At 46.8% G+C, this 144,179-nt stretch overlaps 1 protein-coding gene and 1 long non-coding RNA gene across 5 annotated transcripts in view; one reads left to right on the forward strand and one right to left on the reverse strand.

The window, feature by feature from the left end:
* The first annotated feature begins 19,816 nt into the window (after window positions 1-19,816).
* Window positions 19,817-59,049, forward strand: LOC135050495 (uncharacterized). 4 transcript variants are annotated; one of them, XR_010241628.1, is made up of 8 exons: window positions 19,817-20,056; window positions 23,519-23,690; window positions 30,155-30,257; window positions 30,750-30,813; window positions 31,161-31,256; window positions 37,776-37,938; window positions 53,710-53,829; window positions 58,950-59,049. It is a non-coding gene; the product is annotated as an uncharacterized LOC135050495 (long non-coding RNA). The 4 variants fall into 4 exon arrangements; XR_010241630.1 differs by lacking the exon at window positions 53,710-53,829; XR_010241627.1 differs by lacking the exons at window positions 37,776-37,938; window positions 53,710-53,829; window positions 58,950-59,049 and adding an exon at window positions 31,375-31,621.
* An 84,295-nt stretch (window positions 59,050-143,344) lies between these two features.
* Window positions 143,345-144,179, reverse strand: part of DLG2 (discs large MAGUK scaffold protein 2) — a 1,975,700-nt gene continuing 1,974,865 nt past the window's right edge. The window contains exon 23 of the mRNA XM_063950647.1: window positions 143,345-144,179. This exon is cut by the window's right edge and continues 1,042 nt beyond it. The gene's annotated coding sequence lies outside the window, so the exon portion shown is untranslated.

The following is a 144,179-nucleotide window of genomic DNA, read 5'->3' on the forward strand; positions in this document are numbered from 1 at the left end:
GTATTACAGCGACGACGGGAGGCTGGAATGTAGTAGTGCAGGCGGCATCCTGTAATGGGTCACACTCGGGGAGAGTTCATTCGCACCGATTCTCACTTTAAGATTTACCCCCTAAAAGCAGTTTACTGTTGTCCTGGCTGCTTTAATTCGCCATTAAGTGGCTTAGGGAGTTCTTCATATTACTTACATGTTATCAGCTTCTTCCACACCGTGCCTTGTTTTCTTATAAACATATTGTAGTAATAAGTTATTCCATCACAAAGCCGCAGATTGCAGTTCAGGGTAATTAGTATTCAGGCTGAATCACGCCAAACAATGGACAGATACCAGTGTGCTCCTTGTATAGTTTACAGAGTTAGACACATTCAGAGTTTTTGCAACATCGGCTAGAAAAACTTTAGTGTTAAATATTTTAAATGTGTCATAAGACAATATACCTAATTCAGACCTGATCGCAGCAGCAAAATAGTTCTCTAATGGGCAAAACCATGGGGGTGATTCAGAGTTGATCGTAGCTGTGCTAAATTTAGCAGAGCTACGATCACATAAACAGACATGCGTGGGGACGCCCGGCACAGGGCTAGTCCGCCCCGTCTCCCCCACAGAAGTACAAAAGCATCGCACAGAGACGATGCTTTTGTACTTCAGGAGTAGCTCCCTACCAGTGCAGCTCCTGCGTGCTGGCTGGGAGCTGCTCGTCGCTGCCTGAGTCGTAGCGGCTGCGTGTGACGTCACACAGCCGCTGCGGCCTGCCCCCCGCACAGTCCGGCCATGCCACCGTGCTGTCCCCTCCCGCCCAGCGACCGCCTCTGCCTGTGAATCAGGCAGAGGCGATCGCTAGGCAACGACCTGATTGCTACGCTGCGATGAACTGCAGTGAGTAATCAGGTCAGAATGACCCCCTGTGTGCACTGCAGGGAGGGCAGATATAACGGGCAGAAAAATGTAGATTTCAGTGGATTATTTTATTTCTGTGCAGGGTAAACACTTCAATTTAGATTTAAGTTTGAACACACCCCACCCAAATCTAACTCTCTCTGAACATGTTATATCTGCCCTCCCTGCAGTGCACATAGGGGGTAATTCAAACCTGATCAGTAGGCAGTGATTGTTGCACCTACAGGGGGAGTGGATGAGATAACGCAGCCTCGGGATCAGGTCTGTATCGGCCCCATGGTTTTGCCCACTGGAGAACAATTTTGCTGCTGCGATCAGGTCCGGAATATTAATGACTATACAGTGTCTACAGTATAAGTACTGTAAATACTCCAAAGCAGACAAGTCAACAAGCAGGAAACAAAAACATCAATGGATAATGAGCGGGGGTGGGATCCTCAGATAGCAACAATGGAATAATATAAAAATAGCAGAAAGATCAAAAGAATAAACTTTATGGTGGGATGATGATATAAATGATGGTCAGAGGATATAATGACACCACAATAATGTGTAATACAAATAGCAAAGCAGCAGAGAGAAGGGACGTGAGGTACGCAGTACATTGATTAAAGTGGATAAATGAACGGTATTTTTTATGGAAACTGTGATTATCCACAGCTGTTACATCTATTTCCAAGCAAATGTTTTCTGCTTCAGCACATGCTAGAAACAGAGGAATATCAGGGCTGTAGATGGAAGTTTCTAAGCCCCACGGCAAAATTGTGAAGGTTCCCTTCCCACAAGCCACTCCCTGGTACTGCTACACCGCTATCATGCCCTGTATTGATTAAGAACCATGGAACCCCTAAACCATACCAAATGCTGCAACACACTAATTACATCTACTACTCTATAATCTACTGTGTCTGTCTAGCAGCCAACCCCCCTTCCCCTCACTGCTCTCACTGGCTGCCTGACAGACAGTCGGGGGGAGGAATACCTCGAGCGGGACACCTATATGGCCCAGGCCGACCCGGAGGCTAATGACTGATTTCAATAAAGCTCTTACGTAAAGAACCTGACTCTACCAGCGTCTGCCTGTGCGGAGACACAACTGCTGGGCACCTGCCCATCGCCTCTTTTTGTAGTTCCTTTTTTACGTTCTTTTTGATACTTGGAACTTTTTAGATGTCTGCCTCTGATGGGAATTAGCGGACCACCTCCATGGATGGCAAGACAAATTACCCTTATTTGTAAATGACCAACCCTACCCTAGCAGGTGCTGTTTTGATGGCCAGGACTGCTTCCTGAGTGCTGCCAAACCCTGGAGCTAGCAGCCCCAAAACGTGTCCCGCTATACAGGATGAGAGAATTAAAGATGGGGAAATGAGGAGGGGACAGAGATGAAACAGAGAGAGTCTAGGGGGAGGAGGGTTAAGGGGAAACAGAGAAGAAAGAGAGAGAGAAAGGAAGAGAGAGAGAGAGAGAGACACAAGGGTACGGGGAAAGAAGGGACAAAGATGGGAAGATGAGGAAAGACACATGTAAGAGCCTCCAGCCTTTTACCTATAGGCGTGCGCTGTTTCCAGGGTAAGTGTTCTACGGGACCTAGACCACTTACCATCGCCATCCACACCCTATACCCCTTGAGGGACATAAACCTCTCACCAACAACTCCACACCCCCAGCCTACACGGGACATAGACCACCCACCAATACTCCCCCGTGTGGGACCCAGGCTGCCATCCCACCCCATTGGACAGAAACCCTAACCTTACTTTTAAATCGCCTTTCATGCTGGGCAGCAGGCACTCATTGTCATTGAAACCTGGCTGCCCTGTCGGCTGCTCTGCTCCTCACTGCCCCTGCTGCAGTTCCTGGAAAAGGGTGGCTTGGGTGGAGTGTCCACCGCACAGCCCTGCCCTCAGGTACACTGTGACTGCCATGCCCATGACTGTGTCTCTTTTGTGCACCAAATAATGAATAATAGCATGTTCTGTTGGCATTCAGGGGATTCTTTTTATTACTATTGTAGCTCTTGTGCTGTACCCAGTGACTGCTGAGGGGTGTTCCACATCATCATGTGATCTTTCCATAGATCAGTCTAGGTTTCTGTGCATGGAAGCTTGTATCCTGACAGTTTCCTTATTGCTAACTAATGCTGCCTCATAATGGGCGTGGTTCATCAGGTTTATTGTTTATTGCTTCCAATAATTATTTTACACCAGCAAGTTCTGATGGTAGCATGTATTTTGGCCAGTGATGGGAAGCTGGCCCTCTCCCCTCATGTACTTTCCCCTCCCTCACTTATACCAGTGGGCATTGGGGGAGGGGGATTCAGAAAATGTTTATTAGATGACACACAACATGGAGACACTTCCCTCCACAACGTGTGGCTGGGCAACACCTCCCAACCCATCGCAAATCGGGATGAACACTCTGATCGCGGGATGTTGGAAAAGTCCCACAATATACATGATAATCCCACCAAAAGTGGGACACTTGGCAGGAGTCATTCTCTCATTTATCTCAGTGGGGGGGCGACACAAGCCTTGACCTTCTCCACCAGCTTTCATTTTCTGAACGGCACTAGAAAATGGCCATAAGAAATCCAACTGGTTACTATGGCAACACAATCTATTTCCTGTGTAATACTGTCCTCCACTATCTGTATATTGTTATCCTATACAATTCTTATTTTCCAGCCAAGGTGACATTGACGGGAACAGCAATTCATAGAGAATGGCTGATTATCTCAGGCGACCATGATGAGAAAGGTCATGTGACTCCCAAGAGACATCTTGACACCTAAAATGGTGTCTGACCCACAGATCACACTTCTCTTGTCTGCCTCAGGAGCACTAATAAATGAACCTTTCATTTTATAGACTGGCACAAGCAAGTCTCATGTGATGGGGAAAGGTTTGCTGCGAAATGCAGATCTGACCAGTAAAGTGAGATGAGAAGCTACAACGGCGGAAATTACTGACAGATCATTTTGCTATATCCTGTCGTGCGTAGTCTGGAGTAGCGCCATCTTGCCTCTTAGACCATTAGGGCCCCTCATTTTGTTTCATGACTGTGTTTTTAAAATCACTGCTGGGGATGCTGGCGCTATTTACGTTTTATGGCCCAGATTTATCAAGCCTTGGAAAGTGATAAATTTCACGGCGATAAAGTACCAACCAATCAGCTTCTAACTGTCATTTATCTAAATCGCCTCATTAACTGAATTTACAAATATGTAGATGTCTTTAAATTTCAAAATTCCAAATACTTTTATAATAAACCAGTGAACAGCACAATTAAAAAAATTGCCAAGGCCCCATTTAATAGTACATACCATTATTTATGTAAAGCACAACAAACTAATATAAAAATCTCCATTTTTGTTCAATGGCCCTAATTTATACAATTACGTTTTATTAGGTATAAGCACAGACAGACGATTGCAGTCATACCTGACGATGGCCCTCATTCCGAGTCGTTCGCTCGGTATTTTTCATCGCATCGCAGTGAAATTCCGCTTAGTACGCATGCGCAATAATCGCATTGCGACTGCGCCAAGTAATTTTACAATGGAGATAGTATTTTTACTCACGGCTTTTTCATCGCTCCAGCGATCGTAATGTGATTGACAGGAAATGGGTGTTACTGGGCGGAAACAGGCCGTTTTATGGGCGTGCGGGAAAAAACGCTACCGTTTCCGGAAAAAACGCAGGAGTGGCCAGGGAAACGGGGGAGTGTCTGGGCGAACGCTGGGTGTGTTTGTGACGTCAAACCAGGAACGACAAGCACTGAACTGATCGCAGATGCTGAGTAAGTCTGAAGCTACTCTGAAACTGCTAAGTAGTTTGTAATCGCAATATTGCGAATACATCGGTCGCAATTTTAAGAAGCTAAGATACACTCCCAGTAGGCGTAGGCTTAGCGTGAGCAACTCTGCTAAATTCGCCTTGCGAGCGATCAACTCGGAATGAGGGCCGATATTTGTCCACAGTACAGTGAGAGCGACCCCAATTTAGAACATTAAAGAGTAACAGATTTTGCAGGGTACGACATCACAATTTACGGGAATAGCTCCTAAAAGGTGAAATAGGGCTCCTGCCCGAAATCAGCAGTTGAAGAAAAAGGGGCAGGTTTATCAAATATTGGAGAGAGAATTTGCGGAGAGAGTTAAAGTACGAACCAATCAGTTTATGTTATGTTACAGGTTGTGTTTGAAAAATGACAGTTAGAAGCTAATTGCTTGGTACTTTATTTCTCTCCACTTTTTCATTCTCCAGGTTTTGATAAATCAGCCCCACAGATATGGAAGTGTCTGTCATGTATGATAGGATGGGCCTGAATCTGAGTTGGAAAAGTCTAAAAACAGACACATCCGTGCGTGACCGCATCTCTCCATCTGTGAAATGGGCATTTCTGGGCGGCAAGTAGATGGTTACCATGTGGACGCATGGAGCAGATCTATCTTGCGGCATGTATCCTGACCAGGGCCGCAGGGAAGGGTGTGCGAGCGGTACCTTCACTCAGGGAGCAGGGACCCTGGGGGGTCGTCACCGTGGCTGCTAGGGGCAATACTAGTAGCTCTGCTGCAGTGCAACTTGGAGCGTCCAGTAGCTCTACACTAGGGATCACCATCTGTGGGTTACCCATCGATGGTACCATTGATATGTAACTTTGATGGTGTGAAACCATTGATATGTAACTTCGATGGTGTGAAACCATCTGCAATGAAACCATCGATGGTTTCACCCACTGATGTTCACCCACTGCATTAGGCTGTGGTCCAATGAGAGCATGGGGCGGAGCTTCACAGGAGCCTCATGGGCGGTACTAAGCTCAGTGTCCCGGCACCTTGACAAAAAAAAATATTTGGTGGATGTGTATCATCGATGGCAGGGAACCATCGAAGGAAAAACTATTCTACATCGGCCATAAACCATTGATGATTTTGAATCATCAATGAACGATGGCCATCCCTACTCTACAGTATCTCCTGCCGATGGCCCAGCCCTCTCACATGATGTCACTGGCTCAGGGGAGGGGAAGGGCCATCTCAGGGCCCCAGGGAGCTTTGCTCCGGCACTATTGCCGTGAGCCGGGAGTTAGCGCGGACACACATCCGGATTGGTCAAGTGATCGGGAGCGGTCACGTGACCGCTTTGTCTGGAACATCATAGGTGGTCATGCGGTCGCGAGTAAAGCCTCACGTCACATGGAAGTAGTTGGTAAACAACATCATGTGACGGAGGCCAACCAATAGATTGAATTAGTCTTTACAGAGTGTTTACAACTGAGAAATCCCGGTCACGTGCCCAGCGCAATTATCTGTTGAGGTGAAAATAAAAACTTTTAAAGCGCTATCCAAACAGCTCTAATGACTCCTTGTTTATATTTCAGCCTTTACTTTGTTTCTGAACTATTATAGAAATACTTATATTGTTTATTAAGTTGATTGTTTAATTAGTAAGTACCCAATGGGGTGAGGGCAAGGTTATCAATATCATATATAAAGAGGAACATTACAATCCACACACACCTTTGACAAAGCTGCCTGGAGCAGCGGAACGCGTCAGAAGGGACTGCAAACGCCATACCTGAAAGAGATTTGTGAGACCTTTGCTCCATTTGCCTGGACAATAAATCATCCAGGTACCTATTTACAAGCTGCAGGAAGCCGTACTGTGGACCAGGGATACCGTCACAATTGCGTGGAATCCTGCTACTACTAGGAACCATCGCTACGGACCCGTCCTTGAGGAACACAAGGCTGGTAATACCATAATCTATGGATATCTGCGCACTTACCTGTACCTTCTTGTGAACTGTCCACTCCTATTTAAGGACACAGTCTCAGGCACTTTATAAGCAGTCACTTTTCAATCAATTGGACTTTTATATTCCCATACCTGTTGCCCAATAACAAGGAGTATTTACATATGTTTTTAATGTATATTTAGTATATTGTTTTAATCATTTCAATTGTCATCGCTGTTTTCCCCTTTTTCCACAACCTCTTCGCCAGAAAGACTGACTATCTCCCATTATATAGCTTCTGAGAAGAGCACCACATTTTAGCGCCTGTCTCTATAAACTTGGTATATACATTCCTTTGCATTACTCCGGCACTATGCCCGGTTTCCGTGCTTATTCTAGATGTGTGAACTGAGATGGGACGTCTGTTTCAGGCTCACTTCTGTACCAATAATATGTGTGTGTGCTCCTTTAAGATCATATTTCCCTTTAAACTGAGATATAAAGACTAAAAAGGCCATTCTGTGTTTATTTTTTTAATAACATGTCATTCATTATCTGCATATTTTTTTTATATTGCCAGCTGGATACTATTAAACCCATCTCTACAGACGTGGGAGTAGAACAGCATATTTGTTACTTTTTGGTATATGGGTAAACATGTTGCATTTTACAAATCTATGCATTGCCGCAGCTGCCAGCACCGTGCTACTATAAAAGCACTTTCCAGAGATAGTAACTGCAGGAACAGCGATTATTACTGACATCTCCCTGACTCTCATTAGGTGGCTCTTACAGAAGACACAAATCATTTACAACTAGGTTTTAAATTGAAACAATGACAATATTATTTACCCCACACTATTTAAGGACTATTCAACAGGTGGGGACTATGCTATGTCCAGGGCCGGATGGGGGATGTCAGGGGCGGCCGGCCCTGGGCAGGGCCGTCTTTTCGTATGGGCTCAATGGGCTCTTGCCCAAGGGCCCCAGGAGTATAAGGGCCCTAGGCTGATAGCTGAGGGTCCACTCTTTCCAGGGGTACCAGATTTTTGAAAATCGGCCCTGGGGAACCGGAGATATCTGACTTGAAGGCAGTGGTCCCCATCCAAGCCTGGTAATTGCTCTTTCCAGCCAGATATCTCGGGTTCTGTCTAAGAGTTTTTCTGAGGGTATAATCCTAAAGCTGGGACTCTCCCCTTTTGGTGGACACTGTCAGCTTGTCCCTACTATGCCCAGAACCAGAGATATCAGCCTTCCAGCAGCTGGTCCCTGCACCAGCTCCACACGCCTAATATGCAGTTTAATTTTCGTTGGTGAATTGCTCTGGCTCCTGAGCTCTGATACCTAAGTCCCCTGTACCTCCTGAAAGGTGGGACTCTCTAATTGTTTATCCCATTCAAATCTATGAAATATATTTTCAGGAACTTGAGATATCTGCAGTCAAGCAAGCTGCCCTCCCACTGGAAAATGATAAATATTAAGCCCACTCCACAATCCACTCCTCCCCTACGTATTAAACACCCCCTACCACCCTGGAAGTCATGTACCAGGGCCCCTTCATTCAGCTCAATGCCCCTTCTACAGTTTAGCCCCATCTGTGCAGTAAAGGAGTAATTACTATTAGCAGAAATTACTGCTCCAGGTCCTACATGCTGAGCGGAAGATAGAACACCCCCTACCGCCTGCGGGACATCAAAGCTGCTGCTGATAGCACCCCCCACCCCTACCGCTGGGGGATGGGTAGGGGCCCAGTGCATTGCTGTGCCCAGGGGCCTACACTGCTGTTAAGACGGCCCTGGCCCTGGGCCCCCACGTGTTGCCACAGGAGGCGAGTATTCAGGGATGTTGGTTCACTGTTGATATTGAGGGGGGAAGGGTGGCATGGGTAGTATGAAAATTGTATTTATTGTTTTCTAAAAAAATGCTGCAATCTTTCTCTTTTTATGTATTTAGGAAGACAGTGGAGCTGATAGTGTAGGGGGAGGCCACACCCACATGGCTATGGCCACACCCACACAGCACTGGTCACAGCTCCTCCCCTTCTCAGTATAGGTTCTTGAACATTTGTAGCCCCAGGCCTATGTGGCTCTTTATCATGTGTCTCAGCTATATAGTTTAAGTCTGCTATGCAGGATACACATGGCAATTTCACAAAAATGCAGTCTAAGATCCTGATGGTTGTCCTGACATATATATTGCACTAGCAGTATATATTGTCCGCCAAAAAGGAAGAACTTGTGAATATGACTTCACAAACCCTGGCGCATGGGCACAGAATCTATTCACAGTGCCAGGGGAGCCTGGGGCAGCCCAGCATCTCAGGGAGTGCTGGGCACACCCCCACAGTGACGAAAATGGGGGTGCCATGAAGCTCCACCCCATTTGTGGTCGCAGGTGCACCTTTGATGCGCTCAGGGTTCCGCTCCACAAACCACCAATGTTGGGAAGTATGGTTACCTGAGGTCATGCACGCGCACCGCCGCCAGGCACACAGTGAGAAGGTGGTAGATTCCCCTATGCGACCCCAGTACCATAAGAAGGAGCAAAGCTCTGGGGATCATCTGAAGATGACGTTTGTTCTCACAGGCAAACTCTGAAAACCTTTAGTTTTTAGGGTTTACTGAATATCAGACGCAGCTATCGGACCCCTAATAATAAATGGGCCGTTACATAGAACATACGGAAACGCTAGTAATGGGCCCTTAAGTAATAATGAGTAGGCCCCTAAAAGTTATCACAATATAAACACTTACAATAAAACATGTAACAATGTTATATATACCACTTACCACTTAACGTTCTTTACTGTTGTTTGCGGAAAATTCTACAAACTTTTTAATATAAATTTGTATTAGTATATAAAAATTAGGGAGTATCAGTCCCAGTATATAATAATCTCATGGGTGTAGTAGTGCAAACCAGGAAACCAGGATCCCGAAAAAATATACTGTACCTGGTGTTTAGGAATTGTATCCTACGGATGGTGTTCGCCCATTATTAGTATTTAGCAATACATGGCAATTTCACAAAAATGCAGTCTAAGATCCTGATGGTTGTCCTGACGTATATATTGCACTAGCAGTATATATTGTCCGCCAAAAAGGAAGAACTTGTGAATATGACTTCACAAACCCTGGCGCATGGGCACAGAATCTATTCACAGTGCCAGGGGAGCCTGGGGCAGCCCAGCATCTCAGGGAGTGCTGGGCACCCCCCCACAGTGACGAAAATGGGGGTGCCATGAAGCTCCACCCCATTTGTGGTCGCAGGTGCACCTTTGATGCGCTCAGGGTTCCGCTCCACAAACCACCAATGTTGGGAAGTATGGTTACCTGAGGTCATGCACGCGCACCGCCGCCAGGCACACAGTGAGAAGGTGGTAGATTCCCCTATGCGACCCCAGTACCATAAGAAGGAGCAAAGCTCTGGGGATCATCTGAAGATGACGTTTGTTCTCACAGGCAAACTCTGAAAACCTTTAGTTTTTAGGGTTTACTGAATATCAGACGCAGCTATCGGACCCCTAATAATAAATGGGCCGTTACATAGAACATACGGAAACGCTAGTAATGGGCCCTTAAGTAATAATGAGTAGGCCCCTAAAAGTTATCACAATATAAACACTTACAATAAAACATGTAACAATGTTATATATACCACTTACCACTTAACGTTCTTTACTGTTGTTTGCGGAAAATTCTACAAACTTTTTAATATAAATTTTTATTAGTATATAAAAATTAGGGAGTATCAGTCCCAGTATATAATAATCTCATGGGTGTAGTAGTGCAAACCAGGAAACCAGGATCCCGAAAAAATATACTGTACCTGGTGTTTAGGAATTGTATCCTACGGATGGTGTTTGCCCATTATTAGTATTTAGCAAGCTCCAAAAACTAAACGTTTTTGGTGTTTGCTTACGAGAAAATAATGCCATCTTCTGGTGGCGTTATTTCCTGCAGCCCCACTCCTTCCTGTCCCCACACAGAAGCGATACTGAATGACTCCGGTAGTTAAGTATTCACTGACGCAGCTCGCCCTGATGATGAATAGGCGCTAAACTCTGTAGCCTTGATCTACTGCTGTCTTACATACTCAGTCATTGATATCTGCTGACGTTCATAATAATACCCAAAACCTGACTTTTTGCATCAATAAATCAGTTTGCTATGAATAAAGATAAGCTAGTCCGAGTCGTACTATGAAACTTTGCGTTCCATGCTAGGTCTTTGCAGGGACTGCTGCAGATACGATTCAATGTAGTTTAATATTACTTTTCTCTTGAAACGGATCTATTTTTACATTGCTGTGTAGAAGAGAGCGCCGAGCTTCATATTCCTTCATCGTGTGAAGTGCAAGTTCCCTGGAGCCTTGAAGAAACTATTTTTATAATAATGAAAAAAGGAGGGGGGGGAAAAAAACAGAATCTGTTTCCAAGTCAGAAAATCAATTTATAGGTCTGCTGGCTGCTGTAAGCATTTCTTACCATCTGCCCTCAGTACTCTAAGCTGGCAAATCTCATAACAATTATTACAAATGCGACTACGGAAGATTTGGATTGTTGTATAGAAAATGAAGATTTATGATGGAATATCTGTACTTAAGAGAGAGACTTTCTGAAAGGCTTTCTATGTCCAGGGACATAAAGATCACGTCTTTAAAGCGCTATTCCCTGTCCTTGAGCATGATGGCTAAATATTACATTCCAGCATCTACAGACTTAATAATGTGCTAATATGTCTGTAGTGTCATTTTTCTCTAGGACATAGAACCTCGAGATGACTTCTGTATTCTAAGAATTTCTTAGCGTGTTCAGTATAGTTGTCGGCCAAAATAGCGCTGTTTTATGACCCAAACTATTATTTTGCCGTTCAAATTGGGATGCAGTCATAAGGTTGACATTCATAATGATGACATCTGTAATGCCGACATGTCGAATGCAGACATTCTCAGAATGTCAACATTAGGGTTAGGCTGCAGGATTGAGGGTTAGGCACTAGAGGGAGGGTAGGATTAGGTTGTGGGGAGTTAGGGTTAGGCACTAGGGGGAGCTAAGGGTTGGGCTACGGAGGGGGGAGTTAGGGTTAGGGTTAGACTGTTGGAGGTAGGGGTTAGAGATAGGGAGAATGTACTCATTGGGGAGCTGGACCATCAAATGACTCGCTGGGACTGCTCCATGTGACAACTCCGGGACCCAGAAACCACCACTGCCGTCGGCAGAGATGATGTCTTCTGTGCTAGGTAGCACTCAGACAGAATTTATTTTTGTTTTCATTGAGCTGTCTTTGGTAAAGAGAAATTCATCCTGTGTGTGACAGCTTTTTATGTCTGCCGCAGTGTGATAACCCTCAATTAGCTCAATGAGTAAGGTGTTTGACGTCAATGTGAAAGGTGATGGATTTGAGTCCTGGGTATAACAACAATATATTACATTGTGTTGCTGGTATATTAGCCTCTTATCATGATTGAAACCTTTATACATACCTCTAAACAGATAATAATCCTTACTACATTTATACATAATATATATATATATATATATATATATATAAAAATAAATAATATATATATATATATATATATATAGTCCAAAATGACCCGGCACTCGTTTGCCCTTTGAAGAACAGTAATTTGCTCATGGTGCCTTCCCTCCTGGTTGCTGCACAGAAATATACAGGAACAGAAATGGGCGGCACTCCGAGTCTTGAATTAAGTGAAATAAAGTGCAAAGACTTTTATTTGTCAACTACACATGATCTACGTTTTGGGGTCGCAGCCCCGTCGTCGGGATATATATATATTTCCTTTTGTATCATGTAGTACCTGTTATGGACACTGGTGACAATACAGAGCCCAACTCTCAAAAACACATACTGCATGTATTTCACAGACAGGTTTGGCGTCTTTTAGTAAAAGATACTCGTTTTGCATAATGAGGACAATGCAGAGTAAAATGGAAGTCAGTTTTGCAGGTGGATCTTGCGTGTTCTTGCAATGGTCAAACCTGAGTTTCTACAGGCAATGCTGAGTCATATGCAACTCAATGGCATCTCCACTTGCACCTGGAGCGGTATAGCCGGGCTACTCGAGGCATAGGCCTACGCTTGTGAGAAGGCTTGTTGATGGAATTGATACTCTACAATGGGGCTTATGCAAGAGCACACTGATGAAGATGATGACAGCTGTGAAACAAAGTCTACGGTTACTTTATTTTGTAAATAACATTACCAATAGTAGACCTGACTATTCTGACATAGGGACTTTAAAAGTTTGTACGAATTCACAGTCATAAGCTCAGACACGCCCCTGAAACGGTGGTGACACGTCTGAGCTTTTTGAATCCAAACCTGTTACCTTCAACAGATGATAACTGTCATTCGTTATGCGTCATCGCTAAACAACGTCCAAGCATGCGCAGTGCGGCAGTGAAGCATGCGCAGTACAAAAAAAATAGCAAATGTCGGCACTGCGTCCACCTCTATCAAGCCTTTAGTCTCCTTAATCTGCCGATCACGCATTCAGCAAGCTCAGGGCGCCAAGTAGGCAGGCAAAAAGTACTTCCCTCTGTGCAGCAGCCCCTTTAGAGTCTGACTGTGGTTTGAGTGGGGTGACTGAGAATACCAATAGCTTCCTATTGGTCGTCATGGTCACATATACCACAGCCTGGAGATTATCAGTGCATATATGCCCACTATGCACATGCAGCCGTAGGACGCTGGAAATCAGGATGTGTTTTACCGAGGCACAAAAGTCTTCTCGCTGGCCTTGGAACCAGCCCCCTGGCCACTTTCTCCATGAACAAAGGCTTCCTGTGCAGGTGGAAGAGGTCATCCTGCAACCAGATTTATGACCAAAACTGACAATAATCCTACTGGTTTTATTTGCATTATCATCTGTCATTTTAGAAAACACAATTGCCAATGTAGAGCTGCAATGCAAATAGTTTATATATATATATATATATATATATATATGAAAAGGAAAAGGTTCTAGTGGGAGCCAATACGCCTTTAGAATAACTATGTTTAAAAGTTTTTATTCATACACAAATGGACGACATTTACAACTTAAACATTCGTCTTTGGTACAAATTACTAAAAATTCAGTAAAATGATATAACAATCTTATATAAACACATGTTTCAGTTGATGTGAGGATTTTACAATCAGGTGATCACAATCAGAATTTTAAAGAGATATATCTCCAACCAGATCTTTGTGGTGAAGGCTTTATGAATCCGAAATCGCGAAACCCAACGCGTTTCGTCCGTTAGGACTTCATCAGGGGTTAACAATCTAAATAGTTACAGAGGGAAATACATAAATCACTTAATCTTCATAACTAATTCCAAATCAATATAAAATTATCATAATGAATACTATGCTGAAATCAAGTATAGATGGACATACATACCAGTTCTTATAATAGATTGGATTACCACTGGTTATGACTAGTTAGGGTTCTCAATGTTACATCCAATTACAAGTATGTTTTCAATTAATATGGTATCTGAAATATTACCATTATAATAATAAAAAAAACATTCTACCTATATATACAACATAGAACAAAAAACAAAGAACAAATAAGAGGGAAGAGAGAATCAAAAGGTGTGGACCTTGTGACAGGATTCAACAGATTTGTCAAGTATATTAAATTCTCATTAGTAATATATGGGATATATAGTATGTAATGTGAACCTATCACTCTTAGCATTGCTTCTATTCAAATAGTAGGAATATATATAAGGAGGTTATAATAATGGCACCTAATCAAGGGTTCATAATAAAAAGTATATATAATTCACCATAACCAAACATAAGTATATATAATGTAATTCAATGAGCAATGCATACCTAAATAGATTTCATCATAACAGAAAATGACAATTTAGGTTGAAGTTAGGTGATGTTATATTCCCTAAAGGGATAAGGGCAAAACATTTCTTTACCACTCAAGTGTAATATACAGATGTTATTTAGAAGAAATATTGTTGTGTCCATCTTATAGACCACTATTATAACAAAGATGGTACCAACAGTATTCTTTACAATTTGAGTTCAACAAACAATCAATACATTCTACTCACTTATATATAGGAGACCATACTGATGTCGGTTTATCTGTAACTATTTAGATTGTTAACCCCTGATGAAGTCCTAACGGACGAAACGCGTTGGGTTTCGCGATTTCGGATTCATAAAGCCTTCACCACAAAGATCTGGTTGGAGATATATCTCTTTAAAATTCTGATTGTGATCACCTGATTGTAAAATCCTCACATCAACTGAAACATGTGTTTATATAAGATTGTTATATAATTTTACTGAATTTTTAGTAATTTGTACCAAAGACGAATGTTTAAGTTGTAAATGTTGTCCATTTGTGTATGAATAAAAACTTTTAAACATAGTTATTCTAAAGGCGTATTGGCTCCCACTAGAACCTTTTCTTTTCATATCTACTCTTTATACCTCATCTGACAGAAGGTATTTCTTAGTGGTTTGAGACTAGAGGTATAGCGCAGAAAAAAGGTTACTTTTTGTTTTAAAGTTTATTGTTTCTGTCAGTAAACCTTTAGATTGCAGCTCTTACCAAAAAATGCAGATTTTTAATGATAGATCAAAAAGATCGTTAAAAGCTAAAAATATCTTTGAGGAGGAAGAACAAGTGTTTCAATCCGATGAAGATGACTATTATGGCTACCTAAATTTGGTAGAAAAATTAGCAGTAAAGGAACTTAATATTTGGTATGATATAGTTACATTGGAGAAATACCTTGAAGTAGGAAGGATCCCAAGAGGGTTAAGGTTGCATAAGACCCCTACTATAGGAGGAGGGAATGAGAGTTTTATTAACAATTGGAATAAGATCTTGGATGATTGTTCCAATAAACTTATTGGTTTAATCATTTCTGAAAGGAAGAGGGAATTAGGTCTTATTGAGGAAGAGATAAAGAAAATTGAATTACAATCCATCAAATTTGATGATAGCGAGGAGTTTAAACGTGACGTTGTGGATTTGCACCATAAATTAGACACTACTGAAGAAGAAATTATATCACGTAAACAAAAGAAATTTTTACGTGACAGAAATGACTATATATCTGGCCAGATACATCATTTACCTATTAATGAAGGGAGGATGGAAGAAAGGACTCAGGCACCTTCGATGAATTATTCACGAAGAGAAAGGAAATATCAGGGAGACTATAGACAGTATCAAGGGAATTATGGAGGTCAACAATCCTATATTAGGCCCAGAAGAAATTATCAATCCCCCCATCATAATCGGAGAGAAGAATGGGGTGGCCGAAGGAATAGATATCCCCCGTATCAGGGTGGCCAAAGAAATCGATATGTTTCATTTCGTGATAGATTTGACCAAGATAATTTTTCCTATAGGAGTAGATTTAATACCGATAGATCCCCCACTCCTGTTAGACAGTCTAGAGGTCATTTTTTAGAAGAAAGACGAGGACACAGATTCCCTCGCATACAACAACAAAAAGAGGAACTTCATACCAGATTGGACTCCCCACAGGGTGTAAAGAGAGGACACAATGGAGAAAACGAGGAAGTAGAGGGGGCAGAGAGAAGCCCGAAAAAACGAAAAGCATTGTTCCAACAAGAGAAGTCCCATCTGGGGTTGTCAATATCGCAAAGAGACAGTTATCAGCAGCGGAAAACTCCCTATTAGAAAAAGGCTTGAAATTTGTGCCGGACTTGCATGTAAACAAATTTAATCTATTTATAGACCTTAATAAATATGTTCGGAAATTAACCATCTGTAGACATTTCCTCAAAAATCCCCCAATTGAAAGCTCCGCTAAAGAGAAACCTCCATTGGTTAAATTACCATCCAAGTATTACCCTGTAGAGTCTAAGGATAGTAGTTTGGATATGTTTTATGAGTGCGTTAAAGAGGACTTTAGGAAAATGAAACCAAGAAGTTCTAAATACGGTAACAATTTAAACCCTCAAGAAAAAGGAGCCATGAAGTCCCTAAAGAAAGATAAAAGTATAGTGATTAAAGGGGCCGATAAAGGAGGAGCTTTGGTCCTCCAAACAAGAGAAGCTTATCTGAATGAAGCTTCTAGCATATTATTAGAAGGACAGACATATATTGAACTACCGGGTAACCCGACTAAAACATATCAAGAGGAACTGACCAACCTGTTGAGGAGAGCATTAAAGGACGATTTAATCTGCAAGGACGAGTTCGATTACCTAGACGTGAAACATCCTATAGTGCCGAATTTCTATCACATACCAAAGATACATAAGAGTAGTACAAGCCCGCCAGGAAGACCTATAGTAGCAGGAGTGAACTCATTAACTTCCAACTTGTCGCACTATATCGATATTCGACTGCAACCTTATGTGACCAAAATGGACTCATACCTTAAAGACTCCACAAGTGTGCTCCAAGAATTAGATTCATTCATTTGGATTAAAGAATATCAGTGGCTTACTCTGGATGTCCAAGCGCTATATTCCTCTATCCCTCATTCCAAAGGTATAGAGGCAATTAGAGCAGTTTTAGCAAATGATCCTGGACTATCTCAGAAGGATATATTGTTCCTGTTGGATGGCATAACATTCATTCTGAACCATAACTTTTTTGAATTCAATCATAAGTTCTACCTACAAAAACAGGGTACGGCGATGGGGACTAAATTTGCCCCATCGTACGCCAACCTTTTCATGAAGGAATGGGAAGATACCTTTGTTTATGGTTTAGAATTTCATGAAAACATTATCTTCTACCGAAGATATATTGACGATCTTCTTTTCATATGGAAAGGAGATAAAGCCAGTATTGATGATTTTATGAATTCCATCCAGATCAATGATTTAAATCTGAAATTCACCCATCAAACTGATCCTATAGAGATTGATTACCTTGATCTCACTTTGACGGGAACGGAGGGAGAGAAAATCAAGACGAAAACATATTTTAAAGAAGTTGATGCTAATAGCTATATCCCGCAAACAAGTTGCCATTTTCCAGCATGGAAAAATAACGTTCCGTACGCTCAATTTCTCCGTTTAAGACGGAACTGTACCAGCATTGATGATTATTGGAATCAGGCAGCAGTCATCCAAAAGAGATTTGAAGAAAGGGGTTATACCCCTGACATGATCTCAGAAGCTAGAATAAAAGCATCCTTACAGGAAAGAGATAAGTTGTTACTCCCTAAGAATAAGATCGAACAGGTACAACAACAAGTAAGACCCTTTATCACACAGTTTAATCGTGAGAATCATTCCATCAGAAAAGTCCTAGAGCGCCATTGGGGCTTACTCTTGAAGGACCCAATTTTGGGCCCCATGTTACCTAAGAAACCAAATTTAGTCTTCCAAAAATCCATCAATTTGAAGAATATGATAGCACCCAGCAGATTGCCTGATTTGGTCCAATATAAGAGTGGCCCAGATTCTATTATACCTACGAAGGGTTGCTATCCATGTTCAAGGTGTATTTGCTGTAAATTTATGGAACGAAAATCCATTAGTATTTAAATGGAAACAGGAAAATGGTATAAATTAGGACACCTTGTGAATTGTAATACAGAATATGACATCTATAGGATCACTTGCAGTTGTGGCCTATCATACATAGGCAAGACCAAGAGAATGATTAAAATCAGAATACAGGAACATATGAGGAACGTGAAAAATAAACTGACTTCTCATAGTCTCCCTAAGCATTTCATCGATAAACTCAATTCAGCTGTGACTAAGGAGAATTTCTCTTTTACCATCCTTGAACATATTCCACTAGATCCTAGAGGAAAAAGTAGAGATCTGACCTTATCTAAGCAGGAGACTTTTTGGATTTATTCTTTGAATACCCTTACTCCTGGAGGCCTTAATGAAGACATCGATATCGTGTCATTTTTATAGTGGTATAAGCTTTATCGAAGCACGAAAATAATATGGAAAATACCTTAGCATTAATCTTTTTTCTAGACTGATTTTTGTAATTTCATTGGAATAAAATCAGCATAAGAAAAAATAGGGTCCAACTGTTTGATCTAGTAGTTTTGCTAGTAATAACTGTATTTGGTTAGGAATAGAAATATATATATCATTGGGGTAATCTAATCAATGTGTAGCATGTAAGGCGAAAATAGTCATATATCATTGGTGTGACTATGGAATGTTTAAAACTGCTGATATATCCATGAAAGATAATATATAGCCTTTATGAGGCATATTATGGGGTGATTTTTGTCCATTTTTTGTAAATGGGAATCCATGTTGATGTCGGTTCGCATTACATAACCTTGTGGGCTAAAATATTATTTATGGGTTTCTAACGACATCTATTGATTACTGTTGAATTAATTAAACATACGGCACAATTTATGCCTCATACTGGGTTAGTTAATTATTGGAACTTAAAGATGAGGTTCGTTGAGATAAGTTCCATTTCTCTAACGTCCTAGTGGATGCTGGGGACTCCGTAAGGACCATGGGGAATAGTGGCTCCGCAGGAGACTGGGCACAGCTAAGAAAGAATTAGGACTGCCTGGTGTGCACTGGCTCCTCCCACCATGACCCTCCTCCAGACTTCAGTTAGAATCCTGTGCCCAGCCGAGCTGGATGCACACTAGGGGCTCTCCTGAGCTCCTAGAAAGAAAGTATATGTTAGGTTTTTTATTTTACAGTGAGATCTGCTGGCAACAGACTCACTGCAGCGAGGGACTAAGGGGAGAAGAAGCGAACCTACCTAACTGGTGGTAGCTTGGGCTTCTTAGGCTACTGGACACCATTAGCTCCAGAGGGATCGACCGCATGGAACCGGCCATTGGTGTTCGGTCCCGGAGCCGCGCCGCCGGCCCCCTTACAGAGCCAGAAGCAAGAAGAAATCCGGAAAATCGGCGGCAGAAGACATCAGTCTTCACCAAGGTAGCGCACAGCACTGCAGCTGTGCGCCATTGCTCCTCATACACACTTCACACAGGGCCGTAACTAGGTGTGTGCCGATGGTGCCTTGCCCACAGCGCATATGCACTGTAGGCGCACCATCTGGCATCACCACCCGCACGGCCGCTTAGTAAGAATGAATCTACCAGGACCCAGGAGGCGCCCACCGCACCGCAGCTCCGCACGAGTGAAGAAACAGGAAATAAACTACAGCTCCCAGCAGCCCTTGCTGCAGGAAGCTGTAGTTTATTTCCTGTTTCATCACTCAGCCAGAGTGGGTGCGGCATGGGATGCTGCCCCCGCGCTCTTACTGTTGCCGGCCCCACAGCGAAGCACTGCAGGAGAGGAGACTGAGAAGACAGCCCTTGCTGCTGGGAGCTGACTGAGCTCTCAGGCTGTCAGGGGGCGGAGCCAAGCTCAGGCAGACGTTGGTTAAAGACAGAAGACCCACACTCCGGAGGAGCAGAGGTGACATGAAGTGTGTAATTCTGTCACTCTCTTCCAGCTCTCTCCTTCATCTCTACCTATGTATAACACTCTCCCCTCTCTCTTATCTTTCTTATCTCTCCCCCTGTGTAACACTCTCCCCTCTACCTTATCTCTCCTCCTGTGTAACTCTCCCCCCTACTTTATCTCTCCCCCTGTGTAACTCTCCCCCCTATCTTATCTCTCCCTCTGTGTAACACTTCCCCTACCTTATCTCTCCCCGTGTGTAACTCTCCCCACTACCTTATCTCTCCCCGTGTGTAACTCTCCCCCCTATCTTATCTCTCCCCCTGTGTAACACTTCCCCTACCTTATCTCTCCCCGTGTGTAACTCTCCCCACTACCTTATCTCTCCCCGTGTGTAACTCTCCCCCCACCTTATCTCTCCCCCTGTGTAACTCCCCCCCCCCTGTGTTATTCTCCCCCCTACCTCATCTCTCCCACTGTGCAACTCCCCCCCCCTACCTTATCTCTCCCCCCTATCTTATCTCTCCCCCTGTGTAACACTTCCCCTACCTTATCTCTCCCCGTGTGTAACTCTCCCCATTACCTTATCTCTCCCCGTGTGTAACTCTCCCCACTACCTTATCTCTCCCCATGTGTAACCCTCCCCCCCACCTTCTCTCCCCCTGTGTTATTCTCCCCCTACCTTATCTCTCCCCCTGTGTAACTCTCCCCCCTACCTTATCTCTCCCCCTGTGTAACTCTCCCCCTGTGTAACACTCTCCCTTCTACCTTATCTCTCCTCCTGTGTAACTCGACCCCCTACCTTATCTCTCCCCCTGTGTAACTCTCCCCCTACCTTATTTTCCCCCCTGCGTAACTCTCCCCCTATCTTATCTCTCCCCCTGTATAACACTTCCCCTACCTTATCTCTCCCCCGTGTGTAACTCTTCCCACTACCTTATCTCTCCCCATGTTTAACCCTCCCCCCCACCTTATCTCTCCCCCTGTGTCAATCCCCCCTGTGTAATTCTCACCCCTACCGTATCTCCCCCTGTGTAACTCTCCTCCTTATCTTATCTCTCCCCCTGTGTAACACTCTCCCCTCTACCTTATCTCTCCCCCTGTGTAACTCGACCCCCTACCTTATCTCTCCCCCTGTGTAACTCTCCCCCTATCTTATTTCTCCCCCTGTGCAACTCTCCCCTATCTTATCTCTCCCCGTGTGTAACTCTCCCCACTACCTTATCTCTCCCCATGTGTAACCCTCCCCCCCACCTTATCTCTCCCCCTGTGTAATTCTCACCCCACCTTATCTCTCCCCCCTGTGTAACTCTCCCCCTACCTTTTCTCTCCCCCTGTGTAACACTTCCCCTACCTTATCTCTCCCCGTGTGTAACTCTCCCCACTACCTTCTCTCCCCATATGTAACCCTCTCCCCCACCTTATCTCTCCCCCTGTGTAACTCCCCCCTGTGTAATTATCATCCCTACTTTAACTCTCCCCCCTATCTTATCTCTCCCCCTGTGTAACACTCTCCCCTCTACCTTATCTCTCCCCCTGTTTAACTCTCCCCCCTACCTTATCTCTCCCCCTGTGTAACTCTCCCCCTACCTTATCTCTCACCCTGTGTAACTCTCCCCCCTATCTTATCTCTCACCCTGTGTAACTCTCCCCCCATCTTATCTCTCACCCTGTGTAACTCTCCCCCCTATCTTATCTCTCACCCTGTGTAACTCTCCCCCCATCTTATCTCTCACCCTGTGTAACTCTCCCCCCTATCTTATCTCTCCCCTCTATCTGATCTCTCCCTGTGTAACTCTCCCCCTACCTTATCTCTCCCCCTGTGTCACTCTGCCCTACGTTATCACTCCCCCTGTGTAACTCTTCCCCTACCTTATCTCTCCCCGTGCGACACTCCCCCTACCTTATTTCTCCCCTTGTGTAACTCTACCCCTATCTTATCTCTCACCCTGTGTAACTCTCCCCCTATCTTATCTCTCCCCTACCTTATCGCTCCCCCTGTGTAACTCTGCCCTACCTTATCGCTCCCCCTGTGTAACAATTCCCCTACCTTATCTCTCTCCCTGTGTAACTCCCCCTTACCTTATCTCTCCCCCTGTGTAACTCTCCCCCCACCTTATCTTTCCGCCTGTGTAACACTCCCCCTACCTTATATCTCCCCCCGTGTAACACTTCCCCTACTTATCTCTCCCCGTGTGTAACTCTCCCCCCCTACCTTATCTCTCCACCTGTGTAACACTCCCCCTACCTTATCTCTCCCCCTGTGTAACTCTCCCCTACCTTATCTATCCTCCCCTATCGTATCTCTCCCCCTGTATAACACTCTCCCCTACCTAATCTCTCCCCCTGTATAACACTCTCCCCTACCTTATCTCTCCACCTGTATAACACGCTCCCCTACCTTATCTCTCACCCTATATAACACTATCCCCTACCTTATCTCTCACCTTCTTGTATAACACTCTCCGCTATCTTATCTCCCCCCTGTATAATCTCCCCTATCGTATCTCTCCCCCTGTATAACACTCTCCCCTACCTAATCTCTCCCCCTGTATAACACTCTCCCCTACCTTATCTCTCCACCTGTATAACACGCTCCCCTACCTTATCTCTCACCCTATATAACACTATCCCCTACCTTATCTCTCACCTTCTTGTATAACACTCTCCGCTATCTTATCTCCCCCCTGTATAATCTCCCCTATCGTATCTCTCCGCCTGTATAACACTCTCCCCATAAAATCTCTCCAGCGATATAACACTCTCCCCCACCTTATCTCTCCCCCTGTATAACTCTCCCCTACCTTATCTCTTACCCTGTATAACACTTCCCCTATCTTATCTCTCCCCCTGTATAACACCCTCTCCTTCCTCCTCGTTCCATCTGTATAACACCCTCTCCTTCCTTCTCTCTACCTCTGTTTAACACACTCTCCTTCCTCCTCGCTCCCTCTGTATAACACCCTCTCCTTCCTTCTCTCTACCTTTGTATAACACTCTCTCCTTCCTCTTCTCTCCCTCTGTATAACACTCTCTCTCCTTCCTCCTCTCTCCCTCTGTATAACACCCTTTCCGCGCTCCCTCCGTATAACACTCTCCTTCCTCAGCGCTCCCTCCGTATAACACTCTCTTCCTCGTCTCTCCCTCTGTATAACACTCTCCTTTGTCTTCTCTCCCTCTTTATAACACCCTCTTCTTCCTCTTCTTTCCCTCTGTATAACACTCTCTTCTTCCTCTTCTCTCCCTCTGTATAACACTCTCTCCTTCCTCCACGCTCCCTTCGTATAACACTCTCTCCTTTCTCGTTTCCTTCTCTGTATAACACCTCTTCTTCCGCCTCTCTCCGTCTGTATAACACCCTCTCCTTCCTCCACGCACCCTCTGTATAACACTCTCTCCTTCCTCCACGCTCCCTCCGTATAACACTCTCTTCCTTGTCTCTCCCTCTGTATAACACTCCCTCATTCCTTCTCGCTCCCTCTGTATAACAGCGCCACCTTTCTCCTGGATCTGATGCTCCGCCCCCCTGCAGTGTCTCTAGGGAGAGACATGATGACATAGGGGTTTGAGGAGGAGGCATTCCAGCTCACAGTGCAGCAGCAGCAGCCCAGTGACCTCCGGTGACCTTTTCCCCACCTGCCGTCAGTCACAGAGCTTGGGGTGGTGAGTGATGTTTGAAACAAGAATGTTATTTTATATTTCTCTACCTGGAGTAATGTGTGAAATGGGACTCGATCTGGTGTAAAGTGTGTAAGTGGCGCTACTGTGCAGTGTAATTTGAGTACTGGAGACTACTGTGCAGCGTAGTATGAACTGGTATTATTTTGTGATCACACCTCTTCCCCTAGAAGCCATGCCCCTATAGTTTTGGCGCGCGCCTACGATGTGCGCTGGCCCTGTTTTAAATATTGGGGGGGGGGGGGCGCGCTGATGCTATTTCTTGCACACAGCGCTAAAATGTCTAGTTACGGCACTGACTTCACACTCCAGTCACTGAGGGTGCAGGGCGCTGGGGGGGGGGGGGGCGCCCTGAGAAGCAATAAATACACCTTGGCTGGCAAATATATCACAATATATAGCCCCAGAGGCTATATATGTGATAAATACCCCTGCCAGAATCCATAAAAAAGCGGTAGAAAAGTCCGCGAAAAAGGGGCGGAGCTATCTCCCTCAGACACACTGGCGCCATTTTCTCTTCACAGTGCAGCTGGAAGACAGCTCCCCAGGCTCTCCCCTGTAGTTTTCAGGCTCAAAGGGTTAAAAAGAGAGGGGGGCACTAAATTTAGGTGCAATATTGTTTATACATGCAGCTATTGGGGGGAAAATCACTCAGTTATAGTGTTAATCCCTGCATTATATAGCGCTCTGGTGTGTGCTGGCATACTCTCTCTCTGTCTCCCCAAAGGACTTTGTGGGGTCCTGTCCTCAGTCAGAGCATTCCCTGTGTGTGTGCTGTGTGTCGGTACGGCTGTGTCGACATGTGGGATGAGGAAGGTTACGTGGAGGTAAAGCAGAGGCCGATAAATGGGATGTCGTCCCCTGTGGGGCCGACACCAGAGTGGATGGATAGGTGGAAGGTATTAAACGACAATGTCAACTCCTTACAAGGCTGGATGACGTAAAACAGCTGTGGGACAGCCAGCTTCTCAGCCCGCGCCTGCCCAGGCGTCTCAAAGGCCATCAGGGGCTCAAAAAAAGCGCCCGTTACCTCAGATGGCAGACACAGATGTCGACACGGAGTCTGACTCCAGTGTCGACGAGATTGAGACATATACACAATCCACTAGGAACATCCGTTACATGATCTCGGCAATAAAAAATGTGTTACGCATTTCTGACATGAACCCAAGTACCACATAAAAGGGGTTTTATTTTTGGGGAGAAAAAGCAGCCAGTGTTTTGTTCCCCCATCAGATGAATGAATGAAGTGTGTAAAGTAGCGTGGGTTCCCCCAATAAGAAACTGGTAATTTCTAAAAAGTTACTGATGGCGTACCCTTTCCCGCCAGAGGATAGGTCACGTTGGGAGATATCCCTTAGGGTGGATAAGGCGCTCACACGTTTGTCAAAAAAGGTGGCACTGCCGTCTTAGGATACGGCCACCTTGAAGGAGCCTGCTGATAAAAAGCAGGAGACTATCCTGAAGTCTGTATATACACACTCAGGTTATATACTGAGACCTGCAATCGCCTCAGCATAAATAGTGCTGCTGCAGCGTGGTCTGATACCCTGTCAGATAATATTAATACTCTAAGACAGGGAAAATAGTTTGCTAACATAGAGCATATTAAAGACGTTGTCTTATATATAAAGGATGCACAGAGGGATATTTGCCGGCTGGCATCCAGAATTAATGCAATGTCCATTCTGCCAGGAGGGTATTAGAAACCCGGCAGTGGACAGGTGATGCTGCCTATAAAAGGCACATGGAGATTCTGCCTTATAAGGGTGAGGAATTGTTGGGGATGGTCTCTGGGACCTCGTATCCACAGCAACAGCTGGGAAGAAATTTTTTTTTACCTCAGGTTTCCTCACAGCCTAAGAAAGCACCGTATTTTCAGGTACAGTCCTTTCGGCTTCAGAAAAGCAAGCGGGTCAAAGGCGCTTCCTTTCTGCACAGAGACAAGGGAAGAAGGAAAAAGCTGCACCAGCAGCCAGTTCCCAGGATCAAAAATCTTCCCCCGCTTCCTCTGAGTCCACCGCTTGACGTTGGGGCTCCACAGGTGGAGACAGGTGCGGTAGGGGCGCGTCTCGGGAACTTCAGGGACCAGTGGGTTTGCCCACAGGTGGATCCCTAGGTTCTGCAAATAGTATCACAGAGATACAGGCTGGAGTTCAAGGCGACTCCCCCTCGCCGGTACCTCACCTCAGCCTTGCCTGCTGCCCTCGGAGAAAGGTAGTACTGGCGGCAATTCACAAGCTGCACTTCCAGCAGGTGAAATCTAGGTACCCCTCCTCCAACAAGGCCGGGGTTACTATTCCAAAATGTTGTGGTACCGAAACCAGACGGTTCGGTGAGACCCATTCTAAAATTGAAAGCCTTGAACACTTATATACGAAGGTTCAAGTTCGAAATGGAATCGCTCAGGGCGATTATTGCAAGCCTGGAGGGTATCACTGGACATCAAGGATGCTTACCTGCATGTCCCTATTTACCCTTTTCACCAGGAGTACCTCAAAATTGTGGTACAGGATTGTCATTACCAATTCCAGACGTTGCCGTTGGTCTGTCCCCGGCACCGAGGTATTTACCAAGGTAATGGACGAAATAATTATCCCGTACTTGGACGATCTCCTTATAAAGGCGAGGTCCAGGGAGCAGTTGTTCGGCGGAGTAGCACTATCTCGGGAAGTGCTACAACAGCACGGCTGAATTCTGAATATTCCAAAGTCGCAGCTGGTTCCTACGACGCGTCTACTGTTCCTGAGTATGGTTCTGGACACAGAACAGGATAAAAAGGGTTTCTCCCGGAGGAGAAGTCCAAGGAGTTGTCGTCTCTAGACAGAGACCTCCTAATACGTATACAGGTGTCGGTGCATCAATGCACGCGAGCCCTGGGAAGGATGGTAGCTTCTTACGAAGAAATTCCATTCGCCAGGTCCCATTCAAGGATTTTCCAGTGGGATCTGTTGGACATGTGGTCCGGGTCGCATCTTCAGATGCATCGGCGGATAACCCTGTCTCCAAGGGCCAGGGTGTCATTGTTGTGGTGGCTGCAGAGTACTCATCTTCTAGGGGGCCACAGATTCGGCATACAGGACTGGGTCCTGGTGACCACGGATGCCAGCCTTCGAGGCTGGGGGGCAGTCACACAGGGAAGAAACTCCCAAGGCTATGGAAAAGTCAGGAGACTTCCCTACACATAAATATTCTGGAACTAAGGGCCATTTACAATGCCCTAAGTCAGGTTATACCCCTGCTTCAACACCGGCCGGTGCTGATCCAGTCAGACAACATCACGGCGGTCGCTCATGTACACGACAGGGCGGCACAAGAAGCAGGATGGCGATGGCAGAAGCCACAAGGATTCTCCGATGGGCGGAAAATCATGTGTTAGGACTGTCAGCAGTGTTCATTCCTGGAGTGGACAACTGAGAAGCAGACTTTCTCAGAAGACACGACCTCCACCCGGGAGAGTGGGGACTTCATCCAGAAGTCTTCCAAATGATTGTACACCTTTGGGAACGGCCACAGGTGGACATGATGGCGTCCCGCCTCAACTAAAAGTTACAAAGATATTGCGCCAGGTCAAGGACCCTCAGGCGATAGCTGTGGACGCTCTGGTAACACCGTGGGTGTACCAGTCGGTGTATGTGTTCCCTTCTTTGCTTCTCTTACCCAGGGTAATGAGAATAATAAGAAGGAGAGGAGTAAGAACTATACTCATTGTTCCGGGTTGGCCAAGAAGAGCTTGGTAACCAGAACTCCAAGAAATGATCTCAGAGGACCTATGGCCTCTGCCGCTCAGACAGGACCTGCTGCAGCAGGGGGCCTGTCTGTTTCAAGACGTACCGCGGCTGCGTTGACGGCATGGCGGTTGAACGCCGGATCCTGAAGGAAAACGGAATTCTGGAGGAAGTTATCCCTACGCTATTTAAAGCTAGGAAAGAAGTGAACGCTAACCATTATCACCGCATATGGCGGAAATATGTTGCGTACTGTGAGGCCAGGAAGGCCCCAGAGGAGAAATTTCAGCTAGGTCGATTTCTGCACTTCCTACAGTCAGAGGTGACTATGGGCCTACAATTGGGTTCCATTAAGGTCCAGATTTCGGCTCTATCGATTTTCTTCCAAAATGGAACTGGCTTCACTGCCTGAAGTTCAGACATTTGTCAAGGGAGTGCTGCATATTCAGCCTCCTTTTGTGCCTCCAGTGGCACCGTGGGACCTCAACGTGGTGTTGGGTTTCCTAAAGTCACATTGGTTTGAGCCACTCAAAACCGTGGATTTAAAATATCTCACGTGGAAAGTGGTCATGCTTTTGGCCTTGGCTTCGGCAAGGCGGGTGGCAGAATTGGCGGCTTTGTCATGCAAAAGCCCCTATTTGATTTTCCATATGGATAGGGCAGAATTGAGGGCTAGTCCCCAGTATCTTCCTAAGGTGGTATCAGCTTTTCACTTGAACCAACCTATCGTGGTGCCTGCGGCTACTAGGGACTTGGAGGACTCCAAGTTACTGGACGTAGTCAGGGCCTTGAAAATTTATGTTTCCAGGACGGCTGGAGTCAGGAAGACTGACTCGCTATTTATCCTGTATGCACCAAACAAGATGGGTGCTCCTGCTTCAAAGCAGAGTATTGCTCGCTGGATTTGTAGCACAATTCAGCTTGCGCATTCTGTGGCTGGCCTGCCGCAGCCTAAATCTGTAAAAGCCCATTCCACGAGGAAAGTGGGCTCTTCTTGGGCGGCTGCCCGAGGGGTCTCGGCTTTACAACTTTGCCGAGCTGCTACTTGGTCAGGGGCAAACACGTTTGCAAAATTCTACAAATTTGATACCCTGGCTGAGGAGGACCTTGAGTTCTCTCATTCGGTGCTGCAGAGTCATCCGCACTCTCCCGCCCGTTTGTGAGCTTTGGTATAATCCCCATGGTCCTTACGGAGTCCCCAGCATCCACTAGGACGTTAGAGAAAATAAGATTTTACTCACCGGTAAATCTATTTCTCGTAGTCCGGAGTGGATGCTGGGCGCCCGTCCCAAGTGCGGACTGTCTACAATACTTGTATATAGTTATTGTTAACTAAAAGGGTTATGGTTGAGCCATCTGTTGAGAGGCTCTGTTATGTTCATACTGTTAACTGGGTATAATATCACGAGTTATACGGTGTGATTGGTGTGGCTGGTATGAGTCTTACCCGGGATTCAAAATCCTTTCCTTATTGTGTCAGCTCTTCCGGGCACAGTATCCTTACTGAAGTCTGGAGGAGGGTCATGGTGGGAGGAGCCAGTGCACACCAGGTAGTCCTAATTCTTTCTTAGCTGTGCCCAGTCTCCTGCGGAGCCGCTATTCCCCATGGTCCTTACGGAGTCCCCAGCATCAGCTACGGACTACGAGAAATAGATTTACCGGTGAGTAAAATCTTATTTTTACCACAAAACAAAATTATAAAATTATATATAAAAAATTTTTTTATGACACTGAATATAGTCACTTATAGTAAAAATATGAGTTTTTTTCTATTAAATAATTAAATAATAATATATACATTAAGTGATAAATATTAGTAAAACACTATGAATATATGTCACTCACTATAAATTTTCACTTTTAGATAATAATAATGTTATGAGATTTTTTCTATAGCATATATGAGTAATTTAAATCAATCCATTACATCAATATTCACCTATATTATCACTAATTTCAGTCTAATTGATTAATTGAAAAATTGGAGTAGTTAGCACTTAATTTAATTTATTTTTAAAACCAATTGGTGTAATAGCGATTAACTATAATTACAGTACACATTATGGCTAGACCCATGAAGGAATTGTTATCAGCCTTAGTAATTGATATTTGTATCTTTGCATCACATAGATTTTCCTAGTGTTTCACGGCAAGAAGCATTCGCTGACGCACTTCCGCCGGAACCGGAAGTGCGGGGCCGTGACACGTATCGGGATGCCGTGACACGCAAGTTGACGCACTTCCGCCGGAACCGGAAGTGCGATGACACGCACGCGGCGCCGGTAATGGAACGCATAAAGCGTTCAAATTGTTTCCTCTTTTTTAAGAACAGGTGGCAGTGTTCTTAAATAAAAATAAAAATATAAATAAAATAACTAATGAGGTACATTCATTGTAATGTTGGATATATAAATCTATTATTAAACTAAAAATTGGTCCTTTGAGGCTAACAGGAAGTGATGTAATATTCAGGGAGGTATAAAAGGATGCCCCACACTGCCTCTCATTTGTGGTTGTGATCCTGTGAGGTGGTGCATGTCCCAGTAAGAAGTAAGTTTAAAATTTGTTTGGTTACTATTCTTTTTGATTATTGTGATGAAAGTCTCCTTGATCTTGCTAATCAAAGAATGGAGCCTACTATGTGGATTAACCACTTACTTGTGCTATTAATATAATCCGTTTTTAAATCTTAATTTTAAATCACTGATTCCTTAATTATAGGGAGCAGTACTGTTCAGGATTGGTAATTTATTAAAGTCCTTTTTGGTGATACTTATTGAAGCCGAGGTGGACTGTAGGGTTCCATTATCCCTGATGAGATTAGGTAAGAAATGGATTAACTAAATTAAGTGCCACATGATGTCAATATTTAAGCTCTAGTTCCTGATGGTTAAAGAGTTATGTGATAGAGATGAATCACAGCAATATCAGTAAAAAGGGTCATCTACAACACTGTGCTTCTATTCAGCTTCACAATGATAGTTAATGCTTTCTATATTTATATGGTATTGATTAATTAGCAATTGTCTTTCATTAATTAGTATATAATAAGCCTAATATAATGGAATTCCCTACAGAATTAATATCAATTAGAAGGATAAAGAACTGTCCAAATAAACCGACATCAGTATGGTCTCCTATATATAAGTGAGCAGAATGTATTGATTGTTTGTTGAACTCAAATTGTAAAGAATACTGTTGGTACCATCTTTGTTATAATAGTGGTCTATAAGATGGACACAACAATATTTCTTCTAAATAACATCTGTATATTACACTTGAGTGGTAAAGAAATGTTTTGCCCTTATCCCTTTAGGGAATATAACATCACCTAACTTCAACCTAAATTGTCATTTTCTGTTATGATGTAATCTATTTAGGTATGTATTGCTTATTGAATTACATTATATATACTTATGTTTGGTTATGGTGAATTATATATACTTTTTATTATGAACCCTTGATTAGGTGCCATTATTATAACCTCCTTATATATATTCCTACTATTTGAATAGAAGCAATGCTAAGAGTGATAGGTTCACATTACATACTATATATCCCATATATTACTAATGAGAATTTAATATACTTGACAAATCTGTTGAATCCTGTCACAAGGTCCACACCTTTTGATTCTATCTTCCCTCTTATTTGTTCTTTGTTTTTTGTTCTATGTTGTATATATAGGTAGAATGTTTTTTTGATTATTATAATGGTAATATTTCAGATACCATATTAATTGAAAACATACTTGTAATTGGATGTAACATTGAGAACCCTAACCAGTCATAACCAGTGGTAATCCAATCTATTATAAGAACTGGTATGTATGTCCATCTATACTTGATTTCAGCATAGTATTCATTATGATAATTTTATATTGATTTGGAATTAGTTATGAAGATTAAGTGATTTATGTATTTCCCTCTGTAACTATTTAGATTGTTAACCCCTGATGAAGTCCTAACGGACGAAACGCGTTGGGTTTCGCGATTTCGGATTCATAAAGCCTTCACCACAAAGATCTGATTGTGATCACCTGATTGTAAAATCCTCACATCAACTGAAACATGTGTTTATATAAGATTGTTATATCATTTTACTGAATTTTTAGTAATTTGTACCAAAGACGAATATTTAAGTTGTAAATGTCGTCCATTTGTGTATGAATAAAAACTTTTAAACATAGTTATTCTAAAGGCGTATTGGCTCCCACTAGAACCTTTCTCTGACGTCCTAGTGGATGCTGGGACTCCGTAAGGACCATGGGGAATAGCGGCTCCGCAGGAGACAGGGCACAAGAATAAAAGCTTTAGGATCAGGTGGTGTGCACTGGCTCCTCCCCCTATGACCCTCCTCCAAGCCTCAGTTAGATTTTTGTGCCCGAACGAGAAGGGTGCAGGCTAGGTGGCTCTCCTGAGCTGCTTAGAATAAAAGTATATTTTAGTTTTTTTATTTTCAGTGAGTCCTGCTGGCAACAGGCTCACTGCATCGTGGGACTAAGGGGAGAAGAAACGGACTCACCTGCGTGCAGAGTGGATCGGCTTTCTTAGGCTACTGGACATTAGCTCCAGAGGGACGATCACAGGTTCAGCCTGGATGGGTCCCGGAGCCGCGCCGCCGGCCCCCTTACAGAGCCAGAAGAGCGAAGAGGTCCGGTGAAATCGGCGGCAGAAGACGATCCTGTCTTCAGACTAAGGTAGCGCACAGCACCGCAGCTGTGCGCCATTGCTCTCAGCACACTTCACACTCCGGTCACTGAGGGTGCAGGGCGCTGGGGGGGAGCGCCCTGAGACGCAATATAACATGATATACCTTAGATTGGCTAAAGAATACATCACATATAGCTCTGGGGCTATATGGATGTATTTTAACCCCTGCCATTTTTAACAGAAAAAGCGGGAGATAAGGACGTTGTGAAGGGGCGGAGCCTATCTCCTCAGCACACAAGCGCCATTTTCCCTCACAGCTCCGCTGGAAGGACGGCTCCCTGACTCTCCCCTGCAGACTTGCTACTGAATCAGGGTAAAAAAGAGAAGGGGGGGCACTATTGGCAGCTAAAAACTATATAAACAGCAGCTATAAGGGAATAACACTTATATAAGGTTATCCCTGTATATATATATAGCGCTTGGTGTGTGCTGGCAGACTCTCCCTCTGTCTCTCCAAAGGGCTTGTGGGGTCCTGTCCTCTATCAGAGCATTCCCGGTGTGTGTGCTGTGTGTCGGTACGTGTGTGTCGACATGTATGAGGAGGAAAATGATGTGGAGGCGGAGCAATTGCCTGGGTTAGTGATGTCACCCCCTAGGGAGTCGACACCTGACTGGATGATCGTATTTAAAGAATTAAGTGATAATGTCAGCACTTTGCAAAGAACGGTTGATGACATGAGACAGCCGGCAAATCAATTAGTGCCTGTCCAGGCGTCTCAGACACCGTCAGGGGCCCTAAAACGCCCGTTACCTCAGTGGGTCGACACAGACCCAGACACAGATACTGAGTCTAGTGTCGACGGTGAGGAGACAAACGTAATGTCCAGTAGGGCCACACGTTACATGATCACGGCAATGAAGGAAGCTTTGAACATTTCTGACACTACAAGTACCACAAAGAAGGGTATTATGTGGGGTGTGAAAAAACTACCAATAGTTTTCCCTGAGTCAGATGAGTTAAATGAGGTGTGTGATAAAGCGTGGGTTTCCCCCGACAAAAAACTGCTAATTTCTAAAAAATTATTGGCACTATATCCTTTCCCGTTAGAGGTTAGGACACGTTGGGAAACACCCCCTAGGGTAGATAAGGCGCTCACACGTTTATCTAAACAAGTAGCGTTACCGTCTCCTGATATGGCCACCCTCAAAGAACCAGCAGATAGAAGGCTGGAAAATATTCTTAAAAGTATATACACACATACTGGTGTTATACTGCGACCAGCAATCGCTTCAGCCTGGATGTGCAGTGCTGGCGTCGCGTGGTCGGATTCCCTGACTGAAAATATTGATACCCTGGATAGGGACAATATACTGTTAACTATAGAGCATTTGAAGGATGCATTACTATATATGCGTGATGCACAGAGGGATATTTGCACCCTGGCATCAAGAGTAAGTGCTATGTCCATTTCTGCCAGAAGAGCGTTATGGACGCGACAGTGGTCAGGCGATGCGGATTCCAAACGACATATGGAAGTATTGCCGTATAAAGGGGAGGAGTTATTTGGGGCTGGTCTATCGGACCTGGTGGCCACGGCAACGGCTGGAAAATCCACCTTTTTACCCCAGGTCACTTCACATCAGCAGAAAAAGACACCGTCTTTTCAAACTCAGTCCTTTCGTTCCCATAAGTACAAGCGAGCTAAAGGCCATTCTTTCCTGCCCCGGGGCAGAGGAAGGGGAAAAAGACTGCACCATGCAGCCGCTTCCCAGGAGCAGAAGCCCTCCCCTGCTTCTGCCAAGTCTTCAGCATGACGCTGGGGCTTTACAAGCAGACTCAGACATGGTGGGGGCCCGTCTCAAGAATTTCAACGCGCAGTGGGCTCACTCGCAAGTGGACCCCTGGATTCTACAGGTGGTATCGCAGGGGTACAAACTGGAATTCGAGGCGTTTCCCCCTCGCCGGTTCCTGAAGTCTGCTCTACCAAAGTCTCCCTCCGACAGGGAGGCAGTTTTGGAAGCCATTCACAAGCTGTATTCCCAGCAGGTGATAATCAAGGTACCCCTCCTACAACAGGGAAAGGGGTATTATTCCACGCTGTTTGTGGTACCGAAGCCGGACGGCTCGGTGAGACCAATTTTAAATCTAAAATCCCTGAACACTTACATAAAGAGGTTCAAATTCAAGATGGAATCACTCAGAGCGGTGATAGCAAACCTGGAAGAAGGGGACTATATGGTGTCTCTGGACATCAAGGATGCTTATCTCCACGTCCCAATCTACCCGTCTCACCAAGGGTACCTCAGGTTTGTAGTACAAAACTGTCATTATCAGTTTCAGACGCTGCCGTTTGGGTTGTCCACGGCACCTCGGGTCTTTACCAAGGTAATGGCCGAAATGATTCTTCTTCGAAGAAAAGGCGTTTTAATTATCCCTTACTTGGACGATCTCCTGATAAGGGCAAGGTCCAGGGAACAGTTAGAAGTCGGAGTAGCACTATCTCAGGTAGTGTTACGTCAGCACGGGTGGATCCTAAATATTCCAAAATCGCAGCTGATTCCAACGACACGTCTACTGTTCCTAGGAATGATTCTGGACACAGTCCAAAAAAAAGGTGTTTCTCCCGGAGGAGAAGGCCAGGGAGTTATCCGAGCTAGTCAGGAACCTCCTAAAACCAGGCCAGGTGTCAGTGCATCAGTGCACGAGGGTCCTGGGAAAAATGGTGGCTTCTTACGAAGCGATTCCATTCGGAAGATTCCATGCAAGAACGTTTCAGTGGGATCTACTGGACAAATGGTCCGGATCGCATCTTCAGATGCATCAGCGGATAACCCTGTCGACAAGGACAAGGGTGTCTCTTCTGTGGTGGCTGCAGAGTGCTCATCTACTAGAGGGCCGCAGATTTGGCATTCAGGATTGGGTCCTGGTGACCACGGACGCCAGCCTGAGAGGCTGGGGGGCAGTCACACAGGGAAAAAAAAAATTTCCAGGGCTTGTGGTCAAGCATGGAAACATCTCTTCATATAAACATTCTGGAACTAAGGGCCATTTACAATGCCCTAAGTCAAGCGAAACCCCTGCTTCAGGGTCAGGCGGTATTGATCCAATCGGACAACATCACGTCAGTCGCCCACGTAAACAGACAGGGCGGCACGAGAAGCAGGAGGGCAATGGCAGAAGCTGCAAGGATTCTTCGCTGGGCGGAAAATCATGTGATAGCTCTGTCAGCAGTGTTCATTCCGGGAGTGGACAACTGGGAAGCAGACTTCCTCAGCAGACACGACCTTCACCCGGGAGAGTGGGGACTTCACCCAGAAGTCTTCCACCTGATTGTAAACCGTTGGGAAAAACCAAAGGTGGACATGATGGCGTCACGTCTAAACAAAAAACTAGACAGATATTGCGCCAGGTCAAGGGACCCTCAGGCAATAGCGGTGGACGCTCTGGTGACACCGTGGGTGTACCAGTCAGTGTATGTGTTCCCTCCTCTGCCTCTCATACCAAAAGTACTGAGAATCATAAGAAGGAGAGGAGTAAGAACGATACTCGTGGTTCCGGATTGGCCAAGAAGGACTTGGTACCCGGAACTTCAAGAGATGCTCACGGAAGACCCGTGGCCTCTACCTCTAAGAAAGGACCTGCTCCAACAGGGGCCTTGTCTGTTCCAAGACTTACCGCGGCTGCGTTTGACGGCATGGCGGTTGAACGCCGGATCCTGAAGGAAAAAGGCATTCCAGATGAAGTCATCCCTACCCTGGTCAAAGCCAGGAAGGATGTAACCGCAAAACATTATCACCGCATTTGGCGAAAATATGTTGCGTGGTGTGAGGCCAAGAAGGCCCCTACAGAGGAATTTCAACTGGGTCGTTTCCTCCATTTCCTGCAAACAGGACTGTCTATGGGCCTAAAATTAGGGTCCATTAAGGTTCAAATTTCGGCCCTGTCGATTTTCTTCCAGAAAGAACTGGCTTCAGTACCTGAAGTTCAGACATTTGTAAAAGGGGTACTGCATATACAACCTCCTTTTGTGCCTCCAGTGGCACCTTGGGATCTCAATGTTGTTTTGAGGTTCCTTAAGTCACATTGGTTTGAACCACTCACCACTGTGGACTTAAAATATCTCACATGGAAGGTGACGATGCTGTTAGCCCTGGCTTCAGCCAGGCGTGTGTCAGAATTGGCGGCTTTATCATATAAAAGCCCTTACTTAATTTTTCATTCTGACAGGGCAGAATTGAGGACTCGTCCTCAATTTCTCCCTAAGGTGGTTTCTGCCCTTCACATGAACCAACCTATTGTGGTGCCTGCGGCTACTAGGGACTTGGAGGACTCCAAGTTACTTGACGTTGTCAGGGCCCTGAAAATATATGTTTCCAGGACGGCGGGAGTCAGAAAGTCTGACTCGCTGTTTATCCTGTATGCACCCAACAAGCTGGGTGCTCCTGCTTCTAAGCAGACTATTGCTCGTTGGATTTGTAGTACAATTCAGCTTGCACATTCTGTGGCAGGCCTGCCACAGCCAAAATCTGTGAAAGCCCATTCCACAAGGAAAGTGGGCTCATCTTGGGCGGCTGCCCGAGGGGTCTCGGCTTTACAACTTTGCAGAGCAGCTACTTGGTCAGGGGCAAACACGTTTGCTAAATTCTACAAATTTGATACCCTGGCTGAGGAGGACCTGGAGTTCTCTCATTCGGTGCTGCAGAGTCATCCGCACTCTCCCGCCCGTTTGGGAGCTTTGGTATAATCCCCATGGTCCTTACGGAGTCCCAGCATCCACTAGGACGTCAGAGAAAATAAGATTTTACTTACCGATAAATCTATTTCTCGTAGTCCGTAGTGGATGCTGGGCGCCCATCCCAAGTGCGGATTGTCTGCAATACTTGTACATAGTTATTGTTAACTAAATCGGGTTATTGTTGTTGTGAGCCATCTTTTCAGAGGCTCCTTCGTTGTTATCATACTGTTAACTGGGTTCAGATCACAAGTTGTACGGTGTGATTGGTGTGGCTGGTATGAGTCTTACCCGGGATTCAATATCCTTCCTTATTATGTACGCTCGTCCGGGCACAGTATCCTAACTGAGGCTTGGAGGAGGGTCATAGGGGGAGGAGCCAGTGCACACCACCTGATCCTAAAGCTTTTATTCTTGTGCCCTGTCTCCTGCGGAGCCGCTATTCCCCATGGTCCTTACGGAGTCCCAGCATTCACTACGGACTACGAGAAATAGATTTATCGGTAAGTAAAATCTTATTTTTCCTTTTCATATCTACTCTTTATACCTCATCTGACAGAAGGTATTTCTTAGTGGTCTGAGACTAGAGGTATAGCGCAGAAAAAAGGTTACTTTTTGTTAAAAAAAAAATATATATATATATATATATATATATATATATATATATATATATATATATACTGTGTATATATAGGGCAGACAGCGGCACTCAAGACGGACTTATACAAGAAACAAGACACCCATATATAATGCCTGTAATGATGTGCCCATTCTGTCATCTAAGGCAGGCATGTCCAAACTGCGGCCCTCCAGCTGTTGTGAAACTACACATCCCAGCATGCCCTGACACAGCTTTAGCATTCTCTGACAGCTGGAGGGCCGCAGTTTGGACATGCCTGTCCTAAGGTGATGTTATTTTTTCACACTGTGTTTATATTTATGTATTTTGTCCTCTAGCGCTCACCGCCGCTGTTGTAGCGGGTTGCCGTGCTAACGCTGCCGGGATCGTAGTGCTGCGTGCTGGAGTCACTGGAATCTGGAATCTGGAAACCGGAAGTGCGGGCGGCCCCAGCGGCGCTGAGAGATGCAGATGGACACACTGTCTTTCTTGAAGGTATAGGTATGTACACTGTTTGTTTGTTCTTGCTGAAACCTCTACCCTGAGGACGGAGTAAAATCCAAAACGTTGCTGCTAGACCTGGGTGTCTTGTTTTCTGTATAAGTCCATCATGAGTGCCGCTGTCTGCCCCGTCTACATTTACCTGTGAGCTGTGTACCGCGGCAGTTAACCTGATTGGAGACTTGGAGTGCCTACTAATTGGATGTGTGTATATATATATATATATATATATATATATATATATATATATATATATATATATATATATATATATATATATATATATATATATATATATACTGCTCAAAAAAATAAAGGGAACACTAAAATAACACATCCTAGATCTGAATGAATGCAATATTCTTATTAAATACTTTGTTCTTTACATAGTTGAATGAGCTGATAACAAAATCACACAGAAATTATCAATGGAAATCAAATTTATTAACCCATGGAGGTCTGGGTTTGGAGTCACCCTCAAAATTAAAGTGGAAAAACACACTACAGGCTGATCCAACTTTGATGTAATGTCCTTAAAACAAGTCAAAATGAGGCTCAGTAGTGTGTGTGGCCTCCACGTGCCTGTATGACCTCCCTACAACCCACACAAGTGGCTCAGGTAGTGCAGCTCATCCAGGATGGCACATTAATGCGAGCTGTGGCAAGAAGGTTTGCTTTGTCTGTCAGCGTAGTGTCCAGAGCATGGAGGCGCTACCAGGAGACAGGCCAGTACATCAGGAGACGCGGAGGAGACCGTAGGAGGGCAACAACCCAGCAGTAGGACCGCTACCTCCGCCTTTGTGCAAGGAGGAACAGGAGGAGCACTGCCAGAGCCCTGCAAAATGACCTCCAGCAAGCCACAAATGTGCATGTGTCTACTCAAACGATCAGAAACAGACTCCATGAGGGTGGTATGAGGGCCCGACATCCACAGGTGGGGGTTGTGCTTACATCCTAACACCGTGCAGAACACCAAGATTGGCAAATTCGTCACTGGCGCCCTGTGCTCTTCACAGATAAAAGCAGGTTCTCACAGAGCACATGTGACAGACGTGACAGAGTCTGGAGACGCCAAGGAGAACGTTCTGCTGCCTGCAACATCCTCCAGCATGACCGGTTTGGCAGTGGGTCAGTAATGGTGTGGGGTGGCATTTCTTTGGGGGGCCGCACAGCCCTCCATGTGCTCGCCAGAGGTAGCCTGACTGCCATTAGGTACCGAGATGAGATCCTCAGACCCCTTGTGAGACCATATGCTGGTGCGGTTGGCCCTGGGTTCCTCCTAATGCAAGACAGTGCTAGACCTCATGTGGCTGGAGTGTGTCAGCAGTTCCTGCAAGACGAAGGCATTGATGCTATGGACTGGCCCGCCCGTTCCCCAGACCTGAATCCAATTGAGCACATCTGGGACATCATGTCTCGCTCCATCCACCAACGCTACGTTGCACCACAGACTGTCCAGGAGTTGGCGGATGCTTTAGTCCAGGTCTGGGAGGAGATCCCTCAGGAAACCATCCGCCACCTCATCAGGAGCATGCCCAGGCATTGTAGGGAGGTCATACAGGCACGTGGAGGCCACACACACTACTGAGCCTTATTTTGACTTGTTTTAAGGACATTACATCAAAGTTGGATCAGCCTGTAGTGTGTTTTTCCACTTTAATTTTGAGGGTGACTTCAAATCCAGACCTCCATGGGTTAATAAATTTGATTTCCATTAATAATTTTTGTGTGATTTTGTTGTCAGCACATTCAACTATGTAAAGAACAAAGTATTTAATAAGAATATTTAATTCATTCAGATCTAGGATGTGTTATTTTAGTGTTCCCTTTATTTTTTTGAGCAGTGTATAATAAGATTTTACTTACCGATAAATCTATTTCTCGTAGTCCGTAGTGGATGCTGGGGACTCCGTCAGGACCATGGGGATTAGCGGCTCCACAGGAGACAGGGCACAAAAATAAAGCTTTAGGATCAGGTGGTGTGCACTGGCTCCTCCCCCCTATGACCCTCCTCCAAGCCTCAGTTAGGATACTGTGCCCGGACGAGCGTACACAATAAGGAAGGATTTTGAATCCCGGGTAAGACTCATACCAGCCACACCAATCACACCGTACAACTTGTGATCTGAACCCAGTTAACAGTATGACAAACGTAGGAGCCTCTGAACAGACGGCTCACAACAATAACAACCCGATTTTTTTGTAACAATAACTATGTACAAGTATTGCAGACAATCCGCACTTGGGATGGGCGCCCAGCATCCACTACGGACTACGAGAAATAGATTTATCGGTAAGTAAAATCTTATTTTCTCTAGCGTCCTAGTGGATGCTGGGGACTCCGTCAGGACCATGGGGATTATACCAAAGCTCCCAAACGGGCGGGAGAGTGCGGATGACTCTGCAGCACCGAATGAGAGAACTCCAGGTCCTCTTTAGCCAGGGTATCAAATTTGTAGAATTTTACAAACGTGTTCTCCCCCGACCACGTAGCTGCTCGGCAGAGTTGTAATGCCGAGACCCCTCGGGCAGCCGCCCAGGATGAGCCCACCTTCCTTGTGGAATGGGCCTTGACAGATTTAGGCTGTGGCAGGCCTGCCACAGAATGTGCAAGTTGAATTGTGCTAGAAATCCAACGAGCAATTGTCTGCTTAGAAGCAAGAGCACCCAGCTTGTTGGGTGCATACAGTATAAACAGCGAGTCAGATTTTCTGACTCCAGCCGTCCTTGAAATATATATTTTCAATGCCCTGACAACGTCCAGCAACTTGGAATCCTCCAATTCGCTAGTAGCCGCAGGCACCACAATAGGCTGGTTCAGGTGAAACGCTGACACCACCTTAGGCAGAAAATGCGGACGCGTCCGCAGTTCTGCCCTGTCCGAATGGAAAATCAGATATGGGCTTTTATAGGATAAAGCCGCCAATTCTGACACTCTCCTGGCTGAAGCCAGGGCCAGTAGCATGGTTACTTTCCATGTAAGATATTTCAAATCCGCCGATTTGAGTGGCTCAAACCAATGGGATTTGAGAAAATCCAAAACTACATTAAGGTCCCACGGAGCCACTGGGGGCACAACCGGGGGCTGTATATGTAGTACTCCTTTTACAAAAGTCTGGACTTCAGGAACTGAAGCCAATTCTTTCTGGAAGAAAATCGACAGGGCCGAAATTTGAACCTTAATGGACCCCAATTTGAGGCCCATAGACAATCCTGTTTGCAGGAAATGTAGGAATCGACCCAATTGAAATTCCTCCGTGGGGGCCTTCCTGGCCTCACACCACGCAACATATTTTCTCCAAATGCGGTGATAATGTTGTGCAGTCACCTCCTTCCTGGCTTTTACCAGTGTAGGAATGACCTCTTCCGGAATGCCTTTTTCCCTTAGAATTCGGCGTTCAACTGCCATGCCGTCAAACGCAGCCGCGGTAAGTCTTGGAATAGACACGGTCCCTGCTGAAGCAGGTCCCGTCTTAGAGGTAGAGGCCACGGATCTTCCGTGAGCATCTCCTGAAGTTCCGGGTACCAAGTTCTTCTTGGCCAATCCGGAGCCACGAGTATCGTTCTTACTCCCCTTTGCCGTATAATTCTCAGTACTTTTGGTATGAGAGGCAGAGGAGGAAACACATACACTGACTGGAACACCCACGGTGTTACCAGAGCGTCCACAGCTATTGCCTGAGGGTCTCTTGACCTGGCGCAATACCTGTCCAGTTTTTTGTTGAGGCGAGACGCCATCATGTCCACCTTTTGGTTTTTCCCAATGGTTCACAATCCTGTGGAAGACTTCTGGATGAAGTCCCCACTCTCCCGGGTGTAGATCGTGTCTGCTGAGGAAGTCTGCTTCCCAGTTGTCCACTCCCGGAATGAACACTGCTGACAGTGCTATCACATGATCTTCCGCCCAGCGAAGAATCCTTGCAGCTTCTGCCATTGCTCTCCTGCTTCTTGTGCCGCCCTGTCTGTTTACGTGGGCGACTGCCGTGATGTTGTCCGACTGGATCAACACCGGCTGACCCTGAAGCAGGGGTTTTGCCAGGCTTAGAGCATTGTAAATCGCTCTTAGCTCCAGTATATTTATGTGAAGAGACATCTCCAGGCTTGACCATACTCCCTGGAAGTTTCTTCCCTGTGTGACCGCTCCCCAGCCTCTCAGACTGGCATCCGTGGTCACCAGGACCCAGTCCTGTATGCCGAATCTGCGGCCCTCTAACAGATGAGCACTCTGCAACCACCACAGAAGAGACACCCTTGTCCGTGGCGATAAGGTTATCCGCTGATGCATCTGCAGATGTGATCCGGACCATTTGTCCAGCAGATCCCACTGAAAAGTTCGTGCGTGGAATCTGCCGAATGGAATCGCTTCGTAAGAAGCCACCATCTTTCCCAGGACTCTTGTGCATTGATGCACAGACACTTTTCCTGGTTTTAGGAGGTTCCTGACAAGTTCGGATAACTCCCTGGCTTTCTCCTCCGGAAGAAACACCTTTTTCTGAACCGTGTCCAGAATCATTCCCAGGAACAGCAGACGTGTCGTCGGGGTCAATTGAGATTTTGGAAAATTCAGAATCCACCCGTGCTGTTGCAGCACTATTTGGGTTAGTGCTACTACGTCCTCTAGCTGTTCCCTGGACCTTGCCCTTATCAGGAGATCGTCCAAGTAAGGGATAATTAATACGCCTTTTCTTCGCAGAAGAAACATCATTTCGGCCATTACCTTGGTAAAGACCCGAGGTGCCGTGGACAATCCAAACGGCAGCGTCTGAAACTGATAATGACAGTTTTGCACCACGAACCTGAGGTACCCTTGATGTGAAGGGCAAATTGGGACATGCAGGTAAGCATCCTTGATGTCCAGGGACACCATAAAGTCCCCTTCTTCCAGATTCGCTATCACTGCTCTGAGTGACTCCATCTTGAACTTGAATTTTTGTATGTACAGGTTCAAAGATTTCAGATTTAGAATAGGTCTTACCGAGCCGTCCGGCTTCGGTACCACAAATAGTGTGGAATAATACCCCTTTCCCTGTTGTAGGAGGGGTACCTTGACTATCACCTGCTGAGAATACAGCTTGTGAATGGCTTCCAATACCGTCGCCCTGTCTGAGGGAGATGTTGGCAGAGCAGACTTTAGGAACCGGCGAGGGGGAGACTTCTCGAATTCCAACCTGTAACCCTGAGATACTATCTGCAGGATCCAGGGGTCCACCTGTGAGTGAGCCCACTGTGCGCTGAAATTCTTGAGTCGACCCCCCACCGCCCCTGAGTCCGCTTGTAAAGCCCCAACGTCATGCTGAGGGCTTTGCAGAAGCCGGGGGGGGGCTTCTGCTCGTGGGAAGAAGCTGCTTGGTGCACTCTCTTACCCTTTCCTTTGCCTCGGGGCAAATATGACTGTCCTTTCGCCCGCTTGTTCCTATAGGAACGAAAGGACTGCGGCTGAAAAGACGGTGTCTTTTTCTGTTGGGAGGGGACCTGAGGTAAAAAGGTGGATTTCCCGGCTGTTGCCGTGGCCACCAAATCCGATAGACCGACCCCAAATAATTCCTCCCCCTTATACGGCAATACTTCCATATGCCGTTTGGAATCCGCATCACCTGACCATTGTCGCGTCCATAAACTTCTTCTGGCAGATATGGACATCGCACTTACTCTCGATGCCAGAGTGCAAATATCCCTCTGAGCATCTCGCATATAAAGAAAAGCATCCTTTATTTGCTCTAAAGTCAATAAAATACTGTCCCTATCTAGGGTATCAATATTTTCAGTCAGGGAATCCGACCAAACCACCCCAGCACTGCACATCCATGCAGAGGCGATGGCTGGTCGCAGTATAACACCAGTATGAGTGTATATACTTTTCAGGGTAGTTTCCAGCCTCCTATCCGCTGGATCCTTGAGGGCGGCCGTTTCTGGAGACGGTAACGCCACTTGTTTTGATAAGCGTGTGAGCGCCTTATCCACCCTAGGGGGTGTTTCCCAGCGCGCCCTAACCTCTGGCGGGAAAGGATATAATGCCAATAACTTCTTTGAAATTAGCAGTTTTCTATCGGGGTTAACCCACGCTTCATCACACACTTCATTCAATTCGTCTGATTCAGGAAAACCTATAGGTAGTTTTTTCAGACCCCACATAATACCCCTTTTTGTGGTACATGCAGTATCAGGGATATGCAAAGCCTCCTTCATTGCCGTGATCATATAACGTGTGGCCCTACTGGAAAATACGTTTGTTTCTTCACCGTCGACACTAGATTCGGTGTCCGTGTCTGGGTCTGTGTCGACCGACTGAGGTAAAGGGCGTTTTACAGCCCCTGACGGTGTCTGAGACGCCTGTACAGGTACTAACTGGTTTTCCGGCCGTCTCATGTCGTCAACTGATTTTTGTAATGTGCTGACATTATCACGTAATTCCATAAACAAAGCCATCCATTCCGGTGTCGACTCCCTAGGGGGTGACATCACCATTACCGGCAATTGCTCCGCCTCCACACCAACATCGTCCTCATACATGTCGACACACACGTACCGACACACAGCAGACACACAGGGAATGCTCTTATCGAAGACAGGACCCCACTAGCCCTTTGGGGAGACAGAGGGAGAGTTTGCCAGCACACACCCAAGCGCTATAAATATATAGGAACAACCCTATAGAAGTGTTGTCTCCCTTATAGCAGCTTAATATATATCAAAAACGCCAAAAAAAAGTGCCCCCCCCTCTCTGTTTTACCCTGTTTCTGAAGTGCAGTGCAGGGGAGAGTCCTGGGAGCCTTCCTCGCAGCGGAGCTGAGCAGGAAAATGGCGCTGTGTGCTGAGGAGATAGGCCCCGCCCCCTATTTCGGCGGGCTCTTCTCCGGAGTTTGAGAGACCTGGCAGGGGTTAAATACATCCATATAGCCCCAGGGGCTATATGTGATGTATTTTTTAGCCAGAATAAGGTATTCTCATTGCTGCCCAGGGCGCCCCCTGCAGCGCCCTGCACCCTCCGTGACCGCTGGTGTGAAGTGTGTGACAACAATGGCGCACAGCTGCAGTGCTGTGCGCTACCTCATGAAGACTGAAAAGTCTTCTGCCGCCGGTTTCTGGACCTCTTCGCTTTTCGGCATCTGCAAGGGGGTCGGCGGCGCGGCTCCGGGACCGGACTCCATGGCTGGGCCTGTGTTCGATCCCTCTGGAGCTAATGGTGTCCAGTAGCCTAAGAAGCCAATCCATCCTGCACGCAGGTGAGTTCACTTCTTCTCCCCTAAGTCCCTCGTTGCAGTGAGCCTGTTGCCAGCAGGACTCACTGTAAAATAAAAAACCTAAAAACTTTTTCTAAGCAGCTCTTTAGGAGAGCCACCTAGATTGCACCCTGCTCGGACGGGCACAAAAACCTAACTGAGGCTTGGAGGAGGGTCATAGGGGGAGGAGCCAGTGCACACCACCTGATCCTAAAGCTTTATTTTTGTGCCCTGTCTCCTGCGGAGCCGCTAATCCCCATGGTCCTGACGGAGTCCTCAGCATCCACTAGGACGTTAGAGAAAAAAAAAATTATATATATATATATATATAGAGTCGTTGCGTTGGCTGGCACTCCGTCTAACAAGTCAGGAATCGCCTTGGTGCCCTCCTTACCACTGATAGTGGAATGTATAAGTAACGGAGTTTAGGCGGCACTCAAAGGACTTTCTAGGTGCTGAAAGAAAACCGGCACTACAGCCTACTTATCAACGTTTCAGTTTTATTTCAAAAACTTTCGTCAGGATACAGAACAATACAAACCACATACCTTATATAGAAAATACACCCACAGTGTTAGGCTCATGGTCCCGGGGCCGTGGCTGCAGTGGATGACGTCACACAACGTGCGACGGGTGCCGCGTTTGCACCGGATCCCGGCAGCCGTTGCCTAGAAACCAATGAATAAACTAATTAACCCATATAACCCGTAAATGATGTACAGTGAGAATTATTCCATGACTGAGTTAAATATTACTGATCATGGTGAGATCACTACAGACTGCTTGACCATACAAGGACATATTAATTAGCAATAGTAGAACTGCTATACAGCAGAAATTGAGAACATAACCCATAAACCCAATTAGGAAAAAACAACAAATGGATAAAGAAGCACAATGCTAATTACTTTAAGTGAAACACCAATGTAGCAATATGCATCAAACCATATTATTACAAATAAAGCATACAGAATAGATCGCATTAAGGCACCACTTGAAAAAAATAAGAATTTACTTACCGATAATTCTATTTCTCGTAGTCCGTAGTGGATGCTGGGAACTCCGTAAGGACCATGGGGAATAGCGGCTCCGCAGGAGACAGGGCACATCTAAAGAAAGCTTTAGGATCACCTGGTGTGCACTGGCTCCTCCCCCTATGACCCTCCTCCAAGCCTCAGTTAGGATACTGTGCCCGGACGAGCGTACACAATAAGGAAGGATTTTGAATCCCGGGTAAGACTCATACCAGCCACACCAATCACACCGTATAACTCGTGATATTATACCCAGTTAACAGTATGAACATAACAGAGCCTCTCAACAGATGGCTCAACCATAACCCTTTTAGTTAACAATAACTATATACAAGTATTGTAGACAGTCCGCACTTGGGACGGGCGCCCAGCATCCACTACGGACTACGAGAAATAGAATTATCGGTAAGTAAATTCTTATTTTCTCTAACGTCCTAGTGGATGCTGGGAACTCCGTAAGGACCATGGGGATTATACCAAAGCTCCCAAACGGGCGGGAGAGTGCGGATGACTCTGCAGCACCGAATGAGAGAACTCCAGGTCCTCCTCAGCCAGGGTATCAAATTTGTAGAATTTTACAAACGTATTTGCTCCTGACCAAGTAACTGCTCGGCAAAGTTGTAAAGCCGAGACCCCTCGGGCAGCTGCCCAAGATGAGCCCACCTTCCTTGTGGAGTGGGCATTTTAAGATTTTTGGCTGTGGCAGGCCTGCCACAGAATGTGCAAGCTGAATTGTACTACAAATCCAACGAGCAATCGTCTGCTTAGAAGCAGGAGCACCCAGTTTGTTGGGTGCATACAGGATAAACAGCGAGTCAGATTTTCTGACTCCAGCCGTCCTGGAAACATATATTTACAGGGCCCTGACCACGTCAAGCAACTTGGAATCCTCCAAGTCCTTAGTAGCCGCAGGTACCACAATAGGTTGCTTCATGTGAAATGCAGAAACCACCTTAGGTAGAAATTGAGGACAAGTCCTCAATTCTGCCCTGTCAGAATGAAATATTAAATAAGGGCTTTTATATGATAAAGCCGCCAATTCTGACACACGCCTGGCTGAAGCCAGGGCTAACAGCATCGTCACCTTCCATGTGAGATATTTTAAGTCCACAGTGGTGAGTGGTTCAAACCAATGTGACTTTAGGAAACTCAACACAACATTGAGATCCCAAGGTGCCACTGGAGGCACAAAAGGAGGCTGTATATGCAGTACCCCTTTTACAAATGTCTGAACTTCAGGCACTGAAGCCAGTTCCTTTTGGAAGAAAATCGACAGGGCCGAAAATTGAACCTTAATGGACCCTAATTTTAGGCCCATAGACAGTCCTGTTTGCAGGAAATGGAGGAAACGACCCAGTTGAAATTCCTCTGTAGGGGCCTTCTTGGCCTCCCACCACGCAACATATTTTCGCCAAATGCGGTGATAATGTTTTGCGGTTACGTCCTTCCTGGCCTTGACCAGGGTAGGGATGACTTCATCTGGAATGCCTTTTTCCTTCAGGATCCGGCGTTCAACCACCAAGCCGTCAAACGCAGCCGCGGTAAGTCTTGGAACAAACAAGGCCCCTGCTGGAGCAGGTCCTTTCTTAGAGGTAGAGGCCACGGTTCGTCCGTGAGCATCTCTTGAAGTTCCGGATACCAAGTTCTTCTTGGCCAATCCGGAGCCACGAGTATCGTTCTTACTCCCCTTTGCCGTATAATTCTCAGTACTTTTGGTATGAGAGGCAGAGGAGGGAACACATACACTGACTGGAACACCCACGGTGTTACCAGAGCGTCCACAGCTATTGCCTGAGGGTCTCTTGACCTGGCGCAATACCTGTCCAGTTTTTTGTTGAGGCGGGACGCCATCATATCCACCTTTGGTTTTTCCCAACGGTTCACAATCATGTGGAAGACTTCTGGATGAAGTCCCCACTCTCCCGGGTGTAGATCGTGTCTGCTGAGGAAGTCTGCTTCCCAGTTGTCCACTCCCGGAATGAACACTGCTGACAGTGCTATCACATGATCTTCCGCCCAGCGAAGAATCCTTGCAGCTTCTGCCATTGCCCCCCTGCTTCCCGTGCCGCCCTGTCTGTTTACGTGGGCGACTGACGTGATGTTGTCCGATTGGATCAATACCGCCTGACCCTGAAGCAGGGGTTTCGCTTGACTTAGGGCATTGTAAATGGCCCTTAGTTCCAGAATGTTTATATGAAGAGATGTCTCCAGGCTTGACCATAAGCCCTGGAAATTCCTTCCCTGTGTGACTGCTCCCCAGCCTCGCAGGCTGGCATCCGTGGCCACCAGGACCCAGTCCCGAATGCCGAATCTGCGGCCCTCTAGAAGATGAGCACTCTGCAACCACCACAGGAGGGATACCCTTGTCCCCGGTGACAGCGTTATCCGCTGAAGCATCTGAAGATGCGACCCGGACCATTTGTCCAGTAGGTTCCACTGGAAAGTCTTGCGTGGAATCTGCCGAATGGGATTGCTTCGTAGGAAGCCACCATTTTTACCCAGAACCCTTGTGCATTGATGCACTGAGACTTGGTTCGGTTTTAGGAGGTTCCTGACTAGCTCGGATAACTCCCTGGCTTTCTCCTCCGGGAGAAACACCTTCTTTCTGGACTGTGTCAAGGATCATCCCTAGGAACAGAAGACAAGTCGTCGGAACCAGCTGCGATTTTGGAATATTGAGAATCCAATCGTGCTGCCGCAACACTACCTGAGATAGTGCTACACCGACTTCCAAGTGTTCCCTGGATCTTACCCTTATCAGGGAATCGTCCAAGTAAGGGATAACTAAAATTTCCTTCCTTCGAAGGGATATCATTTCGGCCATTACCTTGGTAAAGACCCGGGGTGCCGTGGACCATCCCTACTGCAGCGTCCGAACTGATAGTGACAGTTCTGTACCATAACCTGAAATACCCTTGGTGAGAAGGGTAAATTTTGACATGAAGGTAAGCATCCTTGATGTCCCGAGACATCATGTAGTCCCCTTCTTCCAGGTTTGCAATCACTGCTCTGAGTGACTCAATTTTGAATTTGAACCTCTGTATGCAAGTGTTCAAAGATTTTAGATTTTAGATTTTAAAATCGGTCTCACCGAGCCGTCTGGCTTCGGTACCACAATAGTGTGGAATAATACCCCGTTCCCTGTTGCAGGAGGGGTATCTTGATTATCACCTGCTGGGAATACAGCTTGTGAATGGTTTCCAAAACTGCCTCCCTGTCAGCGGGAGACGTCGGTAAAACAGACCTTTGGAAACGGCGAGGGGGATACGTCTCGAATTCCAATTTGTACCCCTGAAATATTACCTGAAGGATCCAGGGGTCTACTTGCGAGTGAGCCCACTGCGCACTGAAATTCATTGAGAACGGGACCCCACCGTGCCTGAACTTGTAAAGCCCTAGCGTCATACTGAGGGCTTGGCAGAGGCGGAAAAGAGTTTCTGTTCCTTGGAACTGGCTGATCTCTGCAGCCATTTTCCTCTCCCTCTGTCACGAGCAGAAAAGAGGAACCCTTTTGTCCGCTTGCCAACCAGGACTGCGCCTGATAATACGGCGTCTTATTTTGAGAGGCGACCTGGGGTACATCCCCTTTTTTGTTAAGGCAATACTTCCAAATGCCGTTTGGAATCCGCATCACCTGACCACTTTACTGGTATAATTGGACAACGCACTTATACTTGATGCCAGTCGGCAAATATTCCGCTGTGCATCATGCATATATAGAAATGCATCTTTTAATTGCTCTATAGGCAATAATATACTGTCCTTATCTAGGATATCAAATTTCCAGTCAGGGAATCCGACCACGCCAACCCAGCACTGCACATCCAGGCTGAGGCGATTGCTGGTCGCAGTATAACACCAGTATGTGTGTAAATACATTTTAGGATACCCTCCTGCTTTCTATCAGCAGGATCCCTAAGGGCGGCCATCTCCAGAGAGGGTAGAGCCCTTGTTCTTACAAGCGTGTGAGCGCCTTATCCCCCCTAGGGGGTGTTTCCCAACGCACCCTAACCTCTGGCGGGAAAAGGTATACTGCCAATAACTTTTTAGAAATTATCAATTGTTATCGGGGGGAAACCCACGCATCATCACACACCTCATTTTATTTCTCAGATTCAGGAAAACTACAGGAAGTTTTTCCTCACCAAACATAATACCCCTTTTTTTTTGGTGGTATTTATATTATCAGAAGAGTGTAAACTTTTTCCATTGCCTCAATCATGCAATGTGTGGCCCTATTGGAAATCACGGTTGTCTCTTCACCGTCGACACAGGAGTCAGTATCCGTGTCGGCATCTGAGGTAACGGGCGCTTTAGAGCCCCTGTATGAGACGTCTGGACATGCACAAGCTGAGTAGCCGGCTGTCTCATGTCAACCACTGTCTTTTATACAAAGCTGACACTGTCACGCAATTTCAACAGTACATCCACTCAGGTGTCGACCCCCCAGGGGGTGACAACACTATTACAGACACTCTACTCCGTCTCCTCATCATTTTTCTCCTCATACATGTCGACACAAACGTACCGACACACAGCACACACACAGGGAATGCTCTGATAGAGGACAGGACCCCACTAGCCCTTTGGGGAGACAGAGGGAGAGTTTGCCAGCACACACCAGAGCGCTATATATATACAGGGATAACCTTATATAAGTGTTTTTCCCTTTATAGCTGCTGTATTGTTTATACTGCGCCTAATTTGTGCCCCCCTCTCTTTTTTAACCCCTTTCTGTAGTGTAGTGACTGCAGGGGAGAGCCAGGGAGCTTCCCTCCAACTGAGCTGTGAGGGAAAATGGCGCCAGTGTGCTGAGGAGATAGGCTCCGCCCCTTTCTCGGCGTCCTTATCATCCGTTTTCTTGTATGTTTTGGCAGGGGTTAAATGCATCCATATAGCCCAGGAGTTATATGTGATGCATTTATTTTAGCCATAAAAGGTTTTCTATCGATTTATTGCGTCTCAGGGCGCTGCCCCCCCAGCACCCTGCACCCTCAGTGACCGGAGTGTGAAGTGTGCTGAGAGCAATGGCGCACAGCTGCGGTGCTGTGCGCCTACCTTTATCTGAAGACAGGAAAGTCTTCTGCCGCCGATTTTTCCGGACCTCTTCGCTCTTCTGGCTCTGTAAGGGGGCCGGCGGCGCGGCTCCGGTGACCCATCCAGGCTGAACCTGTGATCGTCCCTCTGGAGCTAATGTCCAGTAGCCTAAGAAGCCCAATCCACTCTGCACGCAGGTGAGTTCGCTTCTTCTCCCCTTAGTCCCTCGATGCAGTGAGCCTGTTGCCAGCAGGTCTCACTGAAAATAATAAACCTAAACTAAAACTTTCACAAAGAGCTCAGGAGAGCCCCTAGTGTGCACCCTTCTCGTCGGGCACAGAAAATCTAACTGAGGCTTGGAGGAGGGTCATAGGGGGAGGAGCCAGTGCACACCAGGTGATCCTAAAGCTTTCTTTAGATGTGCCCTGTCTCCTGCGGAGCCGCTATTCCCCATGGTCCTTACGGAGTTCCCAGCATCCACTAGGACGTTAGAGAAATGAAACAAGACCTTAAGGCGTGTTAGGGTGCAGGCAGCGCCACAAGAATACACCGGTCCACATACCTAATTACAAGCTTCATTCTGCTCCAAATCGGAGTAGCATACCACAGCTTAATTAAACACTTAAAGCATTATAAAAAACAATTCCATGAAATATATTCGTTAAGTCCGGCTGGAGCCACAGTATTCAGTTTGTGGATCCAGCGTGTTTCCAGACGTAAAAGTTGCTTATTTCTATCTCCCCCTCTGATATTAGCCGGAACATGATCAATGATCTTGTACTTAAGTGTAGAGAGATTGTGCTGGAAGATTTTAAAATGTCTTGCCACAGGTTGGTCCTGATTGCCACCATCCAATGCTTGTCTGATGGCCATCCTATGTGTGGCCATTCTTTCTTTGAACATGCAGCTGGTTTTGCCCACATAGAATAAACCACAAGGGCATCTGATGTAGTAGACAACGAATCTACTGCTGCAGGTTACAATATGTTTAATGGGAATACGGACACCAGTGTGTGGGTGACAAAAGTCTTTTCCAGATTCCATATAGCTGCAGGTTATGCAGCCAGTGCATTTGTAGCAACCTGGCTTGCGTGTTAAGAAATGGGGCTGTCCAGTAGGGATAATGCCAGTAATATCATTTCTGACTAGCAAGTCCTTCAAGTTCTTGTTCCTGGTAAAGCTGGGAAGGATACGAGATTTTTTGGCAAAATTTAGGTCTGGATCTAAGGCTACAATCGGCCAAAGTTTTTTAGCTTTGTGCGTGATAATATTACTGGACGGATGATACTCTTGCACAAACACCTGTTTATTGTGTAGTGTATGCTTTGGTTCTGTGGGTATGAGAAGCTTGTTTCTAGGTATGGCTAGTGCTTTCCCGTGAAAAAACTGTGATTGATATCGATACTATGATCATACAATTCTTACAACGTGGGTATAAATATGAAGACTTACAGCAAGCCAAAAAGAAAGCACTAGCCATACCTAGAATCATCTTGCTAGTCAGAAATGATATTACTGGCATTATCCCTACTGGACAGCCCCATTTCTTAACACGCAAGCCAGGTTGCTACAAATGCACTGGCTGCATAACCTGCAGCTATATGGAATCTGGAAAAGACTTTTGTCACCCACACACTGGTGTCCGTATTCCCATTAAACATATTGTAACCTGCAGCAGTAGATTCGTTGTCTACTACATCAGATGCCCTTGTGGTTTATTCTATGTGGGCAAAACCAGCTGCATGTTCAAAGAAAGAATGGCCACACATAGGATGGCCATCAGACAAGCATTGGATGGTGGCAATCAGGACCAACCTGTGGCAAGACATTTTAAAATCTTCCAGCACAATCTCTCTACACTTAAGTACAAGATCATTGATCATGTTCCGGCTAATATCAGAGGGGGAGATAGAAATAAGCAACTTTTACGTCTGGAAACACGCTGGATCCACAAACTGAATACTGTGGCTCCAGCCGGACTTAACGAATATATTTCATGGAATTGTTTTTTATAATGCTTTAAGTGTTTAATTAAGCTGTGGTATGCTACTCCGATTTGGAGCAGAATGAAGCTTGAAATTAGGTATGTGGACCGGTGTATTCTCGTGGCGCTGCCTGCACCCTAACACGCCTTAAGGTCTTGTTTCATTTTTTCAAGTGGTGCCTTAATGCGATCTATTCTGTATGCTTTATTTGTAATAATATGGTTTGATGCATATTGCTACATTGGTGTTTCACTTAAAGTAATTAGCATTGTGCTTCTTTATCCATTTGTTGTTTTTTCCTAATTGGGTTTATGGGTTATGTTCTCAATTTCTGCTGTATAGCAGTTCTACTATTGCTAATTAATATGTCCTTGTATGGTCAAGCAGTCTGTAGTGATCTCACGATGATCAGTAATTAACTCAGTCATGGAATAATTCTCACTGTACATCATTTACGGGTTATATGGGTTAATTAGTTTATTCATTGGTTTCTAGGCAACGGCTGCCGGGATCCGGTGCAAACGCGGCACCCGTCGCACGTTGTGTGACGTCATCCACTGCAGCCACGGCCCCGGGACCATGAGCCTAACACTGTGGGTGTATTTTCTATATAAGGTATGTGGTTTGTATTGTTCTGTATCCTGACGAAAGTTTTTGAAATAAAACTGAAACGTTGATGACAAGTAGGCTGTAGTGCCGGTTTTCTTTCAGCACCTAGAAAGTCCTTTGAGTGCTGCCTAAACTCCGTTACTTATATATATATATATATATATATATATATATATATATATATATATATATATATATATATACTAGGTGCTTCATATATACTAGGCGCTCTTCACACCGTCGCAAGGGGCTACGCCCTCTTAACCCTTGCATGCCTTTCTGGAGTTCAATATTTGTATTATATGGAGTATTACCTGCATTCCTTTGTTAGTGGTTAAATATTGCACAATGAAAGGGCGTGCGATGGTGAAGGAGGCGCAGCCCCTTGCAACGGCGTGAACAGCACCTGCAGGGCACGATGTACAGAATGGAGCGTGTGCGGGGGGGACTGCGGATGGGGGAGGGTGTCTGTAGATGCTGCGGGCGGAGGGGGGGGGCGGATGCGCGGGGGGGGGGGCGGATGGGGAAGGGTCGGTAGGTGGTGGGGGAGGGGCAGAGGAGTGGGGGCTGCAGATGGGGGAGGGGTCCGGAGGCACTGCAGGTGGGGGAGGGGCAGGGGTGCCACGGGTGGGGGAGGGACAGGTGTGGGGATGTTGCTGTTGCGGATGGGTGAAGGGTTCCGGAGGTGCTGTGGGATGGGAAGGGGCAGGGGTGCCGAGGGTGGGGTAGGGGTTCCGGAGGCGCCGCAGGTGGGGGAGGGGCAGGTGCGGGTGGTGCGGCGGATGGGGAAGGGGGTCTGGAGCCGCTGCAGGTGGTGGAGGGGCAGGTGCGGGGGTGCCGTGGGTGGGGGGACCGCGGATGAAGGAGGGTGTCTGCAGATGCTGCGGGTGGAGGGGGGCAGGTGTGGGGGGAGACATATATGGGGGGTGGATGGTGGATGGGGTCTGGAGGTGCTGTGGGTGGTGGAGGGGCGAGGGAGTGGGAGCTGCGGGTGGTGTAGGGGGTGTGGAGGCCCAGCGTGTGGGGGAGGGGTGGAGTGCCGCATGGGGTGGAGGGGAAGGTGCAGAGGCATGGTGCATTGGGGAGGGGTCTGGAGGCGCTGCGGGTACTGTAACTGCCAAAAAGGTAGTTGGAGGGTATGCGGTGACGGGGTCAGAACAGGGATGACGGGGCCAGGACAGGGGTGACGGGGGCCAGGACAGGGGTGACGGGGGCCAGGACAGAAATGACAGGGACAGGATAGGGGTGACGGGGCCAGGGTAGGGGCGGCAGGACCAGGACAGGGGTGACAGGGCCAGGATAGGGTTGACAGGGCAAGCACAGGGGTGACAGGGCCAGGATAAGGGTAACAGGGCCAGGATAAGGGTGACAGGGCAAGGCCAGGGGTGACAGGGACATGACAGAACACAGGGCACGGGAGAGATTGGTATTAGGGACAAAACAGTGGTGACAGACAGATGTGTCTTACCGGAGTCACTGCTGCTGGCTGCTGCCGTTCCACTCCAACTTGTTGGGATCTGCTGCTGCTGGAGACTTGGCATGGCTGACTCTCTCAGGCTGGAGTCCTGCTTCCTCTGCCCATCCGCATCCCCCCCCCCCCCCCCACTCCTCAGTCACACACCGCGGACCTCGCGCGGCTGCCGTGCACTGTGGTAAGGGGAGACTGGGAGTGACTGGTTAGCCCCCAGGAGACGCTGCGGCTGGAGGGAGGAGGGGGTCATAGCATGCACGCGGCGCAGACCTCGCGGCTGCCGGGCACTGTGGTAAGGGGAGACTGGGAGTGACTGGTTAGCCCCCAGGAGACGCTGCGGCTGGAGGGAGGAGGGGGTCGGAGCCTGCAAGCAGCGTGGACTTCTGCAGCACTGGCCGCCAGCTAAAGTGTGTGAAGGAGCTGGGCACACCTCACTATGGGCGGCAGCGCTGCAGCTAGCGGTGGGGTTGCCAGAGCTGGAGATAACAGAGGCAGTACGGAACCTGCACAGCGGCAGGTGCCCCACAACACTGCAGCTAAGAAGCGTGGAGTGTGCCAGAAAGTGACGCTCCTCCGCACCAGAGAGCCCCTGCTGAGTATGCTGATGTAGGGGGTCAAGCACACAGTGAGCCGGTGCCCATCTGTCTGTACGGCATACCCGCTCACACACCCCCATACCTCCCAACTGTCCCGATTTTCGCGGGACAGTCCCATTTTTTGGGGTCTGTCCCGCTGTCCCACCCGCGGGCCGCAGTGTCCTGTGGTGGGTGGGGGCAGTTGGGAAGCTACTGTACTCGCTGCTCTGCTAAGCAGAGCAGCGGTGAATAGACGCTGTGCACATGCGCACAGCGTCTATTTAGTGGAGATAGAGGGAGAGGGGGCATCAGGGGGGTACAGATTAAGGGGGGGTCCAGCAGCAGAACCGGATTAAGGGGGGGCCCAGGGGGTACGTACCGCGGGCCCCACAGTTTTAGGGACCCCCCCCCGGAGTAGCTCTGTCCCAGCTCAGAAGCTCCCCCGTCCTGCCAGCAACAGCAGCAGCATTGTGCTACAGTCAGCACAGGCTGCTGCGTGTTGGCAGGTCTGTGGTGTTGCAGGGAGGCAGCAGCCTCCCTGCTTTCTTCTGCCTGTGCGGGTGTGTAGGGGGGAGCGACCACCCCCTCTGGATCTACCCCTAGCTGAGGGGCCAAAATCCCATAAAAAAAAACCAATTCCCGGAATTTGCATAAGGGGCGTGGTCCCGCGTCCCGCGATTAAGCCACGCCCCCAACCCCACAGCAGGCACAGCAATGAGATAGGGCCCCCCTGTCTCAAGTGCCCTGGGCCCCCCGGACTCATAATCCGCCCTTGGGGGCATGCCAGCAGCTCACAGAGCGCTGGGCATGACCCCTCACTGACGAAACCGAGAGGCCACGCCCCCTTTTCGTTGGTCACGCCCCCTTTTCGCTGCACGTGTGTCCCTCCTTCTGCCTGAAGAAAGCTGGGAGGTATGCACCCCTGTCTGCCTGAAGAAAGCTGGGAGGTATGCACCCCTGCCTGTGCCATGCCCATACCATCTGCTTCTGCTCCTAGTCTCCTATAGATTTGCCCAGATCTGTGACTCATTTGACTAACTCCGCCTAGTGTTGTGACTCCGCCCAGCGTTAGCAAATGAGGCACAAAGTCACAGATCTGGGCTATTATATAGGAGATATATATATGTATATATTAGTGCTGGGCAAGTTAATGCGATATCGCATTAACGCCGTAACTTAATAATGGCCTTATTATTTTTATCGCGTTAACGCTGCTGGTGGGCTACATGTGTGCTGCAGAGCCATGTACAGAGCTGTTGCTGCTCTGTTTGTCGCCGGAAGCTGCCAGACCCAGAAGCAGCAAGTCACCAGACCCCCTTGATGCAGAAGCCGTTGGAAGCTGCCAGAAGAGGAAGCCACCAGCTGCCATACCCACTTGCGGTGGAAGCCGCTGGATCCACAAGCCGCCAGACTCGCTTGCGGTGGAAGCCGCTGGACCGGGAAGCCGCCATACCTGATTGCGGTGGAAGCTGCTGGACCCTGAAGCCGCCAGCTGCCATACCGTTAGAATGTAAGCTCTCACGAGCAGGGCCCTCTTCCCTCATGTGCTTACCCTTTTCTTACTTTAATAATCTTCAACTGCACCAAATCCAGCAGTCTTCTGCCACCTGATACTTATTCCAGTGTCATCTGCTGATGTAGCTATGTTTATTTACCCTGTACTTGTCCTATATTGTCGTCAACTGTAAGTTGCTGTTTTCTTGTTTGATTATTTGTTTATGTACTCTGTAATTGGGTGCTGCGGAACCCTTGTGGCGCCATATAAATAAAGGATAATAATAAATAATAATAATAATACCTGATTGCGGTGGAAGCCACTGGATCCACAAGCCGCCAGACCCACTTGCAGTGGAAGCCGCTTGACCTGGAAGCTGCCAGCCACCAGACTGTGCTGTGATTCAGGGAGACTGGGCAGACTCCCTCTCGGACACTCGGCCTGGGGACACCAGATCTCCCACACATCTGGGTACATGCACTTGGGGTTCTAGCAGGAAAGGAAATAGAATTCAGTGACAGTGGTTTGGCAGACTTATGTACATTGGGGCTGATATTGCTTATATTAACAGGAGAGGTAGTGATGGGATTGAAAGGCCTTCTACATAAACACTAATTTGTTCATTGCGGACTCCCTGCTGAGCTATTATCCTCCCTTTTATTGCTGGGTTGCCTAATCTGGGATGCCAAAGGTTTTATGTACATTGGATCTGATATTGCTTACATATAAGATGAGAGACATGAGACGGAACAATGCAGAAGAGCTGAAGGCCGCTATTGAAGCATCCGGGTCTTCCATGACACCTCAGCAGTGCCACAGGCTGATAGAATCCATGCCACGCCGCAGTGGGGATCAGTACTAAATGCCGCCGGCCGGAATCCCGGCGGTCGAAATACCAACGCCGGAATCCCGACCACACAATCCCGACAGGGGTGGCGAGCGGAACGCAGCCCCTTTCGGCCTCGCTTCATTCGCCACGCTCGGCACACTATTATATTCTCCCTCTATGGGTGTCGTGGACACCCACAGAGGGAGAATATGTCGGGATTGTGGCGGTCGGGATTCCGGCCGGTGGCATCTTGACCGCATCCCCCGCAGTGAAGCAGTAATTCATGCAAAAGGGGCCCAAACCAAGTACTGAGTGCATATGCATGATTATACTTTTCAGAGGGCCGACAATTCTGTATTTAAAATCCTTTTTTTGTATTGATGTTATGTAATATTCTAATTTTCTGAGATTTTGGATTTGGGGGTTTCTTAAGCTGTAAGCCACAATCATCTAAATTAAAAATTCTCACAAATAAGGGCTTGATATGTCTCACTTTGCATGTAATGAGTCTATATAATATATTAGTTTCACCTTTTCAGTTGAATTACTGAAATAAATAAACTTTTGCACAATATTCTAATTATCTGCGTTTCATCTGTATATTAACAGGAGAGTTAGTGGATGGGATTGAAAGCTTTGGGCCTTCTACGTAAACCCTCCTCATTTATTAAGGACTCCCTGCTGAGCTATTATCCTCCCTTTTATTGCTGGGGTGCCTAATCTGCTGTCAAAAATTTTTTTCTCTCTCTCTCATAGAAATGATAAAATGGAGAAAAGAACCGAAATCTTACATGGACATTTTTATTTTAAATCTCTACCAGACGTCAGAGTTGATAAAACCAAAGTTATTTGTAAACACTGCAAAGTTGAATTTTCTTATCACCGGAGTACTTCAAGTCTGAAGTATCACTTAAATGCAATACACACGGATGATGCCAGCAAATCACCCACCCAAACAAACAGTGGAGGGAGACTTCGGCCAGGGCTGGCAACAGAAATCTTGGGGCCCGGTAAACTGATATTACTGCTGGGCCCCCCTCACCCAACCCCCCCTTCACCTCACACCCACACATTCCTCCCTGTCTGTGCCAATAAATCTATTGAAAAATATTTGACACTCACTGTAATGGCCAGGCAGTCTTGCACTATCTGTGCTGAGCTGTACCAGCCACCACAGACATTCTTCACTGATCTGACATGCAACCAAACACAAATCCCCAAACTCCTGGAGAACCGAGCGTGCACACTTACCATCAACACACAGCTACCACGTCGCTATCCAGACCAGGCTCCGAGTCCCCACAACAAACTGACAGCCAGCCAGCCAGCCTTTCTGAGTGTGTCTGCGTGTTGGGCTGGCAGTCTTCCTAGTCGCAGTTCCGCTCTTGCTTGGCTGCTCCTCACAGCAGACAGGGCAGGCGGGTAGGAGAGGAGGGGAGGAGGACGCAGTGTCGTGACGTCAGTGCATACGGGGACTGGCCGCTGGAGTGCTGGACAGCTGACATGAGTATGGGCAATGGGGGGTTTGCCACTAGGAAGTTTTAGCTACACAGCGGGCAGGGCCGCTGCCGGCGCAATGCAGCGATCTATGTCATTGTTTAAATCCATGCCATGCCGCTGCTGCCGCTGGACCTTGGGGCCCCTCAGAACATCGGGGCACGGGACAGGTGTCCCCTTTGACCCCCCCCCGTCGCCGGGCCTGGCTTTGGCAGACTACATTGGATACAGCGTATGGGAGAAGTATAGATAAACAAAAGCAAGAAAAGCTAACAAATAACATAGCGAAGTGAATAGCTACAAACTGCAGGCCGATTGGTGTTGTGGAAGATGTTGGTCTGAGGAACATTCTTAGGATCGCAACGAATGACAGCACGTATGAGCCTCCCTCAAGACACACCATCACAAGAAGAATACATGACTTGTATGAAAAGGAGAGGACTACAAAAGTGACGGCGTTACAACATGCACCACACGTTGCTCTCACTGGAGACTACTGGACATCGCTGGGTAACCATAATTACCTCAGAGTTACAGTGCATTATATTGATGAACAGTGGGAGCTGCATTCACATGCTCTGACTGTAATGAAAACAGAAGAGAGACATTTTGCTGAAACGTGCGCAGAACATTTTATTCATGTTACACAAGAGTGGAACATTTCAGATAAAGGGGGTTATTCAGACCTGATCGTAGCAGCAAATTTGATAGCAGTTGGGCAAAACCATGTGCAGTGCAGGTGGGGCAGATATAACATGTGCAGAGAGAGTTACATTGTTACATTGTTACATTGTTACAGGGGGGGTTATATTGTATCTGTGCAGGGTAAATACTGGATACTTTATTTTTACAGTGCAATTTAGATTTCAGTTTTAAAACACCCTACCCAAATCTAACTCTCTCTGCACATGTTATATCTGCACCCCCCACCACCCCCTCCCCCTGCAGTGTACATGGTTTTGCCCAACTGCTAACAAATTTGCTGCTACGATCGGGTCTGAATAACCCCCAAAGTCGGCACACTTAGCACAGATAGTGCAAGAAAAATGATTTCTGCTGCAAGACACCTGCCTTTTGAACGGGTCTGAGACTCCAGGTCGACGACAAAAAGGTCGACACACCTTAGGTCGACACCAATTGGTCGACACACCTTAGGTCGGCATGGACAAAAGGTCGACAGGAACAAGGTCGACATGGAAAAAGGTCGACATGAATTTTTTATGTTTTTTGGGTGTCGTTTTCTTCGTAGAGTGACCGGGAACCCCAATTAGTGCATCGTGTTCGCTCGCCATGCTTCGGGCATGGTGCCTTCGCTTCGCTCGGCACAGATAACCGTTCCAATCGTAGTCCACGTGGATCGTTAAGTATGAAAAGGTTCCAAAAAAGAAAAAAAATTGTGAAAAACTCATGTCGACCTTTTTCCATGTCGACCTTGTTCCTGTCGACCTTTTGTCCATGTCGACTTAAGGTGTGTCGACCAATTGGCGTCGACCTAGGGTGTGTCGACCTTTTTGTTGTCGACCTGGAGTCCGGATACCCTTTTGAACACGTCCCCTACATTGCGCACAGTCTCCAGTATTCTGTCACAGTATCTCTGCAGAACAGTCCGTTTAACAATGTCCTGGCCAAATGCAGAAAAGTTGTAGGCCACTTTAAACACAGTCCAGCAAGTGCTGCAGAATTAGAACAACAACAAAATCAACATGGACAAAATAAGGAGTCGCTAATACAAGACATTCCAACCAGATGGAATTCGACTCTGGACATGGTAAAAATTGTCTGCAGAAACGAACAGCCACTGGGGGATGTCCTCCCCACACACAACACCAAGACTGCCATGCCAACTACAGCTGAAATGGACAAACTGCAGAGGTTGGAAACGCTACTGGAGCCCTCCAGGTATATTTTCACACCTCCCAACTGTCCCTCTGTCCCACCTGCGGGCCGCAGTGTCCCGCGGTGGGGGGGCAGTTGGGAGGCTCTGTCTCCCGCTGCTCTGCACGCGCACAGCATCTAATCACTGTAGTCAGAGGGACAGGGGGCATGCCAGCAGCTCACAGAGCGCTGGGCATGCCCCCGCAGTGACGAAACCCGGGGGCATGGCTCACGATCGCTGCACTCCTGATAAGCCACACCCCTTCCATGAGGCCACACCCCCTTTTCACAGTGGGCCTGGCTACGCCGCTCCAAAGTCCCTCCTTCTACAGGAGAAAAGTTGGGAGGCAGTGGCGGATTTAGGGGGGGGGCACCAAGGCACGTGCCCCCCCTGTCATTTTTAGTGCAGACTGACATGCGGACGCGTCCGCATGTCAGTCTGCGGTCTCGTTTCGTCCCCTGCTGTTAGGAGGGACACGGAGGGCACAGTGCGCGCCTCTCCTGTGTCCCTCCTGGGTCTCCGGCGGCCGCGGGTCTCATAAAGGAAGTGCCGTTCGTGAGCACTTCCTTTATTACAGTGACCCGCGGCCGCCGGAGACACAGGAGGGACACAGGGAGGCGTGCACTGTGCCCTCCGTGTCCCTCCTAACAGCAGGGGAGCGGGGGGAGCAGCGGCGGCGGCGGAGGAAGGGGGGGGGACGCGCGCACTGGGGGGGAATATCTGGCACTGGGGGCATATTTGGCAGGGAGGGGGGGGAGAATATCTGGCACTGGGGACATATCTGGCACTGGGGGGAATATCTGGCACTGGGGGCATATCTGGCACTGGGGGGGTATCTGGCACTGGGGGCATATGTGGCACTGGGGGGGGGGATATCTGGCACTGGGGGGATATCTGGCACTGGGGGGATATCTGGCACTGGGGCATTGTCTGGCACTGGGGGCATATGTGGCACTGGGGGGGGAATATCTGGCACTGGGGCATATGTGGCACTGGGGGCATATATAGCACTGGGGGGGGCGATATCTGGCACTGGGGGCATATGTGGCACTGTCGGGGAATATCTGGCACTGGGGGTATATGTGTACCTGGCACATGGGGGGGGGGGGGGCTATATTTGGCACTGGGGGCATGTGAGTACCTGGCACCGTGGGGGAATATCTGGCACTGGGGACATATGTGGCACTGGGAGCACAGCCCTAGCAACAAGGACTACCTCCTAGCAACGAGCATGACACCCAGTGCATGAAACCCCTGGCAACGAGCATGACACCCCGTGCATGAAACCCCTGGCAACGAGCATGACACCCAGTGCATGAAACCCCTGGCAACGAGCATGACACCCTGAGCATGAAAACCCCTGGCACCGTGCATGGAACCAAGAGCATGAAACCCCTGGCAACGAGCATGACACCCAGTGCATGAAACCCCTGACAACGAGCAGGTATTTGAAAAGTAATTAGAAGCCTTACTGTAGGACTTAATGTGTAATGGGCATTACGGTGTGTGGCATAATGTATCACGGACATTGCGGTGTGTGTCATAATGTGTCACAGGCATTACGGTGTATGGTATACTATATCGCTGGCATTGTGATATGTGGTATAATGTCTCAGGGTCATTGCAGTGTGTGGCATAATGTATCACGGACATTGCGGTGTGTGTCATAATGTGTCAGGCATTACGGTGTGTGGTATACTATATCACGGGCATTGTGGTATGTGGTATAATGTCTCAGGGTCATTGCAGTGTGGCATAATATATAACGGGCATTGCGGTGTGTGGCATAGGGTATAACGGGCATTGCGGTATGTGTCACAGGCATTACGGTGTATGGTATACTATATCACGGGCATTGTGGTATAATGTCTCAAGGTCATTGCAGTGTGTGGCATAATGTGTCACAGGCATTGTATGTGCTATAATGTATCGGGCATTGCAGTGTGTGGTATAATGTATCACGGACATTGCAGTGTGTGTCATACTGTGTCACAGACATTGTATGTGCTATAATGTATCAGGGGCATTGCAGTGTGTAGCATAATGTATAACGGGCATTGCGATTCCTGTCATAATGTGTCACAGGCATTACGGTGTGTGGCATAATGTGTCGGGGGCATTACAGTGTGTGCATATTGTGTCATGTGCATTATTGTGTGTGGAATAATGTCTAAGGGCCATTGCAGTATGTGGAATAATGTATACTGGGCATTACTATAAGGAGGAAAAATGACAAATAATGTAAGGGGCATGAATCAGGATTATTTTTCTTTCCTGTGGTGGCCAACGTCTGGGCGTGCAGGTTGCAAAACTGGGGTATAAGGTAGTCTTTTCCTGCAATACCACGCCCATTCAAACGAAGCCACGCCCATTCCAACGAAGCCACGTCCCTTATGGTGCCCCCCCTGTAATTTTTTTCTGGATCCGCCCCTGTTGGGAGGTATGTATTTTACATACGTCATATATTTCATTTTCTCACTGTCCTGTCTGTAAAAAATATAGCATGAATGGGATGTAGTTAGGTAGGTAGGTTTAGGCACTTACTGGGGGGGTAGGGAGCAGTGAGGGTTAGGGTTAGGCTGCATGGACAGAGAGTTAGGGTGAGTATACTTACCAGGGACTGTCGGGATTCTGGACTCTAGGATGCCGCTGTCGGTCTTTTGACCACCAACATTTTCAGCGCCGGTCTCCCGTACCCAACAAAATGGGTTTGATTTTTTATTGCTGTTGGAGGTATGTGACTGAACTTCCGGGAGGGAACATAAATCTGGTAATGTACAGTATGAGAGCAAATGGCAATCAACCATTTCCTCCCAAGCACTGGAAAACAGACAATGTCATTCAGACAGATTGATTAAATCTGTTAAGGGTGGTACTCACGGAGTGATCGCTGCTTGAAATCTAAGCAATCTGACTTCACACAGCAGTGAAGTGAGCGACCTGCTAGATTGTGACGGCATGCAGGCCAATCTAGAACCGGCGATAGCGACACGCAGGACCGTGCGACGCTATCGCTATGGCCATACAGACAGAGAGATCCGTGCTTAACTTCTAAGCAATCTAGTCAGATTGCTTAGAAATTAAGCACGGATCTCCCTGTATGTACCCCCTTAACAGGGACACTTGCTACTGAACATAGAAGCAGATGTACAAAAGGCCCATATAGACGGGCCGATGTGGGAGAGATGTGTGCTGAGCGAACCGCTCAGCACACATCTCTCCTGCCGCTCAGCACAGCGCAATATGTGCTGAGCGTGCGGGGGGAGACGGGGGGGGGGCGCTCATTTTACCCAGCGATAGCGATGCGCGGGGCTGCGCATCGCTATCGCTGTAGGGGGTACACACGGAGCGATAATGCTTAAATTCTAAGCAATCTAGTCAGATTGCTTAGAATATCGCTCCGTGAGTACCCCCCTTAAGTCTGGAGAAGGGACAAAGAAGTGATCAGCAGTAATAAGTGCAAAGTGATAGCCACCAGCCAATCAGCTCCTAACTGTCATTTTTCAAATCCGTAATGATTGACTGGTGCGCAGAGCCGGTCCTAGGCATATGCAAACTAGGCAAATGCCCAGGGCATTTTGTATGCCTAGGGGCACAAGCAGCTTCTGCTGATTAAAATAATATACAACATGTCTATAATCTGTGTGTGACTGCGGCTATATCTGCATACGAAATGCTACGTTACAGTGTATTCCTTGAAATCACTGTAACGTAGCATTTTGTATGCAGATACAGTCGCACACAGAATATAGGCATGCTGCATATCATTTTAATCAGCAGAAGCTTCTTGTGCATCCTAGCCACATAGTAATGCAAATAAAATACATTTTTTTATCAAAAGAAGACGCTCGACGTTAGCAGAGCTGCCAGCTGACTCACGCCAGGATACATATCTGTATCCAATTAGGGGCAGAGGTCACAGTGTTAACGGTCATGTGAGTGCTGTTGTGATTGTGCAGTACTGTTCGGCATATGTGTAAGGGGCATTATGTGTATCATGTGTATAAATGCATTAATAATGTGCGGCAAATATGTTTGGGGCATTATGTGTGTCATTATGTGCATAAGTGCACTAATAATGTGCGGTATATGTGTAAGGGACATTATGTGTAATAGGGCATTAATAAAGGTTGGCATAATGTGTAAGGGGCTTTACTGTGTGGTATTATGTGTATATATGCATTACTAATGTGTGGCATTATGTGTATATGGTGCTTTACTGTGTGGTGTAACGTATAGAAAGGGCACTACTGTGTGGTCTAATGTGAATAAAGAGCAATATGGTGTGGTGTAATGTGAATAAGAGGCAATGGCTGTGTGTGGAAGTGTCACTTCCACACACAGTCAAAATCCTTCAGGATCCATTCTGTGAGATTTATTGAGGAATTTACATTGCGTTGTGATTGTCAAATCAGCTATATACCTTTTGAGCTATATTTTACACGGGCTAACACCTGAATTGGAAACAGTCTTGATTACAAGATCTGGATTTCTTATTCAGTCAGTTTGCCAAAACTCCGATATATGACTGCCAGTATTCCTATATAAAGGGAACTTCAACCAATAGTTCCCATAAGGAGCTCTATAAAGGAGGTTTTTTATAATTATTTTTAAGGCAGCCTGTAGAAATATCCATCTAGGACTACCAGCATTCCTAAGAGGAACCACCAACAAATCTCCTATCAGGAGTCAATATAAGAGATTCAATTATTCTTATATTTAAGGTTGTGATCCTCTAAATATAAATCTACCAATGGCTAATAAGCCTGTTTCTTATATGTGTTACCCCTGATGAAGTCGATAAGACAAAACGCGTTGGATTTGTCAGTCACAAGTCTCCAACTTAGTTTGTGAAGATACTCCCTCTTGAGCTCGCACCTTGTAAAAGGTGAGGGAGTATCTAGAGTTAATACCACACAACAAACGTATTGGTTGCATTTTCTGACATTATCATTTTTAAAAGAATACATTTTTTTGTGAACATTACATGATAAACTTTATGTAAAAATTCTATTTGTTCAAATGTATGCTATTAAAATAATTTTTTAACTAATTGGCCTTGGGCCTCTTGTTTGGGTGACTATCTGGTGAGGGGTGTCTGTTACAGGTCCCCAGATATAAACCTTCTCCAGTATACAATTTACACCTACGGAAATAACACTGGAAGAACCATTGTAAATACGTTTTACTTAAGCGCATGTGGGAAATTGTTTTATATCTTGTACGTTACTGAGGTCTTTCAACAGGGATCTCTCTCGTTGTGCTGCTCCCAGTTTGGCGCAAGATAAGGATACTGTTGTGTTTTTGAGATATATATATATATATATATATATATACATAGTGAAGATGTAGAAGCCGCACTTGCAAATCCTTTTTATACATCAGCTGGGGTGCCAAAATCCAGAGCAAAGTCCAATCCAGACAAAATCCCAAATATATCTTCAAGAAATAAGGATGCACTCACCAGACTTCTTCAAAAGTACAAAACGAGCCTTTAATGCCACCAGCACATACTCACAAGGTCATGGTCAACGTTTCGGCTCACCACAGAGCCTTTTTCAAGACCAGATTACCAGATGCCATCTCCCTTGCACTGATCTAAATGCATGGGCCATATATACCATCACTGTGGTCACACCCCCTTAATCACCAATTAACTCCAAAAAATATCAACGGCTTAGATTAAAGATACAAACAGCACAGCACAATAGGAGTAAGCCAGATCTCCGCATATGCCCAAAAACATAAAGGCAGCACACAATAACACCTTATTGCATGTTAAAACAACTAAAGTCCGCCAGTGGAACGCACACCGGGGTCCTGGAATGCATCCAGCTTCCGGCCCGGCTCGCGTCGCTTCCTGCTTCTAATCATGAAGACCCAGTGAGACGCACGCACAGGCTGTGAAGCGCATCGCGCTTCCTGCCCGGCCCACGTCACTTCCTCTGTGTAATACACTACCTATTCGTATAGTCAGCGTTGCTAAGTAAATAGTGACCATGACCTTGTGAGTATGTGCTGGTGGCATTTAAGGCTCGTTTTGTACTTTTGAAGAAGTCTGGTGAGTGCATCCTTATTTCTTGAAGATATATATATATATATATATATATATATAGCCACAATAAATGCTCTACTTAGTTTACCAAATATAGGAACCAAAACGCATGAAATAACCCCTTAATTACCAATACATGTTAAAAGTAAGATGATCATTAAGGCCTCTTGGTTTAACAGTGTCTCATAATTGTATCCATTTTGCCTCAATCTGTAAGAGCCTCTTATGTCAATCTCCTCCTGTCGGGCTATCAGGCACATGGTCTATAATAATGTACCTAAGGCTGGACAAGGAATGATTATTTTCCAAAAAATGCCTTGCCACAGGTTGCTCAGACGGCTTTCCCATCAGGGCTGCCCTAATCGAAGACCTATGTAAGGTCATCCGCTCTTTAAACGTACGTATCGCCTTGCCTATGGAGCAGGAACCGCAAGGACATTTAATCATATACACCACAAAACTCGTCGAGCATGTAACCGCTGATCTTATCATATACCTTTTGCCACTGTGAGGATGGAAGAAATATTTGCTAGCAATCATAAACCGGCATGTCGTGCATCCAGAACACTTATAGCAACCCCCACTCTTAATCTGTACTCGAGGGCCATATTGCATAAGCTCTGTAATATCTGGGTGTACTACCCAATCTCGTATGTTCTTACCCCTCTTGAGGCACGACATCACCTGTAAGGGTCTAAACACTTTAGAATCCCTGTCGCCCTGAACAATTGGCCACAGGCTCCTGACTGAATTCTCCACAATATCATGTGAGGTATTAAATCTCCTCACCCAATGCAATTTGCCGGAGACCTGATTCCTATCCGATTGCTTCAACAAAGACTCTCTAGTGGTCCTGTCAATCTTTTTCCTATCTTCAGATAACAATGCTTTAGGATACCCTCTGTCACTAAATTTTACTGTCATCATGTCAAGATCACGTGATGTTGCCTGCTTGTTACTCGTAATTCTCTTTACACGCAATAACTGCGAGTAAGGCAAACTTCTCTTCATCGCCACTGGATGATGGCTACTACAAGACAACAAAGTATTCCTATCCGTGGGCTTAGAAAAAAGGGAAGTAGTAAGTTTACCATCCTCCAATGCAATATTAACATCCAAATAGGAGATACTTTCCAGACTGCAGGTATATGTATATTTAATAGGACAATCAAACCTATTGATAGACTATATAAAATCCACAAAGCTCTCATAAACATCTCTCCAAAATAAAATAATATCGTCAATGTACCTGGAATAAAAGAGGATCTTATCTCTCGTATCCCTATTGAAAAAACATTCCTTCTCTATCCTAAACATGTATGCATTCGCGTAGGCCGGTGCGACATGACAGCCCATCGCACAGCCGGTAAGTTGTAAATAATACCCACCGTTATGATAGAAATAATTTTTATGCAATACAAAATCTAAGAGAGAAATAAAAAAATCCAGGTCAGGACCACTATACTCAACATCATCACTCAACAGGTTCTTAACAGCTAGAATACCATCACCATGTGGAATGTTAGTATAGAGACTAGTGATATCTAAAGTACACATCCACGTGTTGTCAGGAATATTCCCAAGCTCTTGTAGTTTTAATAGCAAAGACGTAGTGTCCTTAAGATAAGTCCCCTGTGACTCAACACTCGGCTGGATATGATAGTCCAAAAACTCAGAAATTTTGCTGCACACTGATTCCCTTGCCGAGATTATAGGACGGATAGGGGGCTTATCCAAATTTGTATGAATCTTGGGTAAATTGTATAGTAACGGTACCCTAGGACAGTCTACTTTCAGAAAATGGCAAGTTTCCTCATCAATGATCGCATTTTTCACAGCCTCATCTAATAAAGTGTCCAGTGCTAACTTGAATTCATTAGTAGGATCATGTGACAGTCTTTGATAAGTACAGTTATCTGACAACTGCCTCTCAATTCCGTCGCAGTAGTCGGTTACATTATGCACCACTATAACTCCGCCTTTGTCAGTGGGACGGAATACCACATCCTTGTTATTCCCCAAACTCTTCAATGCCTTATATTCAGCAGGAGTTAAATTAAGCCTACAGGGTGCATGTCTCTTAGATTGTTCAACAACTTGACAATCAAGCGCCCTCATAAACGCCATAATAGAAGTATTTCTTGAAGCTGGATCAAACACTGATTTTCTCTTAAATTTCTTCACTGTCTGAGCATCACCCTGTAATTCAATCCCATCACCAAAGAACTCTTTAAACTTAAGCTGACGGTGTAGATACGTCTGATCAATTTTCCAATGTAAATCATTGAATGGGACTATAGGCACAAATCCCAAACCCTTATTCAACACCATGATCTCAGTATCAGTCAAGGTCCTAGATGATAAGTTGAAAACCAAATTAATTTCTTGTTCCGACCCCTTTTGGATGTTCCGGCGGCATTGCCCGCCCCTCCTTGTGGGTCTTTTCCTCGCCCGCATCCCACACGGGAACGTGTCACTAAAGGGGGCTTAGTAGCAACTGCCCCTAGTGCTGAGGTCGTGTCATCACCTGAGGATGAATGTGCTTCGCTGGATGATTGATTGGTTCCCTGGCCTCTACCTCTCCAACGCCTCTGCGGATGCGGTCTAGAATTGTTACCTGAGGTACCAGTTAGCCAACCATGGACTTGCTGCTCAGAGTAGTCTCTATTGACCTTCTCAATTTTTTGTTTCTTAAAGGCAACTAACTCACGTTTATATGTTGCCAATTCCTGCGTAAGTTTCTCCATCAGCACATTTTTAGTGTCATCCAACAACAATTGTGAGTGCAGCGACTCATATTCACGGATCTTACATCTAATCTCTGACAGCTCACGTGCCGACTCTTCAATTACCAAAGTCATTAAATCAAAGGCACACTTGTTAAGAACCGCCACCCAGCGGCGACAAAACTCATTATTATACCTCCCAATTGTGGGGATGTTCCGCACACGGAACCCACGGGGTATCTTTTTTTCTCTCTGGTACTCAGACAGTGTGATCCCTTGCATTAAGAAATTGATCTCTCTTTTTCTCATTTTTAATAGTGCTGTATACACCTCATCCGTAGTTTTTACTCCCTCTGCATCCTCAAAGCGTTCTGTGAACCAAATAGCCTCGGTCTCACTCTCAGAAAAACTCAGTACGTCACCTAATGGTAAAACAACTCTATTGAAGCCATCAATATCTGAGGTTGTTGATTGTGACATCATGTGCCCAGGGTTAAAACACGTATAAAGTACCTTAACGTCGTGCAAAACAATCAATAAAGTGAACTAGTGCAAAATAAACTCATTTAAAAACTGTCTCCACCATACTACTGAATCCAAAGGATGCAGACAAGTTGTAATCCAGTGGTGACTGATACGATATCATGAAGTAAGGAAGTACATATAATATTAAGTGGGAAAAGGGGTGCTCAGACAGACTAAGTCGACTCAGATCCTTCAATCCCAGTACAGACTTGACACTACAATTTCCAAAGGTCGGCACTCACTTCAGTCCCAAGTGTAAAGCTTGCCATGGTGCTGTGTCAGAACAAAGCATGCAGGTAGACCCAAGGACGGCACTCACTGGACTTGCAATAAATACTGGACACAGTCCTCTTATCAACGTTTCGGGTTTATTTCAACCCGTCATCAGGATACACATAACCACTGAAAAGTGACAATAACATACATATATATATATATATATATATATAAAATGTTTTTTTCTTTAATCAGGTCAATCTCATGTTTTTTTTATGATCCTACTTTTTACAGAACTTTAAAATATTTGTACAAGTAATCATATTAATTGTCTTAGTCTAGGGCAGATCCGTCCTTTGTGATTTGCTTAATTTCAAACTTCTGAGACACGTTTTGCTGATTTTGCCACATTACAGTAGATGGATATTTTTGCGCAACCAGATGACCTCTGATACCAGAAGATTATTTTTAAGACTAATTACTGTGCCAGGAACAACTTCCCGTTTCTCTGTAATCAGCGTTACAACAAGCCTCAGATCAGAGGGTGCGCGGATGATTGGTTCCTGGGCTATTAATAATTATATTCCTTTTGTTTTCCTGAGATGTGCGAGGCTGTTACATAATTGCAACCTGTCCTCGATGTGGACCTTGTCATTTTTGTAACCACTGGCGATGTAAATAACACAGACATAGCTTGATCTGACATTGGGTTACTGCGGCTCACTTTGCTGTTTCATAATACAGCACAATAGGGGACATTTATGTAAGCAGAAAGAAGTGTACGTTCAGTATAAATGCACATTTTTTGCTTCTATAAGTTTTTCCCTTTTTTTTGCACAGTTTTGCCTATGAAACGCGCGGGACAGCACGTAGCGACGGTGGAAACTTAGTGCTGCGGGAAGGCAGACCCCTTGGGACCTTTAACTATTCTGGTGGAGATTGTTTATGTGGTAGTGCTAGGGTGGCGTCTCACAGTCGCTTTCAATGACAGCACTTTTATATCAAGAAAGCTGAAGTCGCTCTCTGCGGACAGATGTAAATCGGGCAGGGAATGTGCATCACCTCCTAAACACATATTAGGAAGGGGTGGCACTTGATATGCCGGCTGTCGGGATCCCGGCGCTCAGCATACCGACGCCGGAGTCCCGACAGCCAGCATACCGACAACTATTTTCCCTCTGGGGTGTCCACGACGGGTGTGGATTATTGCATCGACAGTTTCTAGGTTGACAATGTTTGAGTCGACCACTATAGGTCGACAGGCACTAGGTCGACAGGGTTGGAAAGTTTACGTGGGTTCTAGGTCGACAGTTCAAAAGGTCCACAAGAGTTTTTCATGGTTTTATTGTGTCGTTTTCTCCATAACAGTGACCGGGAAGTCCAATTAGTGCACCGTATCCCCTCGCATGGCGAGCAAATTACCATTCCAATCGTAGTCCACGTGGATCGTTAAGTATGAAAAAGTAAAAAAAAATGTTGAAAAAGTAATGTCAACCTGTTGACCTGTCGACCTAGAACATGTTGACCTTGAAACCATGTCGACCTAGTGACTGTCGAGTGTCGACCAGTGGTGGTCGACCTAAACATCGTCGACCTAGACAGTGTCGATCTTCAGACCGGATCCCGTCCACGACACCCCTGGAGGGAGAATAAATAGCATGGCGTGCAAGTGGCTCTTTTGCGCTCTCACCGCTGCTGGTATACCGGCGGTCAGGATCCCGGCACCAGTAAGCTGGGTGCCGTGATCCCAAGTGCCGGCAGATCGTAGTACACCCATTAGGAAGGAGTGTTCCCTATTACCTTTAAATCTGTTAGTATAGAGAGATTTCATTGGTTAGAACGACAGGGCTTCCTATCTGGAATATCGATATAGTTCATTGCTCCCACCCCCTTAACCACCATTAATGTTCCATCTTTTAGCTTAGTTTGGTAAATTATTTGCTAAAACTATAAACACATGTAGGCTTAGTGTTCATTCTAACACGCTGTACCTTTCAAAATCCATGCAGTTCTCCTTTCCTGCCTGGGGTGTCGCTCTCTGCTCTGGTGCTTCTCAGAACACTCTGGTCTGTAGCTCAGCACTGAAATACAGACCAGAGTGTGCTGAGAAGCACCAGAGGAGAGAGCGACACCCCAGGCAGGAAAGAGGAACTGCACATGTTTTGAAAGGTGCAGGGTGCTAGAATGAACACTATGTATATAACTAGTGTGATGTTAACTGATTTCCCGTTAAATTTACAAATCATCAATTTTCCCTGTTTTTCCATTAGCTCCCAAATTTTTTTCAAATGTTTGATGTTCTATAGGATCTTGTCGTCTTTTGAAGCCCTCACACATGTCTTTCTTGGGGTTGGCAACAGATACCACCATGTTTAACTCAGGTTTGAGAGCTCCAAACAGAATGAATAACAGTATGAATAACACAAGCTCCTAATCCATACCATGGAAGATTGATGTCTGCATCAGCAGATGAAACTCGTCAGTAAATATATGTCTTTTTAACATTCCCCACTTGAACGCATGAGGACAGGAAGACTGTACAATATAGCATGAACTCATTTCCTCCTGTTCGTCAAGCCCCCAGCTGTGATGTAGTGGCCTCTGACCTCCGACATCACTTGCTGATCCTGCTCACCAGTATGCCGTGCAATCAGCATTGTGGAGTGCATGCGCCAATTACAAAAGTGCAAAGAGCACTATTACCCAGAACTGCAATTGTGCACTGAGTGCAAAGATGAAACATGCTTCACTGCACTCTGCATGAGGGGCAGGAGCAATCCCACTGGGAAGGGTATGCCACTGGGGAATCTATTGCCATTGGGTGGTTGGGGGGGGATGGTTGTCTCTATTTGTGTTGGTGATCTGCAAGACCATCCTTCCCAGTTGTGAGGTCCCATCCCTCAGACAGCCTACTGGCGTCTCTCTCCAGCTCATCTCACGGTTTCTTACCTGCCAGGCTTCGTACCTTGGATGAAGGTAGTGATGGCCATCAGTGGGTTTCTTACCTGCCAGGCTTCATCCTGCCAGTTTCTTACCTGCCAGGCTTCATCCCTTGGATGATGGTAGGGATGGCCATCAGTGGGTATCTTACCTGCCAGGCTTCATCCTGCCAGTTTGTTACCTGCCAGGCTTTGTCCCTTGGACGAAGGAAGGGAAGGCCATCAGTGGGTTAACCATTGATGGCCACAATTGATGCTACCATCGGTGGTTCACCTTGATGTCATAAACCATTCACAGGGAAACCATCAATATTTTCACCCACCAATGGTCATCCCTGCTCTGTGACTTACTGAATTGCATGCCAATCGGACCGTGGGGGTGGGGCTTAATGGGTGCACCAGGGAAGGGACATAGCTGCTGTATGCTCCATGTTCCAGCACCTAGTAGAAACAAAACCCATCGGTGGGGGGAAGGGGCTCTGTGTTGTTTTGTTCTCCTCCGTTGATGGCAAAACCATCTGTCATCAACTGTTAGTCATCAATAGTTTATAAGTATTAATGGTCGATGGCCATCCCTGTTTCGACGTCCTACTCTGTCATCTTGGGAAAGAGAGGACTTTGTTTCTATCCAGTCAAAACAGGCACCACTGCTCCGTTAAGTGCATCCATAGCTCTCTGCATAAACATCATCTGTCCTGCGGGAACGATTCTCATGCTCCAAGTTCACTGTCCATAATATATGCCTGACAGCAGAAGGATTGTCACCAGAGCAACTTTATGATACAATATTTCTATTCCATCAGCCAGAAAATCATTGCTGGGATTTCAGAATTGCTTTGCTCCACCAATCTGTAAAGTAGCACTGCATAATGGGCATTCAGGACAGAACAATTATCCTCCAGCTTCGCGCTAAGCTGACGCCCAGAACATTTCCTTTGACAAATAATAGCAAAATATGTCTTTTGTTTTTGTATAAATGTTTTTGTATTAGTCGCTCCTGTTTTGCACTGATAGTTTATTAAGTTACTATAAGAGATTAGTAGCTGATCCCTTTTATGATAATAAAATAAAAAATAAAAACTCACGATGAAGCTCAGGCGCTGAATATAAAAAAAGTTACAAAATAAATAATTTTGTAAAGTAAATCAGCTGTTCAAGTAGTGCAGGCATGTCCAAACTGCGGCCCTCCAGCTGTTGTGAAACTACATATCCCAGCATACCCTGACACAGTTTTGCTGTCAGAGAATGCTAAAGCTGTGTCAGGGCATGCTGGGATGTGTAGTTTCTCAACAGCTGGTGGGCTGCAGTTTGAACATGCCTGAAGTAGTGGGATGTAGTCGTAATGTCGATCTTTAACAATGCTGACATTGATCAAGTCGGTATCCGCAGAATATCAACATGTGAGGTGTCATTCTGCAGTAACGGGACGGTTAGGCTGCAGCAGCGGTGGGTTTATAGATAGTCTGCAGGGGGAGGTTAAGGTTAGGCTATGGGAGGGTGCGGTTAGTTAGGCAATAGGGGGTGGGTTAGGATTAGGGGTTAGGGGTAGTAATATCAGTACATCACTGCCGGACCCAGAAGACACCTCTGGAGCTGTAGCAAGTAAGTTACCACTAGCAACCAAGGACGTTTTGCAGACATTCTAATCATCGTGACATTTCATCAGTGTCAGCTGATGAATGCCGACGAGGTCACTGTTTTAGGACCAGATTAGTCTCAGAGTGTTTTCATTTTTCCAGCTCTCATGCAGTTTTATAGCGTCATTAGGGTCCACTTAATAAGACTCAGGTGCAGTACTGTCTTGTTACGTCTTGCTGGCCACCTAATATGACTCAGGTGCTGTGTTATTATACCCTGCTCTCCATCTGGGACTCGGTAATAGAGTGTCTCCTACACAATGAAACAGATGGGACCTAACGACATTATAAAACTGCACGAGATGTCTGGCCGTAAAAACGAACACGCAATGATTTTATGTAAGATATTAAAATAACTTTCTTCGCTATAAGCCAATCCCTTGAGTGTGATTATTCTGCTTTATAAATGGTTTGTATCATTTGGACGTCGTTTATCTAGTGAGATTTAATGTTGTTCCTGCGTCGTGGTTCTTTCTTGGTTTAATTTCTTTTTTTCGTATTCACTTTTTTTTTTTGTCATTGTTGCAGAAAACATTCTTATTCTTGATTAAACCTTGTAGTACAGAGGTTCCCAAACTGTGTGCCGTGGCTCCCTGGGGTGCCTCGGGACACTTGCAGGGGTGCCCTGGGTTGGTGGTCCAGGACCAATTCAAATTATTTATGGTCAATATAATAGGCAAAACTAGTGTTAGTAGCTGTCAGTCATATAATATGCGGACAAACAGAAGAAAATCTTGTTCCTCACCACACAATTGAGCCCAGAGCCGGCCTTAACCAATATGATGCCCTAGGCAAGATTTTGGCAGGTGCCCCCTAGCACCACCGCTGGTTCGCATCTGACCTTTCACCTCTTTCCCAGCACCACCACCCCTCAGCCATAGCTGTCCTTATTTTGGTGTTTGTACCCCCTATATTTTAAATAGGAACAGTTCGCACATTTGGCGCACAGCCCAAAAAGGGGTGTGTTTTTGCTGGCAAGGGGCATGGCCACACAATAGTAACCCCAATTCCAATTACGCCACACAGTACTGTAACTTTATTCACATTTGATCATGCGATAGTGTCCATAATTCACATTACATCCCACAGTAGTATCACTTTACCTTATAAACGTTACTCCTCACAGTAGAGCCTCTTATTCACATTACATCACACTGAATTGCTCCTTATTCACATTATACCACACCTTATTGCTCTTTATTCACATTAGACGACACAGTAGTGCACTTTCTATACACAACGCCACATAGTAGAGCACCTTATACACATAATGCCACAGAGTAATGCCCCTTACACATATGAGACACATTATTAATGTCCTTATAAACATAATGCGCCTTACACATTATGACAACCTTTATTAATGCCCTTTTACACATAATGTCCCTTACACATATGCTGCACATTATTAATGCCCTTATACACATAATGACACACATAGTGTCCCCTACACATTTGCTGCACATTATTAGTGCCCCTATACACATAATGACACACATAGAGTAGTACCCTGTTACACATATGTCACACATTATTAATGCCCTTATACACATAATGACACACATAGCGCCCCTTACACATATGTTGCACATTATTAATGCATTTTTACATGACACACATAATGCTTCTTACACATATTCCGAACACTACTGCACAACCAACCCACTCACATGCACACAGCACTCACACTGCCACTAACACTGTGACCTCTGCCTCTGCTTGGATACAGATGTGTCCTCATAAATCTTGCCTCAATGCTAGCGTTGGGCACATTTTTTTATGAAAATGCATCTTATTTGCATTGCTATGTGGCTAGGATGCACAAGCAGCTTCTACTGATTAAAATGATATGCAGCATGCCTACATGCTGTGTGAGACTGTGGCTGTATCTGCATATGCTACACACAGAATATAGGCATGCCGCACATCATTATAATCAGGAGAAGCTGCTGATGCCCCTAGGCATATCGAATGCCCTAGGCAATTGCCTAGTTTGCCTATGCCTATGGCCGGCTCTGATTGAGCCTAAGGATGACATATAAACACAATCTACTTCATTTAATATTTATTTCTAAATTTCTCAATAAGAAATTTTTGGCCATGGGGTGCCGTGAAAAAAATTCTGATACTCTAGGGCGCCGTGATTCAAAAAAGTTTGGAAACCACTGTTGTAGTAGAACAGAAACACTACACCTTGTGTTCCATAACATACAGTGCAGTGGGGAGATTTAGCAAAGCTTGGAGAAAGATAAAGTAGAGGGAGATAATGGGAGAGATTTATCAAAGCTTGGGGAGAGAGAACATGGAGAGAGATAAAGTGCCAACCAATCAGCTCATAACTGTCATGTTACAGACTGTGTTTGTCAGGAGCTGATTGTTGTATCTCTCTCCACTTTTTGCCATTCATGTTTGTAAGTAAAGCAAATTATCAAGCAAATGGGCAAAACCATGCTGCACTGCAGGTGGAGCAGATGGAACATGTGCAGAGAGAGTTAGATTTGGGTGGAGTGTGTTCAAATTGAAATCTAAATTGTAGTGTAAAAATAAAGCAGCTAGTATTTACCCTACGCAGAAACAATATAACACACCTAAGTCTAACTCTCTCTACACATGTTACAATTGCCCCACCTACAGTGCGGCATGATTTTACCCTGTTGCTTGCTTTTTTGCTTTACTTACACACATAAATCAGGCCCTTAATCTCTCTCCAAGCCTTAATAAATCTTTGCCAGAATGTCTGTTTCGTGCTTTATCTAGGGGCAGAGAATTCTTTGATTTTACAACTGACCAGTAACATTTTTCAGAATGAAATAGGTTCTTTTAAATTCATTTGTTGAATTACTATTACATACTAGGTGATTCATCGCGCCCTACGGGCGCTCTTCACACCGTTGTAAGGGGCTACGCCCCCGTAACCTCCAGAGAAATGTGAAGGTGTAGAATAGTAGTTTTATAGTGTTTTTTTGGTGGGGGAGGTTTGAGGTGTATGTGGTTTACGGGTTGGGGTAGATATTGTATGTGATAGGGTTTGGGTGGTTGTGTGCTGCCCCCGACCACCAGCACCCCCCACCGATCACCAGCACCCCCGATCACCAGCACCCCCTCCACGATCAACGGCACCCCCCAGCCGATCACCAGCACCCCCAGGTCACCAGCACCCCCCACGATCAACGGCACCCCCTGCCAATCACCTGCACCTCCAGTGGGCCCCCCACCGATCACCAGCACCCCCCCACCGATCACCAGCACCTCCAGTGGGCCCCCCCACCGATCACCAGCACCCCCCCTGCCGATCACCAGCACCTCCAGTGCCGCCCCACCGATCACCAGCACCCCTCCACCAATCACCAGCACCCCACCAGCACCCCCCCTGCCGATCACCAGCACCTCCAGTGCCCCCCCCCACAGATCACCAGTACCCCCCTGCCGATCACCAGCACCTCCAGTGCCCCCCCCCCCACCGATCACCAGCACCCCCCTGCTGATCACCAGCACCTCCAGCGGCCCCCCAATCACCAGCACCCCCATTGATCACCAGCACACACCCCACCCCCCGACGATCCCCAGCCCCCCCCCACCGATCATCAGCACCCCCCCTGCCGATCACCAGCACCTCCAGTGTGGGCCCCCCCACCGATCACCAGCACCCCCCCCACGATCACCAGCACCTCCAGTGGGCCCCCCCCACCGATCACCAGCACCCCCTCTGCCGATCACCGGCACCTCCAGTGCCCCCCCCACCCCACTGATCACCAGCACCCCCCTGCTGATCACCAGAACCTCCAGTGGGCCCCCCCACAGATCACCAGCACCCCCCCACCGATCACCAGCACCTCCAGTGGGCCCCCCCCCACCGATCACCAGCACCCCCCCTGCCGATCACCGGCACCTCCAGTGCCCCCCCCACCCCACTGATCACCAGCACCCCCCTGCTGATCACCAGAACCTCCAGTGGGCCCTAGAGATGAGCGCCTGAAATTTTTCGGGTTTTGGTTTTGGGTTCGGTTCCGCGGCCGTGTTTTGGGTTCGAACGCGTTTTGGCAAAACCTCACCGAATTTTTTTTGTCGGATTCGGGTGTGTTTTGGATTCGGGTGTTTTTTTCAAAAAACACTAAAAAACAGCTTAAATCATAGAATTTGGGGGTCATTTTGATCCCAAAGTATTATTAACCTCAAAAACCATAATTTACACTCATTTTCAGTCTATTCTGAATACCTCACACCTCACAATATTATTTTTAGTCCTAAAATTTGCACCGAGGTCGCTGTGTGAGTAAGATAAGCGACCCTAGTGGCCGACACAAACACCGGGCCCATCTAGGAGTGGCACTGCAGTGTCACGCAGGATGGCCCTTCCAAAAAACCCTCCCCAAACAGCACATGACGCAAAGAAAAAAAGAGGCGCAATGAGGTAGCTGTGTGAGTAAGATTAGCGACCCTAGTGGCCGACACAAACACCGGGCCCATCTAGGAGTGGCACTGCAGTGTCACGCAGGATGGCCCTTCCAAAAAACCCTCCCCAAACAGCACATGACGCAAAGAAAAAAAGAGGCGCAATGAGGTAGCTGTGTGAGTAAGATTAGCGACCCTAGTGGCCGACACAAACACCGGGCCCATCTAGGAGTGGCACTGCAGTGTCACGCAGGATGTCCCTTCCAAAAAACCCTCCCCAAACAGCACATGACGCAAAGAAAAAAAGAGGCGCAATGAGGTAGCTGTGTGAGTAAGATTAGCGACCCTAGTGGCCGACACAAACACCGGGCCCATCTAGGAGTGGCACTGCAGTGTCACGCAGGATGTCCCTTCCAAAAAACCCTCCCCAAACAGCACATGACGCAAAGAAAAAAGAGGCGCAATGAGGTAGCTGACTGTGTGAGTAAGATTAGCGACCCTAGTGGCCGACACAAACACCGGGCCCATCTAGGAGTGGCACTGCAGTGTCACGCAGGATGTCCCTTCCAAAAAACCCTCCCCAATCAGCACATGATGCAAAGAAAAAGAAAAGAAAAAAGAGGTGCAAGATGGAATTGTCCTTGGGCCCTCCCACCCACCCTTATGTTGTATAAACAAAACAGGACATGCACACTTTAACCAACCCATCATTTCAGTGACAGGGTCTGCCACACGACTGTGACTGATATGACGGGTTGGTTTGGACCCCCCCCAAAAAAGAAGCAATTAATCTCTCCTTGCACAAACTGGCTCTACAGAGGCAAGATGTCCACCTCATCTTCACCCTCCGATATATCACCGTGTACATCCCCCTCCTCACAGATTATCAATTCGTCCCCACTGGAATCCACCATCTCAGCTCCCTGTGTACTTTGTGGAGGCAATTGCTGCTGGTCAATGTCTCCGCGGAGGAATTGATTATAATTCATTTTAATGAACATCATCTTCTCCACATTTTCTGGATGTAACCTCGTACGCCGATTGCTGACAAGGTGAGCGGCGGCACTAAACACTCTTTCGGAGTACACACTTGTGGGAGGGCAACTTAGGTAGAATAAAGCCAGTTTGTGCAAGGGCCTCCAAATTGCCTCTTTTTCCTGCCAGTATAAGTACGGACTGTGTGACGTGCCTACTTGGATGCGGTCACTCATATAATCCTCCACCATTCTATCAATGTTGAGAGAATCATATGCAGTGACAGTAGACGACATGTCCGTAATCGTTGTCAGGTCCTTCAGTCCGGACCAGATGTCAGAATCAGCAGTCGCTCCAGACTGCCCTGCATCACCGCCAGCGGGTGGGCTCGGAATTCTGAGCCTTTTCCTCGCACCCCCAGTTGCGGGAGAATGTGAAGGAGGAGATGTTGACAGGTCGCGTTCCGCTTGACTTGACAATTTTGTCACCAGCAGGTCTTTCAACCCCAGCAGACTTGTGTCTGCCGGAAAGAGAGATCCAAGGTAGGCTTTAAATCTAGGATCGAGCACGGTGGCCAAAATGTAGTGCTCTGATTTCAACAGATTGACCACCCGTGAATCCTTGTTAAGCGAATTAAGGGCTGCATCCACAAGTCCCACATGCCTAGCGGAATCGCTCCCTTTTAGCTCCTTCTTCAATGCCTCCAGCTTCTTCTGCAAAAGCCTGATGAGGGGAATGACCTGACTCAGGCTGGCAGTGTCTGAACTGACTTCACGTGTGGCAAGTTCAAAGGGCATCAGAACCTTGCACAACGTTGAAATCATTCTCCACTGCACTTGAGACAGGTGCATTCCACCTCCTATATCGTGCTCAATTGTATAGGCTTGAATGGCCTTTTGCTGCTCCTCCAACCTCTGAAGCATATAGAGGGTTGAATTCCACCTCGTTACCACTTCTTGCTTCAGATGATGGCAGGGCAGGTTCAGTAGTTTTTGGTGGTGCTCCAGTCTTCTGTACGTGGTGCCTGTACGCCGAAAGTGTCCCGCAATTTTTCTGGCCACCGACAGCATCTCTTGCACGCCCCTGTCGTTTTTTAAAAAATTCTGCACCACCAAATTCAAGGTATGTGCAAAACATGGGACGTGCTGGAATTTGCCCATATTTAATGCACACACAATATTGCTGGCGTTGTCCGATGCCACAAATCCACAGGAGAGTCCAATTGGGGTAAGCCATTCCGCGATGATCTTCCTCAGTTGCCGTAAGAGGTTTTCAGCTGTGTGCGTATTCTGGAAAGCGGTGATACAAAGCGTAGCCTGCCTAGGAAAGAGTTGGCGTTTGCGAGATGCTGCTACTGGTGCCGCCGCTGCTGTTCTTGCGGCGGGAGTCCATACATCTACCCAGTGGGCTGTCACAGTCATATAGTCCTGACCCTGCCCTGCTCCACTTGTCCACATGTCCGTGGTTAAGTGGACATTGGGTACAACTGCATTTTTTAGGACACTGGTGAGTCTTTTTCTGACGTCCGTGTACATTCTCGGTATCGCCTGCCTAGAGAAGTGGAACCTAGATGGTATTTGGTAACGGGGGCACACTGCCTCAATAAATTGTCTAGTTCCCTGTGAACTAACGGCGGATACCGGACGCACGTCTAACACCAACATAGTTGTCAAGGCCTCAGTTATCCGCTTTGCAGTAGGATGACTGCTGTGATATTTCATCTTCCTCGCAAAGGACTGTTGAACAGTCAATTGCTTACTGGAAGTAGTACAAGTGGGCTTACGACTTCCCCTCTGGGATGACCATCGACTCCCAGCGGCAACAACAGCAGCGCCAGCAGCAGTAGGCGTTACACGCAAGGATGCATCGGAGGAATCCCAGGCAGGAGAGGACTCGTCAGAATTGCCAGTGACATGGCCTGCAGGACTATTGGCATTCCTGGGGAAGGAGGAAATTGACACTGAGGGAGTTGGTGGGGTGGTTTGCGTGAGCTTGGTTACAAGAGGAAGGGATTTACTGGTCAGTGGACTGCTTCCGCTGTCACCCAAAGTTTTTGAACTTGTCACTGACTTATTATGAATGCGCTGCAGGTGACGTATAAGGGAGGATGTTCCGAGGTGGTTAACGTCCTTACCCCTACTTATTACAGCTTGACAAAGGGAACACACGGCTTGACACCTGTTGTCCGCATTTCTGGTGAAATACCTCCACACCGAAGAGCTGATTTTTTTGGTATTTTCACCTGGCATGTCAACGGCCATATTCCTCCCACGGACAACAGGTGTCTCCCCGGGTGCCTGACTTAAACAAACCACCTCACCATCAGAATCCTCCTGGTCAATTTCCTCCCCAGCGCCAGCAACACCCATATCCTCCTCATCCTGGTGTACTTCAACACTGACATCTTCAATCTGACTATCAGGAACTGGACTGCGGGTGCTCCTTCCAGCACTTGCAGGGGGCGTGCAAATGGTGGAAGGCGCATGCTCTTCACGTCCAGTGTTGGGAAGGTCAGGCATCGCAACCGACACAATTGGACTCTCCTTGTGGATTTGGGATTTCGAAGAATGCACAGTTCTTTGCTGTGCTGCTTTTGCCAGCTTGAGTCTTTTCATTTTTCTAGCGAGAGGCTGAGTGCTTCCATCCTCATGTGAAGCTGAACCACTAGCCATGAACATAGGCCAGGGCCTCAGCCGTTCCTTGCCACTCCGTGTGGTAAATGGCATATTGGCAAGTTTACGCTTCTCCTCCGACAATTTTATTTTAGGTTTTGGAGTCCTTTTTTTACTGATATTTGGTGTTTTGGATTTGACATGCTCTGTACTATGACATTGGGCATCGGCCTTGGCAGACGACGTTGCTGGCATTTCATCGTCTCGGCCATGACTAGTGGCAGCAGCTTCAGCACGAGGTGGAAGTGGATCTTGATCTTTCCCTAATTTTGGAACCTCAACATTTTTGTTCTCCATATTTTAATAGGCACAACTAAAAGGCACCTCAGGTAAACAATGGAGATGGATGGATTGGATACTAGTATACAATTATGGACGGGCTGCCGAGTGCCGACACAGAGGTAGCCACAGCCGTGAACTACCGCACTGTACTGTGTCTGCTGCTAATATATAGACTGGTTGATAAAGAGATAGTATACTCGTAACTAGTATGTATGTATAAAGAAAGAAAAAAAAACCACGGTTAGGTGGTATATACAATTATGGACGGGCTGCCGAGTGCCGACACAGAGGTAGCCACAGCCGTGAACTACCGCACTGTACTGTGTCTGCTGCTAATATAGACTGGTTGATAAAGAGATAGTATACTCGTAACTAGTATGTATGTATAAAGAAAGAAAAAAAAACCACGGTTAGGTGGTATATACAATTATGGACGGGCTGCCGAGTGCCGACACAGAGGTAGCCACAGCCGTGAACTACCGCACTGTACTGTGTCTGCTGCTAATATATAGACTGGTTGATAAAGAGATAGTATACTCGTAACTAGTATGTATGTATAAAGAAAGAAAAAAAAACCACGGTTAGGTGGTATATACAATTATGGACGGGCTGCCGAGTGCCGACACAGAGGTAGCCACAGCCGTGAACTACCGCACTGTACTGTGTCTGCTGCTAATATAGACTGGTTGATAAAGAGATAGTATACTCGTAACTAGTATGTATGTATAAAGAAAGAAAAAAAAACCACGGTTAGGTGGTATATACAATTATGGACGGGCTGCCGAGTGCCGACACAGAGGTAGCCACAGCCGTGAACTACCGCACTGTACTGTGTCTGCTGCTAATATAGACTGGTTGATAAAGAGATAGTATACTCGTAACTAGTATGTATGTATAAAGAAAGAAAAAAAAAACCACGGTTAGGTGGTATATACAATTATGGACGGGCTGCCGAGTGCCGACACAGAGGTAGCCACAGCCGTGAACTACCGCACTGTACTGTGTCTGCTGCTAATATATAGACTGGTTGATAAAGAGATAGTATACTCGTAACTAGTATGTATGTATAAAGAAAGAAAAAAAAACCACGGTTAGGTGGTATATACAATTATGGACGGGCTGCCGAGTGCCGACACAGAGGTAGCCACAGCCGTGAACTACCGCACTGTACTGTGTCTGCTGCTAATATAGACTGGTTGATAAAGAGATAGTATACTCGTAACTAGTATGTATGTATAAAGAAAGAAAAAAAAACCACGGTTAGGTGGTATATACAATTATGGACGGGCTGCCGAGTGCCGACACAGAGGTAGCCACAGCCGTGAACTACCGCACTGTACTGTGTCTGCTGCTAATATAGACTGGTTGATAAAGAGATAGTATACTCGTAACTAGTATGACTATAAAGAAAGAAAAAAAAACCACGGTTAGGTGGTATATACAATTATGGACGGGCTGCCGAGTGCCGACACAGAGGTAGCCACAGCCGTGAACTACCGCACTGTACTGTGTCTGCTGCTAATATATAGACTGGTTGATAAAGAGATAGTATACTCGTAACTAGTATGTATGTATAAAGAAAGAAAAAAAAACCACGGTTAGGTGGTATATACAATTATGGACGGGCTGCCGAGTGCCGACACAGAGGTAGCCACAGCCGTGAACTACCGCACTGTACTGTGTCTGCTGCTAATATAGACTGGTTGATAAAGAGATAGTATACTACTAATATTATATATACTGGTGGTCAGGTCACTGGTCACTAGTCACACTGGCAGTGGCACTCCTGCAGCAAAAGTGTGCACTGTTTAATTTTAATATAATATTATGTACTCCTGGCTCCTGCTATAACCTATAACTGGCACTGCAGTAGTGCTCCCCAGTCTCCCCCACAATTATAAGCTGTGTGAGCTGAGCAGTCAGACAGATATATAATATATATAGATGATGCAGCACACTGGCCTGAGCCTGAGCAGTGCACACAGATATGGTATGTGACTGACTGAGTCACTGTGTGTATCGCTTTTTTCAGGCAGAGAACGGATATATTAAATAAACTGCACTGTGTGTCTGGTGGTCACTCACTATATAATATATTATGTACTCCTGGCTCCTGCTATAACCTATAACTGGCACTGCAGTAGTGCTCCCCAGTCTCCCCCACAATTATAAGCTGTGTGAGCTGAGCAGTCAGACAGATATATATATAATATTATATATAGATAATAGATGATGCAGCACACTGGCCTGAGCCTGAGCAGTGCACACAGATATGGTATGTGACTGAGTCACTGTGTGCTGTGTATCGCTTTTTTCAGGCAGAGAACGGATTATAAAGTAAACTGCACTGTCCTCACTAGTAAACTCTCTCCACTCAGTCTCTACACTTCTACAGTAACAGTACTCCTCCTAGTCAGCTCCAGTAAATCTCTCTCAGTCTCTTATAATCTAAATGGAGAGGACGCCAGCCACGTCCTCTCCCTATCAATCTCAATGCACGTGTGAAAATGGCGGCGACGCGCGGCTCCTTATATAGAATCCGAGTCTCGCGAGAATCCGACAGCGTCATGATGACGTTCGGGCGCGCTCGGGTTAACCGAGCAAGGCGGGAAGATCCGAGTCGCTCGGACCCGTGAAAAAAAACATGAAGTTCTGGCGGGTTCGGATTCAGAGAAACCGAACCCGCTCATCTCTAGTGGGCCCCCCCACAGATCACCAGCTACCCCCCTGCCGATCAACAGCACCTCCAGTGGGCCCCCCCCTCGATCACCAGCACCCCCCCTGCCGATCACCAGCACCTCCAGTGCCCCCCCACCGATCACCAGCACCCCCCTGCCGATCACCAGCACCTCCAGTGCCCCCCCCCCCCCACCGATCACCAGCAACCCCCTGCCGATCACCAGCACCTCCAGTGCCCCCCCACCGATCACCAGCACCCCCCTGCCGATCACCAGCACCTCCAGTGCCCCCCCCCCCACCGATCACCAGCAACCCCCTGCCGATCACCAGCACCTCCAGTGCCCCCCCCCCACCGATCACCAGCACCCCCCTGCCGATCACCAGCACCTCCAGTGGGCCCCCCCACACCGATCACCAGCACCCCCCCTGCCGATCACCAGCACCTCCAGTGGGCACCCCCTACTGATCACCAGCACCCCCCCTGCCGATCACCAGCACTTCAAGTGCGCCCCCCCCCCGACCGATCACCAGCACCCCCCCGCCGATCACCAGCACCTCCAGTGCCCCCCCCCCCCCGATCACCAGCACCCCCCTGCCGATCACCAGCACCTCCAGTGCCCCCCCCCCCCACCGATCACCAGCACCCCCCTGCCGATCACCAGCACCTCCAGTGGGCCCCCCCACACCGATCACCAGCACCCCCCCTGCCGATCACCAGCACTTCCAGTGCGCCCCCCCCCCCCCCGACCGATCACCAGCACCCCCCCGCCGATCACCACCCTCCGGCGCCCCCCCCCCTCCAATCACCAGCATCTCCAGCGCCCCCCCTCTCACCGATCACCAGCAACCCCCCCCATGATCCCCAGCACACCCATCCCCTTGCCGATCACCAGCACCCTCAGCGCCCCCCCCCCCCCCCAATCACCAGCACCCTCCCATCGAGGACCATTACCCCCAGCGGAACAGCAGAACCCCCATCGGCGATAACCAGCACCCCCAGCGATCACCAGCACTCTCAAGCCCCCCCCCCCCCCCCCCACGCTCACGCGGCTCACCTGGCCCAGTCACACAGGCATCGGGAGCGCTGCAGCAGGGAGAGAGGACACCAGGTTGCCGGGGCAGGAGGGATCCACGCTGGCGGGGGCGGAGTGCGGGCTGTGCATGCGGCTTCCTCCTCTCGGGCAGCACAGTCGAGCAATCTCCAGCCTCCGCCGGCAGCAGCGTATCTCCTGGTAGCGGCGGAGGCTGGAGTTTGCTCGACCGTGCTGCCCGAGAGGAGGAAGCCGCATGCACAGCCCGCACTCCTCCCGCGGCAGCGTGGATCCCCCCTGGCCCGGCAACCTGAATGGGGACAGAGCTCCAGCTGAGGGGCCATTTAAGATAGGGGGTCCCGGGGTAGTGACCCCCCCAGTAATCCGGCTCTGGATGTATAATGTTGACCGGGCACAGTGGGGCGTCCGTCCAGTGGCGTTTTCCCTGGTGAGTGTGTCCGCCTCCCTAGTGTTGTGCTGACACAGGGCAGAGGCTGCTGACTCCACCCAGCCCTGTGACTCCGCCCAGCGTTACGGCCAGGCACAGAATCACAGACTTGGGCTAATATATAGGAGATTCTAGTGCTTAGGAGGTCATTCCGAGTTGTTCGCTCGCAAGGCGATTTTAGCAGAGTTGCTCACGCTAAGCCGCCGCCTACTGGGAGTGAATCTTAGCATCTTAAAATTGCGAACGAAGTAATCGCAATATTGCGATTACACACCTCGTAGCAGTTTCTGAGTAGCTCCAGACTTACTCGGCATCTGCGATCAGTTCAGTGCTTGTCGTTCCTGGTTTGACGTCACAAACACACCCAGCGTTCGCCCAGACACTCCTCCGTTTCTCCAGCCACTCCTGCGTTTTTTCCGGAAACGGTAGCGTTTTTTCCCACACGCCCATAAAACGGCCTGTTTCCGCCCAGTAACACCCATTTCCTGTCAATCACATTACGATCGCCGGAGCGATGAAAAAGCCGTGAGTAAAATTACTAACTGCATAGCAAATTTACTTGGCGCAGTCGCAGTGCGGACATTGCGCATGCGCATTAAGCGGAAAATCGCTGCGATGCGAAGATTTTTACCGAGCGAACAACTCGGAATGAGGGCCTTAGTTTTTTTTTTTATTACTTTTGTTCAACTGATTGGTGTCCTCACTTTGTAGGCTGTGTAGCTCAGTGGGGAGTGAGGGTCTCACTGGAAAGAAACTGGAGTTTTGGAAGTACATGTACCGTCAGAGGCCATGTTGGGCATTTTAAGGGTTGCGGAAACATTTAGTGGCAAGTGGGAGGTCTGAGGGGCATGTGGAGGTATACGGGGCATGTGGGTATTAGGAGGGAATATGACATCACCAAGCTCCGTAACAAAATTTGTGATAGAGGGGGTCATTCCGAGTTGTTCGCTCGCTAGCTAGTTTCAGCTACCATGCAAACGCTATGCCGCCGCCCACTGGGGAGAGTATTTTAGTTTAGCAGAAGTGCGAACGGTTGTATCGCAGAGTGGCAACAAAATGTTTTTTGTCTAGTTTCAGAGTAGCTCAAAACCTACTCAGCGCTTGCGATCACTTCAGACTATTCAGTTCTGGATTTGACGTCACAAACCCGCCCTGCGTTCACCCAGCCACGTCTGCGTGTTTCCTGACACGCCTGCGTTTTTCCGCACACTCCCTGAAAACGGTCAGTTGCCACCCAGAAACACCCTCTTCATGTCAATCACTCTGCGACAAGCAGTGCAACTGAAAAGCTTCGCTAGACCCTGTGTGAAACTGCATCGTTCGTTGTGCCCATACGTCGCGCGTGCGCATTGCGCTGCATATGCATGCGCAGAACTGCCGATTTTTAGCCTGATCGCTGCGCTGCGAATAAATTCAGCTAGCAATCAACTCGGAATGACCCCCCAGAGACCAGTAATGCTGATTACCCTCCCAAAGCCCTTGCTCCTCTCATCTGTGCTCAGCCAGGAGGGTAGGGCATGTTCCTTGGGAGAAAAGAGTAACATTGCAGGGCACAACTCATCAACAGCTGCCGTAGCTGTTGCCAATCTTGCAGTAGCCATAGTTTGGCATATTAGGGCTTGATTAAATGTATATTCATTTCTGAGACTAAGGGTAACTTGTGGCCCCTCTGAAAATTAGGGGGTTGCCTATGTGGCCCTAGAAGTGCAGCTGTCACTGCCATAATTGTTTTCTCTGTATTACTGATATGTATAAAAATGACGTTACAGCGCTCAGCCAAACACATTATGTGACAGTGCCAGGGTTTTACTAGCCCATAGTGGTACAGAGGAACCCCCCGGTGGGCCCCACTGCCTGAGGCCCCACCCCCTCCTCTAGGGATCCGGGTTTAGACTTAGAATTACACATTATACATACAGTAAGTTACATTATACTGCACAGGACTATGGTATATTCACTACAGTGCATTGCTGTTATTAATCTGGTGCATTATCATGAATGTACTAACAGTATTTACTATATTTATAATGGGGCCCAAACCATACAATCTATAATAGTTAGCCACACGCTGGTGGTAGATGGCCACACCCCTAAGCATGGGCCCCCTATGATTACATTCCCCCGGTGGGCCATTCATACCTCAGTCCGACACTGGACAGCGCCCTCAGTTATACAGTACTGCATGTCCGGGCTTACAGTGATCATGCCCCTGTGCTGGCGCCCAGCTACAGTAGCGAAACATTTGGCAGGATCTCCAGAAAGAAGGAAACATTTTGCCTAGTAGGAAACAGTAACTTTGTACAATTGCTGCTGGGAAACACTGTACTGAAGTCTTCTTCTTACAATGTGTCATCATTGATTGAAGCATCAGGAGCAAATACTCTTCTAAAATGATCCAAAATGGGGAGAAGCTCTATCAAGCCTTGGAAAGAGATAAAGTGGAGAGAGATAGAGAACCCAGCCAATCAGCTACTTGGGTTTCCTCTTCCTCCGTCTCCCTATATAAGGATGCAGTGCCCCCAGGGCGCCGTGCTGTGCAGTAACAGGGGAATGTGAGCTCCTGCAGCCGGCTGCACTATGAAGACCATCAGCGCTGCCTACTCCGGGATGCTGTAGGGGTGAGCCCTGGCTTTGGGGGCATAGAGGGGTTGACAGATGGTGGGGTATAAACAGGGTGGCAGATAGTGGAGGAGGTGACAGGGGATAGAAGAAGGGTGGCAGATAATAGAGTGACTGGCAAGGTGTGGCAGATAGTGGGGTGCCTAGCAACGTTGGTAGATAAGGAGGGTGGCAGATAATGAGGGCCGGCTGGGGATGGCACGGGGAAGGTGGCAGTTCATGGCGGTAGCTGGAAAGGGATAGCAGCTAGTGGGTTGAATAGCAGGGGGTGGCAGATAATGGGGTGACTGGCAGAGGATGGCAGATAGTGGAGGTGATGAGACAGAAGGAGGGTGGCAGATAATGGGAGCTGGCTGGGGATGGCAGAGGGAGGATGGCAGATCATGGTGGTGACTGACCAATTGTTTCTGTAACATGACATAATGACAGTCGCCGTAATTGCAGAACCGGTAAGCTGCCCTGCATGGAGCAGACCCTATAAGCCGCACCATGGAGACAGCCGGTTACCTGCGCAACTGAGGACTACCGTTGGGTATCGCCACTGGTGTACCTGATATAGCCACTAGTGAAGATGATGCCCCCAGTCCCCACATTTGAGTACTCACGCTGGCCCCGCACTTCCCTGGGTAGTCATGGCAGCATCCCGCACTGCGGCAGCAGTAGGTGTTGCTGTACCATGTGCTCCCTGTTTGGCTGATGCTGGTGTGATTACTTCCCGTGTGTCCGCTCTGGGCACAGAGACACCGACCACTTGGGACCTGAATAGCCCATATGGAGCAGAAGAGTGGCCACAGCACAGAGTTCCGTAGCTGCATCCTGGTACATGCAGCATAGTTACCACCCTGGCTTAGCCAGTACCCCTGGCATGTGCCATCCTGGCCAAGGGGTAGATATGTGCCTGCATGGTGGTCATATAGAGTGGTCACAGGTACAACAATTGCACAAAAATTCTGTAGTGTGTACCAGCTTAAGTATTGTCTGATTCCAATTGATATGTAGATTAGATTTACATATATATTTGCATCAGCCCTCACAATGGGTTTAGGCGTTGGATATAGAAAGTTACTTACACTCTTCCTCATACCAGAGGAAAACAACACACAAAAGAAAAGCTGTGATGTGAAATACATATTCCATTGCTCCCAGCCGGCCTGTATGTAAGGAGCCGGTGTGTGAAGTCTGTCACACTACGTTACTTTATTCAGATACCACAAGTTCCAGTGTGAAATGTATTTCTAAAAGCACAGACCACGGGAACCATGGCGGTATCTCCGCTCTGTATCCCCGGGATGTGTGAAAACCGAGCGTTGTGTAAAATAAATAACCTGACTGTTTATCAGGATGGATAGATTCCGGTGGTGTACCAGCAAAATAAAAAATAAAAAAATAGTTATTAAAAGCAAAGCTACCTCAGATAAGAGCAATTTATAAAACAAGCAGTATTCCACCTCAGAGGTGTGAATGTGACTCACAGACTAATACAGAAATGCTTCTGAGCCTAGAACAATACACTGCGCTCTGATTCCAGTGGGTATTGTCTTCCTGCAGTCTCTGAGCCCTAATGTTCATGCAACTTTGTGATGCAGCTGGCAGTGAGCTTTTAAATGCAGAGTGATTGACAGTAAGTGACCGTCGGGAGTGGCGACAAAAGTGTAGGCGGGTCACAGCCGTTTCCGGGGAGTGTATCTGCTTCAGCTGCGGACTTGTACATAAAGAAACATGGCGACAGCGACTCTACTGCCGCGGCCAGACCTTCAGTATTTGAGGAGTCGATGTTCCTTGTTATTGCGACGGTGCTGCATATTTGTACGCAGCTGCTGAGGGCTCTTCGATGACCCCGGTGGGCAGGGCTGTTTCTAGCCAATTTGGCTCCCAGTGCGAGATTTAAAAATGCACCCCCCCATGACATAAAAAAATGTGCCCCCCCCCCCCCCCACCTAGATAGAAAAAAAAAACTTGCGCGCGCTCCCAGCAAGGGGGCGTGGCCTCATCTAAATGGGTGTGGCCTCATTTAAATGGGCATGGCCTCGTCTGAAAAGACTACCTCACAATCCAGTTTTTGACCCTGCTCCAACAGATCACGACCACCACAGGAAAAAAAAATTCTACCATATTAAGCCCCACACAGTAATGCCCCCTGCACCATATTATGCCACACACCGCAATGCCCTTGATACATTAAATCCCCACACTACGGCAGGCAAGAGTCCCCATTTCACACATTACGGCAGGTGTCCCCATTTTACACATTGAGAGAGAGAGAGAATACTTACAGAGGCGATTACCGCTCTTTGGCCCGCCTCACCAGTCGCTCCTCGTGCCGGCCTTTCCCTCTTCCTAACTTGGATCCCCCTCTGTACTCCGCTCGGGGGGGGGGAGTTTTGCGGAGTGACGGGCTGCGTCGTGATGTAACAACGCAATTGCGTCATTCCGTGAAACTCCGCCCCCCGAGCGGGTTACTCGGGGAGAAATAGGAGAGGGAAGCAGGGAGCCACAGTTAGTGCCGCGGCGGGCGCCCAGTGCGGTTGCACTGCTCGCCTGCCCCAAGAAACGGCCCTGCCGGTGGGCATCTCTATTATTTTCTGGGTGGCAGCTTCACTAGTGATTACTAGCCTGAAAAATCGCGGCATGAATAAGGATCTTTGTGCTGTGATTCAAAGCTTTATTTGAAGATCGACTACCCAGAGCTGGTGGTTTCACCCCCTAGGCGAGACGTGATGTCGTCACGGGTGTAGAGGGGCGGGGCCAGCACAGGGTAAACTGCCGCTCTGTTGTGGCACTGTTTGGTTCAGGTATTGTTTTGGGACTTGACATGTGCATATTAGGGGTCATTCACATGTGGATGGAGTTGCTGTCACTTCCTTGTAAGCAGCAGTGATAGTGCTGCATGGAAATGCAGCAGGGGGTGTCTAGTACAAGCAGGCGTCTCCTGCTGCACTAGGGATCTGTCCTGCGTCCTTAGACGCAGCATCGGATCACTTAGTTACCACCAGGTGCCTTGCGTCACCCATGGTGCTGCACATGTCAACCGACGCAAAGGCCAGGAAATTTCCGTCCTATGACCTCATCCCCAGGGCCGGATCTAAACCTTGTGGCGCCCCGGGGCGAAAAAAATAGTGGCGTGGCTTCATGGAGAAGGGGCGTGGTCAGTTATGCCCTCAGTAGTTGTGCCCCCAGTACTGTGCCCCCTGTACCTGTGCCCACAGTAGTATTGCCCCCAGTACTGTGCCCCCTGTAGAGTTGTGCCCCCTGTAGTATTGCCCCCAGTACAGTTGTGCCCCCTGTTGAGTTGTGCCCCAGTACTGTGCACCCTGTAGAGTTGTGCCCCTGCAGTATTGCCCCCAGTACTGTGCCCCCTGTAGAGTTGTGCCCCCTGTAGTATTGCCCCCAGTACAGTTGTGCCCCCTGTAGAGTTGTGCCCCCAGTACTGTGCACCCTGTAGAGTTGTGCCCCCTGCAGTATTGCCCCCAGAACAGTTGTGCCCCCAGTACTGTGCCCCCTGTAGAGTTGTGCCCCCTGCAGTATTGCCCCCAGTACAGTTGTGCCCCCAGTACTGTGCCCCCTGTAGAGTTTTGCTCCCAGTACTGTGCACCCTGTAGAGTTGTGCCCCCTGCAGTATTGCCCCCAGTACAGTTGTGCCCCCAGTACTGTGCCCCCTGTAGAGTTGTGCCCCCTAGTTGCGCCGCTTACAAAAAAAGAAATACTCCTCGTATCCTCGTGGGCACCCATGAAAGGGAGAAAAGTCTGTTATGCCGGATTTCTGGCATCAGTATTTCACCACTAGTCGGGATTCTGGCGTTGGCATTGTGACCCCCAGGATCCCGACTAGTGGTATGGTGACCACTTCTCAATCAAAATACTAATCAGCAGGGTTATTACACTGGGTATCTTGCTTGTATTATAAGTAAGTGGACTTGTGGTTTAGTGATTGTTTTTGTAACACAATCAACCTTATGTCCATTGATTTCTCTCACCTGACGCTGATACTCCAGGATTATACAAAGCCACGGCTGGACTCGCCAGCCGGCAAATGCCAGAAGGGCTGATGGCCTGGTAGCTTGGATGGCAAGCTTTATCCAGTGATGGATGAAGTCACGTTATGCAAGTGCATACTGGGGTAGCTGCTTAATAAATATATATAATAAGATTTTACTCACCGGTAAATCTATTTCTCGTAGTCCGTAGTGGATGCTGGGCTCCGTAAGGACCATGGGGAATAGCGGCTCCGCAGGAGACTGGGCACAACTAAAGAAAGCTTTAGGACTACCTGGTGTGCACTGGCTCCTCCCACTATGACCCTCCTCCAGACCTCAGTTAGGATACTGTGCCTGGAAGAGCTGACACAATAAGGAAGGATTTTGAATCCCGGGTAAGACTCATACCAGCCACACCAATCACACCGTATAACTCGTGATACTATACCCAGTTAACAGTATGAAATATAACTGAGCCTCTCAACAGATGGCTCAACAATAACCCTTTAGTTAAGCAATAACTATAAACAAGTATTGCAGACAATCCGCACTTGGGATGGGCGCCCAGCATCCACTACGGACTACGAGAAATAGATTTACCGGTGAGTAAAATCTTATTTTCTCTGACGTCCTAAGTGGATGCTGGGACTCCGTAAGGACCATGGGGATTATACCAAAGCTCCCAAACGGGCGGGAGAGTGCGGATGACTCTGCAGCACCGAATGAGCAACCTCTAGGTCCTCCTCAGCCAGGGTATCAAACTTGTAGACTCTTGCAAAAATGTTTGAACCCAACTAAGTAACAGCTCGGCCAAGTTGTAAAGCCGAGACCCCTCGGGCAGCTGCCCAAGAAGAGCCCACTTTCCTCGTGGAATGGGCTTTTACAGATTTAGGGTGCGGCAGTCCAGCCGCAGCATGTGCAAGTTGAATCGTGCTACAGATCCAGCGAGCAATAGTCTGCTTAGAAGCAGGAGCACCCAGCTTGTTGGGTGCATACAGGATAAATAGCGAGTCAGTTTTCCTGACTCCAGCCGTCCTGGAAACATATACTTTTCAGGGCCCTGACTACGTCCAGTAACTTGGAATCCTCCAAGTCCCAAGTAGCCGCAGGCACCACAACAGGTTGGTTCACATGAAAACTGATACCACCTTAGGAAGGAATTGGGAACGAGTCCTCAATTCCGCCTTATCCATATAAAATACAGATAAGGGCTTTTGTATGACAAAGCCGCCAATTCTGATACACGCCTGGCCGACGCCAAGGCCCACAGCATGACCACTTTCCACGTGAGGCATTGTAGCTCCACGGATTTAAGTGGCCCAACCCAATGCGACTTCAGGAAATCCAACACCACGTTGAGATCCCACGGTGCCACTTGAGGCACAAACGGGGGCTGACTATGCAGCACTCCCTTACCAAAAGTCTGAACTTCAGGCAGTGAAGCCAGTTCTATTTTGGAAGAAAATCGATAGAGCCGAAATCTGGACCTTAATGGAACCCAATTTTAGGCCCATAGTCACCTCTGACTGTAGGAAGTGCAGAAATCGACCTAGCTGAAATTTCTCCTTTGGGGCCTTCCTGGCCTCACAGCACGCAACATATTTCCGCCATATGCGGTGATAATGGTTTGCGTTCACTTCTGTCCTAGCTTTAAATAGCGTAGGGATAACTTCCTCCGGAATGCCCTTTTCCTTCAGGATCCGGCGTTCAACCGCCAGGCCGTCAAACGCAGCCGCGGTACGTCTTTGAACAGACAGGCCCCCTGCTGCAGCAGGTCCTGTCTGAGCGGCAGAGGCCATGGGTCCTCTGAGATCATTTCTTGGAGTTCTGGGTACCAAGCTCTTCTTGGTCAACCCGGAACAATGAGTATAGTTCTTACTCCTCTCCTTCTTATTATTCTCATTACCCTGGGTAAGAGAGGCAGAGAAGGGAACACATACACCGACTGGTACACCCACGGTGTTACCAGAGCGTCCACAGCTATCGCCTGAGGGTCCCTTGACCTGGCGCAATATCTTTGTAGCTGTTTGTTGAGGCGGGACGCCATTATGTCCACCTGTGGCCTTTCCCAATGGTGTACAATCATTTGGAAGACTTCTGGATGAAGTCCCCACTCTCCCGGGTGGAGGTCGTGTCTTCTGAGAAAGTCTGCTTCTCAGTTGTCCACTCCGGGAAGGAACACTGCTGACAGTGCTAACACATGATTTTCCGCCCATCGGAGAATCCTTGTGGCATTCTGCCATCGCCATCCTGCTTCTTGTGCCGCCCTGTCAGTTTACATGAGCGACCGCCGTGATGTTGTCTGACTGGATCAGCACCGGCCGGTGTTGAAGCAGGGGTCTAGCCTGACTTAGGGCATTGTAAATGGCCCTTAGTTCCAGAATATTTATGTGTAGGGAAGTCTCCTGACTTTTCCATAGCCTTGGAAGTTTCTTCCCTGTGTGACTGCCCCCCAGCCTCGAAGGCTGGCATCCATGGTCACCAGGACCCAGTCCTGTATGCCGAATCTGCGGCCCCCTAGAAGATGAGCACTCTGCAGCCACCACAACAGCGACACCCTGGCCCTTGGAGACAGGGTTATCCGCCGATGCATCTAAAGATGCGACCCGGACCACGTGTCCCACAGATCCCACTGGAAGATCCTTGCATGGGACCTGGCGAATGGAATTTCTTCGTAAGAAGCTACCATCTTTCCCAGGGCTCGCGTGCATTGATGCACCGACACCTGTATTTGTATTAGGAGGTCTCTGTCTAGAGACGACAACTCCTTGGACTTCTCCTCCGGGAGAAACCCTTTTTATCCTGTTCTGTGTCCAGAACCATACCCAGGAACAGTAGACGCGTCGTAGGAACCAGCTGCGACTTTTGGAATATTCAGAAACCAGCCGTGCTGTTGTAGCACTTCCCGAGATAGTGCTACTCCGACGAACAACTGCTCCCTGGACCTCGCCTTTATAAGGAGATCGTCCAAGTACGGGATAATTATTACGGCCATTACCTTGGTAAATACCTCGGTGCCGGGGACAGACCAACGGCAACGTCTGGAAATGGTAATGACAATCCTGTACCACAATTTTGAGGTACTCCTGGTGAAGAGGGTAAATAGGGACATGCAGGTAAGCATCCTTGATGTCCAGTGATACCATGAAATTCTCCAGGCTTGCAATAATCGCCCTGAGCGATTCCATTTTGAACTTGAACCTTCGTATATAAGTGTTCAAGGATTTCAATTTTAGAATGGGTCTCACCGAACCGTCTGGTTTCGGTACCACAACATTTTGGAATAGTAACCCCGGCCTTGTTGAAGGAGGGGTACCTTGATTTCACCTGCTGGAAGTACAGCTTGTGAATTGCCGCCAGTACTACCTCCCTTTCTCCGAGGGCAGCAGGCAAGGCTGATGTGAGGTAACGGCGAGGGGGAGTCGCCTCGAACTCCAGCCAGTATCCCTGTGATACTACTTGCAGAACCTAGGTATCCACCTGTGGGCAAGCCCACTGGTCCCTGAAGTTCCTGAGACGCGCCCCCACCGCACCTGTCTCCACCTGTGGAGCCCCAGCATCATGTGGTGGACTCAGAGGAAGCAGGGGAAGATTTTTGATCCTGGGAACTGGCTGTCTGGTACAGCTTTTTCCTTCTTCCCTTGCCTCTGTGCAGAAAGGAAGCGCCTTTGACCCGCTTGCTTTTCTGAAGCCGAAAGGACTGTACCTGAAAATACGGTGTTTTCTTAGGCTGTGAGGAAACCTGAGGTAAAAATTTTTCTTCCCAGCTGTTGCTGTGGATACGAGGTCCCAGAGACCCTCCCCAAACAATTCCTCACCATTATAAGGCAGAATCTCCATGTGCCTTTTAAAGGCAGCATCACCTGTCCACTGCCGGGTTTCTAATACCCTCCTGGCAGAATGGACATTGCATTAATTCTGGATGCCAGCCGGCAAATATCCCTCTGTGCATCCTTCATATATAAGACGACGTCTTTAATATGCTCTATGTTAGCAAAATATTATCCCTGTCTAGGGTATTAATATTATCTGACAGGGTATCAGACCACGCTGCAGCAGCACTATTTATGCTAAGGCAATTGCAGGTCTCAGTATATAACCTGAGTGTGTATATACAGACTTCAGGATAGCCTCCTGCTTTTTATCAGTAGGCTCCTTCAAGGTGGCCGTATCCTAAGACGGCAGTGCCACCTTTTTTGACAAACGTGTGAGCGCCTTATCCACCCTAGGGGATATCTCCCAACGTGACCTATCCTCTGGCGGGAAAGGGTACGCCATCAGTAACTTTTTAGAAATTACCAGTTTCTTATCGGGGGAACCCACGCTTCTTTACACACTTCATTCACTCATCTGATGGGGGAACAAAACACTGGCTGCTTTTTCTCCCCAAAAATAAAACCCCTTATATGTGGTACTTGGGTTCATGTCAGAAATGTGTAACACATTTTTCATTGCCGAGATCATGTAACGGATGTTCCTAGTGGATTGTGTATATATCTCAACCTCGTCGACACTGGAGTCAGACTCCGTGTCGACATCTGTGTCTGCCATCTGAGGTAACGGGCATTTTTTGAGCCCCTGATGGCCTTTGAGACGCCTGGGCAGGCGCGTGCTGAGAAGCCGGCTGTCCCACAGCTGTTACGTCATCCAGCCTTTTATGTAAGGAGTTGACATTGTCGGTTAATACCTTCCACCTATCCATCCACTCTGGTGTCGGCCCCACAGGGGGCGACATCCCATTTATCGGCCTCTGCTCCGCCTCCACGTAACCTTCCTCATCCAACATGTCGACACAGCCGTACCGACACACCGCACACACACAGGGAATGCTCTGACTGAGGACAGGACCCCACAAAGTCCTTTGGGGAGACAGAGAGAGAGTATGCCAGCACACACCAGAGCGCTATATAATGCAGGGATTAACACTATAACTGAGTGATTTTTCCCCAATAGCTGCTTGTATACATATATTGCGCCTAAATTTAGTGCCCCCCCTCTCTTTTTAACCCTTTGAGCCTGAAAACTACAGGGGAGAGCCTGGGGAGCTGTCTTCCAGCTGCACTGTGAAGAAAAAATGGCGCCAGTGTGCTGAGGGAGATAGCCCCGCCCCTTTTTTGGCGGACTTTTCTCCCGCTTTTTTATGGACTCTGGCAGGGGTAATTTATCACATATATAGCCCTGGGACTATATATTGTGGTGATTTGCCTGCCAAGGTGTCTTATATTGCCCTCAGGGCGCCCCCCCCCAGCGCCCTGCACCCATCAGTGACCGGAGTGTGAGGTGTGCATGAGGAGCAATGGCGCACAGCTGCCGTGCTGTGCGCTACCTTGTTGAAGACAGAAGTCTTCTGCCGCCGATTTTCCGGAACACTTCTTGCTTCTGGCTCTGTAAGGGGGCCGGCGGCGCGGCTCCGGGAACGAACACCAAGGTCGGGTCCTGCGGTCGATCCCTCTGGAGCTAATGGTGTCCAGTAGCCTAAGAAGCCCAAACTACCACCTGTTAGGTAGGTTCGCTTCTTCTCCCCTTAGTCCCTCGCTGCAGTGAGTCTGTTGCCAGCAGATCTCACTGTAAAATAAAAAACCTAAATATACTTTCTTTCTAGGAGCTCAGGAGAGCCCCTAGTGTGCATCCAGCTCAGCCGGGCACAAGATTCTAACTGAGGTCTGGAGGAGGGTCATAGTGGGAGGAGCCAGTGCACACCAGGTAGTCCTAAAGCTTTCTTTAGTTGTGCCCAGTCTCCTGCGGAGCCGCTATTCCCCATGGTCCTTACGGAGTCCCAGCATCCACTTAGGACATCAGAGAAATATATATATATATATATATATATATATATATATATAGGGGCAGCTGCTTAATAAATATATATATATATATATATATATCTCCTATATAATAGCCCTATTCTGTGACCTTGTGATTCATTTGCTAACGCTGGGCGGAGTCACAACAGTGGGCGGAGTTATTCAAATGAGTCACAGAGATCTGGCCAAATCTACAGGAGACTAGGAGCAGAAGCAGATAGCATGGACATTGGGCATGTCACAGACAGGGCTGCATACCTCTCAGCTTTCTGCAGGAGCTTTCTCCAGGCAGAAAGAGGGAAACACTCGGCGAAAAGGGGGCGTGGCTTCACGGGAGGGTCCCCGTTTTCGTCAGTGAGGGGGCATGCCCAGCGCTCTGTGAGCTGCTGGCATGCCCCCAGGGGCTGATTATGAGTCCGGGGGGCCCAGGGCACTTGAGACAGGGAAGCCCTATCTAATTGCTGTGCCTGCTGGGGGTTGGGGGCGTGGCCTAATCGCGGCCCGCGCGGCCACGCCCCCTTATGCAAATTCCGATTTTTGTTTTTATTTTTTTTAAGGGATTTTGGCCCCTCAGCTAGGGCTAAATCCAGAGGAGGTGGTCGCTCCCCCCTACACACCCGCACAGGGAGAAGAAAGCAGGGAGACTGCTGCCTCCCTGCAACACCACAGACCTGCCAATATGCATTAGCGTGTGCTGACTGTAGCACAATGCTGCCACTGTTGCTGGCAGGACGGGGGGGGGGGGGGAGCTTCTGAGCTGGGACAGAGCTACTCCAGCCGGGGGGGCCTCTAAAACTGTGGGGCCAACGGTACGTATCCCCCGCCCCCCCCCCCCCCCCCTTAATCCGGCTCTGCTGCTGGAACCCCCCCATTAATCCGTACCCCCTGATGCCCCCTCTCCCTCTGTCTCCACTATTCACCGCTGCTCTGCTAAGCAGAACAGCGAGTACAGGAGCTTTCCAACTGCCCCCCCCCACCGCAGGACACCGACCCGCGGGTGGGACAGCGGGACAGACCCCAAAAAATGGGACTGTCACACGAAAATCGGGACATTTGGGAGGTATGGGGGTGTGTGAGGGGTATGTCATACAGACAGACGGGCACCGGCTCACTGTGTGCTTGACCCCCCACATCGGCATACTCAGCAGGGTCTCTCTGGTGCGGAGGAGCGTCACTTTCTGACACACTCCACGCTTCTTAGCTGCAGTTTAGTGAGGCACCTGCCGCTGTGCAGGTTCCATACTGCCTCTGTTATCTCCAGCCCCGGCAACCCCACCGCTAGCTGCAGCGCTGCCACCCGCAGTGGAGTGCGCCCAGCTCATTCACACACTTTAGCTGGCGGGTAGCGCTGCAGAAATCCGAGCTGCTTGCAGGCTCTGACCCACTCCTCCCTCCAGCCGCAGCGTCTCCTGGGAGCTAACCAGTCACTCCCAGTCTCCCCTTACCACAGTGCCCGGAAGCCGTGAGGTCCGCGCCACGTGCATGCTATGACCCCCTCCTCCCTCCAGCCGCAGCATCTCCTGGGGGCTAACCAGTCATTTCCAGTCTCACCTTACCACAGTGCCCGGCAGCTGCGCGAGGTCTGCGGTGTGTGACTGAGGAGGGGGGGGGGGGGGATGCGGACTGGCAGAGAAAGCAGGACTCCAGCCTGAGAGAGTCAGCCATGCCAAGTCTCCAGCAGCAGCAGATCCCAACAGGTTGGAATGGAACAGCAGCAGCCAGCAGCAGTGACTCCGGTAAGACACATCTGTCTGTCACCACTGTTTTGTCCCTAATACCAATCTCTCCCGTGCCCTGTGTTCTGTCATGTCCCTGGCCTTGCCCTGCCACCCTTATTCTGGCCCTTTCACCCTTATCCTGGCCCTGTCACCCTTATGCTGGCCCTGTTACCCCTATCCTGGCCCTGTCACCCCTGTGCTTGCCCTGTGAACCCTATACTGGCCCCGTCACCCCTGTCCTGGTCCTGCCGCCCCTACCCTGGCCCTGTCACCCCTATCCTGTCCCTATCATTTCTGTCCTGGCCCCGTCACCCCTGTCCTGGCCCCGTCACCCCTGTCCTGGCCCCGTCACCCCTATCCTGGCACCGTCACCCCTGTCCTGGCCCCGTCAACCCTGTACTGACCCTGTCCTGGCCCTGTTACTGCATACCCTCCAACTACCTTTTATGGCATGTACAGTACCCGCAGCGCCTCCAGACCTCTCCCCAATGCACCACACCTCCGCACCTTCCCCTCCACCACATGCGGCACTCCACCCCTCCCCCACATGCTGTGCCTCCAGACCCCCTACACCACCCGTGGCTCCCACTCCTCCACCCCTTCACCACCCACAGCACCTCCAGGCCCCTTCCACCATTCACCCCCCTTATACGTCTCCCCCCACACCTGCCCCCCTCCACCCGCAGCATCTGCAGACACCCTCCTCCATCAGCGGTCCCCCCCTCACCCACCCCTCCCCCACCAATGGCACCCCTGCACCTGCCCCTCCACCACCTGCAGCACCTCCGGACCTCCTTTCCCATCCGCCGCAACACCCGTACCTGCCCCTACCCTACCCATGGTGCCTGCGGTCCCCTACCCAACCCCCGGCACACCCGTCCCTTCCCATCCCACAGCACCTCCGGAACCCTTCACCCATCCACAACATCCCCACACCTGCCCCTCTCCCACCCGTGGCACCCCTGCCCCTCCCCCACCTGCGGTGCCTCCGGACCCCTCCCCCATCTGCATCCCCCACTCCTCTGCCCCTCCCCCACGCGCAGCACCTCCCGAACCTTCCCCATCCGGGCCCCACCCCCACTTCTGCCTCCCCTCCACCCGCAGCATCTACAGACACCATCCGCAGTCCCCCCCGCACCCGCTACATTCTGTACATCGTGCCCTGCAGGTGCTGTTCACGCCGTCGCAAGGGGCTGCGCCTCCTTCACCATCGCACGCCCTTTCATTGTGCAATATTTAACCACTAACAAAGGAATGCAGGTAATACTCCATATAATACAAATATTAAACCCCAGAAAGGCATGCAAGGGTTAAGGGGGCGTAGCCCCTTGCGACGGTGTGAAGAGCGCCCGTAGGGCGCGATGAAGCACCTAGTATATATATATATATACACACACACCCAATAAGTCGGGCCTTATTGATAAAGGTTACACTCTCCTCTAGTCTCCAAACCTTCAAGCGTTTATTGAAAACTCACCTCTTCAGGCAGCTTGTCAAGTTCCGGAACTGCCCACATAACCTTCATAAGCCATCTTGCTCAAGTTCCTCCCCTCTATACAATCCACACATAACCTCACATATTTGTCTTTATTCACTTCACATCTTCCTGACCCCTGGCCAACATTGATGTGTGACTATATCATACAGCCTTTTGCAATCTGACTGGACCATTTTGCAATACATAGCTCCTGTCCTTGTGTATCAGTGCCTATTCTCCATATATATTGTAAGCTTGTGAGAAGAGCCAGCCTTAGGCATAAGCAATTTATGCAAATGCCTGTGGCATTTGGAATGCCTAAGGCCAGCAGAGATGGGACCAATAGCTGGCACTGCTGCTGGCTGGCCCGGTGCTCACACACTATGGCGGTAGCACTAGCAGCTGCTACTCTGCTTCAGGCAGACAAGATTGGCTCTGGGAAGAGCACCAATGTCCGCACTGTGCATACCCTGCTCATCAGCATGGATTACCCTGCTGCCGTCATCAGCCTGGATCCGGTCAGGGAGGTAGAGCCCGGGACAGCTGTCATGATGTGGGAACTGCTTACTCTGGCAGAGGTGCTCTATGAGCTGCACCAAGGACCAACCAATGCACTTCTGTTCTGCATGGAGTATCTGCAGGGGAACCTGGTGGCTGTGGGACCGGCTGCTCAGTCTATGGGGCTCTTACCTCCTGTTTGATTGCCCAGGGTAAGTGCTGTGTAGGAGGTATGTTGAGAGGTTTGTTGTAATAATGTGTGGCATATGTGTAAGGGGCATTATGTGTGGCATTATGTGTATAAGGGCATTAATAATGTGTGTCATAGTTTTAAGGGACACTGTGTGGCATGTGTATAAGGGCATTAATAATGTTGGCATAATGAGGGAGGGGCATTATGTGTGGCATTATGTGTATGAGGGCATTAATAATGTGTGGCATGTGTAAGGGGCACTACTATGTGGCATTACATGTATAAGGGTGTTACTATGTGGTATAAAGCGAATAAGGGGCAATTCGGTGTGGTGTATTGTGAATAAGGGGCAATACAGTGTGGTGTAATGTGAATAAGGGGCAATACAGTGTGGTGTAATGTGAATAAAGGGCAATACAGTGCGGCGTTATGTGAATAAGGGGCAATACGATGTGATGTAATGTGAATAAGAAGCAATACAGTGCGGTGTTATGTGAATAAAGGGCAATACAGTGTGGTGTAATGTGAATAAGGGGCAATACAGTGTGGTGTAATGCAAATAAGGATCAATATAGAGTGGTGTAATGTGAATAACGGACACCCCTATTTTGGTGTGCACGTCTTCGCCGCACACTGTCCCTATTTAAAGTGTAGGGGGTGGGGGCACCAATGGTCTTGCTGGTACAGGGCACCAAAATGATGATTGCTATGGAAGAGGGGTGATGGGTGTTGCTGGCTGCTGCTGTGATCTGTGCTGCTGGGAGATGGGTGCCAGGTCAGAGATGGAACTAGCTGTTAGGCTAGGGGGCACCAGCCAAAATCTTTCCTATGGTAACAAATTGGTTAGTGGCTTGTGAGCAGGGCCTTCCTACCTCTAGTCTGTCTATTACCTGGTTTGTTCTATCACTGTTGTTTCCAATTGTAAAGCACAACGAAATTTGCTGTATTATATAACAAACCATTAATAAATTAATAAATAAAAGCTTCATGTATTGTTCCATTCAACACAATATATGGGATGCGTTTAGCATTCGGACTGTTGAGATGCAGGCGTCCATGTGACTGATGACAGAACCCCAACAGGAGACTGGCGCAGGAAGACCGACAGCTACCTTCCCACAGGTAAGTATCAGGGTAACTTTTAGGGTTCAGCTCTAGCAGGAGTTAGGCACTAGGGGGAGGGTTAGCCCTAGTCGCCACCCACAGAGGGTTAGGGTGGGTAAAAATACTTACCCCCTCCAACGTCGGGATCTTCAAGGTCGAGATGCCGGTGTCAGTCATGTGACCGCTGGCATCCCAACAACCGGAATATCATACTGAATCCGATTTCATTACTTACCTCCATCCTCAAACCCGATTGCCTGGGATGCGCCTTGTCTGCACTTAGCAAAGAACCCCTCCTCCACCCACCTCCCACCTGGTGCAAACCTTTATAGCTCCATTATTAATAATCCTGGTGTTTTCCAGTTCCTCAAAATGACATTTATGGGGGTAACCATCATTTACATTCAGATGGAGTAGTCATTTTGTAGTTTCAACCAGTATCTCATATTCAGTCTATCAATCCCCGAAAAATGTTTATCAGTGAGGTATGAGGCACTGAGTGGTACCTTCTCACTCTGTCTAATGATGCCACAAATGGCAAATATGCTGGGTACTGGTGCTGTAGAAAATCTCTAGGTATGATACTGGAAGACCAAATGCACATTTTAGATATAGTAGTATTACAACTTTAAAATGTAACCACTACCCAAGCACGAAGGAGGCGCCACTTTTGTGGCTCAGTATTCATGAGAATGTTAATTTCCTATGAACTAATGACGCTAATCTTCAATAAGGATTATGACGTGGCTCAGTGATGTCAGTGGTTCTCAATGAATATATAGGGTCCATGCACATTAATATTGGTTTGTCCCAATGTCCTAATTTCAACAATACAGCATATCAGTCACAGCCAATGAGGGGTGAGAATTAGCTGTATTGTCTTTTTCTTAGATATAGAAATGAATAGCTCCACTAAAATATCCTGAAGTGTTTTACTCAAATTGTCGTCCAATGCTGACTAAAAATAAACCTCTTTCTAGTATTAAAAATAAATTTTACAGCCTCTTTAACACTTTGTTCCCAGTAACGAAACGCGTAGGATGGTGGTCAGACACATGCTGAATCATTCTCTTGTTGATACTTTGTATCCTATGTGCTTGGCTACAGAATTGCTGTTTGTCATAACACTTTGTGTTTATCTATTCTAAAATGTATTGTGGTTATTTGTCATTTTGTTGCATCACAGCAAATTAGAGCATATACAATATATACTGTATATAAAAACTTGCCGTATATTGAAAAAAAATCCCTTTTAATTTTAATTGGCATGAAAAAAAGACACAATGTAGCGCTAATGACTTCCATGCATAGATCAAATAAATAAAGGACAGCCAATTTTGCATCAAATATTTATCTGTTTTGATATTTTCTCCCTGTACGGTGAGGTTCACACAAACTAAATGCATTAATGATTAACACAAACAGGATATTTCCAGAATTCAACCTTTTAGATATATTTATACAGAGGAAACATGGGGCTTAAACAAAACGAGAGAGAGGAGCATAGACAAGTGAGAAATAATAATAAAAAAAAAAAAAAGAAAGCTGCATATCTTTATAACAAAAATGAAAAAATTATAATAATTTGGGAATCGGATAAATCTGTAAATGTATATATATTAAGACATATTTAATTTGTATCAACATCCTGTTTGTCATTCTGTTTTTAAATCTCTTGAAACAAATTTAAAACCTAATTTTCAGTTGGGTAACTACCATGAAACTTCCATATAATACACATGTGATGTTAATATACGTATAAATACTTAAAAACAATCTGTATAAATACTGTCTATCTCAATTATCGGGATACTTTATCGGGAAACACAAAGTTTCACCTGAATGTACTCTCTGAGCCCTCCCCCATTGCCAGGGAAGGTTAATATGGTAACTTGTACACAGCAGCTAATGTTTCGCATTCTGGAGCTAGTTAAATCTGACAGCCTAGCAGCTGCCATATTGGCATATTGGCTCTGTTGGCTGCTTCTGCTGTCGGAAATGGAGGGGCCGCAGTTCATATCAGAGATATCTGCTGCGAACCCGCCGTGATACACTCAAGGGATCGTCAGTTTTTGCCGGTACACATTTGTGGATGATATTCTGCAAATTTTGTTTAATAAATATGCCTCTAAGTATTGATGCCTTTGCAGATAACCGCTGACTTCTGATGTCATCTTCTGATGTCATTCATTAGGTAAACGTGTTTAACCATTTAGGATCGCCCTTCCCCACTGTTGTTAATAATTATGGCTATTGAAAGTTGGCTCAAATCTCTGTCCGCTTTTATTTTATTACATTGTTCTTTCAGGTTGTTTTAAAAAATAAATAAATAAATAAATAAATAAAACTGTTATAAACGGTATTATACAGATTTAAGATGACAAATAATTTGACAAATATGAATGACATACTGTAAACTGTATTATTGGGATATAAGATGACAAATAATGTCACATAAAACATAATACTTTGTGCCATTTATTGATCACCAATTTTTACTGGACCAAAGATAATGTCTTCTGCAAATGTTTCCATAACACTACTTATTTATTTTCATTGAACTGATCTCTTTTCTTCTGCAAAATCATCTCAAATTAGTGTAATGCCGGAATCGGCTGATTTGTTTCTGAATATCAAGAGGGAAAAATGTGCTTTAAAATAAAGGTATAAAAATAGGCATCACTGTTCCCGCCTGTCAGATTTCTTGGCAGCTTAAGAACTGGAAAATTATATATCACAAAACTTTAAGATATTATTTTCCGTGTATGTGACAACACCAGAATATCATATTTTAGATGTATTATTAGGTTTATTATTAGATGTATACTATATCTAATGTATTATCTTTATGTGCTTAGGTCTCTCCTGTACATATTTATAAAAAATAATAATGATCGGTATATACATGTAATCAGTGATTGATTCTCATCGACTGTGCCCCGTGCTTATAATGGTTGCATGGAAGACAAAATGCATATTTATATTTAGACATGTCCCGTTGCTTAGAGCTATAATATAAGTGATAGATTGTCTGTGTATAGGGTAATAGGACACAATCTTGGAGGAGAAGATATGGCTTTGTAAAGCTGGGTAACGTTTTCCATCATCCATCTCTGAGATGAGTCTGCTTGATAAACTGACTGACAGATTGCGGCTATACCTTGTTTCCCCTGGGATATGATCATAAGTTAAAAATGGGATGGAAAGCAGCATATCCGGTATATCACTGTATGCGCAAACATAATCTAGTCTCGGAATCTGAAACTCAAGGTAATGTTTTAATGTGTTATTATAATGCTCTTGATTTATTTTCCCTGCCACGTAGAAGTCTGGTTGGAACACACTAGAAGATTTATCACAGAACAACGCATGTGTGAACTTCCAACACCCAATCATCTTGGAAGATTAAGTCAATATTTTAAATATTAAACTACTGTATATAAACTTCTGTAAACAGTATCGGCATAAAAGGGGAGTTGTGATGTCATCTGTTATAATCTCCTGTAAATAGCATCTGTGTAACAGTGAGCTCTGATGTCAATGCTTCAGTGTTCATTAGGAAACATTGTGCATTATGATAAGGAATAAATCTCCAAATGTATATTATTGCCGAAAGTAGAAGCTACCACAGATTTCTGTCACCCCTCTAAAGGCATTGTGGTCTGAACTCTTGTACTCTTAATATTATGGTGACATCAATCAACTTTTAACACTACTTTAATTAGCAGTAACGAGGGACAAATTGTCTTTTTATATATATATATATATATATATATATATATATAAAAGGGGGGGATGAGGGATATGTAGCGACCACAGTATCAATAAAGTTAAAATTGCCAATTATAACAATAAAATTACTATTTATTACCATAAAATTGAACATAAAAGAGACACATAAAAAATGGGACAACAATAAATACATAGCTGATCTAAAAGCACTAAATGAACGTATCAACTACAGTAATAGCAAATAAAACCACATTTTCTTTATCTTAGAATGAGGTAGGTACAGGTCCCAGGTCCTATTTTTTATGTGTCTCTGTTATGTTCAATTTTATGGTAATAAATAGTGATTTTATTGTTATAATTGGCAATTTTAACTTTATTGATACTGTGGTGCTACATATCCCTCATCCCCCCCTTTCTCCTACATTTTTTTCAGGGAATTACCACCCCTGTATATATTGAGGGACCAAGCTGACGCCCCTTTAGCAGCACAGGGGAGTGTCACATAGGATTGCCATTTTATATACAACATATCTGTTTTATATCACATGTGGCGCAGTATTAATCTTTGTTTTTATATATATATATATATATATATATATATGTGGAGGAAGGAATGGCACTCCCAAAGCAATAACAGGCAAAACAGCCGGTGCCCTCACAATAAATGCATATAATAGAATGGAGGTGTGGCACTCACGGCTTACAATAACGGACACATCGCAGTCACGTCCTTATAGTACTATACTATAAGGACGTGACTGCGATGTGTCCGTTATTGTAAGCCGTGAGTGCCGCACCTCCATTCTATTATATATATATATATATATGTGTGTGTAGATAGAGAACTGCTTTTTGTCACTGATTTGACAGGTGGTTCCGCCCCTTTTATCGATCCCTTGTTTCCCTGCCCCTTTTTGTGTTTGATATAAATTTGATATCAAATATTAATTGATTTGCTATTAAAAAAAATTGTCACTTAGATAAGCAGCCCATAGATTAAATGGCTAACCGAAAAAAGCTGATGAAAAAGGCATATTACACGACCAATAACCCCAGAAGTTATTGTGGAGTTGATAAGTATTATAAGTCGAATAAAGGGTTTTTTAAAAGATCTGATGTAAAAAAATGGCTACAACATGAAGATGCTTATACGTTGCATAAGCCAGCGCGAAAAACCTATGAAAGGAACATAATTTGCGTATCGGATATAAATCAGCAATGGCAATGCGATCTGGTCTAGCTCAAGTACAACAATGGTTTTAAATATGTATATTCTAAATATATATTAATCATTATAGATATTTTCAGTCAGAGAGTGTGGGCTGTCAGTCTAACAACCAAGAATACTACAACAGCCGCTAATGCTTTTGAAAAAATATTCCAACAGGACTGCGTACCAAAGAAGTTGCAAACCGATTGCAGTAAAGAGTTTCTAAACAAAATTTTAAAAAAAGTGTTAAGATGTCCATACACCTAAAGATTTATCTTCCAATATGGCTGGTTGGAATGAAAATATGGTAATGGATGGGAGCAAATGACAGTTGACTATTTCAAATGGTCAACTGTCATTTGGTCCCATCCATGTCATTTGCTCCCATCCATTACCAGATTTTTGTTCCAACCAGCCAGTTTGGAAGATAAGTCTTTAGGTGTACAGGCACCTTCAGAAAAATACGGTATACAACATTTCACAACCAATAATGATGTGAAAGTGACCGTTATAGGACTTTAAAAACACAGATGTGGCGCTATCGCTGTACTTCGCAAGGTACATTGCTGATTTATATCCGATATGCAAATCATGTTACTTTTATTATTATTATTATTTATTATTTTTATTATTATTATCCTTTATTTATATGGCGCCACATGGGATCTGCAGCGCCAATTACAGAGTAAACAAATAAGCAAAACATTAAGACAGTGACTTACATTTCAATACAATATAGGACAAGTACAGTGTATATAAACATGGCTGCGTCAGCAAACAGCACTGAAATAAGTATCAGGGCGGCAGAAAACCGAAGGATTTGGTGCCATCAAAGGGAGTATTGAAAAGAAGATAAGTTAAGTAATAGACGTAAAAGCACATGAGGGAAGAGGACCCTGCTCGTGAGAGCTTACATTCTAAAGGGGAGGGGCACACAGACAGGGGTGACAGATGGGGTAGAAAGTGAGCGTGGGCCACAGAAGGCTTAGGATGAGAGACGGCTGGGTTTGGTGAAGAAGTGGGTCTTGAGAGCTCGCTTGAAGTTTTGTAGAGAGGTGGAGAGTCTGAGGGGGAGAGGTAGAGAATTCCAGAAAAAGGGAGCAGCACGTACAAAATCTTGGAGGTAGGAGTGGGAGGAGGTAATCAAAGGGCAGGAGATGCGGCGTGCATTAGCAGAGCGAAGAGGACGGGCGGGAGTGTAAAGGTAGATAAGGTCAGAGATGTAACTGGGAGAGGAGTGAGGGCTTTGTAAGTGAGTGTGAGAATGGATTCTGAAGGGGAAGAGGAGCCAGTGAAGGGCTATTAAGAGAGGGGAGGTGGATGTAGTGCGTTTGGTGAGAAAGATGATCCGGGCAGCAGCATTGAGGATAGATTGGAATGGAGAAATGTATGCAGAGCCGGCCCTAACCAATATGATGCCCTAGGCAATACTTTGGCTGGTGCCCCCTAGCACTAGCGTTAGTTCCGCCTCTGACCCTTCACGTTTTTCACAGCACCATTACCCCTCATCCATAGCAGTTCTCATTTTTGGTGCTCCTACCCCCTATATTTTAAATAGGAACAGAGCACACATTCGGCGCACAGCCCAAAAAGGGGCATGTTCTTCCTGGGAAGTGGCATAGCCACACATTAGTACCCCCAATTCAAATTATGCAACAGTAGTGCAACTCTGCTCATATTTTATCCTGCGATAGTGTCCCTTATTCACGTTACATCACACAGTAGAGCACCTTATACACAAAAATTAGTAACGCCTTTATACACATAATCCAATACAGTAATGCCCCTTACACATATGACACACATTATTAATGTCCTTATAAACATACACTGTGGCTGTATCTGCATACAAAATGCTACGTGATTTCCAGGAATAAACTGTAACATAACATTTCGTATGCAGATACAGCCACAGTCACACACACAATATAGGCATGCCGCATATCATTTTAATCAGCAGAAGCTGCTTGTGTCCCTAGGCATGCCGAATGCCCTAGGCATTTGCCTAGCTTGCCTATGGCCGGCTCTGGATGTATGTGTTAGGGATGCCAGTCAGGAGGAGATTACAGTAGTCCAGTCTGGAGATGAACAGTGAGTGGATAAGGGTCTTAGTGGCATCCTGGGTGAGAAAGGGTCTGATCCTGGAAACATTTTTGAGATGAAAATGACAGGTTTGTGTGATAGGTGCTGAATTTGTGGTTTGAAGGAGAGGGGGGAGTCTAGGATTACTCCAAGACAGCGCACTTAGGGGCTAGAGGAGATAGTAGTGTCATATATGCAATTGTGGGAGGTGAGGTTGTGCGGGAGGGTGGGAAGATGATCAGTTCAGTCTTAGACACATTAAGTTTAAGAAAGCACTGAGACATCCTGGAAGAGAGCAGAGAGACAGTTGGATACACGAGTGAGGAGAGCGGGAGAGAGGTCAGGGGAGGAAAGGTAGATTTGAGTATCATCAGCATAGAGATGATATTGTAAGTCAAAATAGTGATCTCCTAAGGAGGATGTATAGAGTGAGAAAAGGAGAGGACCAAGAACAGAGCCTTGAGGGACACCTACAGTTAGTGGAAGTAGGGGGGAGGTGGAGCCATGAGAGGAGACAGAGAAGGAACGGTCAGAGAGGTAGGAGGGCAGCCAGGAGAGGGCAGTATCACGCAGACCAAGGGAGTGAAGGATTTGCAGAAGGGGAGGGTGGTCCACAGTGTCAAAAGCAGCAGAGAGGTAAAGAAGAATAAGCAAAGAGTAGTGACCTTTGGATTTAGCAGATAGGAGATCATTGCAGACTTTTGTGAGGGTAGTTTCAGTGGAGTGGAGAGGATGGAAGCCAGACTGGAATGGGTCAAGTAGTGAGTGGGAGGAAAGAAAGGTAGTCCGGCGGTTATAGACAATACGCTCAAGGAGTTTGGAGGCAAAAGGAAGGAGAGAGATGGGTCGATAGTTGGAGAGAGTGTGTGGATCAAGGGTAGGTTTTTTTTAAGAATAGGGGAGATGAGTGCATGCTTGAAGGAAGAGGGGACAGTGCCTGATGAGAGGGAGAGATTGAGGAGGTGGGCAAGATGGGAGCAGGCAGAGATACAGAGGTAGCAGAGGAGGTGGGAGGGGATAAGGTCAAGTGGGGAGGTGGAGGGGGGTGAGGAACAAATGAGGGCCATGACTTCCTCACCAGATACATGTGAGAAATATGTCAGAGTTGGTAAGAGGGAAGGAGAGGGGTGGTAAGGAATAGGAGGTGGCTAGTTGCTGTTTTTTTGGTGGGATGTCCTGACGTATGGAGTCAATTTTGGATGTGAAGTACGTGGCAAAGTCAAGAGCAGAGAGTGAGGGGGGGGGGGAGATGTGGTGGGGGTGGGCAGAGGAGGGAGTTGAGAGTGAAAAAGAGGTGCCAGGGGTTGGAAGACTGGGAGGATATGAAGTACTTGAAGTATGACTGTTTAGCGAGGGAAATGGTAGCACTGAATGATGAGAGCATAAGTTTGAAATGGAGGAAGTCTGCCTTAGAGCGCGATTTCCTCCACTGTCTCTCAGCAGTACGTGAGCATTTTTGCAAATATCTGGTGTGTTTGGTGTGCCAGAGTTGAGGTGTTGATCTGCGAGGGTGAATAGTGGTTGGTGGAGTGACAGAGTCAAGAGCAGAAGTAAGGGAAGCATTGTATAGGGATGTGGCTTGTTCAGGGCATGAGAGAGACAGTATAGGAGAGAGAAGTGAGTCGAGTAGGGAGGATAGGGAAGTGGTGTCGCTAGCCTCAATGTTGCATTTAGTGATGGCAGCCTTAGGAGGTAGAGATGGAGTAGCATAGAGAGATAAGTTAAAGGAGAGCAGGTGGTGGTTTGAGAGGGGAAATGGAGAGTTAGAGAAATCAGAAATATCACAGCGGTGAGTGAAGACCAGATCCAGTGAGCTCCCATTCACATGGAAGGGGGAGGAGGTCCACTAGGAGAGACCGAGTGAAGATGTAAGGTTAAGGAGTTTAGAGGCAGAGGATTTTGTGGGGATATTAATTGGGATGTTGAAGTCGCCTAAGATAATGGAGGGAATGTCAGAAGAGAGGAAGTGAGGAAGCCAGGAAGCAAAGTTGTAAAGGAATTTGGAGGGCATGCCAGGGGGGCGGTAAATGACAGCTACTTGTAGATGGACAGGTTGAAAGAGGCGTATAGCATTTATAGGTTTTTCGTGCTGACTTAAGCAGTACATAAGAATCTTCATGTTGTAACAATTTTTTTTACATCGGATCCCCTTTATTTGACTCATACTTATCAACTCCGCAATAACTGCTGGGGTTAAAGACCATGTAATATGCCTTTTTCATCAGCTTTTTTCGGTTAGCCATTTAATATATCTGCTGATTATCTAAGGGACAAATTATTTCTTAATAGCAACTAAATTATCACTTGACATCAAATTTATATCAAACACAACTAAAAGGGTCAGGGAAAATAAGAATTTACTTACCGATAATTCTATTTCTCGTAGTCCGTAGTGGATGCTGGGGACTCCGTCAGGACCATGGGGGAATAGCGGCTCCGCAGGAGACAGGGCACAAAAGTAAAAGCTTTAGGATCAGGTGGTGTGCACTGGCTCCTCCCCCTATGACCCTCCTCCAAGCCTCAGTTAGGATACTGTGCCCGGACGAGCGTACACAATAAGGAAGGATTTTGAATCCCGGGTAAGACTCATACCAGCCACACCAATCACACTGTACAACCTGTGATCTGAACCCAGTTAACAGCATGATAACAGCGGAGCCTCTGAAAAGATGGCTCACAACAATAATAACCCGATTTTTGTAACAATAACTATGTACAAGTATTGCAGACAATCCGCACTTGGGATGGGCGCCCAGCATCCACTACGGACTACGAGAAATAGAATTATCGGTAAGTAAATTCTTATTTTCTCTGACGTCCTAAGTGGATGCTGGGGACTCCGTCAGGACCATGGGGATTATACCAAAGCTCCCAAACGGGCGGGAGAGTGCGGATGACTCTGCAGCACCGAGTGAGAGAACTCCAGGTCCTCCTCAGCCAGGGTGTGCCCCTGACCAAGTAGCAGCTCAGCAAAGTTGTAAAGCCGAGACCCCTCGGGCAGCCGCCCAAGATGAGCCCACCTTCCTTGTGGAATGGGCATTTACATATTTTGGCTGTGGCAGGCCTGCCACAGAATGTGCAAGCTGAATTGTACTACACATCCAACTAGCAATCGTCTGCTTAGAAGCAAGAGCACCCAGTTTGTTGGGTGCATACAGGATAACAGCAAGTCAGTTTTCCTGACTCCAGCCGTCCTGGAAACCTATATTTTCAGGGCCCTGACAACATCTAGCAACTTGGAGTCCTCCAAGTCCCTAGTAGCCGCAGGTACCACAATAAGCTGGTTCAGGTGAAACGCTGACACCACCTTAGGGAGAAACTGGGGACGAGTCCGTAGCTCTGCCCTGTCCGAATGGACAATCAGATATGGGCTTTTGTGAGACAAAGCCGCCAATTCTGACACTCGCCTGGCCGAGGCCAGGGCCAACATCATGGTCACTTTCCATGTGAGATATTTCAAATCCACAGATTTGAGCGGTTTAAACCAATGTGATTTGAGGAATCCCAGAACTACGTTGAGATCCCACAGTGCCACTGGAGGTACAAAAAGGGGGTTGTATATGCAGTACTCCCTTGACAAACTTCTGGACTTCAGGAACTGAAGCCAATTCTTTCTGGAAGAAAATCGACAGGGCCGAAATTTGAACCTTAATGGACCCCAATTTGAGGCCCATAGACACTCCTGTTTGCAGGAAATGCAGGAATCGACCGAGTTGAAATTTCTTCGTGGGGCCTTCCTGGCCTCATACCACGCAACATATTTTCGCCACATGTGGTGATAATGTTGTGCGGTCACCTCCTTCCTGGCTTTGACCAGGGTAGGAATGACCTCTTCCGGAATGCCTTTTTCCCTTAGGATCCGGCGTTCAACCGCCATGCCGTCAAACGCAGCTGCGGTAAGTCTTGGAACAGACATGGTACTTGCTGAAGCAAGACCCTTCTTAGCGGCAGAGGCCATGAGTCCTCTGTGAGCATCTCTTGAAGTTCCGGGTACCAAGTCCTTCTTGGCCAATCCGGAGCCACGAGTATAGTTCTTACTCCTCTACGTCTTATAATTCTCAGTACCTTAGGTATGAGAAGCAGAGGAGGGAACACATACACCGACTGGTACACCCACGGTGTTACCAGAACGTCCACAGCTATTGCCTGAGGGTCTCTTGACCTGGCGCAATACCTGTCCAGTTTTTTGTTCAGGCGGGACGCCATCATGTCCACCTTTGGTCTTTCCCAACGGTTCACAATCATGTGGAAGACTTCCCGATGAAGTCCCCACTCTCCCGGGTGGAGGTCGTGCTGAGGAAGTCTGCTTCCCAGTTGTCCACTCCCGGAATGAACACTGCTGACAGTGCTATCACATGATTTTCCGCCCAGCGAAGAATCCTTGCAGTTTCTGCCATTGCCCTCCTGCTTCTTGTGCCGCCCTGTCTGTTTACGTGGGCGACTGCCGTGATGTTGTCCCACTGGATCAATACCGGCTGACCTTGAAGCAAGGGTCTTGCTAAGCTTAGAGCATTGTAAATTGCTCTTAGCTCCAGTATATTTATGTGGAGAGAAGTCTCCAGACTTGATCACACTCCCTGGAAATTTTTTCCTTGTGTGACTGCTCCCCAGCCTTTCAGGCTGGCATCCGTGGTCACCAGGACCCAGTCCTGAATGCCGAATCTGTGGCCCTTTAGTAGATGAGCACTCTGCAGCCACCACAGAAGAGACACCCTTGTCCTTGGAGACAGGGTTATCCGCTGATGCATCTGAAGATGCGATCCAGACCATTTTTCCAGCAGATCCCACTGAAAAGTTCTTGCGTGAAATCTGCCGAATGGAATCGCTTCGTAAGAAGCCACCATTTTTCCCAGGACCCTTGTGCAATGATGCACTGACACTTTTCCTGGTTTTAGGAGGTTCCTGACTAGCTCGGATAACTCCCTGGCTTTCTCCTCCGGGAGAAACACCTTTTTCTGGACTGTGTCCAGAATCATCCCTAGGAACAGCAGACGTGTCGTCGGAGACAGCTGCGATTTTGGAATATTTAGAATCCACCCGTGCTGTCGTAGAACTACTTGAGATAGTGCTACTCCGACCTCCAACTGTTCTCTGGACCTTGCCCTTATCAGGAGATCGTCCAAGTAAGGGATAATTAAGACGCCTTTTCTTTGAAGAAGAATCATCATTTCGGCCATTACCTTGGTAAAGACCCGGGGTGCCGTGGACAATCCAAACGGCAGCGTCTGAAACTGATAGTGACAGTTTTGTACCACGAACCTGAGGTACCCTTGGTGAGAAGGGCAAATTGGGACATGGAGGTAAGCATCCTTGATGTCCAGGGACACCATATAGTTCCCTTCTTCCTGGTTCGCTATCACTGCTCTGAGTGACTCCATCTTGATTTGAACCTTTGTATGTAAGTGTTCAAATATTTCAGATTTAGAATAGGTCTCACCGAGCCGTCTGGCTTCAGTACCACAATATAGTGTGGAATAATACCCCTTTCCTTGTTGTAGGAGGGGTACTTTGATTATCACCTGCTGGGAATACAGCTTGTGAATTGTTTCCAATACTGCCTCCCTGTCGGAGGGAGACGTTGGTAAAGCAGACTTCAGGAACCTGCGAGGGGGAGACGTCTCGAATTTCCAATCTGTACCCCTGGGATACTACTTGTAGGATCCAGGGGTCCACTTGCGAGTGAGCCCACTGCGCGCTGAAACTCTTGAGACGACCCCCCACCGCACCTGAGTCCGCTTGTACGGCCCCAGCGTCATGCTGAGGACTTGGCAAAAGCGGTGGAGGGCTTCTGTTCCTGGGAATGGGCTGCCTGCTGCAGTCTTCTTCCCTTTCCTCTATCCCTGGGCAGATATGACTGGCCTTTTGCCTGCTTGCCCTTATGGGGACGAAAGGACTGAGGCTGAAAAGACGGTGTCTTTTTCTGCTGAGATGTGACTTGGGGTAAAAAAGGTGGATTTTCCAGCTGTTGCCGTGGCCACCAGGTCCGATGGACCGACCCCAAATAACTCCTCCCCTTTATACGGCAATACTTCCATGTGCCGTTTGGAATCTGCATCACCTGACCACTGTCGTGTCCATAAACATCTTCTGGCAGATATGGACATCGCACTTACTCTTGATGCCAGAGTGCAAATATCCCTCTGTGCATCTCGCATATATAGAAATGCATCCTTTAAATGCTCTATAGTCAATAAAATACTGTCCCTGTCAAGGGTATCAATATTTTCAGTCAGGGAATCCGACCAAGCCACCCCAGCGCTGCACATCCAGGCTGAGGCGATCGCTGGTCGCAGTATAACACCAGTATGTGTGTATATACTTTTTAGGATATTTTCCAGCCTCCTATCAGCTGGCTCCTTGAGGGCGGCCGTATCTGGAGACGGTAACGCCACTTGTTTTGATAAGCGTGTGAGCGCCTTATCCACCCTAAGGGGTGTTTCCCAACGCGCCCTAACTTCTGGCGGGAAAGGGTATAACGCCAATAATTTTCTATCGGGGGAAACCCACTCATCATCACACACTTCATTTAATTTATCTGATTCAGGAAAAACTACAGGTAGTTTTTTCACACCCCACATAATACCCTCTTTTGTGGTACTTGTAGTATCAGAAATATGTAACACCTCCTTCATTGCCCTTAACATGTAACGTGTGGCCCAAATGGAAAATACGTTTGTTTCTTCACCGTCGACACTGGAGTCAGTGTCCGTGTCGACCGACTGAGGTAAATGGGCGTTTTAAAGCCCCTGACGGTGTTTGAGACGCCTGGACAGGTACTAATTGGTTTGCCGGCCGTCTCATGTCGTCAACCGACCTTGCAGCGTGTTGACATTATCACGTAATTCCCTAAATAAGCCATCCATTCCGGTGTCGACTCCCTAGAGAGTGACATCACCATTACAGGCAATTGCTCCGCCTCCTCACCAACATCGTCCTCATACATGTCGACACACACGTACCGACACACAGCACACACACAGGGAATGCTCTGATAGAGGACAGGACCCCACTAGCCCTTTGGGGAGACAGAGGGAGAGTTTGCCAGCACACACCAAAACGCTATATTATACAGGGACAACCTTATATAAGTGTTTTCCCTTATAGCATCTTAATATATATAATAATATCGCCAAATAAGTGCCCCCCCCTCTCTGTTTTAACCCTGTTTCTGTAGTGCAGTGCAGGGGAGAGCCTTCAGCATCTGCAAGGGGGTCGGCGGCGCGGCTCCGGTGACCCATCCAGGCTGTACCTGTGATCGTCCCTCTGGAGCTAGTGTCCAGTAGCCTAAGAAGCCAATCCATCCTGCACGCAGGTGAGTTCACTTCTTCTCCCCTAAGTCCCTCGTTGCAGTGAGCCTGTTGCCAGCAGGACTCACTGAAAATAAAAAACCTAACAAAACTTTTACTCTAAGCAGCTCTTTAGGAGAGCCACCTAGATTGCACCCTTCTCGGCCGGGCACAAAAACCTAACTGAGGCTTGGAGGAGGGTCATAGGGGGAGGAGCCAGTGCACACCACCTGATCCTAAAGCTTTTACTTTTGTGCCCTGTCTCCTGCGGAGCCGCTATTCCCCCATGGTCCTGACGGAGTCCCCAGCATCCACTTAGGACGTCAGAGAAACAAGGGATCGATAAAAGGGGCAGAGCCTCCTGTCAAATTAGTTTGAGGAAAATCGGTACTCTATCTACACATATATATATATATATATATATATATATATATATATATAAAACAAAGATTAATACTGCGCCACATGTGATATAAAACAGATATGTTGTATATAAAAATTGGCTTTTTTCAATCTCAGAAACTATGTTACTATGTTACTACAGGTTCCCATATCCAAATCCATATCCAAATATTCCGAAATACGGAATATTCCGAAATACTGACTTTTTTGAGTGAGAGTGAGATACTGAAACCTTTGTTTTTTGATGGCTAATGTACACAAACTTTGTTTAATACACAAAGTTATTAAAAATATTGTATTAAATGACCTTCAGGCTGTGTGTATAAGGTGTATATGAAACATAAATGAATTGTGTGTATGTACACACACTTTGTTTAATGCACAAAGTTATAAAAAATATTGGCTAAAATTACTTCAGGCTGTGTATATGAGGTGTATATGTAACATAAATGCATTCTGTGCTTAGATTTAGGTCCCATCACCATGATATCTCATTATGCTATGCAATTATTCCAAAATACGGAAAAATCCCATATCCAAAATACCTCTGGTCCCAAGCATTTTGGATAAGGGATACTCAACCTGTATACATATATATATATATATATATATATATATATATATATATATATATATAGTAACATAGTAACATAGTTTGTGAGATTGAAAAAAGCCAATTTGTCCATTGAGTTCAACCTGTTAGTGATCTCCTACACTGAAATATTTTATATACTAGCTGTTCTACCTATTCGCACAAGAGTTTCTGATTTTCCTGGTTGTAAATATACAGTAAATTAGTGTAAAAAATGTGGTAAATCTATAGAGATGTAAATTTGAGACTTCTTAATGTAAGTAAATTTTAATCCATGGTTGTTGGCTTTACTCGAGGAGCACCCGTAGCAGATACAATGAAAAGTGACAGGACCATTTTTGTAGTTTATTAAATTCTACACACTGGAGGTGCAATCCAAATTTTGATCCGATTGTCCATTTAGGCGTTATCATTCACACAACGCAAGCCACGTCATTATTTCAACCCCCTTTTCATCCCCTTAGGGAAGGCTTATTAAAATTCTAATCAAGTAGTTTTCCTATTTCCCACCTGAAGAATACCTATCTTACATTTCAGCTTCCTAACATATCGGGAAGAAAGAGAATTAGTGATGAGTCAGTGAGTGAGTTAGGGTTTTCGCATATATATTTATATATATATATATATATATATATATATATATTAGTGATGAGCGGGTTCGGTTCCTCGGAATCCGAACCCCCCCCGAACTTCACCCATTTTACACGGGTCCGAGGCAGACTCGGATCCTCCCGCGTTGCTCGGTTAACCCGAGCGCGCCCGAACGTCATCATCCCGCTGTCGTATTCTCGCGAGATTCGTATTCTATATAAGGAGCCACGCGTCGCCGCCATTTTCACTCATGCATTGGAGATGATAGGGAGAGGACGTGCAGCGTTCTCTCAGTTGTGTTCAGTGTGCTGCAAATATCTGTGCTCAGTGTGCTGCAAATATCTGTGCTCAGTGTGCTTGCAAATATCTGTGCTCAGTGTGCTGAAAATATCTACGTTCTCTGCCTGAAAAACGCTCCATATCTGTGCTGCATTGTAGTATATAGGAGGACAGTGCAGAATTTTGCTGACCAGTGACCACCAGTATTATATCAGTACGGTACAGTAGTCCACTGCTCTACCTACCTCTGTGTCGTCAACTATACTATCCATCCATACCTGTGGTGCATTTTAGTTGTGCGCAGTATATATAGTAGGACAGTGCAGAATTTTGCTGATCACCAGTATATAATATATAGCAGTACGGTACAGTAGTCCACTGCTCTACCTACCTCTGTGTCGTCAAGTATACTATCCATCCATACCTGTGGTGCATTTTAGTTGTGTGCATTATATATAGTAGGAGGACAGTGCAGAATTTTGCTGACCACCAGTATATAATATATAGCAGTACGGTACAGTAGTCCACTGCTCTACCTACCTCTGTGTCGTCAAGTATACTATCCATCCATACCTGTGGTGCATTTTAGTTGTGCGCAGTATATATAGTAGGAGGACAGTGCAGAATTTTGCTGACCACCAGTATATAATATATAGCAGTACGGTACAGTAGTCCACTGCTCTACCTACCTCTGTGTCGTCAAGTATACTATCCATCCATACCTGTGGTGCATTTTAGTTGTGCGCAGTATATATAGTAGGAGGACAGTGCAGAATTTTGCTGACCACCAGTATATAATATATAGCAGTACGGTACAGTAGTCCACTGCTCTACCTCTGTCGTCAAGTATACTACAAAAGTTCAGTAAAATGACCCAAAAATCAAAATTAAAAGCGTCTGATGAGAAGCGTAAATTTGCCAATATGCCATTTACGACACTGAGTGGCAAGGAACGGCTGAGGCCCTGGCCTATGTTCATGGCTAGTGGTTCAGATTCACATGAGGATGGAAGCACTCATCCTCTCGCTAGAAAACTGCAGTGCCACTCCTAGATGGGCCAGGTGTTTGTGTCGGCCACTAGTGTCGCTTAGCTTAGTCACACAGCTACCTCATTGCACCTCTTTTTTTCTTTGCATCATGTGCTGTTTGGGGACTATTTTTTAAATCTGCCATCCTGTCTGACACTGCAGTGCCACTCCTAGATGGGCCAGCTGTTTGTGTCGGCCACTTGGGTCGCTTAGCTTAGCCATCCAGCGACCTCGGTGCAAATTTTAGGACTAAAAATAATATTGTGAGGTGTTCAGAATAGACTGGAAATGAGTGGAAATTATGGTTATTGAGGTTAATAATACTATGGGATCAAAATGACCCCCAAATTCTATGATTTAAGCTGTTTTTGAAGGTCTTTTGTAGAAGAACACCCGAATCCGACAAAATTTTTTCAGGGAGGTTATGCCAAAATGCGTCTGAATCCAAAACACGGCCGCAGAACCGAATCCAAAGCCAAAACACAAAACCCGAAAAATTTCCGGTGCACATCACATTATATATATATATATATATATATATATATATATATATATAGTTATAGCGACATACTAGCCTAGTCTTCAGGGATGTCTGGAAGACTCACAATTTTTAGGGAGTTCTCACTGACTCCCAGGAGAGGAAGGAACCCTATCAGATTAGAACCGTGTTCCTAGTAAAATGGGTAGTGGGCTGACGCAATTCACTGTGAAATGCGTCATCATGTGTCTACCCCTGAGATGTGAAGCATCAGGTGTTCTTAAAGCTATATGAGACATTGCAGCCTATGACCGCTTTTGTGGGCGGACTGACAGATGAATAGGCAAACATAATCAATTTGGCAATGCCCAGTGGGGGAACCACTGCTTTTACAGGGAATTTGGGAATCTCCCTGCTGCTGAGACCCCTGCTATGCTTCTCTGAGAATGTGTGTGGACATGTGCAACAAAAGCATTATTGGAATTGTTTCCCCTAAAAATGGCTATAACAGGTCATTTCTACTAATGTTCCCTTTTAAATGGCACAATGTAAACAGTATGCTAATATAGAAAAACAGCATTATAAGAGCTAAGACATACCTATGAGCTAAGACATATACATAATGTATAATAAAAAGTCTGAGCAGAATGAGCAGCAAAATAATTTATAGGGCTCTAGAATGTGAACAGACAAAAAAATAGTGGTTTAAATAACTTGCAACTCAGGTGCTTCCACGCGTTTCACATGTTACATAAATAACTGGCAACTCAGGTGCTTCCCCGCGTTTCACATGTTACATAAATAACTGGCAACTCAGGTGCTTCCATGCGTTTCACATATTACGTAACTGGCAACTCAGGTGCTTCCCCGCGTTTCACATGTTACATAAATAACTGGCAACTCAGGTGCTTCCACGCATTTCACATGTTACGAAACTGGCAACTCAGGTGCTTCCACGCGTTTCACATGTTACATAAATAACTGGCAACTCAGGTGCTTCCACGCGTTTCACATGTTATGTAACTGGCAACTCAGGTGCTTCCACGCGTTTCACATGTTACATAACTGGCAACTCAGGTGCTTCCCCACGTTTCACATGTTACATAAATAACTGGCAACTCAGGTGCTTCCCCGCGTTTCACATGTTACATAAATAACTGGCAACTCAGGTGCTTCCACGCATTTCACATGTTACGTAACTGGCAACTCAGGTGCTTCCACGCGTTTCACATGTTACATAAATAACTGGCAACTCAGGTGCTTCCACGTGTTTCACATGTTATGAAACTGGCAACTCAGGTGCTTCCACGCGTTTCACATGTTACATAAATAACTGGCAACTCAAGTGCTTCCACGCGTTTCACATGTTACGTAACTGGCAACTCAGGTGCTTCCACGCGTTTCACATGTTACGTAACTGGCAACTCAGGTGCTTCCACACGTTTCACATGTTACATAAATAACTGGCAACTCAGGTGCTTCCCCGCGTTTCACATGTTACATAAATAACTGGCAACTCAGGTGCTTCCACGCGTTTCACATGTTACGTAACTCGCAACTCAGGTGCTTCCACCCGTTTCACATGTTACATAAATAACTGGCAACTCAGGTGCTTCCACGCGTTTCACATGTTACATAAATAACTGGCAACTCAGGTGCTTCCCCGCGTTTCACATGTTACATAAATAACTGGCAACTCAAGTGCTTCCACGCGTTTCACATGTTACATAAATAACTGGCAACTCAGGTGCTTCCACTCGTTTCACATGTCGCATAAATAACTGGCAACTCAAGTGCTTCCACGCGTTTCACATGTTACATAAATAACTGGCAACTCAGGTGCTTCCACGCGTTTCACATGTTACATAAATAACTGGCAACTCAGGTGCTTTCACGCGTTTCATATGTTACATAAATAACTGGCAACTCAGGTGCTTCCCCGCGTTTCACATGTTACATAAATAACTGGCAACTCAGGTGCTTCCACGCGTTTCACATGTTACATAAATAACTGGCAACTCAGGTGCTTCCACCCGTTTCACATGTTACATAAATAACTGGCAACTCAGGTGCTTCCACGCGTTTCACATGTTACATAAATAACTGGCAACTCAGGTGCTTCTACGCGTTTCACATGTTACATAAATAACTGGCAACTCAGGTGCTTCCACGCGTTTCACATGTTTCACATGGTACATGCCAATTTACTATGAAATATGTTTTATAAACAAGCAACAATAAAATGTATTTGCCATAAAAACTAATTCTGTCGCCTATGTCCAGAGATGATGACAAATGTAACTTTGCTACATGCTATAGAATATACACTGCATACAGTGGCGGTTCTTGCCACGGGCAAGCAGGACTTTTGCCCGGGGCGCCGCCTTCCGGAGGGCGCTGGCGCCATCCGGAGGGCGCCGCACCGTGGCAAGATCCGCCACTGCTGCCCGCTGTGTCCCCCGTCCGCCTCCGCTGCCCGCTGCCGTCCCCGGCGCCTCCTGTGAAGGGAACTAGACGCTATGCGTCTAGTTTCCCTTCGTGGAGAGTAACTGCTGAGCGGTGCGCGATGACGTCATCGCGCACCGCACAGCAAAGGTCCTCTCCACGAAGGGAACTAGACGCATAGCGTCTAGTTTCTCTTCGTGGAGAGGACCTTTTGCTGTGCGGTGCGCGATGACGTCATCGCGCACCGCTCAGCATTCAAGCGGCGCTTTCAATGTACAGGGGGCGTGACTCACCACGCCCCCTGTATTAGGCCACGCCCCTTTCCTGCCCGGGGCGCTCTGCGCCCTTGAACCGGCCCTGACTGCATAGCACCAGGTACACTGACCTACAAGCAAGCATCTGCTCCTCTTCTGTATAATACCCTCTTTGTATTCATTTAAATCTGTAATGACTTTACATCCATCAGGGTATAGGGAATATTGCCCTGCTAAGAATATACCTTCATAGATTCATATTGAAATATGTTCGAATGTTCAGATTAACTCCACACAATTTGATTCCTATGGATCCATTTTCTGTCTGTAAATATTTTATCTGTGCTGCTGGGAACATGGTAGGGGGTCTGAATTAATCCAAACATTGTAAACCTTATTTATTTTGATAATGAACAACATGCGTATGTGAATTGAAAAACAAAAATAGACCTTAATTTAGCAAAATATCTCTGCAGAAATTAAATATTGCATATTGGTTGTGTATATGAAATTCTTGGCGTATAGCAGTCTTCAGTTCATTAATGGTTCTTGGTGGATGTATGTAGACCTCAGCTGTTAGATGGCCCTGTTGGCTCTGTAGAGGCCTCTCATGAAGCTGATGAGGGCTGCTCTATGCCCAGTAACGACAATTCTGCTTGTTAACATAATCAGACAAATGACAGTGAGCTTCATCAGGAAGCTGCAGTGATACCGATAGAAATGAGCCGCAGAGTGATGCAACACTTCAGAAATCGACTACAAATGTGAATCATGAATGAAAGCCACCATCTTGACAATATCAAATTTAAAGCAATGGTCGACATGAATTAGGTCAACAGGGTGAAAAGGTCGAGAGGTAAAAGGTAGAAAGTGGGTAAGGTTGACGGGTACAAAAAGTCACTAGGGTCAAAGGTCAACAAGACAATGGTCAACACAAAAAGGTCATCCGGGCAAGTTGCTAATCCCATGTGTAGTCCATGTGGATAGTGAATCATGCCAATGTTGAAAAAACATGAAAAAAAAATCCCACAGAAACATTGTCATGGCAACCTTTTGACCATGTTGTCTTTTTCTACCTGTTCAACTAATGCATGTCAACCATATGGAGTCGACTTATTGACCATCGACCTATATATATATATATATATATATATATAATCGTCCCCAGACAGTGCCATTCTGGGTTGCACTTTTGGGTCTTCCAATTGCCCCATAATGAAATATAAAAACAAGGTTAGGCATCAAACAAACATCTAGGTAATAAGTAAGAACTGACACAGCCCTAAACTGTACACTATCACACCCTGAATTATACAATCCCCTGATCTCTAGATGAGATAATATTGCCGTTTAAAGCACACCTGTGGAGGAAGCCATTTGTGGGCTGACCCAATATTCATGAGGCTGTAGCCTATCAGGTCGCTAGGAACCAGGCTTATACTGTAGGTTTCTATTTGAGTGATGCCTCCATTATGTAAGACTGGCTCCCTGTACCTGTAAAGCCATCAACTTACTATAACTAGAAGAAGCCTTGACAGGACTCCAAACCAACACAAATTAGCTTCCGAAGTTGATAAATGATAATGACAGACCCTCACAAAGATGATTTTAGACTATTTAAAGGAACAGCGTCTGAATAAAACTATCTAATAAATCTATACTATAATGTAATGCCGGTTTACAGGTCAGTTAGCTTTTCCTATATGAACTCCCCCTTCCCTTTTCCCCGGAACATCAGCAATTTGTGACCTCCTGGAAATATTTACATGACCTTAAAATATATAAATAAAATCAGACAATTAGAACTGACCAGGTACAATTTCACAGTTCCACATAACACAGAGCACCTAGTATAAAACAATCGTCTATGTACTGTACTTACGGTAATCAACGCTTTAACTTAACAAATAAGAAAACCAATACATCAAATCAAATAGGAAATCTGTATTGAGCAACAGCAGAACGTCACCCAGATAGGACGGCAATAAGCAAATCCTGATATTTCTGTTTGCTCTCACACCCGTTATTGTTACATATGTAGCACCGATAGCGTGTTCTGGCACCTCCCCATTGGCGATGTAGAATCATATTATGTTCTATGTACTAATGTCCCGCCTGTGTCTCTAAATGGGGTGTATTACACCCATTTCCTTTGTAGCTTTAGCACCAATGTGGTCTGAAATGTTTACAATAGATATTTTCATTTTATTGGATTTTCTTTTTCTGCTTTATGTATAATACAGGTTCATAAGTGCTGCAGATACAGAACTTCAATGGAGCAATAAGGTCATTTTAACATAAATCTCAAAACATTCAGACAGGTTAACAAATGGGGTGAACGTAAATATGGGAAGACACAATTCCAAATGGATTCCGCTTGTTCTCTTACACATTGAGATGGATGTATATACATATATATTTACATATATACATAAAAGTGCAGTGTTATTTCAATACTTTGAACAGTCACAAGAGACAGGCAGAGATATATAATAAAAACAATACAGGCTAAACATGGAGAACTGATTGTACTTAGCGCAATGTTACCCCTGGCCGGAAGCAAAGCACGTCAGACAACATATATTGGGCATTAAAAAAAATAAGAATTTACTTACCGATAATTCTATTTCTCGTAGTCCGTAGTGGATGCTGGGGACTCCGTAAGGACCATGGGGAATAGCGGCTCCGCAGGAGACTGGGCACATCTAAAGAAAGCTTTAGGACTATCTGGTGTGCACTGGCTCCTCCCCCTATGACCCTCCTCCAAGCCTCAGTTAGGATACTGTGCCCGGACGAGCGTACACAATAAGGAAGGATTTTGAATCCCGGGTAAGACTCATACCAGCCACACCAATCACACTGTACAACTTGTGATCTGAACCCAGTTAACAGCATGATAACAGAGGAGCCTCTAGAAAAGATGGCTCACTACAGCAATAACCCGATTTTTTGGTAACAATAACTATGTACCAGTATTGCAGACAATCCGCACTTGGGATGGGCGCCCAGCATCCACTACGGACTACGAGAAATAGAATTATCGGTAAGTAAATTCTTATTTTCTCTAACGTCCTAAGTGGATGCTGGGGACTCCGTAAGGACCATGGGGATTATACCAAAGCTCCCAAACGGGCGGGAGAGTGCGGATGACTCTGCAGCACCAATTGAGAGAACTCCAGGTCCTCCTCAGCCAGGGTATCAATTTTGTAGAATTTTACAAACGTATTTGCTCCTGACCAAGTAGCTGCTCGGCAAAGTTGTAAAGCCGAGACCCCTCGGGCAGCCGCCCAAGATGAGCCCACCTTCCTTGTGGAGTGGGCATTTACAGATTTTTGGCTGTGGCAGGCCTGCCACAGAATGTGCAAGCTGAATTGTACTACAAATCCAACGAGCAATAGTCTGCTTAGAAGCAGGAGCACCCAGCTTGTTGGGTGCATACAGGATAAACAGCGAGTCAGATTTTCTGACTCCAGCCGTCCTGGAAACATATATTTTCAGGGCCCTGACAACGTCTAGCAACTTGGAGTCCTCCAAGTCCCTAGTAGCCGCAGGCACCACAATAGGTTGGTTCAGGTGAAACGCTGAAACCACCTTAGGGAGAAACTGAGGAGGAGTCCTCAATTTCGCCCTGTCCGAATGGAAAATCAGATAAGGGCTTTTACAGGATAAAGCCGCCAATTCTGACACGCGCCTGGCCCAGGCCAGGGCCAACAGCATGACCACTTTCCATGTGAGATATTTTAACTCCACAGATTTAAGTGGTTCAAACCAATGTGACTTTTGGAACCCAAAAAACTACATTGAGATCCCAAAGTGCCACTGGAGGCACAAAATGAGGCTGTATATGCAGTACCCCTTTTACAAACGTCTGAACTTCAGGGACTGAAGCTAGTTCTTTTTGGAAGAAAATTGACAGGGCCGAAATTTGAACCTTAATGGACCCCAATTTCAGGCCCATAGACACTCCTGTTTGCAGGAAATGTAGGAATCGACCCAGTTGAATTTCCTCCGTCGGGCCTTACTGGCCTCGCACCACGCAACATATTTTCGCCAAATGCGGTGATAATGTTTTGCGGTTACATCCTTCCTGGCTTTGATCAGGATAGGGATGACTTCATCCGGAATGCCTTTTTTCCTTCAGGATCCGGCGTTCAACCGCCATGCCGTCAAACGCAGCCGCGGTAAGTCTTGGAACAGACAGGGTCCTTGTTGGAGCAGGTCCCTTCTTAGAGGTAGAGGCCACGGATCCTCCGTGAGCATCTCTTGAAGTTCCGGTTACCAAGTCCTTCTTGGCCAATCCGGAGCCACGAATATAGTGCTTACTCCTCTCCATCTTATCAATCTCAGTACCTTGGGTATGAGAGGCAGAGGAGGGAACACATACACTGACTGGTACACCCACGGTGTTACCAGAGCGTCTACAGCTATTGCCTGAGGGTCCCTTGACCTGGCGCAATACCTGTCGAGTTTTTCACAACGGTTTATAATCATGTGGAAGACTTCTGGGTGAAGTCCCCACTCTCCCGGGTGGAGGTTGTGCTGAGGAAGTCTGCTTCCCAGTTGTCCACTCCCGGAATGAATACTGCTGACAGTGCTATCACATGATTTTCCGCCCAGCGAAGAATCCTTGCAGCTTCTGCCATTGCCCTCCTGCTTCTTGTGCCACCCTGTCTGTTTACGTGGGTGACTGCCGTGATGTTGTCCGACTGGATCAACACCGGCTGACCTTGAAGCAGAGGTCTTGCTAAGCTTAGAGCATTGTAAATGGCCCTTAGCTTCAGGATATTTATGTGAAGTGATGTCTCCAGGCTTGACCATAAGCCCTGGATATTCCTTCCCTGTGTGACTGCTCCCCAGCCTCGCAGGCTGGCATCCGTGGTCACCAGGACCCAGTCCTGAATGCCGAATCTGCGGCCCTCTAGAAGATGAGCACTCTGCAACCACCACAGGAGGGACACCCTTGTCCTTGGTGACAGGGTTATCCGCTGATGCATCTGAAGATGCGACCCGGACCATTTGTCCAGCAGGTCCCACTGGAAAGTTCTTGCGTGGAATCTGCCGAATGGGATTGCTTCGTAGGAAGCCACCATTTTACCCAGAACCCTTGTGCATTGATGCACTGAGACTTGGCTCGGTTTTAGGAGGTTCCTGACTAGCTCGGATAACTCCCTGTCTTTCCCCTCCGGGAGAAACACCTTTTTCTGGACTGTGTCCAGGATCATCCCTAGGAATAGAAGACAAGTCGTCGGAACCAGCTGCGATTTTGGAATATTGAGAATCCAATCGTGCTGCCGCAACACTACCTGAGATAGTGCTACACCGACCTCCAACTGTTCCCTGGATCTTACCCTTATCAGGGAATCGTCCAAGTAAGGGATAACTAAAATTCCCTTCCTTCGAAGGAATATCATCATTTCGGCCATTACCTTGGTAAAGACCCGGGGTGCCGTGGACCATCCATACGGCAGCGTCTGAACTGATAGTGACAGTTCTGTACCATAAACCTGAGGTACCCTTGGTGAGAAGGGTAAATTTTGACATGAAGGTAAGCATCCTTGATGTCCCGAGACATCATGTAGTCCCCTTCTTCCAGGTTCGCAATCACTGCTCTGAGTGACTCAATCTTGAATTTGAACCTCTGTATGTAAGTGTTCAAAGATTTTAGATTTAGAATCGGTCTCACCGAGCCGTCCGGCTTCGGTACCACAACAGTGTGGAATAATACCCCGTTCCCTGTTGCAGGAGGGGTACCTTGATTATCACCTGCTGGGAATACAGCTTGTGAATGGCTTCCAAAACTGTCTCCCTGTCAGAAGGAGACATCGGTAAAACCGACTTTAGGAAAACGGCGAGGGGGAGACGTCTCGAATTCTAATTTGTACCCCTGAGATATCACCTGAAGGATCCAGGGGTCTACTTGCGAGTGAGCCCACTGCGCGCTGAAATTCATTGAGACGGGCCCCCCACCGTGCCTGATTCTGCTTGTAAAGCCCCAGCGTCATACTGAGGGCTTGGCAGAGGCGGGAGAGGGTTTCTGTTCCTGGGAACTGGCTGATTTCTGCAGCCTTTTTCCTCTCCCTCTGTCACGGGGCAGAAATGAGGAACATTTTGCCCGCTTGTCCACGAAAAGACTGCGCCTGATAATACGGCGTCTTCTCATGTTGAGAGGCGACCTGGGGTACAAACGTGGATTTCCCAGCTGTTGCCGTGGCCACCAGGTCTGAAAGACCGACCCCAAATAACTCCTCCCCTTATTAAGGCAATACTTCCAAATGCCGTTTGGAATACGCATCACCTGACCACTGACGTGTCCATAACCCTCTACTGGTAGAAATGGACAACGCACTTAGACTTGATGCCAGTCGGCAAATATTCCGCTGTGCATCACGCATATATAGAAATGCATCTTTTAAATGCTCTATAGGCAAAAATATACTGTCCCTATCTAGGGTATCAATATTTTCAGTCAGGGAATCCGACCACGCCAACCCAGCACTGCACATCCAGGCTGAGGCGATTGCTGGTCGCAGTATAACACCAGTATGTGTGTAAATACATTTTAGGATACCCTCCTGCTTTCTATCAGCAGGATCCATCTCAGGAGAGGGTAGAGCCCTTACAAGCGTGTGAGCGCTTTATCCACCCTAGGGGGTGTTTCCCAACGCACCCTAACCTCTGGCGGGAAAGGATATAATGCCAATAACATTTTAGAAATTATCAGTTGTTATCGGGGGAAAACCACGCATCATCACACACCTCATTTAATTTCTCAGATTCAGGAAAACTACAGGTAGTTTTTCCTCACCAAACATAATACCCCTTTTTGGTGGTACTCGTATTATCAGAAATGTGTAAAACATTTTTCATTGCCTCAATCATGTAACGTGTGGCCCTACTGGAAGTCACATTTGTCTCTTCACCGTCGACACTGGAGTCAGTATCCGTGTCGGCGTCTATATCTGCCATCTGAGGTAACGGGCGCTTTAGAGCCCCTGACGGCCTATGAGACGTCTGGAAAGGCACAAGCTGAGTAGCCGGCTGTCTCATGTCAACCACTGTCTTTTATACAGAGCTGACACTGTCACGTAATTCCTTCCAACAGTTCATCCACTCAGGTGTCGACCCCCTAGGGGGTGACATCACTATTACAGGCAATCTGCTCCGTCTCCACATCATTTTTCTCCTCATACATGTCGACACAAACGTACCGACATACAGCACACACACAGGGAATGCTCTGATAGAGGACAGGACCCCACTAGCCCTTTGGGGAGACAGAGGGAGAGTTTGCCAGCACACACCAAAGCGCTATATATATACAGGGATAACCTTATATAAGTGTTTTTCCCCTTATAGCTGCTGTATTGTTAATACTGCGCCTAATTAGTGCCCCCCTCTCTTTTTTAACCCTTTCTGTAGTGTAGTGACTGCAGGGGAGAGCCAGGGGAGTTTCCCTCCAACGGAGCTGTGAGGGAAAATGGCGCCAGTGTGCTGAGGAGATAGGCTTCGCCCCTTTTTCGCGGACTTTTCTCCTGCTTTTTTATGGATTCTGGCAGGGGTTAAAATTCATCCATATAGCCCTGGGGGCTATATGTGATGTATTTTCGCCAGCCAAGGTGTTTTTATTGCTGCTCAGGGCGCCCCCCCCTAGCGCCCTGCACCCTCAGTGACCGAAGTGTGAAGTGTGCTGAGGAGCAATGGCGCACAGCTGCAGTGCTGTGCGCTACCTTGGTGAAGACAGGATGTCTTCTGCCGCCGATTTTCCGGACCTCTTCTGTCTTCTGGCTCTGTAAGGGGGCCGGCGGCGCGGCTCTGGGACCCATCCATGGCTGGGCCTGTGATCGTCCCTCTGGAGCTAATGTCCAGTAGCCTAAGAAGCCCAATCCACTCTGCACGCAGGTGAGTTCGCTTCTTCTCCCCTTAGTCCCTCGATGCAGTGAGCCTGTTGCCAGCAGGTCTCACTGAAAATAAAAAACCTAAACTAAAACTTTCACTAAGAAGCTCAGGAGAGCCCCTAGTGTGCACCCTTCTCGTTCGGGCACAGAGATCTAACTGAGGCTTGGAGGAGGGTCATAGGGGGAGGAGCCAGTGCACACCAGATAGTCCTAAAGCTTTCTTTAGATGTGCCCAGTCTCCTGCGGAGCCGCTATTCCCCATGGTCCTTACGGAGTCCCCAGCATCCACTTAGGACGTTAGAGAAATAAAGGTTGTGATAAGCTGTAAAACAAACAGAAAACGGAGACTAAAATCAGTGGTTTCATCTTATGCAGCAAGGGGATAAGCAATTCCAAAATTTTATTTTAAAGCCACCCGGTTATAATTATTTATTTACTTGTTTATTCCAGCTCAGCTAACTCATTTATGTAGTCAGTATTATTTTTATCCGAGAAATGATAATAAGATGATTTCCAAACATCGTTATTCATTTAACTAATGTTTTGTGATTGGATAAGATTTCATTTCATTAAGAAATTTGCAGCTGTAACGGAAAACATTTGACATAAACAAAAGAACAGATAGCGACAGTGAGTTTGGCAGCCCGTCAAGTTCTGTTGCAGCGAGAACTGAAGGAGGAGATGGATGTGAGAGTCGGACCACTATTTTATTACTCTGTTATATATATATATATATATATATATGTGTATATATATAAAAAACACAGTAGTATCTTTTTCTCGCGCCAACCTAGAAGCGGCACCACGGGAGAGATCTTTGTTGGGAGACCTCAAAAGCATACAAGAATAAACACAAATTCCCAAGTGCGCCAAAGTGGAATGTAATTACACAGTTCTTCCAGCGTTATTTTCGTCGGAATGTAGACTGGAGGGTATTTAAATCTGGGGACCTGTAACAGACACCCCTCACCAAATAGTCACCCAAACAAGAGGCCAACAGGCCAATTAGTAAAAAGTTATTTTAATAACGTATACACAGTTCAAAGTATAAAATTGTGTCAATAAAATGCAACTAAAAGAGTACACAGCCAACACGTTTGTAAGGTGGAATCTAGATATCCCCTCACCTTTTCCAAGGTGCGAGCTCGACAGGGAGTATCTTTACAGACTAGGTTGTGATTCTCTGACTGACAAACCCAGTCACTCCCTGTCGAGCTCGCACCTTGCAAAAGGTGAGGGGATATCTAGATTCCACCTTACAAACGTGTTGGCTGTGTACTCTTTTGGTTGCATCTTTTAGTTGCAATTTTATACTTTGAACTGTGTATACGTTATTAAAATAACTTTTTACTAATTGGCCTGTTGGCCTCTTGTTTGGGTGACTATTTGGTGAGGGGTGTCTGTTACAGGTCCCCAGATTTAAATACCCTCCAGTCTACATTCCGACGAAAATAACGCTGGAAGAACTGTGTAATTACATTCCACTTTAGCGCACTTGGGAATTTGTGTTTATTCATATATATATATATATACACACACACATATACGGGGAACCACTGCACTCACCATTCCCAGGAGAGGGGTGCACCCACGTACTCCCCACCCCTAGGTTGGGGTGCGGTGGGCTTTGACCACCTAACTCAAATATACATATACAGAAATATATATACACACACACTATATATATATATATATATGTATATATATATATATATGTGTGTGTACGTATATATTATATTTATATCAGAAATTTAAATAACAATAGTTTTCCCAAAAAATTAATTTGGCTATATGAAATAAAAAATGTGTGGAGTTCCCTTTTTAAAGCTTCACCGAAACACAAAGTGCCTTGAAATTTGCGGATGTCCTACCACAGTGGTGCCCAAGCTGTGTGCCTAGGTACCCTGGGGTGCCATGAGGCTCTTGAAGGGTGCCCCGGGTTGGTGGCCAGGACCAAATCAAATAATTTCTGGTCAATGTAATAGGCAAAACCAGTGCAGGTGGCTGCCAATCATAAAACATGTGGACAAAGAGAAGCACAACTATACACCAGCACATAAGTGACCCTTAAGGTGGGTACACACTAGACGAAGCGATGTCATCAGCGACGGGGCCAATACACACTTGCTGATGCCGACAGCGACAAGCAACGATGGGGTGGGAGTCACCTGTAGGACCTGAATGTAGTTAGACGGTCAGAGGATGTCGCTGATGACGCACCATCAGCGACATCGTGTGTACATCATCTAGTGTTTACGCACCTTAAGGATGACAGGTGGGCACAATTTACTTAATTACATTTTTTCCCCAACAAAAAATATCAATAATAAACTTTCTCTAACGTCCTAGAGGATGCTGGGGACTCCGTAAGGACCATGGGGAAGAGACGGGCTCCGCAGGAGACATGGGCACTTTAAGAAAGAATTTAATTCCTGGTGTGCACTGGCTCCTCCCTCTCTGCCCCTCCTCCAGACCTCAGTTTGATTCTGTGCCCAGAGGAGCTGGGTGCTTTTCAGTGAGCTCTCCTGAGTTTGCTGATAGAAAGTTTTTTGTTAGGTTTTTTATTTCAGGGAGCTCTGCTGGCAACAGACTCCCTGCATCATGGGACTGAGGGGAGAGAAGCAGCCCTACTCTCTGAAGCTAGGTCCTGCTTCTTAGGCTACTGGACACCATTAGCTCCAGAGGGATCGGTACGCAGGATCTCACCCACGCCGTCCGTCCCAGAGCCGCGCCGCCGTCCCCCTCGCAGAGCCGGAAGACTGAAGCCGGGGCTGAGTATGAGAAGCAAGAAGACTTCGTGATCTTCACTGGAGGTAACGCGCAGCACTGCAGCTGTGCGCCATTGCTCCACACACCGAGGGGGCGGGGCTTCTCCCTCAGCACTCACCAGCGCCATTTTTTTCTCCACAGCACGCTGAGAGGAAGCTCCCCAGGCTCTCCCCTGCTAATACACGGTAGAAGAGGGTTGAAAAGAGAGGGGGGGGCACATAATTAGGCGCAAAAAAAAGTATATAAACAGCAGCTACTGGGTTAACATTAAGTTACTGTGTTATTCCTGGGTTATATAGCGCTGGGGTGTGTGCTGGCATACTCTCTCTCTGTCTCTCCAAAGGGCCTCGTGGGGGAACTGTCTTCAGAAAGGACATTTCCTGTGTGTGTGGTGTGTCGGTACGCTTGTGTCGACATGTCTGATGTGGAAGGCTATGTGGGAGAGGAACGGGAGCAAATGAATGTGGTGTCTCCGCCGACGGCGCCGACACCTGATTGGATGGATATGTGGAAGGTTTTAAATGATAATGTAAATTCCTTGCATAAAAGATTAGACAAGGCTGATGCATTGGGACAGTCAGGGTCTCAACCCGTGCCTGATCCTATGTCGCAGGGACCGTCGGGGTCTCATAAGCGCCCACTATCCCAAATTGTTGACACAGATACCGACATGGATTCTGACTCCAGTGTCGATTACGATGATGCAAAGTTACAGCCAAAGTTGGCTAAATCACTACGATATATGATTATAGCAATTAAGGAGGTTTTGCACATCACAGAGGAAACCCCTGTCCCTGACACAAGGGTTTATATGTATAAGGGAAAGAAACCTGAGGTAACTTTTCCCCCCTCACACGAACTGAATGAGTTATGTGAAAAAGCTTGGGAATCTCCAGATAAAAAACTGCAGATTTCCAAACGGATTCTTATGGCGTATCCTTTCCCGCCAATGGACAGGTTACGATGGGAATCCTCCCCTAGGGTGGACAAAGCTTTAACACGCTTATCCAAAAAGGTAGCCCTGCTGTCCCAGGATACGGCTATCCTCAAGGATGCTGCTGATCGCAAACAGGAGGGTACCCTGAAGTCCATTTATACACATTCAGGTACCTTGCTCAGACCGGCAATCGCGTCGGCCTGGGTCTGTATTGCAGTAGCGGCATGGACTGATACCTTATCAGAGGAGTTTGATACCCTAGATAGGGATACTGTTTTATTGACCCTGGGGCATATTAAAGACGCTGTCCTTTATATGAGAGATGCTCAAAGAGACATTAGTCTGCTGGGTTCTAGAATAAACGCTATGTCGATTTCTGCCAGAAGGGTCCTGTGGACTCGGCAATGGACAGGTGATGCCGACTCAAAACGGCATATGGAGGTTTTACCTTACAGGGGTGAGGAATTGTTCGGTGAAGGTCTCTCGGACCTGGTCTCCACAGCTACGGCTGGAAAGTCAAATTTTTTGCCTTACGTTCCCTCACAGCCTAAGAGAGCACCGCATTATCAAATGCAGTCCTTTCGTTCACAAAGAAACAAGAAAGTCCAAGGTGCGTCCTTTCTTGCCAGAGGGAGGGGCAGAGGAAAGAAGCTACACAATACAGCTAGTTCCCAGGAACAGAAGTCCTCCCCGGCCTCTGCAAAATCCACCGCATGACGCTGGGGCTCCACTGGCGGAGTTGGGGCCAGTGGGGGCGCGTCTTCGGAATTTCAGCCACATGTGGGTTCACTCCCAGGTGGATCCCTGGGCAATAGAAATTGTGTCTCAGGGTTACAAGCTGGAATTCGAAGAGGTGCCTCCTCGCCGGTTTTTCAAATCGGCCCTACAGTCTTCCCCCCTAGAGAGGGAGATCGTGTTAAATGCAATACAAAAATTGTATCTTCAGCAGGTGGTGGTCGAGGTTCCCCTCCTTCAACAGGGAAGGGGTTATTATTCGACCATGTTTGTGGTTCCGAAACCGGACGGTTTGGTCAGACCCATATTGAATTTAAAATCTCTGAACCTATACTTGAAGAGGTTCAAGTTCAAGATGGAATCGCTAAGAGCGGTCATCGCTAGTGATGAGCGGATTCGGTTTTAATCGGTTTTACTCGGTTCTCAAAACCGAATCTTATTGGCTATCCAAAACACGTGACATCAGTGAGCCAATAAGATTCGGTTTTGAGAACCGAGTAAAACCGAGTAAAACCGAATCCGCTCATCACTAGTCATCGCCAGCCTGGAAGGGGGGGATTTTATGGTGTCACTGGACATAAAGGATGCGTACCTTCATGTCCCCATTTATCCACCTCATCAGGCGTACCTAAGATTTGCGGTACAGGACTGTCATTACCAATTTCAGACGTTGCCGTTTGGTCTCTCAACGGCTCTGAGGATTTTCACCAAGGTAATGGTGGAAATGATGGTGCTCCTGCGCAAGCAGGGTGTCACAATTATCCCGTACTTGGACGATCTCATAAAAGCGAGATCAAGAGAGCAGTTGCTGAACAGCATATCTCTTTCACTGAAAGTGTTACAACAACACGGCTGGATTCTCAATATCCCAAAGTCGCAGTTGGTTCCTACGACTCGTCTGCCTTTCTTGGGCATGATTCTGGACACGACCCAGAAAAGGGTTTATCTTCCGATAGAAAAAGCCCAGGAACTTATGACTCTGGTCAGGAACCTTTTGAAATCAAGACAGGTGTCTGTGCATCATTGCACTCGAGCCCTGGGAAAGATGGTGGCCTCATACGAGGCCATTCCCTTTGGCAGGTTCCATGCGAGGACTTTCCAATGTGATCTGTTGGACAAGTGGTCCGGATCACATCTACAGATGCATCGGTTGATCACCCTGTCCCCCAGGGCCAGGGTGTCGCTCCTGTGGTGGCTGCAGAGTGCTCACCTTCTCGAGGGCCGCAGATTCGGCATTCAGGATTGGATCCTGGTGACCACGGACACAAGCCTCCGAGGTTGGGGAGCAGTCACACAGGGAAGAAATTTCCAGGGTCTTTGGTCAAGTCAAGAGACTTGTCTGCACATCAACATCCTGGAACTAAGGGCCATATACAACGCCCTACGTCAAGCGGAGGCCTTACTTCGCGACCAACCAGTTCTGATCCAGTCAGACGACATCACCGCAGTGGCTCATGTAAACCGCCAAGGCGGCACAAGGAGCAGAGCGGCAATGGCGGAAGCTACCAGGATTCTTCGCTGGGCGGAGAATCATGTAAGCGCACTGTCAGCAGTGTTCATTCCGGGAGTGGACAACTGGGAAGCAGACTTCCTCAGCAGACATGACCTACACCCAGGAGAATGGGGACTTCATCCAGAAGTCGTCACACAGATTGTGAGTCGGTGGGAACTGCCACAGATAGACATGATGGCGTCCCGCCTCAACAAATAGCTACAGAGGTATTGCGCCAGGTCCAGAGACCCTCAGGCAGTAGCGGTAGACGCCCTCGTGACACCGTTGGTGTTCCGGTCCGTCTATGTATTTCCTCCTCTTCCTCTCATACCCAAGGTGTTGAGAATAGTAAGAAGAAAAGGAGTGAGAACAATGCTCGTTGTTCCAGATTGGCCACGACGGACCTGGTATCCAGATCTGCAGGAAATGCTCACGGAAGATCCGTGGCTTCTTCCTCTAAGGCAGGACCTGTTGCAACAGGGACCCTGTCTGTTCCAAGACTTACCGCGGCTGCGTTTGACGGCATGGCGGTTGAATGCCGGATCCTAGCGGAAAAAGGTATTCCGGTTGAGGTTATCCCTACGCTGATAAAGGCTAGGAAGGAAGTAACAGCAAAACATTATCACCGTATATGGCGAAGATATGTTTCTTGGTGTGAGGCCAGGAATGCTCCTACAGAAGAATTCCATCTGGGCCGTTTCCTTCACTTCCTACAAACTGGAGTGGATTTGGGCCTTAAATTAGGCTCCATTAAGGTCCAGATTTCGGCCCTATCCATTTTCTTTCAAAAAGAATTGGCTTCTCTCCCAGAAGTTCAGACTTTTGTTAAGGGAGTACTGCATATTCAGCCTCCGTTTGTGCCTCCGGTGGTGCCTTGGGACCTTAATGTGGTCTTGGACTTCCTAAAGTCACACTGGTTTGAACCACTGAAAACGGTGGAGTTGAAATATCTCACTTGGAAGGTGGTCATGTTATTAGCCCTGGCTTCGGCTAGGCGAGTGTCGGAATTAGCGGCTTTATCACATAAAAGCCCCTATCTGGTTTTCCATATGGATAGAGCGGAATTGCGGACACGTCCTCAGTTCCTGCCAAAAGTGGTTTCATCCTTTCATATGAACCAACCTATTGTGGTGCCTGTGGCTACATGGGACTTAGAGGATTCCGAGTCCCTTGATGTGGTCAGGGCTTTGAAAATTTATGTAGCCAGGACGGCTAGAGTCCGAAAAACAGAAGCACTGTTAGTTCTGTATGCAGCCAACAAGCTTGGCGGCCCTGCTTCAAAGCAGACTCTTGCTCGCTGGATCTGTATCACGATTCAGCAGGTGCATTCTACGGCAGGATTGCCGTTACCTAAATCGATCAATGCCCATTCCACTAGGAAAGTGGGCTCTTCTTGGGCGGCTGCCCGAGGGGTCTCGGCACTACAGCTGTGTCGAGCTGCTACTTGGTCGGGTACAAACACCTTTGCAAAATTCTATAAGTTTGATACCCTGGCTGAGGAGGACCTCATGTTTGCTCAATCGGTGCTGCAGAGTCATCCGCACTCTCCCGCCCGTTTGGGAGCTTTGGTATAATCCCTATGGTCCTTACGGAGTCCCCAGCATCCTCTAGGACGTTAGAGAAAATAAGATTTTACTTACCGGTAAATCTATTTCTCGTAGTCTGTAGAGGATGCTGGGTGCCCGTCCCAAGTGCGGACTTCTTCTGCAATACTTGTATATAGTTATTGCTTCAATAAGGGTTACGTTATTGTTGCATCGGGCGTGAACTGATGCTATGTTATTGTCATACTGTTTACTGGATTGTTATCACAAGTTATACGGTGTGAATGGTGTGGCTGGTATGAATCTTGCCCTTGGATTAACAAAAATCCTTTCCTCGTACTGTCCATCTCCTCTGGGCACGGTTCTCTAACTGAGGTCTGGAGGAGGGGCAGAGAGGGAGGAGCCAGTGCACACCAGGAACTAAATTCTTTCTTAAAGTGCCCATGTCTCCTGCGGAGCCCGTCTCTTCCCCATGGTCCTTACGGAGTCCCCAGCATCCTCTACGGACTACGAGAAATAGATTTACCGGTAAGTAAAATCTTATTTTTATCCTAGGGGTGCCGTGAAACAAAAAAAAAGGATACTCTAGGGCTCTGTGATTCAGGAAAGTTTGGGAGCCACTGGCTTACCATATATATTTGCAAATGTGTGTTACTGAGACTTCTGCATTTTATTTATACTCAGAAACTGCTTTAATTAGACTTGTCTGCCCGATGGCAATATGAGGAGCCGCGATATAGTGAGTTATGTTTCCATTAGGGATGACCCCAGTGGAAATGAAACAATAAAAGAGGATGTTTCATCTCATGAACACTTCTCTGAGTTGTTCAGATAATTGTAAGGTGAGTACCGGGGGAATGGTTATTGCCAAATAACTACACTGGATTGGCTGCCAGATAACCCGTACGGAATGACAGTTCTTTCAGACACGGGAAAGCTGTAGGAGCTAAATGCAGGGCGAGGAAGAGGAAGAAAAATAAGACTATCACAGGGAGACCAAGAGGAGGCGTTTCCCATAGGAACCAATCAGACTCTAGAGATAATTTAATGAATATACTAGATAAATGGTAGCTAAAATCCGATTGGCTGTCTCCATGCACCATCACCCACCCCTGGGTGGTAAATACATGAGACAATGGAAGGCACTTGCCTCCGGGCGCCAGCCCTGAAGGGGGCGCACTGACTTCCTCCATTGCTCCAGGTTCTGATTTATGTGCCCAGAGCAGGAACAATCAGGGAGCACAGGGGGCATGTGCCACGGTTCTCCCCCTCTCAGTCTGAGTGCTGCTGGGGTGCTTCAAGTGAATGTGGAGGGTGAATGGGGATCTGCAGGAGGCGAGGCAGGGCCCCTCCCACAGCAGCCGGCACCTATAGGAAGAGACTTGAGTGCACACTCCCTCCACTCTAACGCCCCCCTCCTCCTCGCAGCTGTACAGGGGGACAGGCGGCAGCCTCAGAGAAGATTACCTGGTCCCCTGTAACAAGATTGGGCCCAGGTTAACTAGTAAGGGGGTGGGGTGGGGGGGGGCGGTGGGTTGGTTTACCAACAACTGTCTCGCCTCCTGGCTCCTAATATGAATTTAAGCCCCTGCCTCCACCTCTTGATTAGTGTTAGGGGAGCCAGCATAAGTGCCAGTACGGAACAGATCAGCTGCTGATACATCTATTACCGTCAACAAAGCAACTATGTAATCATAAATGATCTGCCCAGCAAATTGTAACTAAATCTCACATCCTCACCTGGGGGTACATTTACTAAAGCTTCTAAAACAGAGAATTGATGATGTTGCCCATAGCAACCAATCAGATGCTTTCTATCATTTCTCTATTGCCTTTTAGAAGAGGATAGACAGCATCTTATTGGTTGCTATGGGCAACGTCACCAATTCTCTGTTTTAGAAGCTTTAGTAAACTTACCCCCTAGTCTCAATCTCCATCAATTGGTCGAATTTAGTGAAATTAGCTGTAAAACCAAACAATGACATAATTTCCTCATAAATTCATACACAAAAATTCCTCTCCAATTATTAATGTGTTAGACAGTATATTCAGCCTGGAAACGGAGCTTTGGTAGTTCAAGCTTTTTCCTTTATCTCAAATATTTTTAAAAACAGTATTTCCTTTCCCTATTTCATGGGTCTATGGGGAATATGGATTGTACACGGGGTGTCACCAGACTCGGTGATGCCTCGGGATCTACAGGAAGTAGAGATAAGAAAATAGTCCGCATACAGGATCAATGCGCACATTTGTGACAACATAGGTAAAGATCTGGCTGTTTGGCCCCCAGGAGCTGGGTCACTTCCACCATCAATGCTGCCAGTTAGTACGGGCCAAGTCCTGTTCCGACCATATTTACCAACATGCCTAATAATAATCCTAATAATAAGACACCAGTCCGCTTTATAACATTCCCAACATACAGACAGTATAAAGGGGCAAATCAAGCATTCTAAATAGTGGAAAAGTGGACAATTAGGGAATTTGTCCATAGCGACCAATAAGCTTCTACTTACCATTTATAGAATGTGCTTATAAATGATAACTATAATCTGATTGGTTGATATGGGAAACATCCAATTGTCTACTTCTCAACTCTTTAGAAGTCTTCAATGTAGACCAAGTGCTTGGTAAAAGCTTTTTCCTCTGTATAATATTCCATTTACAGCTTTTCACAAAGGGAAAATAAACTTTTTACAATTTGTGTACTGAACTCAGATGTTTTCATATTTCTTTAGCTACGGACACGCCGTGTCCGTTATGCAAAGCAATCATCTTTATAGCATTCTGCCTCTCTCGGCTATAAAACATATATTAAATAGGAATCTGCTTATGAAAAGGAACAACATTCAATTCTAACTTCACATTCATTCAGCTTTTAAACATTATCAATACAAAATG

Source organism: Pseudophryne corroboree, chromosome 2 (assembly GCF_028390025.1).
Source record: "Pseudophryne corroboree isolate aPseCor3 chromosome 2, aPseCor3.hap2, whole genome shotgun sequence".
Taxonomy (NCBI): domain Eukaryota; kingdom Metazoa; phylum Chordata; class Amphibia; order Anura; family Myobatrachidae; genus Pseudophryne; species Pseudophryne corroboree.